Below are 144,179 nucleotides of genomic sequence, written 5' to 3' on the forward strand. Positions count from 1 at the left end.
AAACCATCAACCACAGCAAAGATCACTCTTAGAATTCTACACTGGTGGAGTCATGAAATACACAAAATAAGATAATCTCTACAACAGCCTTCTGATATAATGATTCCCAGTTGACTTTTTCAAGGAAAGCGTGGAGGAGAAGAGAGGAAAGTAGTGGGGAGAGGAGAGGAGAAGCCACCATTAGAAATAAACTAAACACAAATGGATTTTAGGGTCCCAAAGTCCAGCAGGGTAGTCTTTTTTTGTTTTGTTTAATTTACTGGGTCCTATGACAGATGTTGGAAGAGACAGGGGAAGGGACGCTACCCATGGTGGAGGTTTGAAAGGTTCCCATGCAGAAATCTGAGCTCAGCTGATACCAAATGATGCGTTCCTCTAGTGGTGGCCGACTGGACTGACCTCCTATTTATTATATTTATAAATAGACCCCTTAGGTCAGTCCAAGCCCGTGATGAGAAGCCCAGGCTTGGCTTCCCTCCCAGCTCCATGGCTGAGAGAAGGCTTGGTAGCATTTATAGTTTAAAAATTGACAACATCTTGTGGTAGTTGTGTGAAGCCTAAACCAGTGGCTCATGGTGAGCCTTCAGATCAAAATGGTATTCTGTGTCGCCATGAGGAGGAAGCCTGCCTCTCCCTCTTGCCTCCTCTTCCTGTCTTGCCCCATTGCCTTATACTGATGGGCAATGAATGAGCAGACACAGCGTCTGCTACACCAAAGAATAAGAGAAGGAAAAGAACTACCATTTATTTCTTCCGGGCACATTAACAAGTTACTTGATATGTGCAGATGGGCCTGGGTTAGAGTGTGTGATGGGGGGGCGGAGCGGCTAATAGTTCTGTACAAAATAAAGGGGAAAGGAGAAGGGGAGTTTAGGGGACATGGGACCTTAAGCTGCCTGGTGGGTGGCCGAACAGCTTGTGAGGAAGGGATATCTGATATTCACTGTAAATCCGGTTCCACCTGTGTGATATAAAACTCATCTGGTGGTGATGGTTGCACGCTATTGTGCGTCCACTTAGTGGCACTCACTGGTACATTTGCACATGGCTAAATGTGCAAATTTTAGGAGATGTGCATTGTAGCACAATAACAAAAAGGCCAATCTGGATCTCCAAACTTTATTGGGAACCGCGAAGCCTGCAGATTCCTTCCTGGCGTGGTTTGGAGCAGGGAACACAGTCCTGTTCTACATCCTGGTTGATGCAGGACCCAAGAGAACCCAGCAAGGTAAGAAGAGGGGACGGGCAGAGTTGGTGGATGTGTGCAAACGCGGGAGGGAGCAGGTCCCTGTGAAGCTATTCAAATCCCAGGCCAGGACGTCAGAGTCGCTTTGTACGGTAGGCAGGATTTAGGGATCACATCATTTGTGGTCACATTGAAAGGGACAATGCCAACTGCCATCTGGAGGACACAGAAAGGAGCAAAAAAACAGACTGAAAAAGACTCGGTTGGTGTTTCTCGATGGCTATATACATCACTGTCTCCAAGAGCAGTTACAAGACTAAAAGGAGTAAGATACCAACACGGATCAGATGTGCCCTTTCCATGCCCACTCTCCTCTTTCACGTGTTTTAAATGGTTTATTTTCCATCCTGTTATGCCTTCCATAGTTAACCGCTTTGGAAAGCTAAGAGACAGTCTGCACCCAGGCCCTGAGTTTTAGTCTCAGTGCTGGTGCATGCACAGACCACACACACACACATGCACACACACGTGCACACACACACACACACACACACACACACACACACACACACAAGTCACCTAACATTTGCAAGGTCAGAGGTAACTATCTTTTAAAACGTGCAGCTTGAGTGCTTCTACATAGGTGAGCAATAAAAATGAAGTGAAAAGGACAGATCCAGAGCTTGTTATGCCTGGTCCGTGGCCTTGACCTCTGACCTAACCCAGCAAGGGATCCCAGTTGCCTGATGTGTTGAAGAGCGTTGGTCATCACACCACCTTCAGTTCTGCAGCGGGGGAGGGTAGGATGAAGGACCTTATTGGGGGAAAAATATATGCTTGGCTTCAAATAACTCAAGAAATGCCAGTCTCTTCCTCCCTTCTCCATTGTGTGGTGCTCACAGATGGCTGTTCTACAGCTATGCTGTCCCTCGTCAGGGGTCCTTCTGCATTGCAGTAAATCCATCCATTATACTCCTTTAATGGATGACATCACCATCATTAACAATGATGGCTCAGGGAATAATAGTACCTGTGATTACTCTGAATATAATGCTAGTCAAACAACATGCGTATAAGAGTGTGTATAAACCAATCTCAATGCCATCAAAGAGTGCTTCCAGATGGAATTCTTCTTAGCTCATATTTATTGGGCTCTTGAGGGAGTGGATGATGGACTGATCTGTCTTATTTTCTGTTTGGTAATACTAAGGATTGAACTCAGGGCCTTTTGGTGCTTGTTTGGCAAGTGTTCTACCACTTGAGCTATGCCCCCAACCTTTTTCTTTTTTTGCATCGGTCATTTTCAAGGTAACTCACTGGACTGGATTGTGAGCCTCCCGTTTGTGACTCCCTGTGTGGCTGGAGATGGCAGGCACACACCACTGTGCCCAGCCGTGGGTTGAGATGAAGTCTCAGGAACTTAAAAAAAATTTTAACCCAGGCTGGCCTTGAATAGATCTGTTCCTTGCCCCCCAAGTAGCAAGGATTACAGGCTTCAACCACTAGGGCCGGATGAATTATTCTTGGTCTCTCCACATTTTCCAACATATTTGAAGGCTTTTCAAGAAGAGCTTCTATTGTTTTTTGGTGGGGTTTTTTTTTTGGTCATCATCAAAAGTAAATATTTTAAAATTCAGTAATACCTATAAATTCTCTATATAAGGTCTATCAGTTGGTTCTAAATGCATCTGTGGTAATTAATGTGCTTTTACAGGGGGGGTGGGAGAGTTGTTTTGTTTTTGTTGTCTTTGTGTGCTTTTAAACCAAAAATAAACGTGTCCTAATTAAAGCAATGTGCTGAAGATTGTGTGTTTGCAAGAGCTCTTTCATTTACTATATGGTTAAACACACCAAGCAAAGCGATATTTAGGCAATTCTGAAGAAGTGTGTGTGTGTGTGTGTGTGTGTGTGTGTAAGGAGGGGGGTTGGGCATTTCAATTGTAATGATTTTTCTCTCTGTCATTTAGCAGTTTTGTTTTTTGTTTCCAGGGCTTTTTCATTATGGCAGCACCGGGCCATTTGAGGTACCTGCTCTCTAATCAGCCCTGGCGAACGTCCAGTCAGCCTGGGCGGAAACTCTGTAGGCCCAGGGTTTAATTGGGGCCACCCACCATGGAAGCGCTTCCTCGCTTTGTCCAGTGAGATGGAAGCTTTGACTGCAGTGCACATAAAAACATCCCACACCGCTGGGCAGGCACAAGTGGGCTCCGATGGCCTCGGGCCATGTATTGTGAGCTTTTCACACATTTCCAAAGGGCTCCCCGACCATCTGAAATGCAAGACATCCCATCTACTGGCAGAGGAAGATAGAACTCCCGAGAAAGAACAATACCAAGTGTTTGCTGTCTTGACAACCAGATGAGAACCCCTCTACATAGATCCCACAAAGAAATACACTCCTCGCCCATACCTTTTGCTATTATTTCTCAGGTACCTCAGACTTTTTCATTCCTTACACCAAAATAAAAAAGTGGATTGAGTTTCAGTCATTGGTTTTAAATGATCCTCTTCTTAAAATGTGGGTCCTGAAGTGTTGTGGAAATGCCAGGGCCCAATAGCTCCCCAGCTTCTGGAAACGAATGGCCTGTGTGACGGGTCACAGCCCCCACACAACACGTCTAGTGGGACTGGCTGTGTAGTGGGGAAGGCAGGGTGTCTGGAAGGGGCAGATCCTGGTAGGTGTTTGGCTTCTGCCCATAAGTCAAGGGTGCTGTGACCTTGGAGCATGCTTAAAATTAGAAATGTCTAAATTAGATGGGAATGTTGCATCTGTAGACATCCTATTGGCTGAGGTTTCTCCAGATCACAACAGCTGGCACCCTGGGAACAGAGACTCACCCTTCCCATACCCCACCACAGCACACAGGAGGATGGAAGAGAAAGGATGGGGAGAGAAGGTTCACAAAACTGCCACTTACCAGCACCTACACTGACACTGAGCTTGATGTTCACGGTCTGTTAGGGTTCAAATTATAGTGGAGACTGACCCGTCTCACAGGGTGATCACCTCCACCTAGGTAAGACAAATCACCCTGCATCCATGTAAGGTGATCTTAGCATTTTTACCATCTTGTGGGTGAGGAAATGGAGGCTTATAGAGGGCAGGCTCACACCTGTAATCCTAACCACTCAGGAGGTTCAGATCTAAGGATTACAGTTCGAAGCCAGACTGTAAAAAGCTAGAAGTGGAGGTGTGGCTCAAGTAGTAGAGTGCAAGCCTTGACTGAAAAAGCAACAGGATGGTGTCAGTATGCGTCTGTAGTTACCATTTCAAATGATGCAATTCTTTAAAGAAGATAACTGCGAGGGTTGGCTCATTCTCTGACATTTTGAATGATTCTGTTTTTGTGAATGGAGTAGAATCTCTGCCTTTCTGTTTCTATATATCCACTCATTCATTTACAACATTCCTTGCACTTCTACTTTAAGGCCCTTTTGCCTGGCTGGGCTTAGGAGCCAAGCAGTAGGTTGGTGAGAAGTGAGCGGGAAGTGACTATGGGTGTAATGTGTTCACCTTGGCATGTCACTGTCCAGGTAACGGAATTTGTGAGATAGCACGAGTGCCTGGAAAGATGTTGAGGAAATGGAGGGACACAAGGAAATCAGGAAATTAGAAAGGGCAATGCAGTTTATGGCTCTAAGTGGAATACCTTTTTGCTCTTACTCAGTTCTTCAATCCAAAGTAAGAATGGGTCTAAGAGAGGAGAAGATACCAAGCCAGGCTGGGCACTGGGAATGGTTCTGCCCTGCTGGGGGTCGGGGAGAGGGGGTGATGGGAAATGAAATCCAGCACACCCCAGGTTGTAACAGTCACATTTGCATCCAGGTCCCACCTCTTGGGCCAATAATTTCTGTCAGCATAAAAGTGACATGCTTTGAATTCAGAAGAAGGGAAAGGGAAAGTTGAGAAAGCGGACCACCCTCTCCCACCCAAACTCAAGTCAAACGAACTATGAATAAATATAGCCAAAAACGCAACAAAAGATACAACAAATCAACACCAAAGTCTTTATCACTCAGCGCTGGTACTATAGCAAGGATTTCGGTGCCAGGTCTACCCTGTATCCTTTGTGCTATACTTGGCTTCCTCCATGAAGAAGGAAGGAGAGAGAAACACCGCTGGAACTTTAAATCCTATTGGCTTGAAGAAAGCAGTATTGGCACCCAAGTGGAAATAGAAGGAGAGTGGGTCACAATGATTGTTTGATAATATATTTAGTTACACCAGAATCCAGACCGACTTAATTGGAATATTCCTGGGGATGCCAAGAATGAGTATGGCTAACAACCTTCCAGGTGCTTCTGATTAGCAGGGGTTCCCAGTCTTCACCGCTCGCCTCCTCCGAGCCCGATACTTACCGAGTGCTGATGTACAATCCTGTACTCCATAGGATCATAATGGGGAGGGGAGCAGGGGAAAATGATCACTGAAAACGGAAGTCACTTACCCTTCCTGGCATCTTCCAGCCCTTTAGACTCTTCCCGGATTCAGAATGCTTTAGAACTTGTCTTCAGTTTGTGTGTGCAAATAAGTAGCCTAGTTTTCATGGTCTGGCAAACAAGCCTTTAGTAGTAGAGATAGGGGAAAGGAATAGGGAATGGGGTGGGGGAGGGGGCAGGTCATAGCTCAGTGTGATCCACCAAGAAAAATGGAAAGTCCTGAGTCCCTGAGTTCAAGCCCCGGCACTGGAGCGTGCATACACACACACGAATTAGGGAGGGCACAAGGTTACTCTCAGATGAGCTTGGACAAAGCACCCACCCCTCTGATTTGCTTTCACATTTCCTGATGGCTGGACTGTTGTCTCCAGCCCCACCCCTCACCCCCTTCTTTTTTTCCAGTATGCTGCTTGGTGACAGAATTTCAAGCACAGTTAGGGTTTTTGATGTTGTTTCCCTTCATGTCCAGCTCTTCCCTGATGTCACATTAAATACTGACCTGGGTCCCCGGCACGTAGATGCCTCCTACAAATGCAGACGTGGGCCTACACCAACGCTACACATCAGAATTGCGATGGATGTGACCCAGGGAATCTGCATTTCAAACTAGCATTGTGGGTGACTTCTCACCAGGAGGAGGTGTCACGTTCTGACTCTACAGCCCTAGCTTTCTTTACCTGTTCCCTGTTGCACTCAAACAGACTACTTAGGTTGATCCACAGGCCAATCTATCATTCATTCTATGCTTGGCACAGACCTTGTAGAACTGAGCAGGGCAGTATGTCTACCTTCACTGGCATCATGCGGTCCAAGGTCTTTATTATTGTTCTCCTTGATGCTAGCAGGGGACAGTGGCCTACTGTGCTCCAGTCTGGCCCCTGTTGAGTTCAGGACCTGCATTCCATAGGAACCCTAAGACCCACAGTGGCCATCTCCAGCATGATGCTGTACTGCACACACACACACACACACACACACACACACACACACACACACACGACCATACATTGGCTGAAATCTGAGTTCCTCGACAGCCTTGCAAATCCTTCCATCCAACCGCCTGCAGTGGCTGCCTCTTGCTCAGCTGGTCATTCGCCCATCAAGGCAAACGCTGAGTCCTCTTCCTTAACAAAGCTGACCTAGTCTTTTTGTTTTCTTTTTCCATGTCAGCTCCTAAGAGATGCTTTGCGTGCACATTTGTTCTCTTCCCTCGCTCAGCCGCCTCTCCCCCGTTCTCATCTGCCTGAGCATGTATATTACATTCAGTAATGACCTTGCTAGGAGCCTTACGATGCTCTCCCGTGATGGGGTTTGGGATCCTTTTCATTCCATTACTGTTTTTGAGTTATCCACGGAAGTTATTTGCGCCCCCGGCACTGCCTTGGGAGAAAGTGTGGATAAATGAATCAAATACACGAATTGAATGGACGGCCGGCACAGCGCCATTGGTTGTACAGGAGGGCGCTGACAGGCTCTGTGTGTTATGGCTGATGGTGGTGGATCTGGGTGTCCAGGGCTTAAGATTCAATCGTGCAGAACTGGCAGCATGGTTCCCCCCCGCCCCGCACCCAGGAGAAGGACCGGGGTGTGCATGGGGGGCGGGGGGGGGGTGCTGGCTCCTGGCGCCAACTCTGTAGCCCTCTAGCCGCCCTGGACAGGATCCTGGGTGGGTGGGTGGGTGGGTGACGGTGCGTGCTCGCAAGCCCTACTTTGTCATGGGGGTGTGTGTGTGTGGAGGCTCTCCTGGCCGGGCCACCCCTGGCGCTTAGGAGCTGAACTTTAGATTCTCCCCACTCTCGGTCCCGCCGGGACTCTGAAGTCCGCAGGGGCCGGAGGAAACGTGGCGGCGTCCTCTACCTGAGCCCGCCCCGTCCCGCCACCCCCTCCCCGGGGAGGGGGGCGCTCATCCCAGGCCTGACCCAGGCCCCCCCTTCTCTCTCTCCGCGGTGCCTCCCTCCCCCTCCCTCAGCTCGGAACCCCACGCCCTCGCCGCAGCACGGGAGCTCAGACGAGCCCGGTCGCCAATCAGGGCGCGGAGCAGAGGCGGGCGCTGAGCCCGGCGCGCTGGGGAGGGAGGGGACCCCCTACCCCCTACCCACCCGCCACCCACCCCCGGCCTCAGACACCGACCCGGGCGGACGCACGGACGGGCGGGCGTCGGGAGGGTCTCCCCGCCGCTGCCGGACGATCTCGCCGCAGCCCGGGGCGGGGTGGGGTGGCGGGGGGGGGTGGGAAGCGCTCCCCCCACCAACCCCGCGTGCGGTCCCCTGTTTGGAGCCGCCGCAGCCGCCCCCCACACCCCACACCCGCACGGCGCGCGCCCGCCCGCCCGGCCCGGCTGCGGCGGGCGGCTGCGGCGGCGGCGGCTCCCACCTGGCGCCGCACCTGGGGCGCCGCGCTCCCGGGGCCCCCGCCGGGGAGAATGCGCGCCGCCGCCGCCGCCGCCCGCGCGCCGCGCCCGCCGCGCCCGCCGCGCCCCGCCGCCCGCACCTGACCATGGCGTGCGCCCTCCTGCTCGCCGGCGCCCTCGCCGCCGCCGCGGGCTCCGGCCCGCCCTGCGGCCCCGCGGGACTGGGGCGTTTGGCCCAGGCAGGTGCCACCCCGGGGGGGGGGAGGAGGGGAGGAGGAGGCGGGGGTCCCGGGGGAGGGGGAGGCGGACGCCCCCCCATGCGGGGAGTCCCGGGGAGCGGGGTCGGGGGGACGCCCGCCCGGTGCCAACCCCGCCGCGCCGCTGACCCGCGCGCGCGCGCGATGTCACTTTTCCCCCTCGCAGGCGCTGCAGCTGGGCTGCCTGGGCGGTGCCTGGGTCGCCGCGGCCGGGGCCGGTGACAGCAGCGGCGGCGGCCACGGCGGCTTCAACGCGGGTTCGTATCTGCTCTGCGCCCCCTCCCGCCCTCCGCCCCCGCCCCGCCCCCCTTTGTCTGCCCCTCTCTCCAGCTGAAGGTGGAGGCGCGCGGGCAGCAGGTGTGCGCCGTCCGCGCGGGCCCCCGGCGCGCCCGTGGGGCCAGGACTGAGAACGCAGCACGCGGATGGATCGGGGCCTCAGGCTGCGGGTCCCAGAACGCAGCGGGGAAACCATCCACCACCGAAAAAGAAATCCTCTCCCTGTTTCCCAGATGGCTAGCTCTGTTCACAGACAGACAGACAGACAGACAGACAGACAGACCGACCCCTAAGGGCGGTGAGAAGTTAGGAAGAGGACTTGCTAGTCCCATTTCTTCCCTCCCTTTGGAAAGGTCCGCCGACCCTAACCACTGCGGGTGGGGTGGGAACTGGGAGACTCCGCTCCCCCACCCAACCTCCTCTTCCTCCTCACTCTCTCCTCCTGGCAACTCTGGGGGGAATCACCTGATGCCCACAGGTGGCCTTCTCCTAAACGGCAGTGCAGCGGGAGCTTGGGGGCTTGGCAGGCTGCATCTGCTGCCGCACACTTCTGCTTATCAACTCCCCCATGGAGAAGGGGATCCCTCGATTTGCACTGTGTGTGTGTGTATGTATGTATGTATGTATGTATGTATGCATGTGTGTTTATGTGTATGTATGTACGTTTCCACCAGCCGATGCCTGCCTCACTCATCCTGTCTAGCAAAAAAAAAAACCCCAAACCCTTATTATTCCAACCTGGATTCTTTGGTTCTTCCTTTCTGATCTTTGCAAGATTACTCTTGATGGGGACAGAAGCCAACTACTGGGATTTCCCCTCCCTCTCCCTCTCCTCTCCCCCTTCCCCAGGTGGAATTGTAGAAAATGGTTGCTCGACTCTGGGTGACAGAGAGGGCAAGAGAAGCCCGGATATTATCCGCGGGTCAAAATGATCATTTTTGTCCAATCAGAGGCTGAGGTTTCTCAATCACCTTCCCCCCCCCCCCCCCACACCACCACATCAGGCCTGAAGAATGCTTCCATTCCAGCCTCCATCTCTGAAGTCCTCCTCTTGGGGCAGTTCCTGGAGTAGTGAATGGGATGACTTTTGACAGGATACCCCTCACTGCGCTTCCCAACAGCCTGCTGACTTACTCTTCCCTTGGAAGCAAACTTGTACATAGCAGGTGTGCGGGGCGTGTGGCTGAGGCTTCCACAAGGCCTCCCAACTAAGAGCAGGCAGAATTTCAGAGGATTTGGGACAAAGCTGTAAGAAACAGCATACGGTGGAAACTCTTGTCTGGACCGTATGTCAGACATGGCTTTTGTAGTCAGTTAGGTTTTACTTTGGTAGAGGGAGGAGGTAGGCTTTCTATTAAGAAAAAAAAAACCTTGTATTTAATCAAAAGCTACATCTCTGCAAAGTAATATATTGGAGAACATTTGTTTAAGAGATGTAAAATACACCCTGCTCAGGTGTTTTTTCCCCTCAGGTTGAGAGAATGGAAAAGCTTTTTAAATTTTTTTCCTTTCTCAATTATTGAAAAAAATATGGATGCCAGTTATATAAGATAACCACCTGAAGGAGAGAAACAGGAGAACAATTGAGACAGGAATAAAGGATGCAAGGATGAGCATTGTCCAATCAATAGAAATCACAGATGGGGCAGAGACAGAAGACACCCATGGAATATGATTGTCACCATATTCCACACCCCCAACCTTAGTCTAATTAGAATATCATTGACATTGATCTATATCATTGATATCAATAACATTGATCTCTGCTAGCACAGAGTTTCTGTACCCTGTAGCTTTTTATTTTGTTTTTGATTGTTGTTGACTGTTTTGGAAAACATGGAAATTCCTCCTGCTTTTTCTTCTTCTTTTTTTCCCTCCCTCCCTCTTCTCAGTAACCAAGAACTGAAGTGACTCAAACGTGCCTCTTATTTGTTCAGAATCTTTATAAACACTTTCCAAATTACTTTCCAGTTCTGTGCTTGGAGAAGCGAAATGCAGAGCGTTGGTTAAGTGTGACTAGGACATATTCTAAATCATTACCAGGGGAGGCGGGGAGGAAGATGTTCTCCAAATTCAATGTTTAGTAAAAGAAAGAGAATGTGCTGGTGTGGCTCTCTCAGACTTGTTGTTCAGCTCCCCACCTCCCCCTTTAGAACATGCAGCAATTGGGGGTGCTCTGGGGAGCAGCGGGGAAGGTGGCTTTCAACATGTCTTTCCAGGTGTCCCGAGCTCAGCCACGCCCCCTTGGACATGTCTGAGCAAGGTTCAACATCAGACTCTCCAGCCTGGTTCTGAAAATTCTGGAGTGTTTTTATGCATGAGGCCGTGGTTTTAGGCTTGTGATAGAACCAGATTTTCCCTGGAAGAGCTGGTAGGAAAATACAAATGGCAAGATGCACTGAAAGTTTGTTCCTGCTGTGTAAATAGTATCGGCAACCTAGAAATGGCTGTTGCTTGCGAATGAGTTACCCTTGGTGAATTAAATCCTATCCAAATAATCGACATTGGCTCCCAATTCATTTTAAACACCAAGCTGTTGATCCCCTTGAAGTAAAAATCAGTTTACCTTTGTGATTTTATATTAAATTTATCTCCCCCGATGAGCATAGTATAATTGTACATACGGATCTATGGTGGATAAGTAGGAAGTGCCAACCTCTCTTCTAACAGACTGTGTATTTTCTGTAAGTGTTCTAGAAAAATGCATCATACTTGGGCTTGGACTTTAGGTCCTAGAGCTAATTGCAGATGCTGCCAGGTGCTTGTCTGGCTGGGCTATTCGGAAGTCTTGTTCTCTCTAGGTACATAGCAATAGGATGGAAGATCACTGGGCTGTCCCTATTTTCTTGGCCAGCCTGTCACGAAGTGACCATTTGGCACTGTGGGTTCTGACAGCTCAACTTTTCCCATTGCAGATTACGTCTTTGTCACGCCGGTAGAAGTGGACTCGGGCGGGTCTTACATTTCGCATGACATTTTGCACAACGGCAGGAAAAAGAGATCGGCTCAGGGTGCCAGGAGCTCTCTGCACTACCGGTTTTCAGCATTTGGACAGGAACTACACTTAGAACTGAAACCCTCGGCGATTTTGAGCAGTCACTTTATTGTTCAGGTACTTGGAAAAGACGGTGCTACAGAGACTTGGGAACCTACGGGGCAGCGATGTTTCTATCAGGGATTTATCAGAAATGACAGCTTCTCCTCTGTTGCTGTGTCTACCTGCGCTGGCTTGGTAAGTCTGTGTCCCACCCCCCTGTCCGGTTGAGTTCACTGTTCCTGGTTTGCATAGGTGTCATTGAGCAGATGTCTGCAAATATTAAGAGCTAATTTGTAGCTAACTGCCCGCCCCCAGCGGTCAGCTTTTGATACTTATAATATTCTCAATTGAATTAATGTAATCTGCTCTCTGAAGAAAAAAGAAAGAACATATAATAGAATTTTAATGACCATTTAGGACATTCTTTTGATGTTTAATGGTCTGGGCCTTCACGTTCTCCATGTTTGAGAGGATTCCCCAAGGAAATAAATTTGATGGATGCTATTCGCTTTGTGAAGTCTTGGGAGCTCAGCCTTCTATAAATCTAACCAGCTGCATGTATCTATGTGACTCTGAAATATGAAACTATATTTCAATGCAAAATTGCATTCAGCAGTCTTGGTCAGTCCACCTTCAACTTTGTACAAGGAAAGCCTTTTGGTCTCTTTTAAGTAATCTGTTGATGTTGTCTTGAAAACATAAAGAATCCTTTTAGACTGGGTGCTGGTGGCTCATGCCTATAATCCTAGCTATTCAGTAGACTGAGATCTAAGGATCACAGTTCAAAGCCAGCTTGGGCAGGAAAGTCTGTCAGACTCTTATCTCCAGTTAACCTGCGAAAAAGTTGGAAAGGAAGCTGTGGCTCAAGCACCTTGAGCAAAACTAAGAGACAGCGTCCAGGTCCTGGGTTCAAACCCCAGTATGGGCACACATACATGCAAATATCCTTGTAGAACATGGCTTGGTGGTGTTCCCGGCTTGGCAGGATGAAGTTTGATATCCAAGAAGGCAGAAGATTTAAAAGCATCTAGGACAAGTGTTATTTCCTCTCTTGGAATGCCAGCCAAGAATTGTGTTGTGAACGCTATTGTATACAAGGTCGAATCAACTAGACAAGGCAAGAAAGGCATGTAGGCTTTGACGTTGTGTTGCGATCAAGAAATGCGATTGAGAAATGTCTTGGATTGACAGAAGTGTTTGTGCCTGCGAGACAGAGTGACCATGCTGTGGCCTGTCCAGAAGGAAGATGTTAGAAGGCCCTTTGGGGGTGTCATTGGGAATGCATGGGGCACAGTGTGTCGTAAGCAAGAGGAACTGCATATTTGGGGGTGGAGGAGGGCTCCCGTGTTCTCTGCCAGTTGACATTTTCAGTTAAGATGGGATGTGACTTCTTTTTGTTTAATTTTAAATTTCATGGTGTGGCCTGAATTGCGGCTAAAATCTTTCCTCATCTGTACAGTCACAATATTCTTCCATCTATTTAAATTATAAAGTAAAGCAAAGAGCAATTCCCAACGAAGCTGGATCCATTTAAGCAATGACTCCAGCTCACTAATGACCTGTGTATTGTAACCTGGTTACAGCCACGTGTTGCACATGTACAATGCCCAACTAGATCTTGGCTTTCTGTTTGTTTTGTGGTGGCGAGTCTCTTGCTGTGTCTCAGCATTCGGTCATTCGCCTGGATGGCTCTCTGTCTACTCAGAATTCAGAGCCTTTAGATGTCTCCCTGAACCTTGTTTCACGACACTGGTGGTTAAGAGCTTTCAGCTTGAATTTTGACAATCATACCCATACCTACCAAGAGGGCCCAAGGCATGTCATTATTTAAGCTCTATGCACCTTCATTTCTTCATCTCTAAAATGGGAATCATGGGACAGACCGCGCCCCTGACGAGGCTGTGGAGAAGTGAGTTACATGGAAAGCAGGCCAGCAGCCCCTGGCTCTCCAGCTCTTCTCTCTCTACAAAACTTAGCTTCCCTTGGGATTCCATTGTCTACGAGGGATAGGAAATCTGATCAGTCATCTCATTCATAGATTTTGGGGAAGAGATTTTTGTTGTTGTGCCAACACTGTGGGAGGGGTTTGAGGGGGAGGCGCTTGAACTCAGGGCCTGGGCGCTGTCCCTAAGCCTCTTTGTGCTCAAGGCTAGCACTCTACCACTTGAGTCACAGTGCCACTGCCAGTTTTTGAGTGGTTAATTGGAGATAAGAGTCTCACAGGAACTTTTCTGCCTGGCCTGGCTTCAAACTGCCATCCTCAGATCTACCCTCCTGAGGGGCTAGGGTTACAGGCATGAGCCACCTGCACCCAGCTAGTTCTTTTCTTTTTAAGGAACTCACTTTGGTTTGGTGCTGACAGAAAAACACCAAAGCAATGATTTCTCCCTACAGAGGTACTATAATAATCTATATTGCTTTCTAACTCTGCAGAGATACTCCATGAATAAGTTTTGTGGTCATGTAAGTTAAGGAAACTGTAGGTTTAAAGGAAGTTAGATGCCTTTCATACCTCTCATGCTTTTCAATATTATACATTGTGGATCTCCAAGAAATGGCACTGAGACCAATTTGACCATTCCCCTTCTTCTTAAGCTTATAGATCTGTCAGCCTCCTTTACCAGCATTCTGTGTTTCCTTATAAAACAAGCATTTTCTAGTCCTCAGCTTACTTGTTCTTCATTGGTACCCGATATGACTGATGGTCCTGATTTCTGGCTGAGGAAATAGATATGACTTCAGAAACTCTAAACCTAGCTCCAGTCTTTATATGAGGATCCCACGAGAAGACTTTACCTTGTGTTTCTGCCTAGGCCTGTAGTACATGGACTTGTTTACCTTTGAGAACCTCAGCAAACACCAAGCTTGTCAGAATGGTTAGGCTGCTTTGCTGTTTCTGTCAGACCCTGTGTTCAATGTCTGATTATTCCCTGGGCTCAGTACCCCACCAGAGGTTCCCAGTGGAATGCATCCCATAGTAAGAGTTTCCCCAGCAACCCTTGTGGTCTGGGTTCCCAATACACTACTTATTTTTGTCACTTGGTTTCCCTTCCTTTCTCTTTTCTTTTGTCCCCAACAATTATGTGGCATTTTTTTTTCAACCTCCATGGCTGGCTACTCTAATGTCCCCATTGTGTCTTTCTTTAGTGGTAGCTTTTTCAGACTAGGACTTCAGTGTTCCATTCTCAGGAGAGCCTGGGTCCTTGCAAGAAACTTGGGAAGCCATTGGCTTTCAAAAGGCACCAGCGGTGGGGATGCCTTGATCTCTCCTTTTCAAACACTCGTTTTTAACACTCAGGGAGCTCAGTCATTGACTTGTCTCTTGCTGGTCACTGCCTGCCAAGCAGTCTTTAGAAAGCTCATTTCCATTCAACAAAGGGCTGAAGTTGAATGACTTATCCTTGGCTCTGCTGGCTGGAGGCCTCCTGAACTCTAGGGATTGTTGAATTACATATACCCCATTGCAACTTCGTGGACTCTCTGGAGAGGATCACGTGAAATTAAGGATTAGGCTGGATCGTATTAACCAATTTTCTAATACAGGCTGACCCCAAATCAAAGGCGTTTTCTTAGGCCATTACTCAATTTGTCAAGGGTAAGAAAAAGAAAAGAAAAGACTTTTTAAAGTTTTTTTGGCTTCACTTCACTCTACCCTCTTCACACACGATTTGTGGAAACACTTAATTATTTGCTTATAACAACACTTTTAGCAACACATCAGACCAAAAACTCTTTAAAAAAACAGAAACCCAAAGCCAAGTTTCTTGCCAGAGTGTTGCGCTGCGGAGTAGCTAAGCCCAGGCTGAGGATCTCACAGTAGAGTGCACGGCACCCATGCTTCCTCCCTGGGTTTTCTGTTTGTCCACCAGAGACAGCCACTGAAGAATCCATTTCCCAGCTCCCTGAGCTCTGGGCTTGTGAGTCCTGAGCTTGCCGCTGCCTCCATCTTTCTCATCTGCACAGTGGGAATGGTGATTCTCTCATGTAAGGTTGGGAGGCTTTGTGTCGAGTACTCAGCTGGGCACAGCCTTGATTATTCTTGGCTTTCAGCTAGGTTATAAGTCTTAGGCAGGAAATAGCCATTGACCCTCTCTTCTCCCCATCCCCTGTCCTGAAGGGTTTTAAAGCCAGTCAGTCAAGAAAAGAGTGCTTTGGGTTTGGGCCACCATGTTGGTGGAGACACCGAGGTTTAGAGAAAAAAAGAATCATTACAGCTGGGTGCTGGTGGCTCATGCCTGCAACCCTAGCTACTCAGGAGGCTGAGATCTGAGGATTGAGGTTCAAGGCCAGCCTAGGCAGGAAAGTCCATGAGACTCTTATCTCCAGTTAACCACCAGAAAACCGGAAGTGGGGATATGAGTCAAAGTGGTGGAGTTCAAGCCCCATAACAACAACAAAAAAAGAATCATTACTTTATCCACTAAGAAGAAATAAGATAAGCAAAAGGACACACAACTTGTACCCATCCCATGTGAGGGAGCATTGCATGTCATGGCTTTGGTTCTGTCTCAAGTACCAGCTCCAAACCCTTACAGGTTACATGAGTCAGCCATATTGTTCATCCTTTTTGCATTTAATTTCTTCCTTGATATGATAAGGGTAATGATAGTATTCCTTCTCATGGGATCTGTAGATGTTTGATTGAAATATGATACTGGTGAACATTTAAGACAATACCTGGCATGCAGAAAGAATATTGGTGTAGCATGAACTTATCTAATCTGAAAATCTGAAATGTTCCCAAAGCTGAAACTTTTGAAGTGACAACAATTAGGAAATTCCACTGACATCAGAATGGGTTCAACATAAAGACACGCTAAAAATAATGTATAAATGACTTCATGATTATATGTATGTGTGTGTGCGCAACATAAATAAATTTCATGTTTAGACTTGGGTCCCATCAGCAAGATATATCATTATATATGAGAAAAATATTCTCAGATTCTCCCCTACCCCAAATCCATAACATTATATCCTAAACATTTTCAATGAGAAATACTTAACCTGTTGTAGTAAAGATTTGGTAATAATTACAACTATTATAGACCTTCTTCCCTAGAGAAGTTTTCCAAAGTCAGCTAGTACCAATACTTATCACCCACAGGAAGGAGAGAGGTTTATCCTAGATAAAAATAAGCACTTAGAGAGATTAAAACTGGAGCTCGTAGTTGCTGGTGGCTTAAGCCTGTAATCCTAGCTACTCAGATCTGGTCTCTCGTGGTTTGAGGCAAGAAAGTTCACTACCCTCCCTTCTCTGAAATAACCAGCGAAAATCAGGACTGGAGTTATGGCTTGAATGGTAGATTGTTAGTTGCATGAAATCCTATACTTTGTCAGAGAGACAGTCATTTCTTCTTGGCGAAGAGCTGAAATGTGAAATGAATTCAGGACTCTGATTGTGGGAAGAGATATATTTGCTTCTATTAACATGAGCATTCAACATCACTGTCAGTCTTAACTTGGATGCGTGACAGACAAAGCTACTGAGAACTCATTTCATCCTGGTTTTCCATGAGCCAGACAGTGCCTTTGAGTAGTCCCCTCCAGCAGAACATATGTGTCGGTAAAATTGCATGGTTTCCCACCATTAGCAATAAACAATTTGGGGAGAAAATGGTACTGATTAATTCCTGAAGTCCGAATCTAAACAGGCTTAATGATAGCACTGCACAGGAAGGCTCTCGTGACCAAAACTATTTGCTTGGACTTCATACACATCTCTGTCCACAAGCCTAAGAGTTCCTCTTTAGTTACACTAAGTTATTCTCATGAAAGCTTGTTCCCACGGGTTCTTTTTTTTATCCAATTACAGGACAGAATACATTCAAATAGCAAAGTGCAAGTCTGCTGAGCTTTCTGTCTAGACAGCAAGCTCACCTCTCCTGAAGGGATGGATGCCTTTGATGGAGCTAAGGCTTTCATTTTCAGTAGACTTCTTTTGATTGCTTATTCATGCCATGGAGCTTTGGAATAATTTATCTGCCCTTTATTACCACCACAAGTCAAAGGGGAAGCATGCTTTGTAATATAAATGATATAGTGCCCATCATTAATTTGAGAGAAGTCGGCTATGTGCACACCCCTATTTGAGAGACGGCACTTGAAAGAGATTGAGATAAGCTTATAAAGAAGATTATATCAGCTGATTTACCAAGTTCTCTAATAGGGTGTGTTTCAGCCTCTATGTGTTCTCCCTGTGATTTTGCAATTTCCATATTCCCTTTTTTATTTTAATTGACCACTGCCAGGAGACAGATGAAGATTTACTCCAAATCAATTTCTCTGGGGCTAATGAACATGTGTGTGTGTGTGTGTGTGTGTGTGTGTGTGTGTGTGTGTGTGTGTGTGTGTGCGTGTGTGCGTGTGTGTGTGTGTGTGTGTGTGTGTGTGCGTGTGTGCGTGTGTGTGTGTGTGTGTGTATGTGCGCACATATGTGCTAGTACTGTGTCCTGAACACAGGGCCTGTGCACTATTTCTTAGAGTTCAAGGTTAGTGCTCTACTACTTGAGCCACAGCTCTACTTCTAGCTTTTGGTGGTTCATTGGAAGCAAGAGTCTTATAGACTCTCCTGCCCGAGCTGGCTTCAAACCAAGATCGCCAGATCTCAGCCTTATGAGTAGCCAGGATTATAGGCATGAGCCACTCGTGCCTGTCTATGAACACACTTTTTTAAAAAACAGATAGATGAGGCTGAGTCTGTTTTATGTGTATCAGAGATGAGTAAAATATATTATTTAAATGCATTGCTACTACCCATATATGTATTCTTATCTTAATAACAGGATTTTTCAGTAAAATGCGTGATAGTAGGATGAATTCGATTCTTGCCAAAGGTATAAAGAAATATTAATTGCTGTTAAGTTATTACATGTTAAGCACAGTCCTTTACAACTAAAACATAATTCTAGAAGAATGGCTCTTGGATCAAGGAGGCATAAAAACAACGGCAACGCTGCTGCCATGTGTCCTGGCGGGGTTGGAGGGCACGGTTGTCCTCAGCTGAGAGCATGTGTGGAGAGCCCAACCACAAACTGACTTTATTTACAAAACACATTTCCACAAATTTATTCTTTATTTTCAGAGTATACTTGACATTAAGCCTGGTGACGTCAGGTAGAGCTTTGAATATCCCTTATCCAAAAATGCTTGACACCCAACGTGTTTCAGATTTTGGAGTTTTGTTTTGTTTTTACATGTTGGGATATTTGCATAGACTTTACTGATCGAATGTATCTAACCCACAAATCCCAAATCCAGAAAGGCTCTGAGATCTGAGAGTTAGTGTCACATTGATGCTCAGAAGGTTTCAGATGCCAGAGCATTTTCTGACTCTCGGATGTAGCTACACAGTCTGCAGCACACCTGTCTTCAGGGGCTTCAGCCATCTCATGAACCAGGCAGGAGTCTGGGGGTGGTGGGACTGCAGCAGTCAAACCATCTGGGAATGTTTTAGAAGATGTGTATTTGCTTTTGCATTTTACAACATGCCAACCCAGACTACTGAAAATAACTGGACCACTGAAGAAACAGAGAGGATATTTATAATGAAATGTGCCCTTACTTTCTCAGGAGGAAAGAGGTCTAACTATATTGATGTGGGGTACAGATATGGATACTGTTTCTGGGTTTGGAGTTGACCTAAGAGAAGCATAGAATGTTGTCTCTGCTCTCTTGACCTGTATATACGCAGGGGCCATGGGCAGTTCTGGGAATGAAATCAGGAATGTCCTCTGTGTTTTCTAAGTATGCCATTGCCCACGACTCTTGAAAAGATGTTTTCCCTTGTTCCTATCTAGTGCATATAATTGGACACTTTACACATACATATCTTTTTGAAATAGTAATTGTGTTGGGGAGGTATTTCACTGGGATGCAAGGTGTACAGCTTAGTTCTCTATTATGAATAGTGTTAGCGCAAGACCCAAGCATTCATCTGTCTTGTTTCATCCTTTCCTTTGAAGACTAATTTGCCTACATGACCAGTACACTATTTCTGTAATTCACAATATCCTCTAAATTGCTCAATCTTTGATGAATATACCAAGTAGGCACAGTCAAAGTCACACTGGAGTGTAGATTCTTTTTCTTTTCCTCTACTTCTTCCTCTACCCCATCCTTCCATCTCCCCATCCTCCCAACTCCAAACATTTATCCTCGGCTTATTCTGTGCTACAGAATTATGAGAGCCTCTGGGCAGATGAGAGTAATATGGTTCCTGAGTTCTCTGACATTCCAGCGTGAAGGCAGAGAGTAATGACGTCATGAATATAAATGCACATGGATAGTGTGACAAAATGAACATTACAGTTGAGAAATGTTTAAATCACCATAGGTGCTAGACCCTAAAGTTGAACTAGATGAATGAGGGGAGAAGAGAGGAAAGGAGCTGTGAGGAGAAGAGCAGAGGAAAGGGGAAGAGAGAGTGATTCCATTCGTCGGAGAAAACATATAAACACCAGGAAGAGGTCACTGCTCACAGACTTCCTCCCTGTGAGGGCTTTGGACACTCACTTTGTGATTTCTGCTCAAGGTTGGTGCTTTACCACTGAAGCCACACCTCCACTTCCAGCTTTTTGCTGGTTAACTGGGGATAAGAATGTCATGGATTTTTCTTGCTGAGACTGGCTTTGAACTTTGATCCTCAGATCTCAGCCTCCTGGGCAGCCAGGATGACAGGCTGCACTCTGTCTTCCTTGCCCCTACCTAGTGGGATTTAGATGAAGGTGACATGTCTTCCTCAGTCCCTGGTCAGAAGGTCAGATAATATTGATTGCATGGATTGGTTCACTGTAGTGACTGGAGACAAACATTTCCCGGGATCAAGTTCTGGGCCACCTGGGGTAGCAAAGATGCAGTTGCTGGCAGCCATTCTTGTCACCTGAGAACAGGGTCACACGGCCCCGATGTCCATATATTCCTGACATGAAAGTTCTATGGGCTTTTGAAGCACTTGAACCATATACTAGTCTTCTCTTCCCTTCCCTTTCTCTTCTCCTCTTTCCTTTCTTCTCCCCGCTTCCTTTCCCCTTCTTTGTCCCTTTCCTTCTTCTCCCATGTTCTCCCTCCTCCTGCTCCTCCCCCTCCCTTTCTCCTCCCTCCTCATCCCCTTTTCTCCCCCTTCTCTCCCCCTCTCAACTTCCCTCTTCCCCCTCCTCCCCTCTCTTCCCTCTTCCCCCCTCCTCTACCTTATTAATCTAGTTCATTTGAAATGAAAATCCAAACTATGATAAAAATGATTGAACTGTGGATTCTTTCCACGAAGAGCTCATGGGCTCATAGAGGAACTAGGCAAGCATAAGCAACATTGCACAGCATCAAGGGTAGCTGGCAGGTTAAGTGCAGTGGCCATTTGCCCACACACATCATGAATCAATATTATTGAGTACAGTGCCCACAGCAAGAATATCACAGCATCTTGTACTGTCAATATGTGGTCTTACTAGGACATCTTGGATACATTATCTGCCTTGTTGACTCACTACTTCTTATGTCAGTTGTCTCATTGGGACATACCTCTCCCCTTGTCTGCTGACAATAAGGGCAGATGGCATGAAAGCAGGAAAATACCAGTGAGTACATCATACGCCTGTCAGCAGGCGGCTGGAAGGAGGCAGAGACTTCATGGTTGGCTTGGAGGATGACTTCACACTCTGAAACCACTGTTAATTGATTTCTTTGAATAGTTCAGATGATGACAAGCGGGTTAATGTTGGAGACCAAGAATACTTACCGGTGGATTACATTGCCCCAAACTCATATGCAGTTCATTTGTGCCTTTGAAGATGTCTAGTTCAATGAGTCTAATTTTAGTGTGTGGTAGACTTTTATTTTTAACGAATGACAACATAAGTGAGGTGGGCTTTTTTTGGAGGGGGTTGTCTTTACTCCATGAAATCTTGTATTTATTCTTTTGTGTTGCATGGAACATTACCTCCTGTTTGCTCTAGCACACCCTTATTCATTGAGAATATAATGGAAGCCAAGACACACACACACACACACACACACACACATGCACGCACACACGCACGCACGCACGCACGCACGCACACACACACACACACACAATTTTAAGTTCTCTAAGATCCACACTAAAAAAGAAAGACAGGAAGAAAGAAATGGATATAATTTATGTTGGTATTAGATTGTATTGTATTAAACCTAATATGCTAAACATGTAATTATTCCAAAAAAATATAATCAATGGGTGCCAGTGGCTCACGCCTATAATCCTAGCTACTCAGAAAGCTGAGATCTGAAAATCGTGGTTTGAAGCTAGCCTGGTGAGACTCTTATCTCCACTCAAAAACCCAAAGTAGAGCTCTGTCTCAAAGTGGTAAAGTGCTAGCCTTGAGTAAAAGAGTTCAGGGATAGCACCTGGGCCCTGAGTTCCAGCCCCATGACATATATATATATATATATATATAATGCAGAAACTATTAATGAGATGCTTTTATTTTTCATATCAGACATTTAAGTCCAGGGTGTATCTTCTAACTTGAGCAACTACCATGTAAGAATCTCCTAATGTCTACCACACTGCAAAGAACAAGTATAGTCTCTTGTATTCTGAGTTTTACTAATGGGACAATGAAGCAAGCCGATATGATTCTCTTTTCCTTGAGTTGTTTGCTGACATTGTCTTCCCCAGAGTGCTTTCAGAGTCCATGCAGTTTTCAGTTGGATGCTGTGGTGTGGACAGGGTGGTATTCTGGTTTGCAGACACTTAGTTATTATACAATTATATAGACATTTGCACAATTCTGTTGATGAAAGCCAGATTTAAAGATGTTGAATTAAATATTTCCCTTGAAGAGAAATGAAAGAGATTATGCTTTGAAAATTTTCAGAAGTTACATATGCATATTTTCTTCTAATTATATCCGGTTAAAACTTGCTAGCTGAATTAACTTTGCTCATTTGTTTCCCTTCAAAAAAAAACCTCTTTATTAAGTTTCAGATGTATGGTTTGTTTTCATAGTAACTTTCCTAGGTACATTAAATAACACATATGGGAAGTAAAAGAGAATATAGTTTTACCAAGATCCCTGATCAGGAAATTTAAAAGCTAATGCCACATTATTACCAATCCCCCCATATAACAACAATAACAGCAACAAGAACAGCAAGAATAATCCAGGTCAATGGATACATTCAAAGGTCTATTGTTATCTGACGCAATGTCATATTTAATGTATTAGAATCTTAGCTTTTCTTGTGTTTCTGCTCATATGGATATTTGAGTGGATTTCCCTTGCTAGAAGGAACGCTGGCCAAAGCAGGCATTTCCACGGAAAGACAGGAGAAATCAGCGAAGTAAAAGATCTTCTTCTTACTGCATCCCAGAATGTCTTCTTCACTGATGGAGAGTTAGACCCTGACTATAGTTCTAATAACACATCTATGTGTTGATTCCTGGTTTCTCAGGCCCCAAAAAGTGTTTAGGGGGTGTCGTTTCCTGGAAAGAAGAGTAGGTAGTGTTTATTCTATGGAAAAGATTCGCAATACCAGTAAAAATGGCAGTGGATGCTTCCTTTCTCTAATCTGACTGGTAGACTGAGTGTGGCTAGGCCTGCATTAACCCACATTCCCCAGAGAAACCAAACCAGTAGTTCTGTTTTATATATCTGTGCTAGGGAAAGGAAAGGGAAAGGGAGAGGGAGAGGAAGAGAGAGACAGACAGACAGACAGAAAGAGAGAGGAAGGAGAGATTTATTATAAGGAATTAGCTTGTGCATTTTGGATACTGAAAAGGCGAAAGATCTGTTGTTAGCAAGCTGTAGACCTAGAGAGCCAATACTATATATTTATCTATCTCAGAAGGCAATAAATGACAGGTGTTTCAGCTCAAAAGACAGGCAGTGGTCATGGATGCCACATTATTCAGACTTTTTGCTCTATTTATTTAGTCCTTCAATATATGTGGGTGAAATCCACTCACATTGGGGAAAGCTATACGGGTCTGCCAATTCTGATGCTAGTTTCATTCAGAAACACCTTCACAGGCACACGTAGGATAATGTTTAGCTATCTGGGCATCCTGTAGCCCCGTCAAGTTCATTAACCATCACAAGGTCTTTTGACCATTCTTTGCAAAGTTGGCTTTTACACTTCCCCTTTTCCTGACATGGTTCCCTCTGTGCTCTTACAACTAATAATGTGATTATTTGAACGATTTCTCTCTCTCCTGCCCAGAGGTGGCTTGTGTCAGGAGGAAATGAGCATTATTGTAACAATACATTCTTGTACCCAAATGTTTTAAATATAAATGATCCAGAGAAACTCCTCATTCATCAAATGTACATTGAATATGATGAACTCGAATGATCTCCAGGAAGCAGTAGGGCCCAGTCATCCTCAAGAAAGCATTCACTTGAGAGATGCTTCATTGTATCCTTCCTTACTGGCTTGATTTGACTAGTGAACTGAAGGTTGTGCAAAGATCAAGGATGATGTAAGACAGCCAGTGCTGTATACTGGAGAAGCAGGGAGGCTGGGAGTGGCATTCCGCCGGTGAGTGCCAATGGTTGGTGTAGTACAGTGGACATGAATCACCACATTAAAGCATTGCGGTCATACCACTCACTTCTGCTCATCATCTGAAATGAGTAGTCAGTTTATATTAGGCTCCACGGGCATTTTTTGCAGAAAACAAGAGATGCCTTCTAATGTGACAAATGAACCAGTTTAAAATGATGTGGTGGTCTTATAAAATTGCCAGGCTAGCATATCATACCATGTGTTACACTATACGATTCAGTGGTTAAAAGAAATCTTTTGAAAAGATTGAGCATGCTTGAATGTGAGGTTGCCATGTGGAGCAAAGGAAGGGGGATTTCTCAACCACCTGTTCTCAGTCGTGGGTTTGGTTCCAGCCCCTTTCTGCAAAGTCACCTCCAGTGTTTTTCATTGTTTTCCTTCTTTTTCATGTTTGGTGGTATTGCCTCTTCTCATTTGCAGCATTTTCTCACAAGGGTTAAAATTCTAAGATGGCACAGGAGTGGGAAATGTGAGACTTGGCTTTACTTCCCAACTCTTTGCAAATGTGTGTCTGTGAACAAATCCTTTCTCTTGTCTCATCTGAAACAAAGGGATGGGTGGGAGATACATTTACCTAGATGTCATCTTCGGTGCACCTGCAGACTCCCTGTTTGGAATGCTTCATGATTAAAAAAAATTGGTTCCTAAACCTATCCCAGATCTATTGAATCATAATCCCTGGGCCTATGCAGTCTGTACTTTCATTAAATACCTTGGAGGATTCTTAGACCATTTTGAGTGTCAGTGAAATTTTTAAAAAGGATCCTGGATCATGCACTTAAAACCACTTTCCTTCTTTCTTTAAAAAAAATTCTGGATTGCAACCATTTGGCAGATCCTAACAAAATAGAATAAAACAGGTATTGATTAAGTGATAGCAAAAAGGGCAAGTATTTCATGACATTTGGCAGTATGAGTTCGAGTAGGTTCACTGAGCAATGTGATTGGAGGTAGCTTATAGTTCAAATGAGTGTGTGTGCTTTTTTTTAAGCCACAGCTTTTAGTCAAAATAGTTTCAGACATGCTATTGTAAAACATCCATATTTAATGGATGTATTGCATAGTCCACGCAAATGTCCGTCGAGATAGTGACATTGCATGAGTTGCTGAGAGCCAGGCAGCTAAATCCCAAAGACCAAACTGTGCTAATAATGGCAGGAGGTATGGAGTCATTGGGTAAATAAATCTTTTCTCGCATTGATGGGTCTTAAAGACTATATGGATCTCTGTACATCTGTGCCATTTTTCTCTAACCCCAAAGCACAAGAAAGATTTCCATTATTTGAACAGAAAAGGAGCACATTTCCCTCCCTTGTCAGCAGAGGCTTGCCTTTGATAGTCCAGCTTTTAGCTGAAGCCAGACTCAAGACAAGGCTTGTTTGATGAAGCAGACTCGTCAGAGTGCTTCCTCATAAATGCCATCAACTTGTTGATTTAAGCGTTTCAGTGTATACTGCAGGTCATCAAGACCCAAACATAGCACATGGGTTTCTCTTTTTTCTTTTTTATCTGAGGATTCAGTTCTCCATTGTAAATCTGTCAGCCTTGGCTGTTGAGTCAGCTACCGTGAACAGAATGTCTGTGACACTATTTATCCTGTCATATCAGCTTAGGAGAACAGTTTTTTTTTTTTTTTTTTTTTTTGTGGCTCTCTGTGGAATAAGCCTGTCCTGACTGAATGCTACTTTTGATTCTAATGCAGTTTCTTATCTCTATCTGCTTCAGTGTCTGCTTTCCTAGGACAAAGCTACAAGAAAAAAATGTAGTTTTACTCTCAGGTTTTGTACTAAAAGGTACCTACCACTCAATTTACAAGGTGCTTCTGAAATCCTTCATGGCATTTTCCTTCCCGTTTTTAGAAAGTTTCAGGGTCTGTCTTTAAAAAATGGACTGAAATAGCATCTAGATGGAAAGGCATACACAAAAGTCTATAGCTCAATGAATTTTTGTGAGTTGGCCACTTTGCAGTAATCAACTCAAATGGCCAGCAGTAATATTTTACAGGTACCACTCTACAGCTGCCTTGCTGAATTATTTTGACTGATATTTTTGATGCTAATAAACATGAAATAGTCATATTGATTTCATTTTTGGGGAGCATTAGTATGTAGAAAAGAAACTGATTTTTGTATATAGATTCTTATCTAGAAACCTGTCATCAATTTTGAAAGTTTATTTATGGACTCTTGAATTTTCTGTGAGTTTCTTGTATGTACAGTCAATCAGATTATTGTTGGTATGATCTTATGTTGCTAGTTTTCTGATCATTTTTATCTGTTTGTTAACACCTGTTGTGATTATATGATTTCTTCTGCCTTTACTAAATAGATTGAGCCAACTTAAAGTAGGCCTTATTTAGTAAAATATATTATTCATTTTAGTTATTGCTGTGCCATTTTGACACTTTGTGTTCTGGATACGCTGATATCCCCAAACACAAATCCCTATAGTCTATTTTTTTTGAACAAGATTTTGCTTGAGAGTCTTTCTCTTGATTTAACCTTGTCTTTTCAGGCCATATCATTGAATGCTTTCAGGGGAAAAATGACATCTGATGATCAGATCACCTCATTTTATTTCCTTTTTCTCTGAAATCTTAAATCTTAACCTGTGTGTGTGTGTGTGTGTGTGTGTGTGTGTGTGTGTGTGTGTGTGTGTGTGTGTTGTGTGTGTGTGTGTGTGTGTGTGTGTGTGTGTGTGTGTGTGTGTACTGAGGCTTCAACCCAGAGCTTCATGCTCTGGCTTGGCTTTTTTCCTCATGCCTTGTGCCATTGAGCCACACCTCCAATGCGGCATTTTACTAGTTAATTGGAGGTTAAGGGTCTCTCAGACTTTTGTGCCCTGGCTGGCTTTGAACTGAGATCCTCTAGGCTAATGGCTAGGCAATAAAGGTAGTGAAGATAGACAGGGGCATAAAAGAGGGTCCCAATTCTGATAAAGATGGCTTCCCATATAAGAAGAAATACAGAGCCAGAGTCTGGTGGCTCATGCATGTAATCCAAGCTATTCTGGAGACTGCAGCTATTCAGGAGGATCTCAGTTTGAAGGTAGGTGGGAAGGAAAGTCTCCAATCAACCAACAGAAAGCCAGACAAGGAGCACGGCTCTAGTGGTAGAGCACTAACAGTAAGCAAGAAAGCTGTTCAAGCATGTGAGGCCTTGTTCTTAAGCCCTAATGCCAGTGAGAGTGAGTGCATTAGAGAGAGAGAGAGAGAGAGAGAGAGAGAGAGAGAGAGAGAGAGAGAGAGAGAGAGAGAGAGAGAGAGAGAGAGAGAGAGAGAGAGAGAGAGAGAGACAGAGACAGAGACAGAGACAGAGACAGAGACAGAGAGAGAGACAGAGACAGAGACAGAGACAGAGACAGAGACAGAGACAGAGACAGAGACAGAGAGAGAGGCAGGCAGGCAGGCAGGCAGGCAGGCAGGCGGGCGGGCAGGCGGGCGGGCAGGCAGGCAGACAGACAGACAGACAGACAGACAGAGAGGGACCAGAGATTTCTTCTCTACTTTGTGAAGGATCAAGGCGAAGGTAGTCATCTGTGAACTAGAAAGAAACCAACAAGTCTTTGTCTTGGACTTGTAACTTCTATAGCTGTGAGAAGGAACTCTTGTTTCTGTTCATGCCTCCCAGTGTGTGTGGCATCTTGCTGTGACAATCTTGCCACAGTGGTGCCGGAGGTTAATTACCGAGCAACCTGTGGAGGTAGAATACTTTTCTCTTATATGTAAGAGTGCAATGGAAGGATTCACTTCTTAAGCAGAATTTATTCATTATCACGTGGAATCAAAGCTTGGCTACAGTCTCTGTGTTCACTTAGAGCGTTATGACAGATCTGTTGCATTGACGACTGAAATGGGCTCTCTGCTGGCCCCTCGAGTGGACCGTGTGACCTGCTCTGCCAAGAAGAATGGGGGAGGCACGCCAGACCCCAAAAAGAATTCCAGTGTGTCAAAAGAATTCCATCATTTTTGGTGTGAATTTTTTCATTCAGGACGGGAACCATTTTGGATGTATTTGACCAGGGGCTGCTCGTCTGGACATAAACCCCAATCCACTTTAGCTGTCAACATGCCATTGAGGAGTCCAGAATTTTCTCTCTGAGCCCAGCACAGGGGTGGCCAAGTAAATGCTGTTTCAAGACAAACACTTCCCCTTTGTCTGGAGGTGAATGTCACTTTCCCTCGAAGGCTGATTTGCCTGCAATCACTCTGAATTGTTTTTTTCCTCACCAGTGGCAAAGGCAATTAACAGCAGCCTTAAAACATTTCTTCCCCCAAGGGTTCTTTTTTTTTTCCTTTCATTAAGACACTGTTCAAACATCATTTTCAGAAAGAAAAACAACATCTTCGATACTCTCAGACTGAGTTAAGCGCTTCTGCCCTGGTTTCTCAGGGTTTTCCCATGTCATCATGATGCATTGCGATTCCCCCTTCAGGGAGTGGGTCCTCTGCCTGCTAGACCGGGAGTAGCCGAGGAAGATACCCATCCTGACCATGTCAGCATCCTTGGAACCTGGCACTGAATCGGTCACATCCCATGCCAAGAGCGGGCTGTCTATGAGATACATTAGGAAAGGCAATGGACCCAGGGCCCTGGATGGGCCTTTGGGAAGCGAGAGCCGTTCTTTATTCACAACCCCCAGCTACCATGTATGTAAGAGCCAAGGGATGTTTACTCTCATTCCCAGTCTTCTTTTGAACAGTGTAAGCACACAGACTGTACTTTCCATGATTTTATTATATTTTTCCTCATTATTAGATTAACTGTCATTAATCATGTCCTGGAAATGGCTGGAATCTTCCTCTCTGTGGGTAAAAAGCATATGGTGGGTCAGATTTTGTGTTTGTGACAGGGAACTTAAGAAAGTGGAGTATCTTCTCATGTAACTAAAGTTCTAGATCTCTGGGTAGCATAATGACTAGGCATCTGGAGCCAGAGTGGATTCAAATCATGCTTTTGTCCATTCAGTGCCTGTGGGTTAGGGGCAAGTGACACTCTGTGCTTCACTTTCCATGTCACTGAAGTAAAGATGAAGTTAACAGAGGGGTCAGCAGAACCTTCTAGAAGTTTTATTTCCCACCTCCACCAAAGATGACAAAAACAAAGTGATGTCTGTGGTTCATCTAAAAGACAGCACCTAATAAGCAGTTCATATCGAGGCTATTATATGTTAGAGTTTATGATAATAAGGATGATAAAAATGATTACAGCCTGATCATGTATCACTGTGTAACTGTTACCTACTAATTGCTTCATCTGTACTTGATAGATGTTGTATTTCTACATCAGTGGGAGAGCATGTCTCATGAGGAAATGGGATTCGGAGGTAAAGCACTCAATCATGGCTAGAGTTCTTGGTATTGAGCCAAGCCTCTCATAAAACTACAGAGAATTGGGGTAGTTTTGTTAGACTAAGAACTGGAAAGTTAAGACATTAGCTTGATGTTGTTGTTGTTGTTTGGGGGGTGGTGGTTAGCAAAATCTAGCCATGTTTTTCTTTGTTTTGTAAAAAGATATTTTCTACTGGGTACAGGTGCCTCACTCCTGGAATCCTAGCTATTCAGGGAGGTGAGATCTTAGGATCACAGTTCAAAACCAGCCCGGGCAAGAAAGTCCATGAGACACTTATCTCCAATTGATCACCAAAAAAACCCCAAAACTGGATGTGAAGCTGTGGCTACAGTATTACAGCACTCGTCTTGATCAAAACATAATGGAGTGCTAGCCTTGAGTTAAAAAAAATGCCCAGACCCTGAGTTCAAGCCCCATTAATGACAAAGAAACCACAGGGGGGATTGTGTGCAAAGACACAGGATGCTGGCACGTTGGAGGATGCCACTCACTCTGACTGTCAGCTGCAGCTGGAGCTGGAATCAGAGAGGAGCCTAGGTCAAAGCCACCAGGAAATTCTTCCTGGGGTCCCTGAATTGGAAGGAAGATTTTCAACTGTTCAAGATGGAAGATTCCACTTTTCAATTTTATTGTCTTACTGGAAAGGTCTGGACTGGGGACACCAATTAATTCTAAATGCTACCATACCATCTATTTCTTGCTACCAAAACATTTTTTAGGGTAAATGACCAGGTATTCCAACCTGCACCTCTCTTCTTAAAGATCCACGTAGGATTCCAGATGGTAGTCAACAAAGCTGCCTGTAAGGATGCCTGCGACAGTTATTCAGGGGTCTTGCAGCGATCGTGCAGTAATTACCACAGTTGGTATTAATAACAGCAGCTACACTAGTGGTAACCAATCACACACCCACATTGCATGAAATGTGCCCAGTGCAGGACCTAACCCAGCACTTGACTTGATGCTTCACAGTGCCCTGCTTGTAGCCAAGGCATCTCTATGGGGTGTGTGTGTGTGTGTGTGTGTGTGTGTGTGTGTGTGTGTGTGTGTGTGTGTGTGTGTGTTTGGATCTTGATACCAATAAGAGTCTTTCAGAGCAAACAACCAGACATCAGTTAGTTTTATTGTGTCTTAGGGAAAATAAAACCCATGAATCTTTTAGAACACCTCCAGCATCTCTGAAGCTCTTGTTTCCAGGGGTAACAGTGTGGTGGATGGAGGATGTGCATGTGACTTGGGAGGAAGGCAAGTTCTCAGGAGTGTTGTTGGGAGCTGATCTCGCTGAGTCTCTGCTGCTCCTCTTGGTTGACTTGGTTCTCAGCACCTCCTGAGCGGTGGCAAGAGTGGCCATGAGTAGTTCTTGTCCTTTGTCCCTCCAGGGAGCAGTTTCAGACTAACATGACAGAGAGTTGATGCATAGCCAGATGACGGAGACGAGCTCATTTCTTAACCAGAATAAAAGTGAATTGTGAATTGTACATCCAGCCACCACCTGCATACATGGAATGAAGGAAGGGTGATAGCCACAACTCCCCAAGAGTTGCTGTTGCTGCTGGTCCACAGGAATAATTACAACAATGACAATGTTGGCTGGGAGACGTTAATGGAAAGTTCACGAGTATTGATTCTTTAGACACGGTCTTTGAGGAATCTGACATCTTCTCATGATTGGACTTAGGCAAATGGGAAGAATCATTCTTCTCTTTCCAATGTACCTCATTTCTGTCCCAGTAAATAAACATGCCAGGTACTATTTCCTTTTCACACCATGGAGTTTTCTTCTTTCCCATGTCTAAATCAGATTCTCAAGCTATTTTTCTTTCTTGCTCGCCATGTAGAAATAATAGCATTAGATTTGGACCAATATCGTATTTTAACAAAGCAACAGAGATTGGCATGTTTCGTGAACGGAGCGGGGGAGCCTTCAGTAATGGGGTTGGAATTCACCTGGTTGCTGACTTGGGTTTACAAAATAAACCAATCCTCATTTCTGACACGTGTTCTTGGAATCTTGGTTTCCCTTGTGTACTGGAATTTAGAATTTCCTCTTTGCAGGTTTTTTTCCTCCCTGACCAATTCTTTTACCTTCCACATTTGTTTGGGTTTCTCCCTCCTCCCCACATTTGTTTTTTGATTAAGCTTTCTTTTTTTTTCCTTTTAACCTTTGAAATTTTCCTGTGGTTTCGGTCTAAAATGATTTTTCAGCCTTGTGGGTCTGATAATAACTTCCTTCAAAATTTATACTAATCATGTGAAACTGGTTCATAACCCATGTGGTGTCTGGAAATAGTTACTTTTAAATGACTTTATGCTGAAGTGTAGTCATATTTTTGTAGAAAGGCTGTGATCTGTTTTTAATTTACAGCAGTTTGAAGTTGTATTGATTTTTTTTTCTGCTGATATTTCAAATTTCCCTTCATGGCAAACACCGACAGTTGATTAACCTCTTGGCTTCACTGTCAAGTGGAAATAACTTTATTTGCCCAAGTGGATGTCTACAGATTAAAAATTCTTAATTCTAAGTGGGAAACAAAAGCTTGAGAACTATAGAGTGCTGTGGTTGCTGATGGAGTAGGTAGTCAGTGGCTAGTGAAAATCTTGATGCTGTACTAGCTGGGTGGCCATTGGCTCATGACTTAATTTTTCTTTTTGAGGAACGGTTTCCTCATCTACAAAATATCAGTGTGGTATTTTCCCTGCCCTCAAGGGCTCTTAGGAGAACTGAGATGAAGCAACATGGTGCCCAGCTCATTAGGGGAAGTGCTTCACAAATACGAAAAAGTACCACTATCACGGTGAGTACTTGCAGCAATAGTGGTTAAAAATAATAATAACCTTGCACATCACTCTCTTTAGAGTAGACAGGACTGTTGAAAGGCTTCTCTAGATCTGGTTTCTCCAGAACTCTGTGGCTGTCATCCATCCCCTCCTTTGGCTATTACTATATTTTGGCCGTTGTTAACTCCTACTCAGAGTTCCAGCCTTTGGTAGCTGATTGCTGAGTACGAAAAGTATGATCCTTGCCTTTCTGAGACGTGCAGTTCAGCCTTCTCAGGGTGGCAGTTCCCTTATTCAATCAGTAACACATACAGCTTGAGGCTTGGCTTCAAAATGAAGGTGCACGGTGCTGTGAAGGCCCTGTGGAGGCGGAGGCAGCTCTGAATAAATAAAAATGGTGTTTCCTCCGAGGGGTGGTGGAACAATACCCAACCAGGCACAGAAGAAGTATGTGGTTGGCCGGTATCTTAGTCTTTTGAGCTGCTGTAACAAAATACCATGAAGTGTGACTTATAAACAGCAGAACTTTATTTCTCAGAGTTCTGGAGGCTGAAATCAGAGATCCAATAGTAGCATATTCAGGATCTGGCGAGGGCCCTGTTTTGGGTTGCAGCTGCCAGCTTCCTGCTGTCTGGGCCCCATCTCTAAAGGCACTAATCCCTTCACGTGCTTTCAGAACCTAAACCACATACCCCAGGGCCCTGAATCCTAAGACCACCATGTGTGGACTATTTTTTGAGGGAAAATTGTCTCTGCTGACTTAAACACCGACGCAGCGTTCAGAGTACTGTTCATTAGGGTTGATTATCTCAGCCCAAACAAAATGCTTCCTGATAGCTCACACCTGCTGGGCAACCCTTTCCCATGAGTCCATGCACTCCGGCAGCCTTTGGTATGGAGACCTTCAAATGAGGCATGTGATAGGGTAACACGCCAGGGAATTGAAGGACACTCACAGGAGAATGTTACGTGGCCTGGTCAGTGTGGCTACCACGTGACCTTGAAGAAGTCCTATTCTGCCTAGGATATCCAGTTTTACCTCCACAACAAGCAAGGGGAGCCCTTTGAATGCTTTAAATGTTATTTGTAGAGACATGGCCGACTTTGGGTGAATTGTGATTGGCATGTTATCCCGTTGTTGGGGCTGGCTGATTCTGCGTTCTTTCCTTCTGTGAATGCTTACCTTCCCCTCTTCTTGTAGATACTGTGAACTTTGCACTGGCTATAACCCTCTGCCAGTCCATTCATCATGTCAGTATAGAAAAGGACTGGGTTCTTGCATTAATAATCTCCTGCTTTAATGACTTATTCACTTACTAGGAAACAAAATCCATTCTTCTTATTCTAGCCAAAAGGTATGATTTTTGTACATCACACTTTTGCACAGGAACCTGCTCCAATGAGGGGAAAATGGGCCAGAAACATAGGCATTCAAAGTCTGTGTCAAAGCGTTATAAAGGAAAACCATGCCAGGGCCAGGCATGAGGAATTGTATGCTGACCATTTAGGGAAGTTCTGAGAGTATCACATACAAGGAGAAAATGTTCTAGATAGATAGGGTCTTGTACTCTTTGCCTGGGATGGCTTTGAACTACCATCCTCCTGATCTCTGCCTACCAAGAGCGCCAAGAATCGTGAAGTAAGCAGCCTATTTTGATGACTAGTGTGCTAGACAGCAATGACCTCTTGGTTATCCATAGGAATGCAGCAGGCCTGGCAATTCCTGAGGGGTGATAAAAGATGAGATCACCCAGACAGACAAAAGGGGTCCATGTGTCCTCTTCCATGGGGCAGCTAGATTTAACTTATACACTGGTAAGTGAATACGTTGGGTGGTATGCAAGTGTATGCAAATGTATTAGCTAAAATATAGTAGATTCAAGGGCGATCATAATTCCTTAGAAAAGCAGAATCAAAGTTGAGCAAAATAAAATACCCCAGGTACTCCAAAAGATAGGGGGGGGAACCAAGAGGAAAGGGGTAGAAGAATGAAGAAATGAAAAAGGGGAGAGTGCAGGCAAGAGTCCAATGTATATATCCTACAAAATTCAGAGGTGTGAGGGAAGGGGTCTGTAGGGGAGAGACGGGTGAGAACATTGAAAGGGGTGACATTGATCAAGAGGCATTGCATTCATCAACTGCCTTTTTAAATGGAAACTCCTTTGTACAACTACTTAAAGATACCTTTTTTTAAAAGAAAGATGAGACCTAAGGTTCTTTGCTTCTTTCAACTACCCAGTTGCTTACACGAGGCCCAAGTGCCCTCCTTAGTCCTTCTCTCTGATCATTATTCCTAGTTAAATCCCTGTGAATCTGCGTCCTTCTCTTCCATTTGTATATCCCTCAATCCATTAGTTGTTTTTATTACTCTTCTATTCCAAGCAGTAGCTACTAATGGCTTTCCCTCCTCAGCTCTTCTTGACTTCCTCCCCATCGCAACCCAGCCCTTTCTTGAAAATCTTTTCGGAATTGACATTTTTCTCAGGCTAGAGTTTAAAGTCTTCTAATGAACCCAGCAGCATTTGTGGGTTTATTCCCAGTTGTGTAGTTCTGCCTGTTTCACGTCTACCAAAGGGAAGTCTTGCTAATAATCTGACTGCATATGAACTTTTTCTGCTGAAGTATCTGTCCCTTCCATTGTCAGTAGTGGATGCATGCAAATGCACATGGACCTTCTACGCTTCACCAATCAAATAGCCACAGGCCACTGGACCCTGCTTTTTCATTCACCTCTGCCCCTATATCCCTTGTTGTAAGAAATCACCCCAAGAATGCATTCAAATCCTCTTACTTATCTTCCTAGTTCTTGGGTGGAGATGGGGCTAGGTTAACGGGGGTGAGGGATCAGGCTGGTGGGGGGGGGGTGTCCCTGGTCAGAACTTGAGCTTCTTAGGGCCATAACCAGCCTAAGGCTTGAGGCCTAGGGCACTGCTTAGCCCATTCTAAATGTTCAATAGTTGCTGAATGACTTAATTGGATAGCCACCATCCGTCACTAAAAGACTTTCCCAGATTACTGTTCCCTGTGGAAAGAAAGGAAGGAAGGAAGGAAGGAAGGAAGGAAGGAAGAAAGAAAGAAAGAAAGAAAGTAAGAAAGAAAGAAAGAAAGAAAGAAAGAAAGAAAGAAAGAAAGAAAGAAGGAAAGAAAGAAAAGAAGGAAGGAAGAAAGGAAGGAAAGAAAGAAGGAAGAGAAAGAGAGAGAGAGGGAGAGAGAGGAAGAGGGAGGAAGGGAGGGAGAGAAGAAGGGAAGGAGGAAGGGAGTGAGGGAGAGAGGAAGGACAGAAGGAAAGAAGGAAGGAAGGAAGGAAGGAAGAAAGGAAGGAAGGAAGGAAGGAAGGAAGGAAGGAAGAAAGGAAGGAAGGAAAAAGTAATATGTGATCTTATGATCTTATCTCCCTTTTGTGGATCTAGATGACCCCCAAGCTGGGGCTACTCTTGGTTTTTATTTGCTGTTGAATCACATCCCTGATTCTCCCCCCTTAAAGATGTCTTCATTTAGTTAATGAATGTCAGTTTCATTAGAAGCTGCTCTCTTGTTGCAAAAGCATCTTTTGGGTCATAACCCCAGGTTCTTGGGAGGCAGAGATAGAAGGATCATAATCTACGGCTAGCACCCGGCAAAAACACAAGATCCTATCTGAAACCACCTAAATAAAGCAAGCAGGGCTTAGGCTGTGGCTCAAGTGGCAGAGCACTCACCTAGCAAGCAGCAGGTCCTGAGTACAAACCCCATTACTACACTCCCCCCTGAAAAAAAGGTTAAAAAAATCCCAGTGCATTTGGACATTATTCATTGAATCAACACATACTTACTGAGAATCTGTTATGCATCAGTCTCTAGCTATTGGTTCTGAGAAAACTAGAAATAGCAAGGTCTGCTGACCTGACTGCTGGTAGGGAAAGAGGATCAGGGAGCACAGTGCTTCCAGAGAGGAGCTGGGAATGCAGTGGGCTCGCTCAGTGCTGGCTGAGTCCAAGGTACTAGTCGAAGTGGTCAAGTAAACCACTTACTGTATACGTAACACATTTGTGTTTTCAATGCCCAGAGCGAGCTTGCGTCCTAAACGTGTCCTCTCTGTATGATGGGGAAACCGAGGCATACAGGGTCACGGGTCTTCTGAGCAGTAGAGCCAAACTTCCAACCCAAACATGGAGTTCAGTCTGTGGCTATATGAAATTCGGACTCTCGGAGGACCTGTTTAAGTTGAGCAGATGGAGAAGAGCTTTCCCAAAAGAGGAATGGGACTTTTTAGGAAGATGGTGTTTATCATCATCATCATTGTGCTCCTGCTAGAGAAAGCCAGAAACAGGTTTAGCAAGTTTAAAAAGAACAGGCAGGAAAGTAGGAAAGGCTGGGGGAGGGGTGGGTAGGAGATCCTGGTGAGAGATGAGAGGCTAGAGAGAACATAAACGCAGGCAAAGATGTCTTGTTCTGGGCTGCATGGACGTGGATGTATCTGTAGCTGCACATGAGAGCAGTCGTCAGCGCTTAAATAAACCCCTGGAGAGAAAAGGCCCAATTTTCCCCGGCCTTGTTTGTTGTGGATGGACTAATGGTAGATATTGACTGTCATCTCCAGTCACCTAGGATCTTAGCCATGGTTGGAGAGTCAAATAAAACTCTCTTGGCAGAAGTTAAAAAAACTCTGAGCATCCTGACGTTGGTTTTCTTCGTGTCATCTTGGGAAGCCATGGATAATGTGCTCTGTAATTGCCCCTTTCGAGGAAAAGACAAAGGAGCAGACAGACAGAATTCTCTTTTAAAATACTTTGTTTTACCGTGCCAGAAGTGTGCATGGAGTTTGTGGCTGGGCCGCCAGGAGGATGGCCGAGCTGCCGCTACATGCGTGTCTTTGAAAGGTGTGCGTTTTGCAATTGGTACCATTGTTTATGTCCTTGGCTTGTTGCAGTGCAGTTCATCTCACCGTGCGGGGGGCCTGAGCCCCCTCACATTTTGAATAGATGGAAAGGGATCCCACACAGCCTGATCTATAACCAATGAACCAAAGAGCGGCCAAAGGGCCACAGTGTGGTGGCTTCCTGTCACAGTGTGCTCGTGACTAGAACAAGACCCGCATGATGGCTGAGTGAACTAAGGATCTAGGGGAGCATGAGGGAAACTCAGTCATTCGTCCCCTCGGTCGTGTGGTGGTGAGTTAACAACTTACGCTCTGTCTCCCACGTTTTCCAATCCATGGCTTAATAAGGCTGAATCTGGACAGAGGGTGTTAGTTTAGTGGAATGTAATTAGCTCTTGGCAATTTTTTTTTTTTGCTCCCAGGCTCCCTCCTTCACCCCCCTTCCCCCACTTCTGTTGGGAATGGCAATTTGGGTGCACCAGAGGATAGCTCCCTGAACAGAGCTCTTGACTCACGGGCAGTCTTCTGTAGTTTGTTTCTGCATGAAGGCACCAAGAATTTGCAAACTCACGGGCCCTGCGAGGTTAAATAAACTATGCTTCTGTCCCAGCCTTCTAAGAAGGCTGTGTTTATCTGCCAGGCTCCTGTTCACAAGGTGAACCATTCATTGAGCTCTTGAGGCATGCCCTTCCCCTAGCAGTGTACTCTGCGTGCATGCATATTTACTGCTAAGCAATGCTAAAACGAATTTTATGTTAGTCTCATTTTATGGATGAGGGAACTCAGGCCAAAGGAGATTCTGCAAGGGGTCCAGTGTGGCAAAGAATTTAAAGTGTGAAGTCAGAACCTGAATCTAAGTTGACTCAGAATGCATGTTCTTTTCCCTTTACTTCACTAGCGGCCGATTATAAATACTCCAAGGTATTACCTCTTTAATGACTAGATGTACAAGTGACACATTTGTGGAATTGACTTTCTGCTGGATGATCTGGCAGACACAAAAGAAAGAAAAGATAAATGAAATTCCTCAGTTCACGAGACATGTCTTAATACATCAGAAATACAACAGCCAGGGGCTGGTAGCTCACCCCTTACAACTTGTTTACTCAAGAGACTTAGAGCTGAAGGATCACAGTTTAAAGACAGCCTGGGCAGAAATTAATTCCATGGTACTCTAGCTCGAGAGAAAAAAAAACCAGCAAAAATCCAGGCTGGAGGAATACCTCAAGGGGTAGAGTCCTAGCCAAGCAAGCATGAAGCCCTGAGTTCTAATCCCAGTGCAGCCAAAAGAAATGCCTGCAAAGGTCACAAAGTCAGCGGTGTGCAGACACCAGCTGTTAGTTCAGAGGAGGGTAGGGAGCGGGGACTTAGAACTGGGAGCTGCTGCCTTCGGCAGAAATGGCTTCCGCATCACAGAGTTACCCGCTGATCTTCCCAGGTGAAAAACTGAACAGACTAACTTTCAGGACCCATCGAGTCCAATCTTTCTACTTAGAAGACAGAAAAAAAGCCTGAATGCTAGGTGACAAATAACCTGCCAGTAGTTGGTTTGGACCTTTTTATAAAAATATGTATTTATTGATATTATAAAAGTGATGGACAGTTACACAGTGGGTGACAGTTACATAAGTCAGATTTTTAAAAAGTGCATTTCTTTTTGAACAGCGTCACCCTCTTCCTTCGCTCCCTCCCAGTTTTTCCCTCCTGTCCCCACCCACAAGTTGTGTAGTTCCTGTTCCACATGGTGTCTGGTACCCTGCCCCTTACCTTCCCAGAGACAAACAGACTTAAGACACAAGTCAAATGTAAAGACAACAAAACAGCCATAGCAACAACAAACATCTCTCATTTCAATTTCTTGGAGTTCATTTCCTGACGTAGTATTTGATAGGATCACAGGTGCATAGCTGTTGAGCCTTGGTGATCCGCTCCTATGAGTATCCAGCAATTCTTTGATCTTCCCAGATCCCGTTTCCTTCCTCTGTAAACGGAAGGGAAATTGCAAACATCGCCTAATCCTATGATTATTTTCCTGGGATTTACAATAAGGCAGGGAGCAAGGGGAAGCAGAAGATAAATAACTGCAGAAAATTGGGACCAGCCGTCTCCAGCATGGCGGTCACCCTTGGGAGAGCTTATGAATCCCAGCTTGTCATCCAGCCCCTCCCTCTCTGTGGCCACCCAATGGGCTGGTGCCACGTGGCATGTATTTCACTGCATGTTTAACAGCTGGTTCCTGGCATGGCTTCCTGTTCCAGCTGTCTGGTTAACAAATGAAGGTTGTCAGTTCCAAGAGAGGCAGGGCAGGGCAGGGCGGAGAGCTTGACATAACCCATCACCACTGCAGAAACAAGTAGAACCATATGTCTTCCTGGTGGCGCATCAGCCGGCAGCAGCCTTGGGGATGGAGAAGCATCATTTATTCCAAAAGAAAAAGAAAAAAAAAACACCAAAAGATTGTTCCACTAGCTTGCAAACATAATATCCTATTTGTGCATTTCTAGCTGGAATATAGCATGCCTGTCAGTTGTTCCTTCTTGGAAAGACATTGTTTTCAGCCAACATGTATTGAGAGTTGACCACATGAATTCCTCACTCCCCAAACTTAGCAACCAAATAAACGGAACTTAAATAGCAAGAGATAACAACAATCTGATGGTCAGATTGCTAGGAGTTAAGAGTTTTTCCTAGCAAGGGATACTAAACTTATAGCAAAATAGGCACCTGTTCAGATATGATATAGAAGGTCTAGACTTTGATGTGTGGGTAACCTATATTTCTAATGCTTAGATATTTCTTTTAAAAAGGAAATCTAGAGGAAAGATGGTGTATTAATGAGACTTGATACACTATAGATGATAGGTAACGTGTGCGTGTGATGTCAGTTCCTCCTGTCTAACTTCTTACCATATTTCACAATTCTTTCACGGCTATAAGAGTCAGAAAATCCCTACAGGGATGCACTGCTGGAGTTTTCTATCACATTGCTTGGTTCTTAGGGCTTTTCCCTTCCGAACCTTTGGCTCCTTTCCACTGTTGAAGTATTATCCTCAGAGATGGCCCGCCCTAATTTCATCCTTCCCACAGAGTCCAGGATGTCCCTTTAGGTCTTTGGCATAATCTCAATGCCACACCAAAGCCATCTGTGTCCTCAGGGCACAGAATCAGGTACGACATTATCTCTGCTTTGTGGGAGGATTTAGATCACCAGGACTAAGCAGAACCTAGAGAAATAATAGTCCCTTCAAAGGGGTCTTCAGAGTGTGCTGTGACCAAGTGCAGGATGGGCCGGGGCCTGTGGGATAGGTCTGTAAATCAGAATGAGCACCTGGGAGAGAGACAGATCTAATTCATCGGTTGTGTTCCTCTTCCATAGTCGGGGGGGGGGCGCGGTCAGGGGAATCCTTAAATTCTAGGCATCCATGTCTTGCTTCATTTTTAGGTCTTCCTCAGCACTGAGCATGTTATGTGATGGGTGGAATTAGTCCACAAATATTTACAAAGCATCTACCATGCGTGAGACACTGGGCATGCAAAGTCAGCAATACAGACACACGTCACAGCCTTTGTGGCACTCATTGTGAGCAAAGGACAGAAAGCACAGAGGGGAGCAGCTCCCTGTGGGACCAGCAAGTATTGATAAGGCATGTTACAGATAAACCAAACTGACTGATGTTGAAAATGACAGGAGTTAGTTGTGTCTTGATAGACTGTGATGGGGAGAGGGTACTAAAAGAAAGAAGATCTCTAGGGCAAGGCACAGAAAGTAGCCACCACAGAAGATTCTGGGATGGGAGCTTGGCCTTCCTGTTTCTCAAACAGCAGTAGAACCAGTGCAGCTCTAGCTCAGCTAAAAGGAACAAGAGATAGACAATACCAGAAAGGCTACCTGGTGGGATAATATCCTGGGCGTAATATCCCTACTCTTGGTCGGTGACCGTTCAATGCCATGCTTTGGGAAAAGTAACTATGGAGCAAGAAAGACTAGAGTTTGGCAACAGGGGAGTGAGCTAGAAGGTCATTCTGTTGGTTTATTGAGAGGTGACACATGACAAACTGGCCTAGGGTGTAAGCTCCAGAGATCTACTCTTAGGTTGATATTTGCTAGCATTCTCCCTTCTCCTCCTGCTGGTACTGGTGGGGGTTGAACACAGGGCCTTGTGTTCTTGCTTGGCTTTTGTCTTTGTGCTCTACCACTTGAGGCATGTCTACCATTGCGGATTTTTCCTAGTTAGAGATAAGAGTTTCATGGATTTGTCTGCCTGAGCTGGCTCTAAACTTTGATTCTTAAGGTCTCAGCCTCCTGAGCCACTGGTGCCTGATGACTTTTCTTGTTTTGCTACAAAGAATTAGTCTAGATTTTTACTCTTGACACTCTGAACTGCAGTGTGTGGAGCCAAGATAGTTGTCTCAATAGAAGATGGCTATATTTTAAAAAAAAAATCACTTTCTCAATATAGAAATTTCTATTAAACAATTGAGTAGCCCACTGACTTCATAGAATAAGAGGGAAAATAGAAAGCTTCTAAACCGGTTGGTCTAGTCCAGGCACTTAAGTAGCTTAAGCCTTTGATATTAGTTCAACCAAGTAAGGAAGTGAGTAAAGCTGGAGGGCTTTCAGGATAATTCACTGGTTTTTTTTTTTTTTTTCAAATTCCCTCCCTCTTCAATCACTCTGTCTTTAGGGGACTATAAATGGGGCCTTTTGTCTTGTTACAGCCGGGAAGGGAAGAAGGGAGGGCATGGTTTGGATGAGGGGCTCTTGCTCAGGGGGAATGGGGAACCTGAATTCTACCTGTTGCTTCCTGCTAGGATTTCCTAGCTGTAGGGTTAAAGAAGACATTGCACAGCCTGCTCCTGGCCTCACTCTGGGGCTATACAAAGAGTTTGTTTCATGATCTTAACTGCTGCTGATGGTACCCTGACATCGTTCAGTTCTTGGGTACAAAGCCTAATATTAGGGTACCCCCCCAACCGCTGTACAGCAAAGGAACCACACAGGATAGGAAGATAGTAAAGAGTGGTTATTAAGAAAGAGGAATTGCTATACATCTTGTGGGTGAGAATGGCAGGGGAAAACTGGGAGAGAGCGAGGGAAGGGGTGACGTGGTTCAAAAACAGAAATGTATTCATGACCTGACTTTTGTAACGCTTCTGTACATCACCTCTACACCAACAATGAAATATTTAAAAAAGAAAAAGAAAAAGGAAAGAAGGGGGAATTATGCCTTAGAGGTGAGGTAAGCAATCCAGCTAAAGCCTCACTGTGTAGAAGTTCTTGGAGGCTGGGGTTTTATCCAAGATGGCAGGGTTGCTAGGTGGTGCAGAATAAGACCCTCCCCATATGACTTAGCCACTGAGCAGAGACTTCCTGTCCTCTTTGCTCTTCCTGGTTTAATCTTGACACAGGGAGTGGGTTCCATAAGGGTATAGACCATTATCTTATTCGCTGATGCTGAGTGTGGACTACCAGGTGTGAAAAAAGGAATCTTTGTAGCCCAGGGTGTCTCCCCATTCCTGCTCACGTCTACCTATCTTCCTTTTCTAATGGAACTCGTCCCCCACCTCCTAGTTACATACCCCCAACTTGATGTGACCTCTGCATCCCCGCTGCTCTGGCATGTGGTGATAAACATCACTGTTTGTTGCCCAACATAGGGAGCATGTGCCAGTGGTATCTATGATAGAGGCTGTGTAGAAAGTAAGGAGGGGCGTGGAGTGAGGACTGGCCAAAGTCAGGACACAGATGTCCTTCGTTGAGGAAGCCCACCAGCAGACTGTGGCCTGAAGATTATTTGCCAGTGGGAGTGGAGAGATTTTGGAAGCACCGCTGCTCTGAGGAGATGGCGTCAAAGCCAGGACACTGGAGACAATCCAAGAAGTCCAGGACCGATCTGGAGAAGGAACACACGTGTGCACAAAGACCGCTGAGTGTGAAGGACTGAGTAGATGTTTGGAATGGCGTGACACTGAGGGACAGGGGACAAAGGCCTACAGGGAGCAGCATGTACAGGAATCTGTGAGCCCCAAAGAGAGATTCCTAACCGAGTCCAGGGTAGCAGTGGATGTCCGTTGGGTTAGAACTCCAGGTTGGAGAGGACAGGTGAGGTTTGGGGCTAGTAGGTAAATAGTTCAGAATGTGGACTAGAAGCTGCTAGAGGCCATGGCCCAGGTGAGAGGTGGATGGGTGGGCACCTGGGAACGTAATGCAGGCGATTTCTGGAATCGTGGGGCTCATTTTAACCTTTCATTCTGCCTGTCGATCTTCTCCCATCATCTCTGTGAGGATATGACTAGGAACTATTTTGTGAAGCTTTAAAAAATACCCAGCATGTACTGGGTGAGCCAAATCATCCATCTGGACATCCAGGTTCTAGCCGTGTGGGTCCATAAGATAAGTTCTCCGAAGGCAGTAGATACTTGAGGTACTGGGACACTAAGGGCCACACCTACATTCTAATGGGAGCTTATGAAATCACGATAGAATACATTACCAACACATTAGTGTGGGCATTTATATCTTCATCACCCTCTCCCATGTTTACTAGCATCTGCCAGGCAAAGGCAAACAAGATGCCCCAGAGTTAAGTCCTGCAAACCCACATACACATCAGAATCAGCGGCCTAGCTGGCAGCTCAGTGGTAGAGTACATGTACATGCCTAGAGTGTGTAAAGACCTCGATCCCTATCACCTCCCTCCCCCACCTCTCTCTCTCACACACACACACACAAACACACACACACACACACACACATAAACTTGACAGCATAGTAGCAGTGAGCATTAGTTCAGGAGATGGAGGACCATCCGCCTTACTAGTAGCCATGGCAACAAGGTATGTAATGATGCAGATAAAATTGGGATGGTAGATGTGGAGCCATTTCCTGTCTCTCCACAGGAAGTTGTCACTACACAGATGCTGGGAACGGCCCAGGAGAAAGGGGGCGCATGTGGGATGGATGCATGGCATCACAAATGTGTTCTCTTGTGTTTGGCTCTTTAGTCAGGTCTGATAAAGACGCGAAAAAACGAATTCCTCATCTCACCGTTACCTCAGCTGCTGGCCCAGGTACATAACTACAGTTCCCCGGCAGGCCACCAGCCTCATGTACTGTATAAAAGAACAGCTGAGCAGAAGATCCAGCAGTACCACGGCTACCCCAGCTCTCACCAGACTTCTCCCGGTCACTCCCCAGGCCAGAGCCCCCCGGCACCCCAGAGTCAAGAGACAGAGCACTACCCCCATCGAAGGTGGCAAAGGCAACATTTTTGTGGACGACGCAAGAAATGTATGTAAGGAAAGTTTTTTCTTGTTCTGTGCTTAGGAGGGACTCGCTCCACAGGTTGTCTTGGGAGTGGGTGGGGCTGCCCACTGCAGGTTAGGATCTGGGCTAGGCAGCTTCCCCACTGCCCTGGATGATGGTGGGTCAAGGAAGCACGGGTAATCATCCCGACGGCCCATCTGTCTGGGTTAAATTCAGAAATACTGAGATGTGGGTTTAAGGGTTAGCTGCAGGTCTCAACCTTGGTTCTTGGGAAAGACTTTGAGATGATCCCTTGATGAACCAAATTGGAGGTGAATCTGTAGGTGTGGTTGGGTGTTCCTTCTGGGGACAGGAAGAAGAGATCGTCCAGAAAACAAGAACATGGGCTCTAAAGGGAGGGGAGAGTGCCACACGCCTGGTGACTCTTGGGAATACTTTGTGAGCCAGTAAGAGCTCTGGAATGTTCTTGATCAATATTGTACAATAGAAATATCATGCAAGCCCCAGATATTAAAATTAAAAATTTATAACAGTCATTTTAAATATGTGGAAGGTCAAATTAATTTTAGAAACATGCCCTCTAACCCCCAAAACAGATAATATCATCATTGCAACATATAGAAGAATTTCTAATGAAATATTATGCATTGTCTTTTCACATTATATTTGGGACATCTAGTGTTTAGAGTGTTCACTTTTTAATTCTATTAGCCAGGCGCTGGTGGCTTAGGTCTGTAGTCTGAACTACTCAGGAGGCTGAAATCTGAGGATCATGGTTCAAAGCCAGCCCAGGCAGGAAATGTCTGTGAGACTCTTTAATCAACCACCAGAAAACCAGAATTGGAGGTGTGGCTCAAAGTGGTAGCGTGCTGGCCTTGAGCAAAAAAGCTTAGGGCCTTGAGTTCAAGCCCCATGACTGACAAAAAAAAAATTACTGTTATTATGAAGGTGTTGTTAAGTTACGGGTTAAAGTTACATACGGCAAATAAAGAGTACATTTCTTTTGAACAGTGTCACTTCCCTCCCTCACTCTCTCCCAGTTTTTTAGGTTTTTTGTTTTGTTTGTGTTTTTGTTTTTTGTCAATTGTGGAGCTTATACTCAGGGCTCGGGCACTGTCCCTGAGCCTCTTTGTGCTCAAGGCTAGCATTCTACCACTTGAGCTGCAAGCCACTTCTGGGAGTCACAGAGACTTTTCTGCTTCAGCTGGCTTCAAACTGTGATCCTCCAATCTCAGCCTCCTGAATAGCTAGTAATACAGGCGGGAGCCACCAGCACCCCACTTTTTAGTGTATTTTTATGGCTCAATTTCAATTCAGATGATCAGTTTTCATGAGAAGTTATCTGTATTTTGATTTCCACAAGTTTTCAAGTTGAAAAAGTCGATTTCTATAGTCCAGTTGTCTCAAAGGTACAAGCTTTCCAGTTGCTGAGAGAAGTATTACAAATGTAAATTATATTAAATAAAGAATTGGATTTATCTGTTCACCAGCCACATTTCAGCGGCTCTGAAGCCACACGTGGTAAGTGGTACTGCACTGAATGAAGGACCAATGAGGGCTCTTAGGGATGAGAGGAGCGAGCATGACAGGACATTCATTGCGAGTTATCATACAGAAAATGTTCTACCATTTCAACAGGCTTTTGTTGGTGGTTAGCTCCTCTTTAAGGACCATCCCGCTAGCATCTCCCAGTAATACTGGAATCCATGATACTGTGGTGTTATGGTGGTACTGCTGTGTATGTAATATGAGACATCAAAGCTAATGTGTAGGATTACCTTATGCACGGTTATCCTGTCCTTTTCAAGAAAGAAGCAACAGAGACCCAAGACGATAGGGCTAATGAATGGTGAACTTTAGTAGACTTTGTTTTAAATCTAACACTACATGAGGTTCGATCCTGTGTTCTCCTTCTGTGGAAGGCTGATTTTCACTAGTTGTTGTAGTATTACAATCTTCCTTTATGACTTCAGTCCAACATCACTGTCCTCTGTTTTCCAAATGCCATTGTCTTTATCTCTCCAGGGCTCACCAGACTTATCACTATTCGCTCACGCCAGGTGTTGTGCCAGTCCCAGCAAACACCTGTAGGTCTCTAATCAGAGTAAGGCCAGTATAATTACGCTGTTAAGTTTTAAACCCTTTATGACACGTTTTTGAAATCCCACACCTGACTTGTTTCCCCCAATAATGAAGTCAATATCAGCTTAAAAAGTCCTTTATTTAGCCACTTCTTTTAAAAATTATTTTTTATGATCCTTTAGTTGGACAAAGGGGTTTCATTTGAGCTGTGAGTACGATGCATCTTGAGCAATCTCCCCCAACCTCACCCATCCCCTCAGCTGACCTCGGGCCATTTTTCCTTATACACTTCGAATATTTTGCCTGCATTCACCCACCCTTTGACCATTTCTTGTGTGTTGCATTTAAGTTTACATTGATGAAACAAAAATAGAAGGCACAGGTAGTATTTCATAAGAGTTTTGTATTTTATTCATGAAATAACATATAAAATATTATCAAGTCAGCTCTGACTAGTAATGTATATTTTCATAATTTTAGGGTAATAAGCATTACCTCCTTCAAAGACCTCTACTGATTTTTGTTGATTGCCTTCTGTACCAAGTAGAATTGCAGTTTTTTCTTTTTTCTTTTACTGTTTTTGTCTTTTTCTTTTTTCTATTTTTTCTCTTCAGAGTATTTTTCAGTGACTAAATAAATCTACCCACCATCTACCCATCCATAGATCCACTGATCTACACTTCCACCCACCTACAAGTCCATCCATCCATTAGTCAACTCAGCCATAATTCCACCCATACACTGGTCCACCCATCCCCTGGTCCATCCAGCCATGCATGAATACACATCTATGAAATAGGTCTTTGTTAATCGCTTATTAGGTACAAAACATCAAGGCAGGTGTTGGTGATGGCATTATTAGTGAAGTGAGGGTGGCATCGTTTTTCTACCCTTGTGTAGACATTGCCTTGTCTTCCTCCTTCCCTTCTTCCTTCACCTCTTTTGGTCTACTGAGCTCACCTAGTTACCCTCTACTGACATTCCTTCCAAATGTTCTTATGGTCCTCATAGATGCCCCCAAGCCTCCTTCAGAGGACACCTACCTGAGGTTTGATGAATATGGGAGCTCAGGGCGGCCCAGAAGGTCAGCTGGAAAGTCGCAGAGGGGCCTCAATGTGGAAACCCTCGTGGTGGCAGACAAGAAGATGGTGGAGAAGCATGGCAAGGGAAACGTGACCACGTACATTCTCACAGTCATGAACATGGTAAGCGAGGTGGGCTTGAGCCCTTCCGGGCCCCCTAAGGAAGGGGCCTTCTGGTCCCTCTAAATCATACAACAGGGTTGATGGACTCTGAGATGCAGCCACCTGGTTTTATGGAGGCTGACAATGAATCCTAAGAAATGGATTCGTAAGGTTGTACCTGGTTTGTCAAATTAAAGCCGACACACTTGTCAATGTCTGGTTGATTCTCACCATACATTTTTCCATTTCTTTGAGACTTGATTTTCCTCCTTGTACCAGGTTTCCAGTTTGTTTAAAGATGGGACTATTGGCAGTGACATCAACATCGTTGTGGTGAGCCTCATTCTTCTGGAGCAGGAACCTGTGAGTGGGAATCTTTTGTTTATTTCTCCATTCATTCTGCTGTCTTCCAGCCACGCCATGGAATAGTCATGATAGTTGAAAATCTGAAATTATGTGGATCCCTTTCCTCAAGGCAAGAGCTGTCTAGTTGGACTGTGAAACCAAGAAAATTAACCTACAGCACCACAGAAATCATTGTTTTCACATTAACATAGGCAATACTAATATATGCATTCATGCATGCCAAGACAGTGGCCCACACCTATGAAATGCCTACATAATATAAAGAAAAGATGAAAGATATAAATACTAGGTAGGACTCACAAGGTCATAGAGGAAAGGGGTAGTTGGAATTTGCAAGCTTGGTATACCAGGCCATCCTTGGTAGATGCAGAAGAGTAGGTTGACAATAGATGGGGGGAAAAAGCAGTAGAATGTGCTTGTAATTCTTCTGTGCTATGGAGACTATGCAAGGAATGCTTAATCACCCTTGAATCAGTTCCTGAGAGGTATAAGACATTGGCATGGGGCAAATGACAAAACCAGAACATAGAATAACGTGTCAAATTGCATGCCCCTCACTGTTTTGTAGTGCTTTGATGTTTAAGTTGTATTTTTTGACAACAGAGATCACCAGTCTGAGGGACTGTTTTTATACCCGATGGGGCTTTCTCTCTTCACCTATAACCCTGATAAAGAATTCAAAAAGCAGGGAGACAGAGATAACAGAGAAAATGATCCAATTGCCCAGGTGTGGACAGCTCCAAAGGTTAATGACTTATCAAATTATCCCTGGGATTTTTAGAAAGGGAGGACATGCATCAGTTAGGTGACATTTTTGCCTCTCGTCTCTCCATATATGCACTGCACAAGGCCGTTGAAGCCTACAGCTCCCCAATTCAGTGATGATCAAAGATCTTATCTTAAAACCTTCCCCTTCCCCCCGACTCAATCATTTTGACTGAGCAAACATTTTGAAAAATTATTGTTGTAAGGGTAATCCCTCTCTTGCCTTTTAGAGTCTTATGACTTCATTCACTCAGTGGACATTGTATTGATGGTTGGTTGATGGATTGTAGTGTAGGATGTACCAAACCATTGGCTGGAAATCTCTCAGGAGAGGCAAATAAGTTGTGGCTACTGCCTTGGTTACATACTCTGTTGAAGACATCATCACACATTCATTTATTATCTTCTAAGATTTTATAAAGGTGGTACCTGGTGGTGTGAAGAAAGGTACCTTTAATGGATAGAGGGTTATTGCTGGTAGAAATAGAATTGATTTGTAAAACCATATTACTGAAACATTGTATTTGCTTGAACAATTATGAGCGTTTACCATTTCGTGTTTATGGCTCTGACAAAAATTACACTCTGATTTGCGTGGGTTTCCAATAGGGAGGATTGTTGATCAACCACCATGCAGACCAGTCTCTGAATAGCTTTTGTCAATGGCAGTCTGCCCTCGTGGGAAAGAATGGCAAGAGGCACGATCATGCCATCCTGCTCACAGGCTTTGATATCTGCTCCTGGAAGAATGAGCCGTGCGACACTCTAGGTATGGTATGACTAGATCCTTCATGCACACCTACTTGGTAAAAAGCACAGTATGGAAATTTTGTATTAAATGCATAGTGCCCTGTGAAGCTCATTGAAAACATAGAGTCACACCCTACTTAATAACAGGGACACATTTGGAGAAGATTACAGAGATGGATGCAACATTCCTAGATGCTATACTCTCATGAGATCACTGTCATATGGACAAGCAACCCACTGTTGATTGAAACATCATTAATGTACATTATATACACTAGTACATGACAACCATGTCTGACTATGGAGTACCCTCATGGTACCCTGGTGAGCGCAGTGTGGAATGGGGAGCTACGTATTCTGATCTCTTCGGTTTTCATTGAGGTGTAAGATGACGCATCATTGTGTAACTAAACAAGTTGTTTCATAAGCATCATTACTATAGAACTGGGATACTGGAGACAAGTTGCTTGATTTTCGTGGTGCTTTGCTGTCCCACTAGGTACCAGGGCTTCCTCAAGGTATTTGGTTTTGAAGGACTCACTTCATCCAAAGTTGCACAGGATACTGAGAGTAATGACTATATATGTTTTTATATTATACCTGTGTTGCATTTTCTATATTCCATTGCATATAACTGGAATTTAGCCTCTCCTCCACCTTTTTTGATGAATTGGTGATTACTTAGGGCTCTGTAAAGAGCCAGAGAGTAAGTATGTTATATTCTGCAGACCATCACTCTGTGGTAATTACTCATCAATTGCATTCGTGCAAAAGCAGCCACAGGCAATGCATAAACAAACGAGCATGGTTGTATTCTACTGCAATGCACTGACAAAACCAGAAAGCAGAAACTAGCAACCGTGGTGCAGATGGATAGGTAAGACAAGGAGCTGAGAAAGTTTACGTGGTTTCCCTTCACCAATCATTTCTTCTCCAACGTACTTTCTAATCCCCTATGGTTTATTAGTGATAAAAGTAGATTGGGCTTTATGTAACATTTTTTAATGCTTTAAAAATTCTCTCTAATGTCTCATGTTATACCTTGGAAGACAAGCCTCTTTTAATTCACTATTAATCACAGTCTTGAATAAGCACAACTGCTTTGGGAATTGCTTCGTGAGAAGGGCTTTTAAAAGTGAACTTTGAAATTCCTATTCTGAGTTTGAGCTGCATAAGGTAATATCTGGTTACCAATGCATTGTTAATGTTTCGAAATGATCTTCTGAGAAAGAGCCAACCAGAGACCAAAGTATAAGGAAAGACTTTGAAAGACAAAAACATCATCAGGAAACCCACAAACTGCTCAGACTTTTAGCAGCATGTTCTAATGCAGGCAAATGAACGATGCATGATTCCTGAAGTTGGGATTATTGACTGTGCCACCTGAAATGCATTGATTTCCCCTTTCTGGGCCCCAGTTTCCTTATCTGTAACTCTCTACAGGAACACAAACGCATACTAGACATAGAGATAGAGCAGGGCGTGGTGTTTGGCTAGCATCTGAGGCTGCAGTCACCCAGGATAAGGGTCTTCATATTCTGTTTCCCTGAAGATTTTCACATGGGATGGGTGTGGTCAATTCATAAGCATGTACTTAAAGTTCAATGGCTACATTGTACTGCTCTACTGGTTGTAAAGACACAAAACTGAGAAGAAAGACATCCACACCCTATAATATAGATTGACATGGAATCCAGAGTCGGCTGTACTGCTTTTATAACTGCTTCTGGAAGGAGGCGACTTTGGGAACACTTATCACATTGTAGTAGCTGGGAGAAAAATGAGCATTTCACGTTCTCTGCTCTAGAGAAAGACCAAGATGTGTGTTTTCTCTTGGAAAATGTATCCGGTGTTAGGACAGTATCACCATGGTTCAGCTAACATGGTGCATTGGAATAGTTAGAATAGTTGGAATAGCTAGCTAGCTGTCTGTCTGTCGTCTGTCTGTCTGTCTGTCTGTCATCCAGGACAAGCAGAGAACCATATACCATTAGTATTTTCCTGCAAAACAACAACAAATCCATTAAACTAAAACTGTGTGGAAAATTTCGAGGACAACAGAGTGGATTTCATCTGTGCTCCCCCCTCCGGTTGACATTTGAACCCGATCTCTCTACAGGGTTTGCACCCATCAGCGGAATGTGCAGTAAGTATCGAAGTTGTACCATCAATGAAGATACGGGACTTGGCCTGGCTTTCACCATTGCTCACGAGTCAGGGCACAAGTAAGTGGCTCCTTGGTTCACAGCCTTATCTGAAAACTGGCCAAGTGATTCACCAGCATTCCTCTCAAGATTATTATTGATTCAGGTGGGATACATGGGATAAAATTCTTAGAATAATGTCTGGCTGTAAGAAAGGCTCTGTCAAGGCCATCTCGTCAGTGTCTCTGTGTTACAGCATTTCTTGTCTGCACAAGTGGACTGCCTGTTGTTTAAACAACTCTCAGGTCTTCCCCATACTTATTTCCCTTCCTACTACTTCAGTGAAGCTACCTCTCAGCTCATCCCTTACACCAAGGAAACAATCAATAACAGAGACATATAAATCCCCTGAATACAATTACATGTGGTTAAACTTTTGTTGTTGTACATCCTGGGTATTCTTTTAGTCAGTGACATGTACATGAATATTCTTGTAATGGGTATTCATAAATCTCGCTTTCATGAGACTAAAGTTAGAAATGATACTAGAGTTAGCAATGAGAAAAGTTGAGAGTAATAAGATATATTCATTTTGGTAGGCATGTAATTTTGTGTGGAGACAATGACACATAGAACTTTCCAACATTATTTGAGTAATAGCTGTAGCATTTGAGGAAGCACACCACTTTACACAGTGACTCATTGGATATACCAGTTTAGAAGTGTGTGTGTGTGTGCACACATGCATGCACGCGCACCCACTCACTCATGGGCGTGTGCACGTGCGTGCACACAGGTGCATGTAGTGTATATATAATATGCACATGCAGGTATATTTTATTCAACATGACTTCTATTACATATTCAGAGTATCCAATTCTGACTTAAAAGCAAAGATCACACATTGAACAGCAGTTGATAGCAACTCGTTTTTGTCTGTCTCTTTCTTACAGTGTTAATAACTATCTCTCACCTGGGTTTATTGATTCTCAGTGCATCTCCCCCTTCCCTGCCCCCTGGTTACCCCTTGGCGAATGGGTTCACAGAAGGGTGATCTCTCCCCTCTGCCCAGCTTTGGCATGATTCATGATGGTGAGGGCAACCCCTGCAGGAAGGCAGAAGGCAACATCATGTCTCCTACGTTGACTGGAAACAATGGAGTGTTTGCGTGGTCTTCCTGTAGCCGCCAGTACCTCAAGAAATTCCTCAGGTAAGACAGATGAGAGCAGGTGTGTGCCCAGATCTGGTAGCAGTAACAGGGAATAGTGTTTAATGGATGTAAAAAAAGAAAAGAATAAAGTTTCTTTTGACCTCGCAATAAAACAAAAATAATAAAATTTAATAACAACAACAAAAACATCCTGAATGAATGCAATGATGATCAGATGGTATTATTGTTATTGCTGAAAAATCAAAGGCCTTCTATGGAGTCAAAGCCTCTCCATATATTTAGCCCTGTTTCATTCCCCCAGCAATGCTATTATTCTCTTCATTCTAAAACTTAGGAAGTTGGGTCTTAGACTAATTGCATTGCTTAAGGCATGAGAGCTGGTAAGTTGCAGATTCACATTTAAGTTCATGCTGACCCTAAGATTTGCCTTCATAACTCCATCTCTCTTCTTTGTCTTCCAAAGGTTGCTGCACATATTGCCTTTCTACTATGGAGAGAGAGAGAAAGGGGGAGGGATGGAGGGAAGGAGGGATAGAGGGAGAGAGAGAGAGAGAGCACTGAGGTTATTGATTTACTGAACCTATTTTAATCTCATCAATCCATAGGTCCTAAGAATATTAAAGATACTCTAATAGTGCATATAGTTTTTTTTTAGTAATAAAAAACACGTTCTTGATGGGTCATTTTGCTTAGAAATGGTGACAGGCCAGCTCAGTGTCTATAAATCATCCAAAGGAGATGTAGCTATAGATAGTCATTTTGATAAGTCAGAACTCTGAGACTTGTATAAGAAGTTAAGTACTACTTGATTCATACTAAACAATGACCATCAAGTTTAATTATGAATGAAGATGTATCCTTGCAGACACGCGTAGATAGAGCATTTGTAATCTGTGTTGCTACACGTGCCTTTCAGCAGACATTAGTGGCATTTCTTCGGGAATTTATATTCTCGATGCATTTATACCACTACATATTATTTGTAAATATTAACAGGATCAGCTAGATGTGTGGGCAAGGCCAATTCAGTATAAGAATGTCTAACCCAATGATGCCCAAAGGGTGATTAAAAACATTGAAAAAAACACTTTTGCTATATAGTAAGCATTACCAGTCAGATGTTCTTGTTAGTTTTAAGTTCATGCTTTGAGGGCATAAATTTTTCTTTTCTAACTCATGTGCAATGTATTCAATAAATATGATAAATCAAGATCATCTTGATGTAGAAAAAAATCTCCACCATGCATATATTATAGTTAACTGCTTTAGGGCAACAATAATGGTAACAGCAGCTAACTTTGATTACTGTGCTGTGATAAATGTATTACATTCTCGTTTGATCTGTGAAACAACCCTTATCAAAGTCACTGACAAAAATGAAAGTCTTGGATGTATGATCAATAGGCCCTCTATTTATCTGACCTCCGAAAATTATGTGTAACCACCTTGATACTTAACCTCTTAGTAATACCGTAGTTTAATTATTTAAATAAGTGGAGATAAAGTTTTTTTTTCTAAGAAGTGAGTCTGTCAAGACTGATTTTCATCTCAACATGTCATAAACATACCTCACCCATCAGTGTATCCCTCCTCCAGATTCTTTCAATAACCTTAATGAAGTTTTTGTTGTAGTTGGTCATGAGGCTCGAACTCAGGGCCTGGGCACTGTCCCTGAGCTTCTTTGCTCAAGGTTAGCACACTGCTACTTTGAGCCACAGCTGTACTTCCTGTTTTCTGGTGGTTCATTGGAGATAAGAGTCTTACAGACTTCCCTGCCTGGGCTGGCTGTGAACTGTGATCCTCAGATCTCAGCCTTCTGAGTACCTTAAAGTTGGTGACGCTTATTTGAGGCAAAGCACATCCTTGACCTGTGCCTCCTCACCTGTAAAAACAAAACAAAACACATCAGGATTTAAAGTGAACGTGCTCATTGTCTCTGTCTGGGTTGTTGTATAGCTTTAGTGCTTCATCCTTTCCCCAGAGTAGACATGCAATAAAAAGTGGTCAAATGTCATAGGAGATTGTTGAAGGAAATTTCATAGTTTACTGTTCCCATCTCCTGTCCAATCGCAAGACAGGTCCCTTGAATGTCTGGGCCACCCAGTGCCCTGGGACTGTGGCTTATATTATTCTTTCAGATAAGACTCACTTTTGGGAATAAATAAGTATTAGAACTTTAAATTTCTACTTGTTTTCTTTAACTATGTTCTAGTTTTCTTTGTATCACTGTATTCAGAGGGGGGCAGTTTACTTTAAGTGGAGAGATCACAGATGATCTGGTAATTAATAGGGATGTGTTATCCACTCTAGCACACCTCAGGCTGGATGTCTAGTGGATGAACCCAAGCAAACAGGGCAATATAAATATCCGGACAAACTCCCAGGACAGATTTATGATGCCGACACTCAGTGCAAGTGGCAATTCGGAGCCAAAGCCAAGTTATGCAGCCTTGGTTTTGCGAAGGTATGTTTGCTCGTGATGTCCAGCTTGCATTAAGATTCTACAGCCTGTCTGTGTACCTACAGGAAGGATAAACATTTGCTTTGCCGAGGTCAAAGGTGAGAGTCTGGGTTATCTCTAAAATGTCAGTTGTTTGGCATGATGATTCAGTGGCAATTTTACTGTCGATGTGTTATCCAGACCCAGGTTAAATAGCACCCTTAGAAGGAAATTCCTCCCGTCTACACATAGACTTCATCCGCTAGCAGTAAATCTGGGAAGAATAGCTTTTACTTACTTCTCATCACTGATTCTATAGTCTTCACGTTTATAGAAACTTCATCACTAAATGCCTCCATGTGCCTTTTATTTAAAATTGTCATTGGTAACCAATATTTTTGTAGAAATTCAAGGTGTATCTTGAGTGTTCTGGAGTATGATTTTTCTGTTGAGTCCTTTTTCATTCAAGACATGAACAAGAAAAATGGGAAAATGCAAGAATTCACCCTGTAGAAAGGAGAGCTCTCTCACTGCACTTCGTCAAGGATCGTTATCATTGTCAGTATTACCAAAAATTAGGACCATTGTTAAGTTGGCATATTCTCCATATCCAGTGAGAAGTCCTGGGTACCTGAACAGGTCTATAAACATGAAGGTAAATAAACATGAAGGATATAAAACCAGTGATAAGTATAAACTATTCTTCCCAGATTTACTACTAGCAGATGAAGTCTATGGGTACCAGACACGCAATTAGGGAGGTTTGAACTTCCTATCTGCCAGTGTCTTATTACTTGGCGTCCTCCTTTACTACCTCCTCTTTTTCTTCCTCCTCTTTCTCTCCTTCACCACTTCTTCTTTCTCCTCTTCCTCTTCCTCTGTCTCTCCCTATTCCTCTTTTTTACCATTACGCACCACCAGCTCCCACGTTATCAATATCAACTATAGAAACATGCGTAGGTCATATCAGCGCCATCATAATTACCACCACCACCACCACCACCACCACCACCATCCTCTACCACCATTACCATCACCATCTCCACCCGTCATTTCCAGCAGTAAGGGATTTATTTAAGATTTGTTTGACTTGACCTCAAACTTTTAAAAAAATCCCTGAGAAGTTCTTGCCCCTTTTCACTTGGATCTTAGAGAAAGTATTCAGTTTTCCCAAGGCCACAAAACTATTTTAAAGGACAGAATCCAAACAAAAAAGTTTATTCTGCAATGATGAGGAGCTGCTGCTTCTCCATTGAAGACCAGCTTTTCTTGAACTAATACTCAGTCATTAGTAGCAATCTTCATTCATTGTGCAGTATCTCTGCCTTTTTTTCCTACCTAATTGTTTTTGTATTACTCTACTCACTTTCAAAATACAAATCCTGAGAAATAGTATCTGTCAATCATAAGTATGATAAGGGGATATATGTTAAATGCTGAAAGAAAAAGTGTATCCAGTCACATTTCTTGGCATACCTTCCGTGACACATGGGCTTCCCTCTGGCTAATGTTAATGTGTAATATGTGAAAATGAACAGATTCAGGGCTGACTCTAACTTGCCTGTGAAGTTGAGGCTCTTAGGCAGAAGCAAATAGCCATTCACTTTGCTGGAAGAGAGTTGAGTCCTAACATGGCCTCTTCATCACTTTGTTCTAGAAGATTTATTAGTGTCCTCAGTCATCAATCAGGTATTTATTATTCGCTTACTCTGCAGCGAGTGAAGCACTGGTAATGGAGTTACTCTCTTTAGAAATGCAAAGGAAGTTTCTCAAATGACCCTCATTCCTGCAGAATCACACAAAGGTACAGACATTTTGGGGGTGCCTGTTGTGTGTCAGTCCGTGTACAGGGCATAAATAACCATGCTGAAGTTATACGTCATTTTCAAGAACCACACTATACTTTGAAAAGATAGTATCTCTGTCTTGGAGAGGGTCTTTGTAGAGAAAGGGAGCCCAGGGCAATGAAGATTCCACACTAGATGGGGACTAAAATGATGAAAGGCACAGAGAGGAGAATATCTGGAGGATGGGGAGGATAGCTTCAGAAAGAGATGTTTAGCTGGGCTTGACGGTGCATGCCTGCAATCCCACAGCACTGAGCGTGTGGGGCTCTATTGACACTGTCTTCAAGAAACCAAAAAACCAAAAAGGAAAGGTGTGTTTAAGATGGCAAGGAGGTGAGGTGGAGAAGGAAGGAAGCATTGGTGCATGGATCCTGAATGTGGATTATTCCCCCACAGCCTGGCTTTTGGCATGCTCATAATTCTACTGCTTGTACCTTTCACCAGAGGCTCTACTTCAAGATCATGCACAGTGCCCTTGTGAGGCTGGGGGGTGGGGGGTGGACTTCTGAAGCGATGGAACCTCCTGCATGTCCAGCTTAGCACTGAGAGTACTGAGCTCAATTTGGTGACACAGGAAGTACTTCTTCCACGTCTTCACCAGCCTGTCACTACTTCCTCTTCCTGTCTTTCATTCCTCAGTTTGTTTTATTCCTGCCCCTCCCTGAGACCATGATTCCTAGAAAGGAAGGGTTAGAGCACCAAACAAACTCAAAACAAATTCCCCAAGTACCCTACCCAGCTAACGATGCAGCATTGTCAGTATCACAGGGAACTTGCTAGAAACACAAATACGCTGGTTCTATCTGCACCTATGGAATGGGAAACTTTGAACAGTGGTTGAGAACCACTGAGCTAGACAATCTTCATTGTCACACACACACACACACACACACACACACACACACACACACACACACACACACACACACACACACACACACACTTTAGAATTATATAGACCTGGGTTTAAGGATCTTTTTCTACCACTCCTGAGAGGCCTTTGGCAAATGACTCAGCCTCCCTCAGTGCTAATTAGTGTCTACATAGGTAACTGCTAACAAGAAGATAATCATAGTACTGCAGGGCTTAATTTGGTACAGTTGCACCATTCAACAAATGAGAAGGCTTTCTTCTTGTTCAGACAGCATCATGGCTGTCTTTTCGCCCGTCTGGCTATTCACACTGGCTACCTTGTCAGTGTTGGGGCTGGGGAGAGTGTGTCTGAGGCTGCCCCTATTTTATCCCTCATCTTTCCTCTCTCAGCCTCAAATTTTCTATGTGTTTGGTACACCAAGTGCCATCTTGGTTCTCTTCTGAAGTATTTGTATTATTCAGTGTTTCGTGGCTGCCACAAAATACTTGAGTTGGGGTCCTTGTGAAGAAAGAAAGCTTCTGTAGCTGGTAGTCATGGAGGTTCACGGCCCTGGTTCTGGCCTTTGATGATAGTCTCCTTGGTTGTGTCACAAGAGAGCAGGTGGCAATGGTTGGAGCATTGACCATCATCCGGTAGAGAGACTGAGAGGGCCAGATTCAAGTTCTATTACTGTCATCTTTTGAGAACCAACAAAGACCTAAGAGAAGTATTATACCTTCCAGGACATGTCTTATGTTTCCTAATACCTTCCCCTGAGGCTCCATTCCCATCATTGTCAAAGTAAGACCAAGACCATCAGGCCAAGGGTCCTGTAGCATTTGGAGTGAGTACTCCTGGCTCAGTGGTGAAATTGTATTGTCTTTCCGACGGCCCTAGACATGGAGAGAGTGTTAACAGTACTTCCCTGCTGGTGGTTTTCTTGCACTGGGAAAGACCAGCTGGACCAAGGGACATCTTTTTAGTTGGTTCTGTGACTCAGTAGCTAGCGCAGGTACTCTCATAGAGCAGGGGACTCAGCACAGGTACTGTCCTAGAGCAGATGCTCAGTCACCTTGGCTTAGAGGCTCACTGCGAAAGTTTGAAGCCAAAGAGAATGGTACTTCCATGAAGACGTTTCAATTCCAGTGAGTGTCTGGAACCCATCATTTCCCTTGAACAAGAGTAGAACACTTATGGAACCATAGCTCCTCTGTACATCACCTTTATAGTAACCATTTAAAATTTGTTTTAAAAAAGCATAGACTGTGTATGTCTTTCCTCTTTGGGAGTAAATAGAAACCTCCTACCATCTAATCACACACTCTCCACTGCAATCCACCAACGTATTATATCGTTCTTCATCTTCTATTAACTTTCTTCTTACCCTTGCACTCACCGGATATTGATGGCCACATATGGGTTTCAGATATTTCCTTGCTCAGGGGTATAAACAGTGATCTGTGTGTCCTCTCCTGTGAATGAGTAATCATTGTGCATCCCAGGTAGTGAGTCAGCCATGCATGAGGGCTCCCTCCTTTAAAACACCTTTCTCTGGGCTCCCTCTCACCTTAAGGTGTCACAACCAGGAACTGGTGATGCTGCATTGTCACGGTCTGTGTGCCAATCCCTTGCCTGACCAACGCAGGGCTTCGCAGGGATGTGACATAAGAGCTGCTACTCATCCTCAACCAGTCACTAAGTTTACACTGCTGGTTGGAGCTCACAGTGGGAGGGGGAGGGGCGCTTTTCATTCATCCCTGTTCATTCAAGAATCCAGAGAGACTTCCCCAATAAAGGGTACCTCTGAGCATGCGCACAGCTGGATCTGCTGGTTTTGTGCTACTTGGATTCAGCCCCCACACTTCTTGCCCATGACCTCTAGGTAGAACACCTCAGAAGGAGAACTATCTATGCCAGCACCCTTCTGCCTACACACAGGAAGGAGAAAGTTAACCCTGGGAGACCGTGCCAGACCTATTTGGCCACAGATCACAGCCATTCTCCAATGTTTCTTTATCTGTGATAAGGATAAGATCTTGATCTCCATTTGTTTGACTCCAGTGTCTTATTTTATCTACTGTAGAACAGACAGGGGACATTAATTATTGTTCCCCTTGAAGTAAGGAAATGGAAGTTCAACAATCTGCCCAAGATCAGGGGAAAGATAATAGAGAAAGCAAGCAAGCAAGCAAGAAAAAGAAAGAAAGAGAGAGAAAGAAAGAAAGAAAGAAAGAAAGAAAGAAAGAAAGAAAGAAAGAAAAGAAAGAAAGAAAGAAAGAAAGAAAGAAAGAAAGAAAGAAAGAAAGAAAGAAAGAAAGAAGAAAGAACCTGAATAGGCTTTAGAGGCAAAGTTGTAGCAAAATCTTGCTGATACGTTTTGAATGCCGCTCTTAGAAAATGGAGGAAAGATAGTCATTCTTGTGTATAAAAATAGCTATATCTATTTAGTTTGTATTCTTCAAGCATGTTGTGTGTGTGTATGAGTGTGTGTGTTGTTGATACTTTTGGGATATGTGTTTCTTTCCAGATTTTCTGAAATAAATGTTTTGCTCACATTTATACAACTAGTAAGTAGGAGGGTAGCAGAGGTAATCCTGGGGTTTTGGTAGAGTAGATTCTTGACCATTATAGCCCTACCTCTTAGGTTATCATTGAGAATATAAAATCAGCCCAGTGCCAATCCCTTAATGACAAACATACACAAAAATAAAGGAAAGAAGGGGATCTGATATATAAACAGCTCATTGCAAAAGATGAACAGCAGAGAGTCAATAAATACACGGAAGTGTTATTCATTCTCATCTGTCAGAAATATATAGAATATGTTGCCTAGTGGCATTACCAAATCTTATCAATGATAAAAATGAAACCACTGGAACTCCTGCTTACTGCTAAGCACTGGAAAATAGGGAATTGCATTTCTGAGCAAGTGCTCTACCAATTGACCTATACCCTTAGTCCTTTGTTGTTTTTCCAGACAAGGTACTTGAACGTTTGTCTAGACTGATCACAGACCACGATCTTCCTACTCTCTGGACTAGCTGAGATTACAGATGTGTGCTACCACACTCAGCCTATGTTTTGTTTAAGCATATGAAATTAAATGTACCTTTATCCTCTGTCTTAATCTGACAGAATAAAATTATGTCCACAAAAAAGACTTGTTCAGGAATGTTCTTAGTTACTGCTTGATTCAGAAGAACCAAAAGCAGGAAGCAAACTAAAATGTCCTTCAGAAAGAGAAAGTGAAGAAAATTTCATTGTATTTATTCTGTGAAACTCTATATATCAATAAGAGAAGAACAGCTATTGACATACACAAAAACATAGATAATAAAACCCACATTGAGCAGAATACCAAAGGAAGTCCACTTGGTATAATTCCATTTCTATGAAATTTAAGAAAAAGCATCCCTGATTTCTAGTTACAGGCATCAGAACAGTGATTGCCTCTGTGAAGGTTATTTTTTGTGGGGTGAGATGAGTGTTCTGTCTAAGATTATGGTGGTGTCTTCAGTGGTGTATATATTTTGTCCCAACTTCTATAACCATGTGCTTCAAATGGGTGCCCATTATTGTAGTAAATTATACCCCCTGTAAACTTGATTTAAAAATGATAGCAGTCACGATTCTTGTTGATGGTTACATCTTAATTATTGCTTAGCTTATAATCTTGGGTAGTGAGGTTAAGCATAAGGGGATTGAAACCCAGGCTGAGCAAAAGCTCACCTGCATAAGGCAGGGAAGGGTTTCTTTATCTTGATTGTCAGTTTTCCCATGAGTACACAGGAGATAATACTCTGTCTTCCCCATGGGGTCATTGTGAGGAGCCAGGAAAATAACCAAGGGGAGCCTGGGGAAATAGGATCTATGCTTATTTTTTGTGGGGGGGGGGTCACATGTTTCATTTCTAATTCTTAAATTGCAGGCTCTTCTGAAGGATTCCAGAGACTTCAAAAAATTATTGATGTAGATGAGTTTTCTCCTTATAGAATTAATCATGCACTTGGCTTACAGGAAATATTGATTGTACTAGGCATTTCTATTCTAAGCTCTTGGGATGCATCAGAGATAAAGTGAACCCATGGACATCCCCCCTCCCTCACCCCCATCCTGCATCATGCCATGATGAAGGGAATGAAGGCCAGGAGCAGAAAACATTGTAACTGAAGCTGTAAATGAAGTCACTAGTAATGGCATAGGATAAAATAATGAGAAGGCTGATTAGGTATTGAAGTTGAGGTGTTAAAGTTTGTGTGTGTGTGTGTGTGTGTGTGTGCGCGTGTGTGCACACGCATGCGCGAGCTGGTACTGAGACTTGAACTCAGGATCTCATGGTCCTGATTCAGTTTTTATAGTCAGGGCTGGTACTCCATTTCCAGCTTTTTGCTGTTTCATTGGATTTGTCTGCCAGGGCTGGCTTCAAACCTGGATCCTCAGGTCACAGCTTTCTGAGTGGCTTAGGATTTCAGATGTGAGTTCCTAGTGCCTGGCAGCTGCTACTAGTGCAGCCATGGAGGTAGGGGTGGAATTTAGGCAAAGAGCTGGTGAAGGCAAAGAAGTGTTAGGAGTTCAGATAGGTGGAGAATTAGAACAAGCAGAGACAGGCCCTGGTTTGGAGCAAACTGGAAGTGTTGGCAGATTAGCATATAACCAGGGAGAGCAGAGCAGAGTGAGCTCATATAAGACCAAATTAGAGATAAAAGGGACTTGATGACATATGGCTTGGAGGTGCATTTTCTGTGAGTGAAGTTGTTGGGGGGGGGGGTTGTGCAGAGGAGTTGCATGGGTCCAGGCAGAGGAAGAGCTGGTTGACCTGATGTGGGAGGATTTGTCTGTAGAACTTTTCTTCCCTGCCATCCAATATGGTAGACATGACTGTCTCTTTCTCTTTCTTTTATTATCTTCAAGTACTTGTACAGGGGAGTTGCTGTTTAACAAAGCAGTTGATCAATATCACCTCTTTCAACATTCTCACCCATCCCTTCCCACTCACCCCTTCCCTGTTCTTAATTTTGAATGATTGATCTACATGGAATTCTTGACTACATTTTCTCCACCTCATTTATTCATCCCCCTTTCCCACTGACCTCACCCCACCCCTTTCCAGTACCCGCTTCTTGGTGTTTATTTTCTTGAACTCTGACTTTGCCTTTCCAAGGCATTTTACTACTTAAGTTCTCCCATAGATCTACCTTATTTCACTTAATATATTTCTCTATACTTGCATACCACCCAGCATATTTACTTACTTTAAGAACATGAACAATGACTATGGTGACAGGGAAAGTGAATTTTTATTTAGTTTTAGGTCATCTAAATTCCCATTTAACAAGTCACATCTAATGACAGGCTGCCATATTGGAGATCACTGTGTTGAGAATAAACAGGGTAAGGGTGATCAGGTGACAGATTTACTGATGGAATGTGAGAGGAAGACAGGAATCAAAGATGGCTGCAAGATTTGGAGCCTGAATGGCTGGAAGGAAGGATGGAGGTGTCACAAAGTAAGATTGGGGAAATAAGAATGTGGGACAGTCTCTGGGGAGAGCAAGGAGGATTGTGTTTGGATGGTATCTAGTTTGATTTTTGCAAGTCATTAACTCCTCCAACATGTCAAGTTTTACTTCTTAGGATATAGTGAATATAACCAGAGAACATGCAGCGATGACACAACCAAATACTGACAGCTTCAAGCATCTTTCCTTAAAAATATGGTCTTGTTGGGGGAAAAAAATCATAGCCAGGCAACATGAGACTTTAGGGGCCTCTGTGGTTATTTCTCTTTTTCTCTTAAATGACGACTTCAGGCCAAGTAATTATAGATAAGGAAAAGTTGGTTGAATACGCTTGGAGGAAAGGAAAAAAAAAAAAGGACAAGCTCCCCTCTCTGTTTACTTTGAAAGGAAGCCTTCTCAGAGGGCTTTCATGGTCGCCAAAACATGTAGCTGGCTATAATTACGTTTGACTTCTGTACCTCACCACAGAAGAAATAATACGTTCATCCAGTCTGTCTTATTTCACTCTGGAATTTGTGTGCTTTTTTGTTGTTGTTGTTGTTGTTCGGTTTGGTTTTGCTTGATTTTTCCTGGTCCTCTCTGAGCACTGTGTGCTGACATTCTGTTTTGAATAAAATTTAGAAAAGAAGACTAAGCTCTCCTGTTCTTTGGTCTGTTTTACAGTCATGGTGGCCGCATGGTATGGGTTATGACTCTCCCCTGGCTGTAGGAAGGAATATTATTTAATTCTGAACGCTTCTCCGTGCAAAGGTTGAACTGCTTCAATGGCTGCTTCTCATTCCTTCCGTTGGACCTGGATGGTTCCTTTTTCCACACCAGTTGGTTCTCTTCCAGACAAAAGTGACTCCTTATGGAAGGACAAGCAATGCTACTGCTGACTCCATTTGTGGAGATGCTGTCTCATGATAGTTAAACTTCTTTCACAGGACTACTGTCAGAACCACATTTCCTAAAGGATTAAAAGTGGCAGTGAAGGTGAAGACAGTAATGATGACCATGATAGGTGATTTGGTGGGGAGAGAATTGTGTGAACCATGCAAGTGAATTTACAGATATTACGTATAATTTACATGCATCACTACATCCTTGAGCACCACTCCTGAAATGCTAATTTTATCACTTTTTTTTTACCATGAAAACTAAGAAATCAGCCATGAATAGCAATTCAAGGAATTCTATAATATGTCCATGACATGGATTTCAATCAGGATTGCCTTAATTTAGTTTTGGTCTATTCTGCTACACACTGGTTACAATAATCATTAGAAACAATATCCCTTAGATCACAACCAAGTATCTGCTGATAATTGCCACAGCCCAGCTACTGCTGAATTCATGTTCAGTAATTAAGCATGTAGTTTCTAGAGAAACTTTAGCCTTCCACAGTCATTAGAGTGCATTGCCTTGCTACTGCTGACTTCATTTGCCTCCCCAAATAATTTGTCTTATTCCATCCACCCCAGAATATAGAACTGCATACAAAAGCTTTAAATGTTTTCATTTTTGCTTATGTTATCACCCTTACGAGTGTCTGCTTTTCTTTCAGGACATTTGCAAATCACTGTGGTGTCACCGGGTGGGCCACAGGTGTGAGACCAAATTTATGCCTGCAGCCGAAGGGACCGTGTGTGGCTTGAGTATGGTAAACTGCATACTTGCTTGTTTTTGTTTTTCAGTCTCTGGGGAGGTGACAGGGCATAGGACCCAAATGACTTGTGTTGTGACTTAGCATAGAATGCCTTGGCTGCATGTGTTTTCTGTCTTCTCTGGAAAGTTAACCAACATTGCCAGGCACCGGTGTCTCACACCTGTACTCCTAACTACTCAGGAGGCTGAGATCTGAGAATTGCAATTTGAAGCCAGTCTGGGGAAAGACAAATTCAAGGGACTCTTATCAGCAGTTAAGCAGCAACATTCCAGAAATGGAGGTGTGGCTCAAGTGGTGGAGTTTCAGCCCTGGGAGAGAAAAACTAAGGAAGACTATGAGGTCTTGAGTTCAAGCTCCAATACTGGCATGCATGTGCATGCGTGTGCTCACACACACACACACATACACACACACACACACACACACACACACACCACAGCGTCCATCAATGAGGAGTTGAGTTGAAAGTTTGCCGATCTTTACTGTTGGCTATTGGAAAGCAGCATGAATCTGTATAGAAGTAAGTCTTTGGAGTCCTTGCAGGGAGGGACAGGAGACAGTAGAGATACAGAGACGAAGAAAACTCAAACTCCAGGAAACCACAATTCAGTGATGAAACTATGCAGAAGCTAACACTCTCTCTTTTTAAGATTCATCTTCCTTAAGCACTAATTGCTATCCAGGCTCCAATGAATAAAAAAATGAATCCTGCTAGGGACTGAGTATGAACTTAGAGTTTACAATGTGGGGATATGCCAAGGTGGACATTGGAAGTTTGAGTTGAAGTTCCTCAGCTGGATAAGAGAAAGAAGAAATTTTTAGGGAGAGGCCAAAAATAAAGGCAAATCACAGACACACAAGAAGAAATGGGTGAAAACCATGTACTTTGATCCCAAAATACATGTGCAAGGAAAGAGGTGTTTGTACATACTCTCATTGAACGCTGTTGGCATAGCCAGGTGCTGGTAGCTCACGCCTGTAATCCTAACTACTTAGAAGGCTGAAATATGAGGATCGTGGTTCAAAGCTAGCCCTGCAAGAAAGTCTTTGGGACTCTTATCTCCAATTTACCACCAGAAAACTGGAAGTGGAGCTGGGGTCCAAAGTGGTAGAGTGCTAGCCTTGAGTGAAATTGCTTAGGGACAGCACCCAGGCCCTGAGTTCAAGTTCCAGGATCAAAAAATAAAAAAGATATTGGTATAAGTCATAGCCATTCAATGGTACTGAATATTAGAAGTAGCCTAAGAGTTATGGATAGATGGTGGTTGGTTCTATCCCTTTGTGCCAACAAAGCAGGCACATATATTGGTTTTACCATTAGAACCAAAACATACAAAATATACATGTTAAGTATGTATATATTGTATATTTAATCCGACATGTAGAATATTATATAATAATAAACACATTTTCAAGCAAGGAAATGATATTAAAAATTAAGATCTGTTGGCCAACAATTTGCCTCAGGCTTGCAGATAGAATGAATCCTAGTGAGGAGCTTTGGCTACTGAGTGAAATTCAGTCTCAGCTACTTATGTGGTTATTTGGGTAGCTATGTGACTCTAAGCAAGTTAGTATTTACTACTTGCTCTCATCTATAAAATGCTTTATCTCCAAAATGCTTTTGGGCTAGATGAGATTCTGCCCCCCATTTTAAGGACACAGAAGCCACTTCTTGGGCTGTAGCTGGTGATAACACTGGCTATTTGCTGGCTCTTGTTTTTGTTTTGTCTCAGCCCAGTAGAGAGAGCCAGTGAATCCTGATGGGGAAGATGTATGCTCATGATAGACAAAAAAAAATCCTCAAATAACTGACTGCTTTCCCCCTCAAAGTTATCAACAATGTTTTATGATTTCATGCAAATGCTGAATCTGGTGATTAATCCAAGAAGGGGAAAAATTAAAAAACGGAAGAATGGATCAGTACCTGGCAAGAATTTGAAGAAAGGCAGCAATATCTTAACCTTGAGGAAGTGCACTAGCAACAAGACTATGCAAAAAATAGCCATAAAGCCAAATGTGTCACAGGATAGAGTGAAGATATAAAAGTCAAACAATCTCTCCTTAATTTTGTAATTGAACTCCTAACTTCTCAGCAAACCAAAAACAAAAACAACCCTGGCATGGTCCAAACCCACCCCTTTGCGTTGAATTGCAGAGGTTCTAGGAAACTCTGCAGTTCTGAAGCCATACAGAACTTCCGTACAATAAAAACACCACTGGGGGCAGCTGGGATCTATGGGAGACAATGTAGCCTCCAAGAAGAGAAGACCAGTAAAGCTTGGTGTCTGTTACACGGGAGAACTAACCCAGGAAAGTTAGAATAAATCTCACCCTCCTCATGCAAATGGTGGGCAAATAAATATCATGTACAGAGATAATCCATTAAAGACACCACAGGAGTTGATTATCATCAAAGGGTCAGACATAGAGACCTTTAATCTCAACAAAAGGGAAATCTGTGTTACTGAATGAGAATGTTTTTTTCAGACTTAAAAATTACTCCATTTCATAAGACAAAAGCATAATGCATAATGTGTGTGTGTGTGTGTATGTGTGTGTGTGTGTGTGTGTGTGTGTGTGTGTGTGTGTGTGTGTGTGTACTGATAACGTGCATGTGTACTGATTCTAGGACCTGATCTCCTTTAGCTTTTGCACTCAAGTCTCTACCACTTGACCTACAGCTCCACTTCCAGTTTTAGGTGGTTAATTAGAGATAATAATCTCACAGACTTTCCTGCCCAGGCTGGTTTAGAACCACAGTCCTTAGATCTCAGCCTCCTGAGTAGTTTAGCACTACAGACCCTAAGCCACCAGTTGACAAAAGCACAATTAGTATCTCTTTATTTGATGTCAAGACCATCATTCATGATGATTGATACTTCAGTTTCTTCCGAACCATTTTCTTTTCCTGGAGTGAAGAATCTGAGTGATTTCTTAAATAACGTCATTTCTAAGGCACCGCAGTCTTCTCTGTTGGTGGGTGTGATCCCTTGGCTGGTGGCTGGCATCTTCACTGAAAATTTTACACACCTAGCCAGCTCACAGAGTGTGCAGTCTTCAGACTGCTGGTGGGAAAAATCCACCCCTCCGTAGACAGCAGCCTGTACTTGCAGGAGAATAATGAGGAGGACCTTATGTTCCTAAGACCCTGCAAAGACAGACTCCTGTCTATCCAGGCGTCAGTGGGGATCTTTGAGGGCTTCCTGTCACCCACCCCAACCCATTTCTCCTTTTACTGTGCAGATGTTTGCCTCTGCCTGTGTTTTCCCAGCTGGTCTGATGGAAGCATGTCCCATGTTCTTTCCGCAGTGGTGCCGGCAAGGTGAATGCGTGAAGCTTGGGGAGCTGGGGCCCCGACCGGTGCACGGCCAGTGGTCCACCTGGTCGAAGTGGTCAGAATGTTCTCGAACTTGTGGTGGCGGAGTCAAGTATCAGGAGAGGCACTGCAATAATCCCAAGTAAGACCTTCATGGCCTCTGTGACTTTGTGTTTCACACGTGGTTTTCTTCCCTTTGATTAGAGGCGGTCACGGAGGTTTGTTTCTTTTTTTTTTTATACTGTGGATATAAGCATGTCTGGGTGCCGGAGGGGGCATGGTGGGCAGAGCTGAAACACCTCAGAAGAGTTTCTCTGTGAGCGAATAGGATGACCAAGGTATCCACTCACGACCTCCTCTGCGGGCAGATGTGCCAATAAATGCCCAAGCTGTTGCAGGTCTAAGAAATGTGATTGGCCCCAAATGTGCATCTCTCAAACACGTGATCTCGATGAAGGGTGCCGAATGGAGAGCGAAATTTTCTCCTTCTTTGCAGTATTGACAAACCAATTTGAGTTTCTTCCCAGACAAAACAAAACAAAAAAGAACCACAGTGTGGTTCCAATCCACACCATGGATTGGAACTGGCCTGGGTCAGCTGCGGGTGGTGCGCTCCGGTCAAGGCATTCTACACTCTGTGCAAAGGAAGGGGCATTTCAGGGGCTTGGTTGTGCTCTTCCTCACCTTCCCCATTTGTTGTTGCTGTTCTCAGTATTAGGGCTTGAACTCAGGGCCTTATGCTCTCAGTTTGGCTTGTACCACTCAAGGCTGGTGCTCTACCACTTGGACCACAGTCTAATTTCCAGCCTTTTGCTGGTCAATTGAAGATCAGAGGCTCATGGATTTTTCTACCCAGACTGGCTTTAAACTGAGATCCTTAGATTTCAGCCCACTCAGCTGCTAGCATTGATTACAGATGTGATTCACCAGGACCAGGCTGACTTATTGAATTTTTGAGTTCAAAACGGTTTAGAGATAATTGGTTTCTTGAGTGCCAGGGACAGACATTCATGTATTTCCTTTACTTTATTCCCCCAAGGGCATTTGTGTGTGTGTGTGTGTGTGTGTGTGTGTGTGTGTGTGTGTGTGTGTGTGTGTGTGCGTGCGTGCGTGTGTGTGTGCTGGTCCTGGAGCTTGAACTCAAGACCTGGGCACTGTCCCTGAGCATTTTCCCTAAAAATTGGTGCTCTATCACTTGAGTCATGGCTCTACTTCCAGCTTTTTGGTAGGTAGTTGGAAATAAGAGTCTCATGGTCTTTCTTGCCCAGGCTGGCTTTGAAACATGATCCTCAGATCTCAGCCTCCTGAGTAGCTGGCATGAGCCACCAGTGCCTGGCAGGACAGGATTTTTAAAAAATAAACTCTGTTCAAGAAAATCAATAGTGATGCACTAAAGCATTCTAGAACTTTCCTAAACCACATGCCTGTTTGAGAGTTATTCACTAAGTAGTCTAATGCCACTTATCAAATGGAGTTCAAAGGAAATCCTGTGTCTCCAAAACAGTAATTGAGCTGAATCTGTGGCCCATTTTCCAGCCAGTGCGCAAGTGTGTGCATATATACATGCATTTTTCCATAGCTCTCTGCGTGGTCCTAATGACCAGGACCCAACCAATCCTGTGTCGTCAGGATGAATCATACAGATGCAAATATGTGGACACCTCATAGAGCTCAAGTAAAGACGAAGGCATGTGCTTAGGCTTTTCCGTCTCTACTTTTTGTGTTTCATCATATTTTACTATACTAAGTGATATGTTGGGAATGTTTTAAATGTTAATTCATATTAATAGTCATGCTTCAAGCTATGGAAAAATGGATCTGAGTTGTAAAACTGGATGGAAAAGTCCAAATATGGGCTGAGCATGGCTCAAATTGTAGAGTATTTCCCTAGTAAGCATGAGTCCCAGTACTGTCAAAAGGAAGGATGGAAGGAAAGAAGAAAGGAAGGAAGGAAAGAGGAAAGGAAGGAAAGAAAAAATAGGAAAAGAAAGGAAGGGAAGGAAGGGAAGAAGGAAAGAAAACAAGCAAAACAACAACAAAGCTCAAATAACTGTCAGTCATTATTTTGGATGAGTTGACTTCATCCCATAGCAGAGAACAAATTCTGCAAGTTCATAAAAGCACACATAGCAGGGCTGGGAAGGTGGCTCAGTGGTAGAGCGCTTGCCTTGCATGCCTGAGGCCCTGGGTTCGATTCCTCAGCACCACATAAGCAAAAAGAAAAAAAGCCAGAAGTGGCGCTGTGGCTCAAGTGGTAGAGCACTAGCCTTGAGCTGAAGAGCTGAGGGACAGCGCTCTGGCCCAGAGTTCAGGCCCCACGACTGGACCTCCCCCCCCAAAAAAAAGCACACATAGCATGCTAATCAGCACAATGTGGATATGTAACACAGAAATATTAAGAACTTCCTGTCTATCAACAATGGCTATGACCTAGCTATGGCTCTATCTTCTTCCCCAGCCATGCATAAGCTAGTTGTCCAGACTGCCCTGATTTTATACATGAGAGATTCCAGCTGGGGAAAGACAGACAATCTTCAAATCCAGAGCTGTCAACCCCTAGAATCATAGCCATGATGCTTACTGACTCTTTTTGTTGTTGGTGGTGTTGGTCATGGGATTTGAACTCTGGGCCTGGGCCCTGTCCCTCAGCTCTTAAGCTCAAGGCTAGCGCTCTACCACTTGAGCCACAGAGCCACTTCTTGACTCTTCCTCTTCCCAAGCAAGTCCCTGCAGCCTTCCTCACTTAAATCTAGGGTGGTTGAGCAAGTAAGGAACTCCAGAGTCCCAGGGTCTGAGTTTGGGCTCTGTTCTGTCTGTCAGTCCTATGACTTTCATTCACAGTTTCCTGAGCTCCTTCTTGCTGCTTTGTCCTTAATCCACAAAATAAGGGGAAGGCTGTGTCCATGAAGAATTCATTCCAAAAAAGAACCCATTTCACTTCCTTAAAGAAGTTGAGTTCAGATGAGGGGTTATTTCTTGACTCATAAGCAGAAAGTCTTAAACTGGGAGTTGGTTTTAAACATGCCTTGTAAAGATGACTAGCCCTGGTCTAGGTTTGCTCTGTGCTTCTCAGATGGTCATTTAAGATGTCTTCAGGGGTTTGATCTCACACCATAGCTGATGCGTGTTGGAGGAGTTGCTCCAGCCTATTTTGAAATAGCATAAAAATCTTCTGGCAGCATGATTCCTTTTCTGTGGAAGTCATCAGAGAAGAGGATTCGAAGTACGCTGAAGATGACTCAGGGCTGTTTTACAGAAGACTTGTGTTTCCTACATAGACAAGGAATTTTAATCACACACATGCATTAACCCCCTCAGTCTCCTTTCATGATGCATGTTGGCACGGGTTGTGTCGGTGCTAAGATTGATCCTGTTGCCTCATTTCAACAGTTGGAAAAAGCTACACAAAGGCAGGAATGAAAAGAAGCAATTGCTTTCTGACTAGAGCAGGCTGTCTTGAGTAGTGAGAGGTTGTTTTCAGTATGGCTGGGATCTTTTGGTGATTGTTGTTCTGTACTTGGCTTTCTGGTGTTGGCAGCTTGGAGTCAGCCAGCTCGGATCTGAAGAAGCTTGCCACGAGTTCATAGTTCTTGGCGTTCTGATGAGATTTCTTCTTCTGGGCAGGGAAGCAGGAGGCCACTTGTAGAGGTAACACGTGGTCATGTAGGGCGTGTTTTCCCTTGGAGTCTTGAACCAATGACAGTAAAACTCACCAGGGGCAGCCGATCATCAGTATTAGCTCCAGGACTGACACAGCTAGGGTTGAGAATGTGGCTTCTCCTCTCTGAGCTGACCTTTAACAATGGCAAGTGTGAGGAAAGGTAGAAAGAGATAGCTGGGATGTCAGGAAATGGAAGAAAAACCAGAGAGATGTAGGATGGGTGTTGATGCCAAATCGTAGGGTAGAACAGATGGTACAGAAGTGTACCTGTGGTTCACTGTGGACATGTAAGAGTGTTTAATATTTTAAAAACACCAGAGATTGATTTAACGTGCCAATCCAATGATTGAGCAACAGTAGTGATGGCAGAAGGGATGTTGAGAAAGATTTAGAAGCAATGTGAAGCTTTTGCCAAGAGGAAAAGATTTCTTGGTTGATCAATTATGTATTCCATGGAAGCCATGTGAAGCTTTGGCCAAAAGATAAAGGGATTTCCTGATTGATTCATTATGTCTGCCTCGGAAGCAAGAAGAGATAAGCAAATCTTAGGCTACCCATTTCTATTCATGCAGTGTTGACCCTCTCTCTCTTTGTTATTAATGTAAGTGATTGATAAGGAGAGGCTTCTGTTGGCTAGCATTAAAGTTCACGAATTTTATTTTTAGGCCTCAGTATGGTGGCAAGTTCTGCCCTGGATCTAACCGTATTTATAAACTGTGCAACATTAACCCTTGTCACGAAAACAGCTTGGATTTTCGAGCCCAGCAGTGTGCAGAATACAACAACAAACCTTTCCGTGGATGGTTCTACCAGTGGAAACCCTACACGAAAGTGGAAGGTAACTGCCTCTGTCAGTGTGTAGAACCGGGGAGATCAATGCCATCCATTCCCCACAGTCATCCTGAGTTAGATACTTGCCAAACCCTGCAGATTTTGTTTCCTTTTCTACAAGACATACCTTGTCTCCATACAAACACAGTTAAGGACTAACTTACACATAGTTGAGCAGAGTTATGGACTTTGGGTCTCTCCCTCTTTCTGACACATCAGAACCGTCACATCATGGCTTGAAGGCCTGTGACATTCCTGCATTTTAAGAATAGGGGAAGGTGTGTGTGCGTAGTGGCATATACCTGTAGTTCCATCACTGGAAGGCTGAGGCAGGCAGATGGTGAGTTTGAAGTCATCCTGGGCTACCTAGCAAGACCCTTTCTGAAAAAGTAAACAAGCAAAGGAAGACTTTATTCATAGATACAGATCATCTGTCCTAGGGTGGTAAACTTTTTTTTTTCCTTCCCGTTTCTTATGGGCAAGTTTATTAATTTGTCTAGGAATCTGTGGGGAGGGGGCGTGGGGGAAACCAAAGCTTCGCAAAGACTTGTTAGTTCCTGGAAATGATGGAAAAGAGGATGCATGTGTCTTCCAGCTCCCTAATTTCATTTGCAAAAATTAGGAGGTATTCAATAAAGCTATTTAAAAAAAATTGTAGTTGACAGAGAGACTTTCAATCCACCCACACGCACATCTACATATTTCAACCATAACAATTTAATTTCCTTCATACTTATTCTATCTTCTATGGAGGGATTTTTATGAAGCATAACTGTTTGCAAACTGTTTACACATTTGCTATAAAACTGTTGTCAGGGATATAGCTCAATGTCGCCTACATAAGGTCTCATGTGAGAATTGTCATCTGGAATTCCTGGCTGAGGAGAATGCTTTCTATTGGAGAAATTGGCCCTGTAACTTCTTTCTGATAACAAGAGCTCTATAAATACATTTTTTCCTCTTCTTTTTCTGTGATACCAGAAACTTCTCAGGGTGTTAATGGTAAAAAAAAATGTGTTTTTAGATTTTAGGAGTCATTTTATTTGCTCTTTCTTTTTGAGCCTGATAGAGATTTTTCCCCATCTGTTTTTTTTTTTTTTTGTCTGTCATGGGGGCTGAACTCTGGGCCTGGGCACTGTCCCTCAGCCCTTCAGCTCAAGGCTAGTGCTCTACCACTTGAGCCACAGCACCACTTCCAGCTTTTTTCTGCTTACATGGTGCTGAGGAATCGAACCCAGGGCCTTATGCATGCAAGGTAAGCGCTCTACCACTGAGCCAACTTCCCAGCCTTCCCCATATGTTTTAGAAGTATTATTGATCTCATACGTTTTTCTTTTCCTGAAGTATCTCAAACTTCACCACTCCACATACCTGACTACAGCATCTAAAGTTTCAGTCTGGGAGTGGAAGTGCATATAGGTAATCCCAATGCAAACCTCAGTACCATGGAAAGTAAAATGTCAGTAGAACACAATGGCATCCCTATATTTACGTAATGTTAATGACACATGAAACCTTGAAGGCACAAGGTCCCACAACCCAGCCATCATGTAAATAGTGAATATTGCTAAGGATTGGGAAAAATAACATTCTTTTGTATTAACATTCAGTCAGCTTTATATGCATTGTCAAATGGTATTCTTTGTTATTATTAGTTTTTTTTAGATTTTATTTTCTTGGTGGCACTGGGAATTGAACCTCGCCTGCTGCTTGCTAGGTAGCTACTCTACCCCTTGAACTATGCCTTTAAAAGCTTCTTTGCTTTGATAATTTTCAAAGTAGGGTTTTATTTTATGCTACAACCAGCCAGAACTGTGATCCTCCTCTCTGTGCTTCACCGTGTTGCTGGGCATGACAGACATGTGCCTCTGTACTCAGCTATTGGTTGAGATGGAGTCTTGAAAACTTTAATGCCCTGTCTGGCCTCAATCCCCAAATAGCTAGGATTATAGGCTTAAGCCACTACACCTGAAGGAATTCATATTTTAATGTTCTATATGTGCACACCCATGTGTGCACATGTATGTACAAAATTGTGTGTAACCTTGGTTGCTTTGATCATGATAGTTGTTGGGTTTTTTTGGGTCCGGTCGTGGGGCCTGAACTCTGGGCCTGGGCTCTATCCCTCAGCTCTTCAGCTCAAGGCTAGCGCTCTACCACTTGAGCCACAGCACCACTTCCGGCTTTTTTTTCTGCTTATGTGGTGCTGAGGAATCGAACCCAGGGCCTCATGCATGCAAGGCAAGTGCTCTACCACTGAGCCACCTTCCCAGCCCCAAATGATCACGATAGCTTTTGTCCTTACAGTTTCCTCTTGCCCATGGCCTCTCTTGATCTCTTTGCTTCTAGAGGAAGACCGGTGTAAACTCTACTGCAAGGCTGAGAATTTTGAATTCTTTTTTGCAATGTCTGGCAAGGTGAAAGATGGGACTCCCTGCTCCTCACACAAAAACGATGTCTGTATCGATGGGATTTGTGAAGTAAGAGAACATTTTTTTTTGCCTTGGGGTATAGGGTCATGTGTGCACATTCTTAGGTTAAGTGTGTACCACAGGAGTGTGCAAAGAGTCTGCCAGGGTGGTGTGGAGAAAAGGAGCAAATTATTCAACTTGAACAGACATCTCTAAATGTGTCACCTTTTACACAGTTCCTGTCCAAGCAGTGCAATTTCTGCTTCCCAATGCATAGAGCAGAAATGATGGCATTTCCTACTCCATATAGAAGATTTAAGAATGCATGTCATATGCCAGGGGCTCCTAGCTACTGAGTTGGCTGGTATCTGAGAATCACAATTTAGGACCAACCTGTGCAGCAAAGTCTGGGAGATGAAGTCTAATCTCCAGTTAACCAGCAAAATCCAGAAGTGCAAGTGTGGTTCAAGTAGTAGAGTTTAAAAAAAAAAAAGCCAAAGGAGAATGCAAGGCCCTGAGTACACACATACACACACACACACACACACACCACACACACACACACACACACACACGCACGCACACAAACACATACACACACACACTATAAATAATGACTAATTTCTTGCATTTTTTTTACTAAGGCCATACTCACTGTATTATAGGACTCTCAAAAACATATTTTGAAATACAACACTTTTTCCCAGTTGTTTTTTTCTTTCTCTTTGGAAACTCGTTTCTCGTTCACTTGAATTTCCTTGTGAGGTCCTTTTCGAGGCAGGGTGTTAGGGGTTGAGTGTGTATCGTCCAACGTTTTTATGTCCCAGGCTGAAGCTGGCCTGAGAATCTCACCTGGCATTGGCAGGCGATTGTATATTCCAGTTTTACAGATGTGGAGTCCAGGCCTTAGATGTATGAATGTAACATGTGCAGCCAGGCATCAAGAAGCCTGGAGCCAGTCAATCTTGAGGCTGTGCTTTTACCCATAAGCTGGCTGCCTTCTTTAAATTCCATGAATACAGAAAGCTGTGTGTCAGCAGGTAGAGAGAGCCACTGGCTTCTCTTACCTTTGATTTTCTCACTTTATTTTTTTCTGTTACAGCCTGTGGGATGTGATCATGAACTTGGCTCTAAAGCAGTTGCCGATGCCTGTGGCGTTTGCAAAGGTGATAATTCGACTTGCAAGTTTTACAAGGGCCTGTACCGCAATCAGTATAAAGCGAATGGTAAGCGATACCGCTGTCACGTGGCTGGATGAGTGTGAGTCACACCAAGATGGCACACAAGCATGCCTGCTGCGCGGAGGACAGCTTGCATTTCTTGTTTGTGAACAAGGGAGCCGGGTGTCTTTGAGGAAGTTCTTCAAAGCACTGCGTACCTCCCAAGGATGTTGCATGAATTCCTCCCTACTTTGCAGTTTAAATGCACCCGTCAGGGCTGGGAAGGTGGCTCAGTGGTACAGAGTGCTAGCTTTGAACTGAAATGCTGAGGGACATCGCCAGGGCCCAGAGTTCAGGCCCCATGACGGACAAAAAAAAATGCACCCTTCAGACTCTTATACTCTCCCCCTCCCCCTCCACCCAGTCAACAAAAATCTTACTCTGAAATACAGAGAGTCCAGGCACACAGTGGAACATGAATATCTGAACGTGGTCCCCTAAACATTTCAAGTAAAATTAAACCCTCAGATCCTCTTTTAAGAATGCTAAACCTGGAGAAATGGCTGTATTTAGGTAAAATGAGCAGATTTTTTTTCCTTCCTTCCTTCCTTCTTTCTTCCCTCCCTCCTTCCCTTTCTCTTTCTCTCTCTCTTTTTTCTTTCTCTTTTTCTTTCTCTCTTTCTTTCTCTCTTTGTTTCTCCTTCCTTCCTTCCTTCCTTCCTTCCTTCCTTCCTTCCTTCCTTCCTTCCTTCCTTCCTTCCTTTGTTTTTAATGCTCCTGATTTATTATCTTTAAGAGTTTGAACAAAGTGGGGTTCTGTTCAGCCCATCAGTGTATGAGTATAGTGCATTTTACCCTTTCATTCTCCCCCATCTTTCCCAACTGCATCCGGCCCCTCAAGTTGCCAAGTTCCATTTTCATATATGTACATTTGTGTGTGTGTGTGTGTGTGTGTGTGTGTGTGTGTGTGTGTGTGTGTGTGTGTGTGTGTGTGTGTATTTGAGGTGTTTGTTGATCTAGAAAAGATGTGAGCCCATGACCATAGGTGCGTGTGTGGTTAGGATACTGGAAATGCCGCCTTTTCTTTCTCTGGTGTTTCTACCAATTAGAAAATGAAACAATGGCTCACTTTTGCCTCGTAGGATAGGAGTGGATGGCAGTTAATGATTCCAAAAGTGTACAAATGGACACCGTCCATCTCCATCCCTTCCTAGCCACTGTCCCCCAATGTTCAGTGTAAAATTACTGTTTCCATACAGAGTATTACCCAGTGGTCATCATTCCAGCGGGGGCCCAAAGCATTGAAATCCAGGAGCTCCAGGTTTCCTCCAGTTATCTGGCCGTTCGCAGCCTCAGTCAAAAGTATTACCTGACTGGGAGCTGGCGCATTGACTGGCCCGGGGAGTTCCCGTTTGCAGGGACCACGTTTGAATATCAGCGCTCCGCCACCCGCCCAGAGAGACTCTACGCAGCAGGACCCACCAACGAGACGCTGGTGTTTGAAGTAAGCTTGACTCACTTTTCAATCCTTCTTACTGGTGTGTGCTATTTGAGCTGGTTCAGAGGACTCCAGTCCTTTTAGTTCAATTTGTTCCTGATTAAGCTAACTTTTTTCTTTCTTCTGGCATTACAGTGGTTTCTTTGTGCCAATACTGAGGCTTAAACTTAAGGCCAAAGTGCTTATCCTTTAGCTTTCTTTGTGTGCATGGCTGGTGTTGTAGGGCTTGAACCACAGCTCCACTTTGCTGGTTACTGGATAGAAGAGTCTCACAGGCCTTATTGATTGAGCTGGCTTTGAACTATGATTCTCAGATCTCAGTCTCCTTACTACTAGGATTATAGGTGTGAGCCACTAGTGCCCGGATAATTACGGAGGTTTAACTCAGTACTTTGCACTTGTGAGGCAATTGCTCACTCAGTTGAGCTACACTTCCATCCCTCAGGGAGAAGGCAGCTCCGTTTTTAGGAAGAGGACAGAAGGCCTCCAAGAGTGTGCATTGATCTCACATTGATTTTCACATTGATTCTTCTTCATTATGCTCGGCTTGTGTGAAGAAAGGATGCTTATTCGATTATTCCAGTTTGTCTCTGTCTCATTTGAAGAGCCAACTACTCCTGTCATAGCTGGCCCAGGAGGCAGAATTATATCCTAGAGGAAATGCTTGCTTGAATATCAGCAGAGTGATAGTCTTGCAAAACCACGATAATTTTATAGGCTATAGGTTCCCCAGAGGTAAGAAGAGACACAAAAGGAAAATACACATGAATGGATAATAATGTCAGAAATAAACACAGCTGCACACATCTCCAAATGGCTGTGTAAGATTGCTATCAGATGTGCATCTCCTTCATGTTGTGCCTCAGAACTCTCTCTTCCTTGAGTTTAATGGCTTTGCAGTCATGGGCCAGTGATGTGCTCCAGTGTTTTCTGAGGGGACAATGACCGTGTTCCCCAAAAGCGTACAAAGCAAGGCTTGCACTTACTCACTTTGAACTTTGGTTTCTTACCTGTGAAGTGAGCAGTGGAAAAGTCATCCTGTCCATCACTCCTCCATGACTGTAACAGAGCGCCAGGACTTGGGGAATGCAGTTCATGTGGAAGAGCACTTGTCTGGAAGTGCAGGGTCCTGAGTTCAATTCCCGGTGCTGCCAGAACAAAAATAAACAGAGCCTGAGACAAGCCACTTATATAGAGAAGCAAGTTTTTATTTTTTGTTGAACTTGGTTTTGGAGGTTCGGATGCGGGTTTGTTGACTCTGGGGCTCTGGGGCCGGTGGTGAGGCAGCAGGCCCTGGCAGGGCTGAGGCAGCAGGCCCTGGCAGGGCTGAGGCAGCAGGTCCTGGCAGGGTTGAGCAGGTCCTGACAGGGCCGAGGCAGCAGGCCCTGGCAGGGCTGAGGCAGCAGGTCCTGGCAGGGTTGAGCAGGTTCTGGCAGGGCTGAGGCAGCAGGTCCTGGCAGGGTCGCACAGTAGAGGGAGCTGCTCACCTCATGGAAGCTAGGAAGTGAAAGTCGGGGAAAGAGGAAGGACAAGGAGGGGCCAGGATCCCAACATAGCTGCAGTGACTCCTTTCCTCCCACTGGGCTCCACATCTACCATCTCCTAATAGCCACCTAGGCCAAGGACCAAGCCTTTAATCTGATGGCCTTCCCAGCACTTACCTCACTGTCTGGCCAGAAAAGTAGGGAATTACAAGGAAAGTTAAAAGACTTCCCTAATGTATACAGTCAAGAACAAGCCAAGGAGACCTAGAGTCCAAATCTTCTCCCTCCAGAACCAGGAAGTCTGCATTCAGCCCAGTCACACTGCTCTTCTCTGCCCTGGTCAAGCAAATGTATGAGTGACACAGCCGCTGTTAGCATCGTGATTGAGACTGCGCTGTGCTGAGACCAGGAGGTCCCTCTGTGCAGGGATTATGTTCCTAAGTTCGATGCTCCAGATGACAAAAAACGTTGAGCCTTAAAGGGGTGTCAGCTATAAGTGGCAGGATTGAGGTTTACACTCGAATCCTTCCCTTGTTGCCCATGATATTACCTAACACTGAAGACGCTGGAAACTCAGCCCCTGAGGAGGGACAGCACAGTGTTTCTGGGCATGGAGCGGCTGTGCTATTCTGTAGGAAGGACAGAAATAAGCACAGGAGAGGGGAACAAAGAGCCGTGAGGACAGTCAACGCTGGCGACGTCACTTCCGGGTAGGAATTCATGTAGACAGAACCTGTCCACCTGTTTTGATCAACACCAGCATAAGTCTGTGGAAGCAGGAGGCCGATCTCAAAATCACACCTGAAGCTCGTTGGGTGGTCTTTGTCTCCTTTCTGTCTTAGGTATATCGACTAACCGATCTCAGATTCTTGGTCCTTCTTGGTGCCCTTCTTGGTGCTGAGGGAGGGACATACTGTTTTCCCCTGGGATGCTTACAGTGTGCCATGTCCTCTGTCTTTTTTTGCAAGGTGTTTTGGTTCAGATGTGTAATTTTTTTTTAAGCAATTTTCAGCCAGGCACGGGTGGCCCATGCCTACAGTCCTAGCTACTCAGGAGGCAGATGCAAAGCAGAAGTGAAAACCAGAAAGTTCCCCTTGTTGTCTGCACTGACCAGACTTGTGGTCAACAAACATTGTTCTGGCAGACAAGGGTGTCATTCCAGCCTTGCACCAACATAGCCTTGTGCTTTGGTTCAGCGAAGTGCAACAATGTGTCTTGTTCAGCTGCATAATTTAGCCCTGACATGAATGAATGGATTTAATCATCCGTTTAACCCAAGCATAAACTAGTTTAATTAATTAATTAATGATTTCTTAATTTTTTAGCAGCAAGTTTTGAGAAATGAAAGCTTGACCTTGGTTCAGGGTGGAGTCTCTAAAATAGACCTGGGACCTCGATCTGTCCCTTTGTAAATGCAGACGGTTCCTTGAGGAAAAACAGTGAATCGGTTAGGAGAAATGTGCTATTTGGACATTCATAGCTTGCTTTAAAAATAGGTTTTTAACTATATATAAGGAGAGCAGAACTATAGCAGTATCTACAGCAATACAAAATGATGGTTTCATCCTGGTAGAGTGAAGTCAGTCTTATTTTCTGTAAGGATGGACGTCCATCCTTCTACTTAAGCTTCCCTTTGCAGTTGGGAATGGGGTGGGAGACATGGACCACCATGCTCAGCGTTGGACATGCTTTCTGGATGAAGTTAAGAGTTCACTCAAAAGTTGCAAATCGGGGCTGGGAAGGTGGCTTAGTGGTAGAGCGCTTGCCTTGCATGCATGAGGCCCTGGGTTCGATTCCTCAGCACCACATAAGCAAAAAGAAAAAAGCTGGAAGTGGTGCTGTGGCTCAAGTGGTAGAGTGCTAGCCTTGAGCTGAAGAGCTGAGAGACAGCGCCCAGGCCCAGAGTTCAGGCCCCACGACCGGAGCCCCCCCCCCCAAAAAAGTTGTAAATCATTGTGTGTGGTGGTAGAACATGCCTAAAATCCCAGCTACCAGAGAGGCAGAAACGGAAGAATCATGGTTCAAGGCTAGCTAGGGCAAAGTTACTATGAGGTCCTAGATGAAAAACTAAAAGCAAAAGTACTGGCTGGAGTCCTGGCTCTGAATCCAAGCCCCAGTACCACAAAGAAAATCACAGCTGTGTTCCAAGGTTAAAAAATAGTCAAATCCAGCAACCTACTATTATGCCTATTTTATTTTTTTTTAAAGAATGTGAGTTTAGTATTTAAATTACTGTTTTCAAGAGAACAACATCAGATTTCTGGTCGGTTTTAATCACATGCTTATATCTTTCCAAAATTGATAGTACACCGTTACTTAAAAAAAAAACCTTGAAATTACAATAAATAATAAATTACATTTTTTCCAAAACTAGAGTATATCTTAATCTCCAAGTGATCCATAGTTTAAGTCTTTATAGGAAGTTAAATAAAGTTCATATGCCTCTCTACACAACAAGTATGAACTGAATGAAAATGAATACTTTGGGAGCCAGAAATATGTTCACTCCAATATAAAAATGTTGAATGTATTTTATAATCCTGTGGGATGCTGGAGTAGAGTGTGTGAGCCTACCAAAATGAAGCATGCAGCTCTTTCCCCTGGAAGTATCATCTCTCAACAAAAGCATTTTCCCTTTTGGCTGTTGAAAATTGCTGCATGTTCCTAAATTCTTATGATTGTGTAAAATTCCAGAGCAAGGCTATGGTGTCAACACACCTCAGGGTCATTCCGTGATGTATTCCATTTTTCTCCTCTTAATATCTCAGCTAATTCCCATCTTCATATATGAACTTGTGGTACATAGTAGGCTGTGATCAAAGTAATTTTTTTCTTCTCTTCATTGGCTATCAGTGTCTGATGACAACAAATTAAACATTGGCTAGGTATCTGTTTGATATAAGTCTTGTGCTAGAGGAATTGCCAGTGATCTCTTTATAGATAGAAATCAGGACACCAGAAATTTGTGCTCTCGGGTGTTTTAAGAATGTAAAGAATGAGTTTGGGTGCATGGATCCCATTCTCCTTAGTGTCATAATGGGTTAGACAGAGAGCTAGCTGGTGATGCCAGTTAATCCTTACTATGTGACTTTGAACAAATTGCTTAAATTGCCCTCACCTTGACTTCTCCATTTGGAAAAAATTTCTTCAGGGTGAATTAGTGACTTCCACTGTGTCCTAGAGCCCTGTCCCCAAACACTGTCAGAGCACCAGAAACTGTGTGTCATCAAATGACAGTTTCTACACAGTTCCTCACGGTTTGTACAGCTGGCATGATATCTAGAACATTGTACATTGAGCACTAAATAAACTAATTAATTAGTAGAATTATAGTGTGAATGAAAGCCAATGATAAAATTCCTTTGTTCATTTAACGAGTCTGGTCTTCTTTCTAGGAGAAAACCTTGTGGGATTTCATTTCCCCAGAGGTATTTGAGGGATCTGTGTGCTTCCTGAGGAGGTTCCTGGGCCCAGGGTGTGAATCACTTACACTTGGGAAGTTGCCAAAGACTCATCGAAATCCAAAAAAGGGAACTGTTTCCCATGGATAGCAGGCTTACTAGATCTTTCCATTGATTTCTGGAATTTTGTAGTACAAGGCAGAGTAATACAACCTTGGGAGTAATTGACTTTTGTCCATTAACCCCAAGAAATAAGTGCCTGGACTGACACCAAACAAAAGTATCTTCTGCTTCTGGTTATTTTTATATGTCAGAGATTTTACACGACATCTTCGTGGGGAGCTCAGAGTTGAAAGTAAATGGGAAACAGACGTTCCCTTTTATCACTAAGTCATGAGCCAATCCAGTTCTACAGTGCAGACTCTTACTACAGGCAGTATTCTCTTTGGAACTTTTTTCTCTGGCTGTTTCCACATTTTGCAGCAGGTGGATGTCCACTTAAACAGTGCTGGCTGGTTGATTTCCTCAATGGTCCAGAAAGATTCCTAAGGGTAATGAAGCATTTGTATGATCATCTTCGGCCGTAAGTGTGTAGGCCGTATTTAAGTCCATCAATCACATTTCTGTTTTGAAAACGATACACATTCAAATGACTAATGTTTCTGCATTACCCCCAAAGGAGATAAGTAGTCATATGCACAGCCCCCAAGGAAAGAAAGGCTATTTTGGCAGTCATAGGTTTTCTGAGATCATAACAGATATGGGTTTTATATAAGTAGATAATTTCCATTTATTTCAATGCATTCTCTACAACACGGGTCTGGCATAAAGACTAAAACATTGCTCATTGAACTCATGAACTTATTAGTCATCTGACGGATTGTTAAAGTGAGCTTATATTTCGATAGTGTCTAGGGGATGAGGCATTATCTGGTTAGGTTTGGGGAATTAAAAGAATAGCTTAAATCTGTGTTCATCTGTACCCCTGAAATAGCTACATTTAGTCTGTTTATGTATGAGGAGGGGGTGGTGGTAGAAGAATTAAATTGTGAAGTGGTAGAAATGTGAAAATGGAGAATCAGAATTGGAATTTGCACATGGCCTTCTTCATCTGATGCAGACATTTGTGCTGGCCTTTGGGAATATGTTTTTCTTTTTCTTTTTTTTTTTAACATTTAGATGTAGGTAATTTAGGTGATACTGGAGTTTTAATTTGGGCCTTGCACTTGCCAGGCGGGCACTACTCAACGTCTTAAGCTACGTCCTCTGCCCTTTTTGATTCTGTTTTTCTTCTTATAGGGTCCCATAAATATACTTGGATAGGTTTGGACCACTGTCATCTATCCACACTTCCTGTGCATTGGGATGACAGAGGTATACCACTGTGGCCAGCTAATAGTTGAGACAAGTTCTCCATTTTCACCTGTGCTAGCACTGAACCATGATCCTCTTGGTCTCCATCTCCCAAGTGACTGTGCCTGTAGGTGTGAAGCACCGGCATTTGGCTAGATGTAGGCAGGTTTTTTTCATGACTGAGGTTTGCACTGGCTAGGTAGGCACTCTACTACTTGGGCTACACCTCCAGCTCTGGATACAGGTGATTCGGTGTCACTGGCTTCATTGTTTAAGCAACATGGAAAAGTCTTATTCCACATACAATTTTAGGAAGCCTTGGCAATAAAACATCACAACACAAATTCCTTTACTTTGTGATTAGTTCAGTTCTTCCTCTTTCTTCCCTCCTTCCCTTCTTTCTTTCCTCTCCTCTCTCTCCCATCAGTTGAACCCAAGGCCTTGCATAGTGTTGGCATCCATCCCTAGCCCTTTACTTTCTTCTGTACTCAGTTTTCTTTGTCTGTCTTTCTGTCACACATACACACACACACACACACACACACACACACTACAACAAAGAGTGAGTCATAGTCTATCAAACCGTGTAGTACTTGGAAGAGAAGCAAAGCAATTTGTGGTGAGAGTTCCAGGTGACTTCAGCGCCGTCTGATACACAGAGCATGATAACACAGACGACTCTTCTGTCATTGAAATATGATCTTCTGTATTATTACAGCACTGCTTTTTTTTAACTTAACAAAGTCTTTCAAACACATGAACAACTCTTTTTTATGTTAAGGATATACGTATCTCTGTTTTTTTTCTTGTCTTTGAGGGGCAAGGGAGGGTATTTGAGTGTCCATCCCTCAGGCACAGCACACGTAGGCTAATCTTGCGGTTGGAAACTCACTGTTGCTTTAGTCATGACAGTAAGTGAGAAATAGATTAACCCCAGGCTAGTTCCAAGACAGGAAAAGACATCTAAAGAAAATTACTATAATAAACAACTTCCTGCACTCTTTTGGCAAGAGGAGATGATGGGGTTGGTGGGGGGGACAGGCCAGGTGGACCAGGCATGGTGATCAATGAGATGACAGCGAGTGAGTGACATGAGCGACTATTAATTACCTCCCGCTCAGCTGCTTCCCTGGGCCCCGCCGGCAGAGTCCTCCCCTGGGTAACAGGTCTGGAATGGGAGAAGATATTCCTCGAGATAAAATCGGAGTGTCGGGGAGGGGACTAAGCAAAGACATGAAATACAAAAGGCCAGGAAGAGGTGGAGAATTAATTTGGAACAGATGACCTCAAACTCAGCCTGAAGAGGCTGGTTCCCCGGCACTTTGCCCAATGGCACATCATTTTTCTGGAAGTCACCATGTGCTGTTTGAAGCAGAGGCCTCTGGTGAATTCAGAGCAAATACTTCTGGGATCGCTTTGGGGAGCACTATTTATTTCTCTTCCCCTCAACTCGGAAGAATGTAGAGGAGTTGAGTGAGTGCCACGGGGGAGATTCGGTGCCTCAGCCCACACCTTGGAAGCTTGCCTTTGAACTTTTGCCTCTCCTGGTCTCCTTGTGAGCATCATCTCCTTGTGATCATTGTCTCCATGTAAGCATTGTCTTCATGTGAGCATTGTCTCCTTGTGAGCATTGTCTCCTTGTGAGCATTGTCTCCTTGTGATCATCGTCTCCTTGTGAGCATTGTCTCCTTGTGAGCATTGTCTCCTTGTGAGCATTGTCTCCATGTGAGCATCGTCTCCATGTGAGCATCGTCTCCTTGTGATCATTGTCTCCTTGTGATCATCATCTCCTTGTGAGATTTGTCTCCATGTGAGCATTGTCTCCTTGTGAGCATCGTCTCCTTGTGAGCATTGCCTCCTTGTGATCATCGTCTCCTTGTGAGCATTGTCTCCTTGTGATCATCATCTCCTTGTGAGATTTGTCTCCATGTGAGCATCATCTCCATGTGAGCATTGTCTCCATGTGAGCATTGTCTCCTTGTGAGCATCATCTCCATGTGAGCATCGTCTCCATGTGAGCATTGTCTCCTTGTGAGCATCATCTCCATGTGAGCATCGTCTCCTTGTGAGCATTGTCTCCTTGTGAGCATTGTCTCCTTGTGAGCATTGTCTCCATGTGAGCATTTTCTCCATGTGAGCATCGTCTCCATGTGAGCATCATCTCCATGTGAGCATCGTCTTCATGTGATCATCGTCTCCATGTGATCATCGTCTCCTTGTGATCATCATTTCCTTGTGATCATCGTCTCCTTGTGAGCATCGTCTCCTTGTGAGATTTGTCTCCATGTGAGCATTGTTTCCTTGTGATCATCGTCTCCTTGTGAGCATTGTCTCCATGTGATCATCGTCTCCTTGTAAGCATTGTCTCCATGTGAGCATTGTCTCCTTGTGAGCATCATCTCCTTGTGAGCATCACTTGCACATCGGACTCTTGCACTCACGTCAGCCATGAGGGGAGCTAGCACTGTTCATCAAGCTTGGAAGCAAAGGAGAAGGGAGAGGAAACTGCCCCAGTGTTTGCATCGCCAACTTGCCAAACCACCGATCTATGCCAAGGCCCTGCTCCTCTGAAGCTTACGGCACGTGTGTTGCCATTGGAGATTCAGCAAGCAGGGATCCACCAAAGAAGGCTATTGCATCCCTGTTGCTCAAAGAGCAATGAAAGAAAGCATTAGGAATATGTATAGGAAAATGGACCAACATGATTTAAGAATCATAGAGGCTTAAGTTAGATATTAGCCCATAAGGTCAAGACAGGAGAGTTCTCAGTTCCGACCCCATGTCACAAAATAAATATTTGAATGTGCTGCTGATCCCAGTGTAGAATATTTTCAGCAGTTAATACTGTTGTTTTTCCTCTTTGGTAGTCTGGGATTTGAACTCAGGGTCTTGTACTTGCTAATAAGCAGGTTCTCTACTGCTGAGCTATCTCTTCTGCCCTGTTTTTTTCACATGTTAGATCGTAATCCTAGACCTCATTTTAGAGCATTCGAGACTGTGAACTGAGAGACATAGTGTTCAGATTTACAGTCAGTCAATATCACAGAGCTGAGTTCACCTCTCACCATCCGTGTCACCTGGGTACTGGGTGACTCTTCTGCATTTTTGAATATTAGTAGCACCTTCGCATAATGTTACTACCAATTTTAAATGCGATCATGCATTTAAACGCAGTGACATCACCACCACCCCAGTGCCCAACCCCCACCCCTTTGTGCTCCCCCATAACCCAGGATAGCAAGCATAATGCTATTGTGCCTCCCACCTGTAGGAGGGAGTCTGGGATACTTTTATGTCGAGGCTGGCCTCTAACTATAATCCCCCAATCTCTGCCTCCCAAGTAACTAGGATATGGGCCTCTGTGCCTGGCCCAGAATGCTCTTCTTTTTTTAAGCAAGCAAATACATTATAGATAAGAACCAAGTTCAGTAAATAGAAAGCCAGTCTTTTGAAACTATAGCAGATTTCCATGAGAAAATGAGGACAACTTCTTTAATTTTTGTTTGTCAAAAAGGACCTTCAATAATAACCAATAAAATAGGGATACAGGTTGACCCATTGCAACAATGAAATGTACAAGATGCTATGTCGAAAAACAAACTACAATTTAGGCGAGGCGGAGAGGAGGGATTGTAGTTGTGGAAATGGGAGGGAAGGGAGGGGAGGGGAAAAACAAAGGAGGAGGCAACAGTGCTTGATAAGAAATGTACTCATTACCATGCTCCTGTGATTGTAACCCCTCTGTATGCTATTTTCACAATAAAAAATGTATTTTAAAAAATAACCAATAATAACAATGACAGCAACAGTACTAATAATAAACCAAAGCCAGTGGGAAGCATTTAAAAGGTTGACCATAACAAAAGTAGAAGTAAAAGAAAAAAAAAGATTTTCCCTCAGTCACTCCACGTGTTCTTTGCTTTTACTTTGGAGTCCCCGGGCAGAAACAGCCTCTCCCCTGCTTCAGAGTGCACGTGGTAGATTCCCACTGTGGCTTCCCCATTTAAGAAGCTGTAAATTTTATTCTGTGAGCCCTCCCCCCACCCAACGCTCTGGGCTTCCGAGTGTGGTGTCTGCACTCAGGTGGCTCGTGTGTTAAAGGTGGACATGAAGGAGTTCTGAGGGTCTGGAAGTACTTTAGGGCTTTGCTTGCCAGCTGTAAAGGAAAGACCTGGTGCCAGTTGGCTGGAAAGCTCCCTGGACTCAATCCAGTTAAGTAGACAGAAACACTGGCGAGCTTTCCAACTTTGTGCGTTGAGCAGCTTGGTTCCACAGCCTAGTGGGCTGCATGGGGTGGCTCAGAAGTGGCATCAAGGTGTGGCCCGCCATGACTGGGCATGTGGGGGTGTTAGTGTTCCCCACCAGGGCTGAGAAAAGCAACAGAGGGCTCTTGACAAGGTCACTGAAAAGGCTTCAAGGTGGATGTGATGTTGGGCGCTGGATGGCTCATGCCTATAATCCTAGCTACTCAGGAGGCTGAGATTTGAGGATCTCAGTTTGAAGCGAGCCCAGGCAGAAAAGTTGGTGAGACTCTTCTCTCCAGCTAACCAGACAGAAGTTGGAAATGGAACTGGGGTGCAAGTGGTAGACCACTAGCCTTGAGAGAAAAAGCTAATGTCCCATGCCCAAGTCCCAAGTTTAAGCCCAGTACTGACACGCACACATACACACACACACACACACACACACACACACACACACACTCTCACACTCATACTCACAAATAGATGCCAATGATAGGTATTATTGTTTTGAAATTATGGATTGTCCGAGATATATTCTCCTTTGTTGAAAGAAGTCTTAGCTATGTGGTTGTTTGTACATCTCTCCAAGGCCCAGGTGTTGTCTGCAAGGAAGAGGATGGTGATGGCCATATCTTCCTTCTTCTATTTGGATATACATGAGCCTGTCAAATTGGGAGTGATCATTTCCACCCATATCGAAGGACAGGGCAAAGTCTCTGTTACACCAAAGTGTCATTTAGACTTGGACAATGTTCAAGTTGGGTCTTCAAACTGACCTAAGTGGGAAAATCCTAGGTGGTGGTTTGGGCAGATCTGGTTTCAGGACCGTGGGACCTCCAGAGTTCACGTGGACCCTGGGCTCAGAAGAGTCGATGTTTGTTTCAGTGCTGTGCTAAATTCTTAATAATTTTTCCCCCTTTAAACAAGTAACCTTGAGTTTTCATTTTGTATGGGGACCACAAATCATGTGGCCATTTCCTGGAGATAGAAATTGATTTCCTTGCCAGAATTCAGTCTTCCTTGTTTTCTCTTTTCTTTCTTTTTTTTCCCCCTTCAAAACAAGAGAGAGCCATAGTGATTTCCTTTGCTGCATCCACTATCCACTATTAAGAATGACTGTTTGTTAAGCACACTATAGCAAAAAACAAGGTAATGCTAGTTAGTGTTCTATGCTCCTTTATCATCTTCCTCAATGCAGAGTAAAAGCAAGGGCAGAGAGAGCACTCATTTGTTTTGGAGAAGTAGAAAACAGGTATTATAACCTATAGTAATTAGAATGAGCATACACTCACCTTTCATCTTTTTAGCCCATAATTTTCTTGTCAGCCTACTGCTGTGTGATACGGACAAGAACTCTCAGCCTCCAGGATTCTACTTACAATGTTGCACGTGGATTTATAGCTGTGCAGACATTCGAGTCAAGCCTTGAGTCATTTGGTTTTGTAAAGTCGGGGTGCCTTTATTCACTTGTGCCTTGCCTGGAACTACTGGCATGTTCAAGACATAAATAACACTAGGCTCTCTAGATCCCTGGCTTATAAAACCATAATAGAACACACACGTGCAGTTGCTCTGGGTTTTATGACTTACTAATGTAAGATTTTATATTTCTGCGAACACTTACAGTAAAGAGTGTCATTTTGCTTCTTGCTGGATACATAAATTACTAATTGCCTTACAAATAGGGAAGAGATTGGTTTCACTTTTGCTTTTTTGTGTGTGTGGTCATGAGGGTATGAATTCAGGACCTTGCACTTGATGGGCAGGTAGTCTACCTCTGTGTCATACCCTTAGTCATTTTTGCTCCTGTCATTTTTTCAGATAGGGTCTCAGGATTATTCCTCAGGTTGGCTTGGACTGTGATCCCCCTGTGTAATAAGAGATGATTGCATGAACCCCCATACCTCGCTTTTTGTTTGTTTGTTCATTGGATGGGGCCTTAGGACTTTTTTCCCCATCTTCAGGGGTGGTGATATGTGTGCCTGGGCTGACCTCAAACATTAATCCTCCCAATCTCTGCCTTCCAAGTTGCTGGGGTTATAGGTGTGAGGCACCACCACCAGTCAACCCCCTCATTGCTTGTACAGATTCCATGCCATGCTGGTCAGATCTTTGCGTTTCTGAGGATGTTTCACTTTTGTTTCGGTGATGGGGAAGGTGTTCCCAGGGAGGACATCTGACTGGCAGAGGACCACAAGTGAGTGAGGAGAAAGGGGAACAGAGAAACTTTCCACGGATTTGTTGCTGCTGCGGTGGTTGCTGTGAAGGGCAATGGAGAAATGGCACATGAGTTGGAGGGCCGTGTGGAACTGAGATAAATCTTGAGAGATCTAATACCATCTGATCCCCTACATAGAGAAATCTCAGTCAGGTCAGGAGAGAGGAGACAACTAGAGCAGTGATGTAGTCAAGCATCTGAGGGAAGGTGGAATTTGGCACAGGATGAGGGAGGTGGTCTTAGAGGCCAGGTCAGGATATCCAGGAAAGGAAGGGAGGGGATAGGAAGGGACAGAAGAGGAATGGGGCAAAAAGGAATCTATGGATATAGGCTCACAGGTAGGTTTGGCCCTGGAATATTATTTAAGACTCTTCTTGTTGATAGCATCAATCATTTTTCTAATGGTTGGTTTGAATAGAAGACTGGGGAGAATGACATCTTGATTCTTTTTAATTAGTAGTAATGGACATTTCTCTTAAACCCATCTTGGTCTTCATAGTAATATTTTTCCATGCTGTGCAGTTAAACACCAGCCATGTGCACTGTCAGGTCTGAAATAGATGTGAGAAATGAAAGCAGAATATAGTGAGCGCCCACCCAAAGGTCTGCTACACCAGCCTGAAGCCACCAGAACATGAGCCTGTGGAGCTCGAAGGCCAACAACTAACATCCTTTGGTATTTCCTCTACATTTGCCTTAAAAGTCTATTCTTCTGTGGCAGAGGAAGTCAGGCTGGGGTTTGCATGGTGAGAATGGAATGGTGCTGGGAAGCAGAGAGACACGAGGAAGTGTCTCCTTTGATCGTCTCTGTCTAAATCTGGCAGATGTGGGATGCGGGTCCTGACAGCATAGCCTCATGTCCCCTCCAGGGCTGTTGCCGCCACTCACTCCATCTCTAGTCCATTTCTCCCACATCAGCGTTGTACCCTGCTTGATTATTTCCCCTGGAAGCCGTCTGCATTTCTATTCAACTGAGAAGACAGCAACCCAAAGTACTGCATTGCAGATGCTGCTCGGAGTGCAGGAGAAATCGAGTCAGAGTCCCCTCTCTTCTGTGCAAAACTGCCCTCACCATTCTGTTTGGATTGTGGATGCAACTCTAAAGTATCTGTATTTATTTCAGACCGTGTGAAGACATTAAAAGAAAGGCTTCAGCAATGCCAAATGAGGAAAGCATAAAACTTCTTTTAAAAAACCCATGCAAGCTTTGTTACAGGATTCCCAGAATGGCTGTATGGCTTAGCCACAGAAGTAGGAGAAACAAAGACTAGAGAGACCCTCAGACTTCAAAGACACCTGGGACTTCAGTTTTAGGAAAGGTTTACCTTTGGCAACTGATGAGAACATGACATTTATTCATTTGTAATGGTTTTTTTCCTGTAAGATTGGATTTGGATTGCTGTAAAGGATATGGGGAGAATAGAGGTCTACCTATCCACATTTTTGTTCAGGGAGTTAGCAAAGTATGTATTGTTGCAAAGTGACGTCTGTACCATGGAATGTTAAGAGGTAGATGAAGCTTGGTGTGATGGCTCATGCCTATAATCCCAGCTACTTAGGAGGCAGTGAATGAGGAGGATCACAGGCTGAGGCTTGACTCCACCTCAGTCAAGCTGCGTGCAGTGTCTGGTTCCTCTAATCCCAGACAAGAAGCCTGGGCAGGAGGGTGGATGTGGCTCAGACCCAGCCTAAGTATACCAAAAACAAACAAACATTTTTAAGCGAAGCACCAGTGGCTCATGACTGTAATTCTAGGTACTCAGGAGGCCGAGATCTGAGGATCGGGTTAGAAGCCAGCCTGGGAAGGAAAGTCTGTGAGACTCTTATCTCCATCTAACTGCCAGGAAACTGGAAGTGGCACTGTAGCTCAAAGTGGTAGAGCACTAGCCTGGAGCCAAAGGGCTCAGGGACAGTGCCTGGGTCCTGAGTTCAAGCCCCATGATTGACAAAATAAATAAATAAATATTTTTGTGGCAGTACTGGGGCTAGTACTCAGGGCCTGGGCACTGTCCCTGGGCTTTTATACTCAAGGCTAATTCTCTACCATTCAATCCACAGCTCTACTTCTGGCTTTTTTTCTTTTTTTGGTGGTTAATGGGCATGAGACCCTCACAGACTTTCCTGTCCAGGCTGGCTTTGAACCACAATCCTCAGATCCTAGCCTCCTAAGTAGCTAGGATTTTAGGCATGAGTCACCAGCATCCTTTAAGATAGATTTTACAAGATTTTTAAAAGTGAGCCTGGGTTGTGTCTTAGTGGTAGACTGCCTGTCTAGGATGAGCCATGAGTGCAGACCCCAGACCTACCAAAAATTGTTTTAAAGACTTAGAATATTTCTGGATATGTTTAAACTAATAGCAAAGTGGAAACCATTTGGTGACACCCTAAAGCGCAGTCTGACCTGGAGAAGGTCTGTGGACAGCTGCCACTCTCCAACACTAATTGAGGTGGGATCTCCCAGACAGAGATATGGCCAGGCCTTCTCTATTTTTAACCAGCAGTAGCCTTTCATTGGAGCACAGATGCCAAGTTCTGGTGGTAAAGAGTTTCCACAGGAATCATGGGGTAGGAGAAGACAAGTTATTTATATTCATGTTATTTATATTGAGCTTAAAAGTACATAAAATGAGGAATTAAGAAAAGAGGAAATTTAGAAGAGAATGTCTGCACACATATAAAAAAAGGTAACAGAAGTGTAGAGGTGTTAGAAGTTTCATGTAAGCATGATTGTGTGTGTGTGTGTGTGTGTGTGTGTGTGTATGCTGGGGCTTGAACTATGGGTTTCAATATCTCACTTTTAGCTTTTTTGCTCAAGGCTGATGCTCTATGACTTAAGCCACAGTTCTACTTTAGCCTCAAGAACTTTCCTGCCCAGATTAGCTTCCAACCACGATCTTCAGATCTCAGCCTCATGAATAGCTAGGATTACAGGCATGACCTTCTTTGTATGATCTTCTCTCTCATTTTATTTCAATGAGTAGTCAGCTGCTTCAAAAGTTGTTGGAGGAATATTTTGAGAAAAGGACAGAAAAAGCCAGCAGAGTGTATGACACTGGAAAGTGTCCAATAAAATGATTATCTTACCTCAATCATTAGACCTTTTGATATTGGAGTTTTCTAGAACCCTTGTATTTTGAAGAATCAGCTACATGTTTTTTTCTTATGCGATCAGATAAGGCCATTGATAATGCACGCATTCCTTTTAGACTAATTTTCTCTGGAAATTCTATTGGAAACCCATTTTGATTCTGGAGTTGATGAGAGGTAACTCTCAATAAGTGTCCCGTGGTTTTGTTTTGTTTTGTTTTTTGGAGGGGCAGTAGTGGTAATGAGTGCTACCTGTGTGCTACATTTAAAAAGTTGTGGTTCAGTACACACCACGAAATAGATCCATGTGGATTCACCAGTTGCAGTGCCTGTATGTGTGTGTATGCACGCTCGGGAGTATGCGTGTGGGTTTGTGCACGCGCGCACGTGTATGTGTGTGTGTGTGTGTGTGTGTGTGATGCAAGGCTCTCAAATCTAAGTTGAGAACTGAAAATAATAACTTTCTCCATGTTAATTTAAACATTTTCTTTATTAATACCCAGCATTGAGATCCTATGCAAATATCAAATTGGATTTTGGTTTTTAGCATTTTTCTACATCACAATTTTTACGCTATGGAGGTACACTTTTTTGATTTATTTCTGATGATTATTTTTTTAATTTTATTTTATTGTAAAGATGCTGTACAGATGGATTACAGTTACATGAGTAAGGCAATGAGTACGTTTCTTGACATGATTTAAAAGATGTGGCAACACTTTAAGTCACCATAAAACAAACTTGGGAGCAATAAGTGAACTGACTTGAAGGTCAAAATGACATGCAAATATCTTCAAAATGTTTAGCGAGATTTCTGTGATTCCAGGGTCTGTCTGACCTGAGGGATGATCTCTCATGGTTATCTCTCACTTTCCAGATACTGATGCAAGGCAAAAATCCAGGGATAGCCTGGAAGTATGCCCTTCCCAAGGCCCTGAATGGAACTCCGCCAGCGACAAAGAAACCCCATCATGCCTGGAGCACTGTGCTCTCTGAGTGCTCTGTCTCCTGCGGTGGAGGTGGGTGATGCCCGGGTTCCTCTTCGGAGGCTATCTCTTCTTCTACCCCAGGTCTCTTTAATACTGTAGGTTAAACAAAGCAAAACAAGGTTAAAAAGCCACGTAAGGATGGCCCTTCATAAGACCTATTTCCATAAAAAGCAAATATTATACTACTTGAGAATTTTCCTATGTAGAAAGAAAGGGATCCTAAAAGGATCAAGTCAACCACAACCAAGGCTCCAAGGTTCACACCTGGAACTTAGGGAAGCAATATAAAATACATTTATTTATGACAATATAAGTTCTGTGAGTTTATTCTCTTTTTATGTCTCTATACCGAGCTCATATACATAGACTGGATGAATGGATGGATTGATATATGAGTGGGTGGGTGGATGAATGGATGGGTGGGTGAGTGGATGGATATGTGGATGAATGGGTGGATACATGGATGGGTGGATGAGTGAGTAGATGGATGGGTAGGTAGATGGATGGATCAACAGATGGATAGGTGAATGGATGGGTGGGTGGATAGGTGGATGGATGGGTGGATGCATGCATGGATGAATGGATAGACTGGAGACTGGCCCTTTGTTTCCTGTTACTTAGACCACCTATTGGTAGTGGGTCTTCCTACTTAGCCTATCCCACAAAGCAAAATGAGATCTAAGATTCTAAGAGAATCAGGATCAGAGACAAATCAAAGACGATGAAGAAATTCTTATGTCTCTAAGGTCCATCTATAGGTGCCCAAACTAATGGACAAAACTATGGTTGCCTTGGTTTTCTTTAAGAAAGTTATAGTTATCCCTATGTTGTTAGAATCCACTTGAACTCTAAGAATCTATACATTAGTATTATTAAAATATAAACTCTATTATCTCAGGGATAACTAGTACTCAAATTAGTTGCAGCTGGATCAGAAGGAAGTATCTTTACAAAATATATAGATTCCATCTGTCAAGTGGAGTATCAGAACACTGGTAAATCCAAAGCAAAAATTGAAAAGAAGATTGAATTACCTAATAATGTTCACTTTGTCACTCCTGCCATCTTTCTAGGTTACGTAAGTGTGAAGGCCATTTGCCTACGTGATCAAAGTACTCACGTCAATTCCTCATTCTGCAATGGAAGAACCAAACCAGCAACTGAGCCCAAAATATGTAATGCTTTCTCCTGCCCGGCCTAGTAAGTCATCTGGAAACGTCTTTCTTTTTGTGTTTTTACCCAAATGTCCTGGTAATGGTGGTGGAGAGTAATGTGCAGTCACTGTCAAGACTTCTTTTATCCAACTCTCAACAGAGACTCCTCTTCCTGGAATTGAACCAAAGAGCTATTTAAATAACACAATCTCATATTAGTTTAATTTGCATGTGGTTATATGCTTAACTTTCATGTCAGTTGTCCAAGAATTTAAAAATCATAATACTGTGCAGACCATGAAACCCCAAATGCAAATTACACAGTAGCAAGACACAAAATAAAAAGAGGTGAAAGCTGAGTGGAGACGCCCCACTGCTGATGGTCCCTGTGGGGAGCTCAGTGGGTTTGTTCTTGGATCGATTTTAGCCACTCCATTGTTTGAATACTAACTTGAAGTATCTTCCCAGCCAACTTGATTCACTTGAGTGATTTATCTTCTGCCAAATATATTTCTATAACTAGACATCCATGCATCCATGAGTGTTTCAGATCATCTTAATAAGTAGTATTTTGTTTATGACAATGTGATCTTATTACACAGTCTTCATTTAAAGAAGAGATGAGATGATCCTACAAAAGTCAAAAACTCCCTGTCTCTTTGTGTGTGTGTGCTGGTCCTGGTGATGGAATTCAGGGCCTGGATGCTGTCCCTGAGCTTTTTTGCTCAAGGCTGGCATTTCTATCACTTGAGCCCCAACTCCACTTCTGGCTTTTTAGTAGTTAATTGGAGTAAGACTCATGGACTTTCCTTCTGGGGCTGGCTTTGAACTGCAGTCCTCAGATCAAAGCCTCCTGAGTAGCTAGGATTACAGGTGTGAGCCACTGGTACCCAGCAAAAGGTACCATTTTTATAGAAAAGTATTGATGCTAGTAATTTTGTAGTATATCTTCTTTACATCTTGTTATGAGATAAAAATAATTATAAAACCATAAGGAATTAGTCTGTGATATTGAGGGTTTTGTTCAATAGTATGGATAATGTATTTTTTAAGAGAACACACATAATTCTAGAACTCATGTGCTCAATTCTCTACACTAAAGGTTTTTAACTTTTACATATCAGGCATGTGGGGGAAATAGAAGAAAAAAAGTATAAGACTAGGGAGGTGACAGACTTAAAACGGTGTGACTAAACACATTTACTGATTTGGCTTTATTTTCCCAAATGATAATATTATCTCTAATTCACACACACACACACACACACACACACACACACACACACACACACACACACACACACACACACACACACACACACACACACACACACACACACACACACACACACACACACACACACACACACACACACACACACACACACCCTGGAAGTAGAGCTATCAAGTGGTAGAGTATCAGCTTGAGTAGAAAAACTAAGGGACATCCCAGAGTTCAAGCCCCAGTACCAGAAGAAAATAATCAAAAATCATTCTTAGACATTGTTACTAGGATTCATACGTGTCTCTTCTAATGTATCTCTTTATGCTGTGTTTTACCTACTATACAACTTCAGTTAATCAAAAGTGGTTACTGAAGCTGTGGCTGACATCTAAGATCCTAGCTACTCAGGTGGCTGAGATCTGAGGATCATAGTTCAAGGACAACCAGGACAAAAAAGTCCATGAGACTCTTTATCTCACAGAAAACACCCAGAAAAAGCCAGAACTGGTGCTGTGACTCAAGTGGTAGAGCACTAGGCTTGAGCACAAAGAGGCTCAGGGACAGCGCCCAGGCCCAGAATTCAAGCCCCAGGACCCAGAGAGAAAAAAAAGTAGTTGAATAACTTTAATGGTTTCCATTGATGAGCATTCAAGTATCTTCCATGACTCAGATGGTAATGAAAAAAAATTGGTAGGGCAATCTTTAAATAAATAACCTGGGATTAGATCTCTAATTCCATCAGCAAATTGTCAGACTCTCCAGAAAACCAGTTGAGAACTGCCCAACTACTTCTAGAAATGCTGTCTGTGAGACTTTCTGCAGACGGACTCCACTCTCCTATAACCACCCACCCCTTCTCCACACCCAGCCTCTTCCATTCACCTCATGATTGTCCTGTTTACTATGTGTTCATCCCAGTTGCAGCACTGGTCAAAAAACACTGTCTTTCATAGTCCATGCATCCAACTCTCCACTGTTTGGTTGGCAAGTCTGGGGAAAGAACGTGGCCCCATTCATTATTCTAACCCTGGGGTGCAGGGACATGCTGGTCCCACAGTGAGGTTCTCAGTACATTTGGCTGAATGAAATGAGTCTCCTCCCCCCAGAGGAGGCAGGAACGTGTTTGTTCGTCCTAGAACTGCACTGTGGTGAACTACACTTCCATGTATCTGGGCCACATTGGCCTATAGAACAACAGTGAGCACACATGGTCCTCTCTGGTTATAAAATAGACCCAACGTTTCCATCAGAGGGCTCACGTCCCATAGCAACTGCTTTAGAAGTGACCACCCGGAAGTCTTGCCTTCATTTGAAAAGCCCTGCTGTTTTCCCCTGAAAGTTGGATGCCAGGAGAATGGAGCGTGTGCAGCAAGTCATGTGCGGGGGGCCAGCAGAGCAGGAAGATCCGATGTGTGCAGAAGCGGCCTTTCCAGGAGGAGGAGGCGGCGGTGCTACACTCCCTCTGCCCAGTGAGCACACCCATGCAGGTCCAAGTCTGCAATAGCCACGCCTGCCCTCCAGAATGGAGCCCGGGGCCCTGGTCGCAGGTAACGTGCAGAGCGTTGGCATCAGCTTCCTGAGAATGAGTTGTTGGCCTGGCTGCAGTTCTTGTGGTTCTTGTGCACCTCAAGGGCTAGGGATCCTTTAGAATCGTTCTTGGTGGTTCAGACGTGAATAGGGCGTGTCTAGGGAAGTATAGCTGGGCAAGGAACTGGTACATAGCTCTGGCTCCCGAATTCTCCAAAAAATAAAAATGCAAAGAATGAAGCAGAAAAGGGATATTTGACTGTTGTTTCCGTGGCCGGGCCTGGTCAAAAAAGAAACAAAGTGGAGAGCCAAATGGCAAATTAGCATCTCTGACAAGTTCCTGGTAAGGCGTATTGCCCTGTAATTGGAAGAGGCATAGAACCACCTGCCACTCAGCACTCAGCCTCCCAGTCTTTATGATGGATGCTATGCTGAGAAATCCTCTGCCCCGCCCCCATGAGCACAGCTGGAGAGTTAGGGTGCACCAGCCTTAGGGTGACACAGCTTGTTACAACCATCAGAAGGCTGCCGTGAGGGCTGACCGTGGATCCGGTCCTCTAGGCGGGTCTCCTGGTGCAATTATTGGCAATTTTGCTCAAGTGGTGAACAATAATTCTGCAAACAATTCCTTAATAATGGCCTCCAGCATTGGCCCAGATGCTATTCATCTGAATTTGCATGTTTTGCTTTGTCTTTCCTTTCCTCTCCCTCTTCTCAAGTGTTCCAAGACCTGCGGGCGAGGCGTGAGGAGGCGTGAGCTCTTGTGCAAAGGCTCTTCTGCGGAGTCACTCCCTGAGGGCCTGTGCTCCGGCAGCCCCAGGCCCGAGGCGCAGGAGGGCTGCGTGCTGGGACGGTGCCCCAAAAACAACCGGCTCCAGTGGGTGGCCTCTTCGTGGAGCGAGGTACACGCTGTGGGGACACTGCTGGGCTTTGCTTAACCCGTCTCCCTTCAGACTCACGGGGCTCCGTTCTTCTGCACACACGAGGCCCTACCCACTGCGCTTCCTTCCCTCCCCAAACGAGACACGCAGAGTGATGAGAACTCTCTTATAAGAGAGTTCCTGGCTGGCCAGAAACAGATTACAGGGAGAATCATGGGCAGGAGGGGTTCTCCAGCAAGCCTGAGCCTTGAGCTGCAGCAGCCTCACACACAGCGGGGCTGGGAGAAGGTGGTCCTGGCACAGGGCTGTGTGCTCTGAGAAAACTGGGACGTGACCCTCGAGTTACATCACAAGCTATTAGGAGATGGGGCTAGAAAAGGGTTCTGGCAGCACTGAGGAAGCATGCACACTGTCAATGAGAAGTAGCACTGGCCGGGCCGGCCAGTCTTTCACTTTAAGAGCCAGGGAACTGGATGACGCAGGCCAGGGCAGGTCCTAAGGTGCGTGGTGCAGGAATGCAGACGGGAGTGTTTCAGGAGTGCGGAGAAGCCCTTTGAGTTCTTAAAGCGGTATCTGTGTAGCTTCCGGTGTCCAGGAGGCTAGGAGAGAGGGAAGAGGCCTTCACATCCACGGCTGGCTGGAATTCACGACGGCCAGGTGTACACAGTGACCAGCCAGGTCTCTGCAATTGAGGAACTGAGATGCTGAGAAAAAAAAATTTACCAAGAAACAATAGGGGAACAGGTGAGGGACAAAGGAGGAGGAACTTCTCTCTGGCCAGCACAGATCTATTCCATCATGGCCCTCAATGAGACACACAGGGCCAGGGGGTGGTTGGCACCTGGCCATGTCTCTCTCTCATTCATTTTCTTTAAAAGGCAACGGACTACCTAGGCAGACTTACTGTGTTTGAAATCTGTATTTGCTGTAGGTATTGACTTTAGGGGAGCCTGGCTCCCATCTTTACAAGGGAGCGGCCAATGGTCATCTGTGTGTGTGGTTGACATCTTGAAGCACACCTGTTTGGCAGATGTACCGTGGAGCCGTGTGCTCCTGACACCTGTTTTCTCCGCTCCCAGTGTTCCACCACCTGTGGTTTGGGTGTGAGGAAGAGAGATCTGAAATGCAGCGAGAAGACCTTGCAGGGGAAACTGGTCGTGTTCCCAGAGAGGAGATGCCGGCATATGAAGAAACCAAACCTGGACATGGAAGAAGCCTGCAACCGACGGGCCTGCCCAGTGTACAGCGTGGCCGCGGCCTGGTATTCATCACCATGGCAACAAGTAGGCACCTGCAGATTGAGGTTAACGTTGAGGAGAGGTGGGGGAAAAGATGGAGGCAGTCTGCCAGACCTTGCTCTTGGCTCCCCGGTGATTCTCCAAACGTAAGGAACAGGAATAACTTCTTCAGCCAGTCGTACTGCCCGTGTGACTGTAGGCAGGCTGTGGGATCTGTTAGCCTTAAGTTTTCACGTCTACAGCATTGAGATAATAACCCCTGGTGGATGACTATTTTTGTTTTTGCTTTTCATGTGAATAATTCTTTTTTGGGGGGGGGTAAAAGAGGTACTGTATAAAGCAAGCATCTCGTAGCAAGCACGTTCTGCTCAAAAAGTCACCAATTCGGAAAGGCTGCTGATTGATGGGCATGCTCACGTCTGTAGAACATTTCTAGGCCCTCTGTCCTCTGAGGGCTTCTCTGTTCTCTGTGGTGTTTGTTCAACAAAATGAAGACTTCATCTGTCTGGAATAAACTATTGTAACTAATGTAACCAATAATTGATTGACTGGATTTCAAAAGCAAAACAACTATCCATTTATAGGCTATCCTTTACCTTGATATATCATGACATAAAATTGTCAATCTGACCAATTTGGTTGTTTAAATAATTCCAAAACAGCAGAGATAGCCTTATTCCCTAGTGTTTATTCTCCTCCTCCTCCTTCTCTTTTCTCTTCTTCCTCCTTTCTCCTCTTTCTCCTCTTTCTCCTCCTTTTTCCCTTCTCCTTCTCCTCATTCCTCCTCCTCCTCCTTCTTTTTTATTCTGCTCCTGGGGCTTGAACTTAGGGCCTGGGTGCTGTCCCTGAGCTTCTTTTGCTCAAGGCTAGTGCTTTACCAAGAGCCACAGCTCCACTTCCAGCTTTTTATCTTAATTTTTTATTTTTTGGTAATTTAGTGGTGATGAGAGTCTCATGGACTTTCCTGCCCAGGCTGCCTTTGAATCATGATCCTCAGATCTCAGCCTCCTGAGTAGCTCGGATTACATACTGGTAGCCTGAGCCACGAGTATCCGGCTTGAATCTTTCTTCTTTTTGAGTCACCTAACTGGGAGACACATTTCCCCATAGACTTCCTCATCACCTGCTCCAGGGCAGACCCTCAGCGCCACAGTCCACTCCAGACAATCCATTTAACCAGCAGGCTTCCTGAGAATGTCAGGGACGTGGGCAGTCCTTCCATTTGATGCTGCCGGCCTCAGGAAGAACACCATCCCGCCGTGTTTCTGACGCTGTCTTCCTCCCACAGTGCACGGTAACCTGTGGGGGTGGAATGCAGACCCGATCCGTCCACTGTGTGCTGCAGGGCCGGCCCTCCTCCAGTTGTCTGCTCCACCAGAAGCCTCCGGGACTCCGTGCCTGTAACACAAACTTCTGTCCAGCTCCTGAGAAGAGAGGTAGAGAACCCCAGCTGCCACCAGTCATCTTAGTTATTTGGTGGGGGGGAAGGGTGAGGGGAGATTGCACATGCAGATGGACTCCGTGGCGTTAGAGTCTCTCTGATCCATGCTCCCTGTACCTGTATAAGGTATAAACTCTGGGATAGTCATGGTTAAAGTCAGTTCATTTGCATGGTCCAAGGGCAACATGACTCTTAAAGCCAGGAATTCTGACTTTGGAAATGGGAAATTGCCATTTAAAAACCTTTCCCCTTTAAACTTAAATTATCTGTGTTCGACATAGTGACTCATGGCTGTCACCCTAAGGTAGAGCAAGAAATCCTCAAGGTGTGACCCACTTGCCTCGCAAGTTTGAGGCTGAGTTCAAAACCCAGTATTTACCACCACCACCCCCCCAAAAAAAAAATTCTAAACCCTCATGCACAAAGGCTAGGGTTAAGAGGAAATTGCAGCCCCGCCCCTCTGGGCACTACTAGGAAGGGCCAAGCAGAGGGGCCAGTCCTGAAAGTGCCTCCTAGACAGGCGTGAGAGGACACCTGAGAAGCTCGTGAGACCCAGGAAGACCGCCAACTCAGTTTCTTGTTCTCCCAGCGTCTGACACCTCCACGTTCTACCTAAAGAATACAACAAAATTACTAGGCTCTCCTTCAATCATCCACTTATGTTTACATTAAACATCCAATTTTCACATATATGGGACTTCTAGAATCATCTGACGGTCTTCTAAGAAGACTTAAACCATCTTAACTTGCAGCTAACAAAACTAGAAAGGACAGGTGATAACTCACCTATCTGCAGAATACAGTGTGTATTTAAACATGCACACAGTGTTGAAATTGAGCCTCCAAACCGGACGTGCAGATTCCCAATAGGTCCAAGAGAACCAGAGCTCCTGGGCCTGCAGACTCAACCTCCAGCCACCCGAAAGCCTTTGTTTAACAGGGGCCTCTTCATGCGCTGCTGAGAGTCTCGTCTTCAATCTCTTGGGCACTCAAGTCAGTTCCCAGGTTATGGATGGTTGATCAGACATTGATCTCCTACTATATGGGATTCCTTTCCTATCACCTGTTTTATTCTCTTGCTATTTAAATTTGTGAACGGTCACATGCCCTTTCTGTACTGTTCATCCTGTCCCCACCTCAATCTTCATCCAGACTCTGTAAAAACCACCACAGAGAGCTGAGCGCCAGTGGCTCACGCCTGAATTCCTAGCTACTCAAGATTCTGAGATCTAAGGATCATGGTTCAAAGCCAGCCTGGCCAGGTATTTCCAATAAACCACCAGAAAATCAGAAGTGGCTCTGTGGTTCAAGTGGTAGAGTGCTAGCCTTGAGCTGAAGAGCTGAGGAACAGTGCACAAGCCCAGGGTTCAAACCCCACAACCAACCCCCCCCAAACACACACACACACACACACACACACACACACACACACACACACACACACACACACACACACACACACACACACACACACACACACACACACACACACCACAGAGGCATAAGGTTAAGTCGGTGTTTGGTCTATAGGCCACCATCTTAAATGTCCCGAGAACATCGGAGCTCACGTGGTCAATGTGTCTTGTCTTTTCAGATGATCCATCCTGCGTGGATTTCTTCAGCTGGTGTCACCTGGTTCCTCAGCATGGTGTCTGCAACCACAAGTTTTATGGTAAACAGTGCTGCAAGTCCTGCACAAGAAAGAGCTGACCTTGATGTTGACGGCCTCCTCTCCTGCCTAGGAACAGAGACACTTACTGCCTGTCAGTCTCCAGGGAGATCAGCCACCTTCCCAATGGAAGCAAAGCACTGTAAACCAGATGCTGCAGAGTTGGAGAGAGGGAGGAAGGGAGGGGGGGGAGAGAGAGAGGTTCCTTATTTGATCTCAATAAGCACATGGTACTCTGTGAAGCACTTGACAGTAGGAGGCGATGACAAATCTGACTTTATAAAATAGAAATCAAAGAAATAATGGATGGATTTGCACTGCTCTATGAAAGAAGCGATGAGTCGCACTGAGCTAAGAAGTCAAGTTTGCATTTTGACCAAGTGAGGGACAGGTCTCCCACCCTTGAACTTCAAGTGATTTCATGGCAAAGACACGACCCACAGGTCCTGTAAGACTTCAGGGCAAAGACTTAAGACTTGGATCCATCACAAGTGGGATGGGATTCCTTGTTGAACCATTACTTGGAGTTCACAGTTTGACCAAAACAACAACAAAAACTATGAACACCAAAACCAGGAGTTCTATCAGAAGCCAAATGGTGCTCACAATGATGCTTGCTGCTGGACTGGCAAGTTTCACATTGTTTATTTAGTGTGTGTGTGTGTGTGTGTGTGTGTGAGTGCTGCACACGTGCTCATGTGTGTATGTGCGTGTGTTGTTTTATTATTTTGTGTAAAGTATAATCTGCTTACAGAAAGTCTCCAAGACTAAAATTTAACAACTTGAAAAGTGTTCCAAGGAAATAGTCTGAAACAGGACGTCACGAACCATTTAGGATCTCTGTGTAGCTGAAATTCACACTTGGAAAGCAAATATTCATACAAGACAAACACGGATGCCCTCCACATGATAGCAACCCCCCCAAAAAACTTTTACTCCTACTGGAGAAGAACACGTGTGGGGGGGTGTCTCTGGGAATTGGCCTGCTGCTCATCTCTGTTAAAAAATAAATCTAGGAGGTACTAAATGGCAAAATAGCTGTGTTTGAAGGAAAGGAAAGCCATCATTTCTAATGGTCCCTGGGTATTATCAGAGTGCTTGGAAAATTAAAGGCTGCTTGTGGCTTTTTCTTACCAGCTGACAAGTTTAAATTTGCTCTAGGATTTAGTGAACAAGGAAAAAAAAGAAAAAAATGTCGAGAGAAAAACCCACTGTCTGTGTGCAACATTAATATGAATAAATCAAAATATGCCAAGACCTTCCAATGAATTAAGAGTGTTTTCCAGTGTTTTGGGTCACCACCCGCAGCCAGCTGTTGATAGACATTAACAAGCTTAAAATTGTTCTCAATTGGAAAAACTCACCACACACTATTTTGCCAGAACCAAAGTAATGTACAAGACTATGTCCTCCTGTCATTTTTTGAGAAGTGGTTTATAAAGGGTGTATTTATATAGTGCTACTCCAGAACCATCCCCCCCCCCAGCTCCTTTGATGAATGTAACTCAATTTCACTACTTTAAAAAAAGTCTCAATTCAAATAAGGATTAGCCAACTCAGCACGACCAACTAGACAGTGGCTTGTTAAATTTAGCAAACTCCTTTGTTCCTCTACTTATTGAAATCATGAGTTTTTCAAACCCAGAGGCTGATGTAGAACTTCTCTTAACCTACTTGGCTGGGCCTTTTGTGGCCATTATAGCATGAGAAAAATAAAATCTAATGTCCCACATCACCACCTCTTTGCCCTCTGGAATGACAAGTAACTTGTGTCTTTATATATAATTATCATTTTATTATTTTATGGAAAAATTAATTTATTAATAGCCTATTATGTGTTCTTACTTGCTTCTCTAAGTAAGTGCTATTAATTCTGAGGAAAAATGTTGACTAAAACCATGGATTATAGAGAAAAGTCAAAATATATGTGTAATATTTAATTATTTTATAAGTTTTATAATAAAGTATTCTGTTTCTTTATCTTTCAAACTGGTTAAGTTCTTGAACAAGTTAATGAGAAGCTAGTTATTTCCAAGATAATTGAATTGTATTTGATCAAGAACCACAAGGATTTCATTGGAAAGAGAAAAATATTCAATCATTGATTTTTTTCCTCCTCTTGGCTTCTGATGAAATCTGAACCTTTCAAGTGCTGAGAGGAAATGAATGACATGTTGAAATTCATCTTGCAATATTGTTTTCTACCATCCAACATGAAACATTTATGGAAATCATCTAAGATAAAGCTTCCATCCTTTCTCTTTTCCTACTTGAATTCTGGTCAGATTTTTTGCAATAGCAGAGTGAAGAGAGAGAGAGACAGAGACAGAGAGGGGGGGTCAGAAGAGGTAGATTGAAGGGAAGAAAAAAGTCCCAGCAATTTCTGTCAAGTTTTCTAGAGTAAATCTGAATGTATTGTCTATGCATCTATGACTACATACACGCACACGCACACACAGAGTTCATATGTGTATGTACATACTGATTTTATATAAATGACTGCTCTACAGAAAATAAATTATGGTTAAGAATGGAACAGATGGCAGGTAAGGGTATCTTTTGGGGGAAGTAATAAAATATTAGAAGCACCTCCATTAAGATTAAAGGGGTACCAGGGACTTACATGAATGCTTTATATATGTTGAGTCCACACAGTGTCAGGGAGGTATCATTTCCCTTAGTTTGCAGGGGACGACTCTGTGAAAGAGAAATTACATATTTGGGCAAATGGTCAACTTGTGGTAATATAAAGGCTCAAATCTGGACCCCATTGTTGGGAGTCAGGGGGGCATTCAACCTGTCACTGTGCTAGGTTACCTTGGGAGTCAGAAAGAGAAATAATATGTGCGGAGCTTAGAATTCTACAGTCCTTGAGATGTGAATGGACGTGGGCAATAAGGGATTTAGCAATGATGAATTATGGGCAGAGCTGGGAATTGTAAGATGGGAAATGGGGACTTGGAGATAATAAATTCCCACTAAGTCCCACTTTTCAACAGAGGATACTTGTTGCATGCTTCAGTCTCCAATAACTGCTTCTCCCTGGGATGATAGTCCTTTCCCCCGGAGCTGCTAACTGCAAGTCCATTAGGAGGCAAGGACTTTGAAGTTTAGAACCCATGATTGCCAAAGATCATAGGCAAGAAGTTACGTGCTGGTTTTAGCTGATAAAATATAGAAATAGGGATAAGGACCTCAAGTTTTGTCTGCCTTGCCATATCTTTCTCCTAAGAGCTTACTCCCTTGAATACCTAAAGCTGGGGTCTGTCATTGCTGGGATCCTGGTGCTGGTGCCTGTCCAAGTGATGGAGTGGTATTGTCTTCCTGCTCTGCAAACTTCTCACTGATTTACCATCCCCCTAAGTTGACCTTAAGCACACATCGCCTTCTTCTATTCACTTCTTACTGTATCCATTTGAGTAAAACACCATTTGCTATCCAGAAAACCTTGTTGAAAGCACACACTTTTTATGACTCCGTCATGTCTAGCATAAATAGACGAAGCTGGCGTGAAAGTAAGCCTGGTAAATATTAACATGAAGATTTTTCATTTAAATGTTAAAAAGGGAGTCATGATTGGTTTATAAAATTCCTATCGGAAGAACAGAATTCCTCAATGAGAATTACTGAGGGGTTTCTAGCCCCCTCCCCTACAATTAAAACCATTCAATTCAGCATCACAAAATTTGTAATACAGTTGGAACTTTCTGTCTATAATATAATCTTGAAGAAAGATCCACATGTACAACAAGAGAATCTTGAATCCCAGTTCCTATTTCCTCCGTGGAAGGGCAAATTATATCCATGTATCTGTCCTAGGCTGATAGAATTGCCATGTGACTTTGGTTTAACTCATCATTTTTGTGTAGGAAAGGGCATTTATAGACATACCCAGAATGCATTTCCCCAAATGTGTCCAGTTGTTAGTTTCTGCCTGGTGACAAATTACCTTTCCCATTTCTGCCTTATCATCACCAAGACATTTGCAAGATGCCCCTAGCGTTTTCATAACGTAAGCTAATGAGGGACACCACTGGGGTTCGTATTCAGCCATTCAATAAGGTTGAAAACCATTTTATACAATCATTGAAGTTCAAGGGTTGTTCCTTAGCATTTGAAAGCAACAGACCCTCAGAAACTACATTTGCTGAATAAAGCACCAATGCCAAAACCAAACCTGCACAATTCTGAAGGGTAACTAAAAGCGGAAGAAAAGCCGTCACATCTACCTCCATTCTGTATCTGTCTTTTCCTTCTGCTGTCACCTTGGAAACTGAGGAGAAAAGAGTTGGAGCTGCCCCCACCCCCACTCCCACCTCCTGCCCCAGACAGCAATGTCTTTCTTATGGCTACCGGGTTCCCTGACCACCCTGGGGTGCTGGTCAACCACCCCACACTGAAGACCAGGACAGTTTAATAATCATACACAGCTCAAGGGGACTCCCCTTTGTCTTTTCCCAGCTAACTCCATCCTCCCCCGCTCCCTTTATTTTGGCTTGCTGACATTTGGAGATTCCCCAGAGCTGGGCCTCTGGGGAAAAGAAAAGAATGGAATGGAATGGAAAAGAATTATGGGATGCCTATGAACTGGAGGCACTGGACGCCATGTTCCCCCACTTCCTCCTCACCTCCATCCTTGTAGGTGATGCATAGGAAAGCTGGTGTAGGGTGTGAAGAGTGGGCCGTTGGTGGGAGGGCCTCTGCAGAGATCACCTTTGAAGGTGGCCATTCCCACGGGTTGTTCCTACCCACAGGAACAGATGCAGGCTCACTTGCCCTTTGACAACCTTGGCTCCTGCAGCTTGTGCGCAGGAGAGACCAGTGTCCGCACTGGTGCTCACGGAGCACCTGCGCTTCTGCACTTTCTCAGTCCATGCATTAGGGACTGAGTGTCTCTTTTATCTTGGGAAAAAAATGGGGGCGGGATCCTCTTTCGGCTACTTCCTCCACTCCTTCTCTGTCCTTTGGTAGCCCTCCCTTCTCCCCCAAGTTGGATCTAGCTAGGATTACAGGCGTAAGCCACCCAGTGCTCTACCCAGGTTATTTTATTTATGAACACACACACACACACACACACACACACACACACACACACACACACACGACAGGAGACCCTGTGTGTGCTTTGATTTCTCAATTGTGTTCTCTTTCAGCAAATGTCTTGTTATGACCCCTGTATTTACCCATTTTTGATCACTTGCTGCCTGGCAGGCTGGAGAGCAGGCCGTGTCCCATTTCCTGAGGGATTGTATTTGTTTCTCTGAGTTCTCATTCATTCTGGGAGAGTTTGGCCTGCCTTTCCCTTTTTCCTTTCTAATTTTTGGAGATAGGGTTTCACTGAGTAACCCAGGTTGACCTAGAACTCATGATCCTCCTATCTCAGCCTCCCAAGTGAATTTGCTAAGAGTAGCCACAAATGTGTTTATAGCCATCTTCATTGGTGGGGGGCGGGCGGTGAGGGAAGTGGTTAAATATATCTCTGATCAGACTGTGGTTGGAGAGGGTAGAGTGTAGGAAAATCTCCTTTGGTATTACCCTTTTTTATACCCTACACTTTGAAAGAGAAAAAGGGGAGGTATCTTGGGTGTGGAATTTTGGATAGTGTTCTTGTGGATTTTATGAAACATTTTTTTAAACTCTGCTTTGAGTCATCTGATGAAATTTTAATACTTTGCTTATAAAATGTTTCTAGGGCCTACTTAGAAAACCAAGAATAACAAGGTAATGACATGGTAATGTCCCCTCCCCTGGGACTGGCAGTAGGAGAGGGCAGGGTAGGGAGGGTTAAGGATGATACACCATGCTAATGTCTGATGTTAATCATCCAGACTCTGTAACTATGTCAACCTTCAAACAGTCTGGGAGAAAATCGCTAACTTGTCAGATTTTTCACATGAACCAGACTCACACTCAATTCACATAGACAGAGATCAAGGCATTTGCATCCACACAAACTTGAAGTCTGTATCCCAAGTTCCCTTCAAAAACCTAGCTGACATGATTTCTTTGGGACCCTAATTTCTCCACCCACGAATAGGCATTTAATCATTTATTCAACAGCAATTGCATTGGACTATGCAAGGTTGAAGAGAACTCGTTTTCAACCTTCTCACTCTGTCTCCCACCCACCCTTTCCCTTACTTTTCTTAATATTGTAGTATATACCATGAATTCTTGACTGCATTCTTGAAAGGGAGGAAATTTCAAACCATATATTGGATGAGAACTTAATAAACCAGGAAAGGAACAAATAGGTATTTCCCAATAGATGGCCAACAGATAAATTAAAAGATATCCAACATTACTAGATCACCACAGAAATAGCCACTACAACCAAAAGGGTCAGCATACTTCCCATTGTAAGAATAGTTAATACCAAAAAGGCCAAACATAGAAAAGGAATCCTTTGTATACTGTTAGTGGGCATGTAAATGAATGAAGACACTATAGAAAAACAGTACTGAATAGCTATTGAAAATATTTAAAAAATAAAATAGAACCATCATAGGATCCAGCTACTCTACTTCTGGGTATACGTCCAAATGGAATGAAACTACTTTGTTAAAAGTTATTCGCCCTCACGTGTCATGGTAGCAGTATTTACAACAGTAAGGAAACAGAATTAGACTTAGCGGCTGCTGCAAAGTAAACAGACATGGAAATATGATCTACTCACACACTAGGGAATCTTATTTAGCCCTAAATCCTGACATAAGCAACAACTTGAAAGAATCCACAGGACATTATGGGTTAAAGTGGAATAAGCCAAACCAAGGAAAAGAAACACTTGATGATTTACAATGCTCAGACACAAAGGAGAAGAGAATAGCCATTTTCTAGCGATAGCTGGGAGGAGGGAGCGAGAAGATATTGGTCCATGTTTCAGATAGAAGAAGAAAGAGTTCTCAAGACTTAAAGTCCAGCCTGGTGACCAGAGTTAACAATACGATAAAACTGGAATTCACTAAAAGGTTAGATTGCAAATATTTTCATCACAAGGGAGGGAGAGGAAGAGGGAAGATGAGTCAGGAAGGAAGGTTTACAAAGGGGACAGAAGAGGGGAAAATGGTAACTGAGATAAGTATATTCATTATCTTGAGTGTGGCCACCACATACCAAAATACGTAGTCCCATACCTTAACTACATACAATTCCTCTGTCCGTTATAGTTCGGTATAGCTGGGGGAAAAAAAAGAGGGGGCAGGGAGGAGGTTGTATGGTTCTCTAGCTTTCCAGGAAATAAGCTGATAAACAGCGTCATTCATGGCCTCGAGTTCCTGAGGCCCTGGCTTGTTGGAAGCTCAGCTGCCAGCTTCTTGGCACAGGTGTGCGTCTGAGGGCCTCAAAGGACCCAGCCGGCAGCCCGACTGGACACCAGCTGCCAGCTGCCTCCCTTCCCCAGAGTGGGAAGGAGTTGTTTCCCGTGTGACAGTTAATTAACTCCTGGCTAGGTACACGCTTTCACCTCTTTTCCAGTGTCACCATCTTGCTGGCAGAGCTCGCTGCTGAACTGCGGCCCAGCCTCTCTTAGGAAATGGGAAACCACCTTTGGCTGGGGCTAAGGACTTGTTCTCTCTCCAGACCTATTCACCCAGGTAGTGGTCTCGGCCGGAGGTCAGCCTGGGGCTTTCAATAGATCTTTTGTTTGCACCCCCACCCCCTCCCCGCTTCTGCCAGGTCCGGAAGATATGAAATAGGATTTGAGGCAAGATTTCCTTGCTGCTTCTCTCTGGAAGGCACACTCTGGGTATTGTCTCCTGGCACAAAGAGGCTTTCAGAGTTACCCTGTGTGAAGGATTGCTTTTGAGAGAGAGAGAAAAAAAAAAAGATTATGTTTTAGGGTGGAGGTGTATTCTGAAGCCCCCAGTACAAAGTGGCAGGGAGATTGAGCAGCAATCTAGATAATCTTATCAACCCAGATAATTCAGACTTCGGTTTTATTGCCTTTAAAGCAGCCAGAGTCAAATAATCACGAGCTAGTCCCAGACAAAAGCAGGCTGGCATTTACTCAGCTCCAGACACGCAAACGGTGTCTGAGGCACTTGGGATACACTTTTTCTTTTTAAGTCACATGTGAGATCCCTTATTATCACACAGAAAAAAAAAAGATTTAACTGGGGTTAGAACACAGGTCTATTTCAGGCAAGAAGTAAATAAACAAATCTACTTAGGGAGGGGAACTCATTTTTTTAATATAAATGAATAATAAGGTATGTTTAGATCATGCCCTGGGTCATCCATTTAGAGTGGTATAAATAGATACCAACTGCTTAAAGAGTCTGGGAAGTAAACACAAGCAGGGATATTGTGGAGGGAAGTCCCACACAGAGAAACAAAGAAGCAAACTTGTTTCCTTTCCTCCTTCCTTTTCCTTCTCTTCTTCCCCCTTCTTCCTTTATTGATGGCTTTGTCCTGGATGTGCCATGGAAACGGAACAGTCGCGGCATGGGAGCTAGAATCCCGAGTTCCCGGATGGGAATGATGTCCCCAGACATCATTAACGGCTAACACAGAGAGAGCAGACTCCGTTAGGGAGATAGCTAGACAGGAGCATCTCCTAATCCTAGGGATGGTTCACTATAAATCTCTGGCCCCAACTACACCACATGTTAGATGAAAAAGACTCAGTCCAATACATCACAGGAAATGCCTGAAGTACTGACCTGAGACTTCAACTAACAACCATGGGAGGTGAGACAGAATGCACATTTTTGAATCTGATGTCATGAATGCCCTGTTAAACTAAAAACTATTTTTCAGAGGATGTAATAGAATGCAGAGCCCTGACAATATAATCCTGATTGCAGCTAGAACATAACCTAAACTTACTTAACAAACCATTAAAAAATAAGGACATATTTCTATGGGAAAAGATGGTCAAGTTATGCTTAGACACACACACACACACACACACACACACACACACACACACACACACACACACACACACACACACACACACACACACACACACACACACACACACACACACACACAAGTGATCCAAAATGTTGGAAGAAGATGGTCAAGTTATGCTTAGACACACACACACACACACACACACACACACACACACACACACACACACACACACACACACACACACACACACACACACACACACACACACAAGTGATCCAAAATGTTGGAAGAACCTAAATGTTTAAAGCTAGAGGAGAAACTAATGATGATCCTTTCATACTCAAAAGATGAGATAGGAAATTATCAGGGAAATGTAGATTATAAAAAAAAAAAAGAACCAAGCTGGGCGCCGGTGGCTCACGCCTGTAATCCTAGCTACTCAGGAGGTTAAGATCTGAGGATCTCGGTTCAAAGCCAGCCTGGGCAGGAAAGTCCGTGAGACTCTTATCTCCCATAAACCACTAGAAAACCAGAAGTGGCGCTGTGGCTCAAATGGTAGAGCGTTCGCCTTGAGCTGAAGAGTGCAGGGACAGTGTCCAAGCCCAGAGTTCAAGCCCCACGACCGACCACAATAAAAAAGAAAAAGAAAAAAAAGAACCAAATTGAAAAACTATGATATTGGCAATAAATAATGTTTTCCCAAGCTAAACAGAAGGATGGATAGGATAAAGAGAAGAAGTGATGAACTTCAAGACAGATAACGGAAAATACCCAACTTGGAGACAGATTGTTTGAAGATCATTGAATAAAAGTAGGAAGCTGTGATGAAGGTAGAAATAAAGACTTCCAAAACTCACTGCCATAAAAATCATGACTAGAAATTAGCCAGAGATGACCATCTATCTGGACAGGATGGGGCAGGGAATGCATTCACTTAACAAAAATAAGTGTTCATAGGAACAGTGGATTTTTGGTGTTTTCACTTAGTGTAGTTTGGTCCTCCTCTCTCCAGCAAGATGGCAACTGGAAAACCAGGCAATGGTGATATGAACCATCAGCTAGGTGAGCTCAGAGAGGCCACAGAGAAACATTAAAGGGGACTAGGTCACTTCTTACAATTAAGTGACATGATTATAATTAGGAATTTGTAAGTGTATAGACAGAAGCATGTGATCAAAAGCAAGGTATTGGCAGAAATGGTTTCAGTGTGGATTGTAGCGATTTATTTCCTGCTGGATTTGTCTGCACCCACCTTTATTAGAGTCTGATGAAGGGTGACCCTCTCCCCTTTCTAGACAGCTCTCATTCCCCACTGGTGGATGACTTCTGCTTCTGCTTTAGCAGCTTCAGTGATGGGAAGCCAGCCACCAGCTTGCTAATTTAGAGTCATAGGACTTCCTGATGCTAACAGGCTACTGACATAATTCTGACTCCCACTTAAGACCTGGTAGCTTCATGTGCAGAATTTTTAGGACCCGTATAGACTAGGAAAGTCTGCTCCCTGTCACCAATCTGCTCATTCTCTTGAGATGAGCACCATGTTAATCAATATATCCGTAATAAAATTTTCTAATCTCTAACTCCAGAGACACTAACTGTAGTTGAGCCTCTGTTTTTTTTTTAATTTCTGTGCCCTTCATCTTGTATATGTGTTTATCTGATTTGGGGAGGGGAAGGGAAAGCACAGAAACAATGGAACAAAGGCTGACTAGATACCATGTTGGAAATGAACTATATCACTTGGGGAGGGGAGGGAAGTCTGGAGGGAAAACCTGGGAATGAGGGAGAGGATGACACCATTCAGAAGGAAAAGTACTCATTAGCTGACTTGCGTAACTGTAACCCCTATGTATATCACCTTTACAATAAATTCTTTTTTTAGAAAAAGAAATAGAATGAGAGAGACTTCATGCCTAGTGCTATGTCTCAAGCTGGCTTTATAAAAAATTATTCTAAGAAGAGAAGCTAAACTCACCTCAATCTGCCAGTTATTTGTACCAGATTACAAAAAAAAAAAAAAAGAGAGAGATCTGAAACAGCATCGGATTGAGAAGATGTTTTTGTAGTCAAGTCCCATGAATATTCCAGAAATGTGCAGACTGTGGTAACTCCTCTGCCAGCCTGCTTTTCTGGCCTGCCTTTCAGTGCTGGAGATGGGGGTTCACTGTTGAAGATCCAGGATGTCTAAAATAAAGATGAGCTCATATTTAATCAAGATTTGGCTTGGTACAAGCCCTAATAGAGAAAGCATAAGAAGCGATTGGGTTTGTGTAAATCCTTCGCCTTTCCAGCCGGGGTTACAACACTTGGCAAGCATTAGTGCCCGTTAAGTGATTTGGATGTCTTCACAGTTGCTTAATCGGTAGGTTCAATCATCTGGGGTTTTAACAACTTTTAATCATTTAGTGTACGATATGATCCCCGCAGATCCTGCCAAGCCAATTTCAAGAGAGAGCAGAAACTGGGTAATGAAGCAAGATTGTGAAACAGAAGGTCACCTTGTGACTTGTTTTTCGTAGGACACTAAAATTGAAGATCCTGTGTATGCTGGTGTTATGTTGATCTTGTTCATGCAGTTGATCTTTCTTTGTACTGTGTTACACAGTACAAGGTATTCAGAAATACACTTTCATTTTATTTTTAATGGACTTAAAAGTTACCCTGCCCCACTTTCAAATCATGGCTTTGTTGGGACATCTTCATTCGATGTGATGAAGATAGTCACCTGAGGCCATGTAGCTCCAAGGCCTTCAGTCCTCAACTCTGCTCCTGAACATTAGGGTACCTAGAGGCCTACCATGCAGCCCAATTTTTTATGGGGGGGGGAATACATCTCGAATGAGTAACCTTTGTTCCTGAGCTCCTTAGTGAGTTGGCTGACACATTATCCTTTCTACATCATGGACTTTCCCTGCCAAATCCCAATGCATGTTGCAGGATTTCCCTGCTGAAGTTTGGTTCCTCCTCTTTTTATCTCTCCAGGGCATTTCCGCTCCACTTCCCACACACAATGGACCCTTAGCACCAACTTCCTCTGGGTAGTGCCTCTCCAAGGATCCAACTGACACTGAAAGTTACTTAAAGCCTCTAAGATTCAACTTCTTCTTTCAAATGGCTGCCATATATATATATATATATATATATATATATATATATATATATATATATATATACACACACATATATAAATATATATGTGTATATATATATATATATATATTTATATGTATAGGATCAGAATTTGGAGGGGTTAAATGAGGTAAAATACCCAAAGTGTATTGGCTGATAGTAGATCATAAAAGTTTTTGTATTTCTTCATTCATTCATCATTATGAGACACCTAGAGCCAAGCAAGCCATCGTATGGGGAGTGAAGTCATCCTGGATTTCCTCAAGGGCAGGCATTCTGGGTCTTGTGAGTGTAAATATATGAAATGTAAATGTCAGAGGACGGAGCGGGGGCATTTAGCCTGAAATGGCAAGGAGAGAAGTCACATGGTTTGAGTCTGGGAGAGAGCACATGTGCACCAGGCAAAAACTAGTACTCAGCCTTGTAAAGCACCCTCACACTCAGGAGAACAAGGTAGCAGGATCATGAGTTCAAACCCAGCCTGGGCTACAGAGCCAGACTCTGTCTCAAGAAACACATTTTTAACAGGAGGTTTGCGTCAGAAGCAAGTCTCAAGAACAACAGAGAACTAGGTGGAGTCAAAAACCAAGATTGTTTTCTAAACATCACCTTTATAACCACGATTTCAAAAACTATAGTTCTTAATTTTTTTAAAAAAGAAAAAAGCAAGAGTGTTCAGATGTTAAACAGCGAACAGTATAACACCAACGGCAGTGTAGACAGATCAAGAAGCCTTGCTAGAGATGTTTCTTGCTCTGTTTTAAAGAAAAGGAAACCAAGTAAGACCCACAGTAGCATAGAACACCTAGCCCCAAGTCACCATGTGGAAAGTCCTTGTTACACACAGAGAGACACAGCCTATTCTGCAAGTCTGCTCAGGCCATGTTCACAAGGACAGCACCAAGGTCATTCAGAGAAGCCTGAGCAGACTGTAATTAACCGATCCCCTATGGGAGAGAGGAGGAAACAATCTAAACACCAGCACAGGAGGGGTTTTCTAGGACATATTCTTTGTGCTCAGTAGCTTAGAGATGTTGAGCACACTTTGGAAGAAACAGAAGCCAATGTACACATTCCCAGCGGTTAGTCTATTCCTCCTTACCTCCCCCCACACACCATATTATCAATTATGCTGAAGTGATGCTAAGAACCTGACAGGGCCTCCAAAGGAAAGAAAAAAACTTTAGCCTCCAAAACTGAAGCTGGTCCTTGTGCCTTCCTCTTCAGCCATGGTATCTGGCCCTGTTTTCGGGCTCGCGTCTGGTCTGCATTCCTTTTGTGGATTGAAGTCAAACCTTTGCATACCTTCCATTAGGATTTGTGTCGATGATGTTTCTTTTAATAAAATACTTCAAAAAGGAAGGAAGTATCCAAATGCCTATAATCTAGGTCATTGATCTACTGCATACAGGCTGTCTGACTAGCTGAAACAGCTTTTTATTTTTTTAAGGATGAGGGTGATATCAGTGTGTGCATTCACACATGAGTGGTGATCTTCAGCCCCTTTTTCTAGAGCCACATGGACTCCAATTATCCCCTCACCCTCTGCTCCCATTTCTTAGTTCAAGGAGACCACACAGGAGCAGGCAGCGTCTACAGGAGGCTACGGCGACGAACCGTGGGACTGCCAGACCATAGCAGGCCTCGGGTAAGCATCCATCTAGAAAGAAACCACATCTCACGCTGAGCAAGAACACAGACCTACCCAGCTCAAGTCCCTTCATTTCTGGATGGGGAAATTCCAGGTTTGATGGTAGGGATGGACTTGCTCCAAATCAAGGTCAACTTCACAGCCCAGGCGGAATTAGAATCCAAGCTCTCTGCTTTCCAGCCCATTGCTGTTGTTTGTCTGGCTCAGTGACTCAGAAGGCAATGAAAAGTTCCAAGTGTTTTTCTTTCCACACTGGTGAGAAAAGTAGGATGCAATTTCTTTCAAAGAAAAGGCTGGCCAAGGAGCCGGGAGGTGGGGAGGGGGGAGGAGGTAGTGGCACTGTAAGAATGTTGCAAGGCTGACGCTTTGATTTTGCACATTCTCATTGTCTTTGCACAGTGTTGATGGAGTGCATTTTGCTCACCTGGCTCTGAGTAATGGTAGACCCATCAGCCACTTATGCCACGTGGTTTAGTATCCACCCTCTCTTGCACCTCATGCTGAAATTACATAAAGTAACAGAGTAGAGAGAAAAAAAGAATGTCAGTGGAGCGCTGGTGACTCACATCTGCCTGTCATCCTAGCTATTCAGGAGGCTGAGGATCATGGTTCAAACGCCAGCCTGGACAGCCAAGTCTGTGAAACTCTTACCTCCAATGAACCACCAGAAAACCGGAAATGGTGCTGTGACTCAAATGCTTGCCTTGAGTGAAAGAGCTCAGGGACAGTGCCCAGGCCCAGAGTTCAAGCCCCACGACCAACAAAAAGAAAAACAACAACAAAAAAAGAATATCTATGTTGCAAAAACTCTTGGGACTCGCCTTACCTCACATGTCCTAAAGGATAGTCCACAGGGTAGGGACAGGAGGGTGGAAGGGGTGGCCATGACCAGTGTGCACTGTACTTATAAACTGATTCGTTGGACTGAAATATCTTAGTACAACTACCTGGAGATCATTTTTTACTTTTTTTTTAAAGAGAATAATCCATGGGAAAGAGATTTTGCTGTTGGAAAAGGATACTGTGGTCAAATAGAAAACCTGAGAGTCATCCAAATCAAAGCGATTCTTGACCATGATACTTAAGGTCTCATGGTCTTTACTAGACAAACGCATATTGATGTTTCCAGGAGCGCAAGACACGAACTTTCCCAGACTGAACTCCTTTGCATTCCAAAGACTAGTGTTGCCTGCAATACAGTTGTGAAATGGTGTTCTTTTCCCAAACTGACAAAGGAAAAGAAGGTCTGAGAGGAGAAATGACAGCCAGATCTTCAGGCAATTCCTTTCTTACCGCCTTATCCCTAGACTTAGCAAGAAATGCTAACCAGTGACTAGTAAAGAATAGCTAAGTTCAGCTGGGCGCTGGTGGCTCACGCCTGTAATCCTAGCTACTCAGGAGGCTGAGATCTGAGGATCAAGGTTCAAAGCCAGCCTGGGCAGGAAAGTCCGTGAGATTCTTATCTCCAATAAAGCACTAGAAAACTGGAAGTGGCGCAGTGGCTCAAGTGGTAGAGCACCCGCCTTGAGCTGAAGAGCACAGGGACAGCGCTCAGGCCCAGAGTTCAAGCCCCACGACCAACAACAACAACAAAAAAATAGCTAAGTTTTTCATATATATATATTATCTTCTGTGGTCTTCATTAAAATCCTAAGGGGATACTTATCATCTACTAGACAGATAAGAACATATCCCAACTGTGTGATACTGGTCAATGGTAGTGCTGAGAACATAAAGTAGTTGAATGAATGCAATAGTAGTAGAGGACACTTTGTACTATAGATACAACTACCTCCATAAAGGACAGAGATAGCCATCAGGGAAAGGGATGTGTGTGGGGATATTGTAAGCTCTGCCATCAATGCCTCAGATCCTACAGTTACATACCCTTGTTCCCCATGATGTGGCCAGCACAACTTGTGCACAGACGAGAAATGAGAAACACATCCTCTCTTCCTGAGACTCCCTGATCAAAGCTGGAGAGATGCCATCCTGGCTGTGTGGAAATACCAGCTCAGGCCTCCCCCATGTGTCTTGTAAATGGCTCGAGTCTCTCCTGCCAGCCCAGACACTCACAATGGATTTCATGTTGTGTTGCCTTCCTTGGCCTGAGTTGCACGGTAACGGATTACAAGTGAGAAGAGGCAGGACTGAACTTCGTCTCTGGACTGAATGTGTTGTGTGCCCATGGACATGGCCTGCCCTCACTCCCGCTACGAGAAGCAAGACTGTCCTCCTCATTCCCATGACGCCTGGATCCCTCGACCCTGATCAGCTCCACCGCCACACAGGAGGGGACTTGCAATGACCACCTACATTTTGTAACGAAGAAAACATAGCTCCACAAAGATAAACCAGCTCCTTCCATGTGTGGCTTTCCACAGTGTTAGACCACGGGTAGCCCTGATTCAGAATCCACTTCCTATCATCTCCATCCTCACAGGAAGAGTCAGAAACGCAGAGATCTTTTAAAAATCCTGCTGAGTGACCCATTGGCAAACGTGTGGATAGAGATGGAACCGGAGCGAAGGGCTGTCTGCCCTGCTGTGCTGTCTTCTCCTGCTATGATTTCAGCTCCCAGGTCGCCATTTACTTGTTCACAGAAGCAGGGAATAGGTATGCCCCCTCTCAAAAGCTGCAAGGACCAAAGGAGATCAGGGTCTGGGAAAGATCCCATAAACCCTCTGCCCTGATCAGAGTTGCCTATTTCTATCTTTTAACAAACCTACAGTGAAGAAGTCTGGCAGGGGGCCAGCTGCTGACTGGCTGGACCTTGGATTCACTCACCTAATTTTTTAGGGCCTTGTTAAAGGTATGAGGTCATTTGTCTTTGTTAGTGGGAGATCTAGTGATGAATTCAATCTGTAGCCTAATTAGCCCCAGGCCTGTCTAGTCTTTCCGGGAGAGGACCCGTCCTATCTTAGCAAAACACAGGCAACCTGAGACATGGGGAGGAGAGGTTGTCATTCTAAAGTGTCATGCTACTCTACCCACAGAGGGCTCCAATCAGTAAGGGGGGCGAGGGTCCTGCTGCTTCCCAGAGTCTCTACTTCTGCTCAGAACAAACTGAGGGTAGTGGGCACCAGCATCGAGAGGCTGACTGAAATTGCAAATCCCAACAAATCGCTTTTCAGAATGGCGGGATTCCTGAGCTGTGCTTCGGACCCTTGCTGCATTGGTGTGAAGACACAAAGGGATGGATTTCCTTAGGGGATGGCAGACACTTGTTACGCTAGTTGTTGCTCCATGAACATGCCTCCACTTGACTCCCAAAAGATTTTGTGAACAGAAAGGCTAGGTGGCTGCCAGCTCAGCTCCAAAATGACAGAAAGATTTGCTCAAAGGAGTTTACACTTCACATCTGAAATCACGCTTTGTTCCTGCCCACGGAGGAACTGTTATGATCCATCCACTGGCTTAGATAACCTGGCCATTAAGTAACCTTGGGCAATCTAAAGGACCTCCATTTAGGCTGTGCCAAAAATCACTGGCTGGGCGCCAGTGATTCCCATCTGTCGATCTTAGCTACTCAGGAGGCTGAGGTCTGAGGATCGTGGTTCAAAGCCAGCCTGGGCAAGGAAGTCCATGAAACCCTTATCTCTAATTAATTACCAAAAAGCTGGAAGTATAGCTGTGGCTCAAAGAGGTAGAGCACTAGCCTTGGGCACGAAGCTCAGGGACAGTGCTCAGGTCTTGAGTTCAAACACCAGGACCAGTAACCCCCCCCCCCTAAAAAAAAACAACAGTCAACTGCTATTTAAATTCTTCTTCCATTTTGCCATTCGGCAGTAAAACCTCTTTGTCTACTGATAGGAGATAAATAGCTTTTATTAAAATCCTGTGGCAGGGTATACATGTGTGCGCGTGCATGCTGAATTCTGTGACCTTTTTTTTCATATTATGAATTCCCAGTGCTTTCATAATGGTCCTCAGAGTCACTAATTTCCAGGTCCATGATGAAGGGGTCCTGATAGGGTCTTTACAGGCTTCTAAACGAACAACTGAAACAATATGACCTACATAGGAAGCAGGACTCATAGTACAACCAGGGACCCAGTGCATACCAATCATGAAGGTTCTGACGAAATGCATAGGAATGAAGCAATTTCAAGGCAACCTATGGGAAGGCCTCTGACATGAAATTTCAGACACAAACAACAACAAAGGAGCCTTCCTTGTCTGGATCCCTTGGTGTATAAAGGCCTTCATGATCCGGAGCCCATCAGGATAAGATCAGTTCATTATTGCTCACCTCCTTGGTAGCTGAATGGGACCTTGCTAGGTATGGCAATGCGCCTTCCCTGCTGTGTCTCTATTCTACAGTCTTTTCTCTGACTTCTCTGAACCATCTAGAATATTCTGCTAGTCTGACACAATGGCTCACCTTAATATTATTCTTCAAGAGTGCACATCTCTGAAGTGGCCTTGAGTGGACTCTATGGTCTTCTAGCATAGTTGTGGTAGATTGAAAGAGATGGCCACAATTCTTCATCCAAAAGGTAGGGTTTTGTTTCCTTATCATCCACATGTGGGCCGGTCTTCATCTTGCCTTGATTAACAGAACTTGTGCAATGCAAGTGACCATGCGTTCCGCAACTAGTAGAAGCTTCCAAACAGCCTGTTCCCCTCTTGAAATGTACTCTTGAAACCATGATGTAAAGAGCCCTCTCTATCCTGCCAGAGGAGGAGTCCAGGTAGAGAAGGATCATTGTCTTCCAGAAATCAGAGTCCATCTGGATCACACCCCTCGGTTGAGCCCATGAGTGGCCCCCAATAGTGACAGACAGAGCAGCAGCAGAATCATGTGGCTGAGCTCAGTTGAACATTCATGGTTTGAAGGGATGTAGTAGGGTCGCTTGTATGGCAGCCACACTGAACAGTGAAGGTATTTTCCTTAGGGGTATTGGAAGCCACAGCAACTTTTGTGTTGGGGACGGTGAATTGTTCCCATGGGGAAATCCTCTTTGTTCCCTCCTCCTCATGCAACCAAGTCCTACTTGGTATTGTTAAACAAAACGTGTAAGAGGCTACTGGAGTGGACAAGACTCCTGCACTGGCTTCAACAGACCAGTGCAGCAGAGTTGAGTGATGGCAGCTAAGCTGTAGCAAGTCACAGGCAGCTCTGAAACCAACTTGGCTGATTTAAGCGGTTCCCAGTTAGGGTGCCTCTAGGTAGTTCACGTCTGTGTTCTAGTATAATATCGTCGGATCACATTGGTGGTAAGAATTATCTCCCAGTTCTGGGACCAACATTTCATGGACTACTTTTTGTTTTTCTGTGCTCGAGTAAACTCTACGAAGGGAATTTTCATGTACTAATACTTACTCGGGTCTCTAGCTGGACAACCTTCTTATGTAAGGAAGTTTACTCTCCTGGAAAGGAATTAATTCCTTTTAGGGGGGCTCCTTGGCACCCTGCTCTTTCCCTTTTCACTGATTGAGTTACATGCCCTAGCTCAGTAAGGTAGAATAGAACCTGTCTAGTAGTGTGGACTATGTGGAAAGAATTTCTGCTTGTCAGGGAGTTTATCAGTCCTCCCACTGGACACATATTCAATGAAGGGATCATGCTATGGACGTTTGTTCTGAAATGAGGTATACTCTGCTGTGTAACGAATGGGTCTGGTTCAGAGGCTCTGACTCTGTTAATAAGCTTCCATTGGATCAAAACCTGCTCCCTGCATAGGCAAAGACAGGTGCAATGTTCCCTTTAACCTCTACTTCTTTAACCTATGGTATAGAACCAGTGTAAGCCATCAGCCAATGGTCTCACTAAGATGGTCAGCATAGTAACAGTTTATCCAGTTTCTTTTCTAAGAATTCTCCAGGTTCCAAGATATACCTGCAAAATGTTGATAAACAACAACAAACCAGCACCACCAGGTGCAATCTGACCAAGGCAAAGCAGAGAAACATGATTGCATCCAAAACTTGACTTGGAATTGTATTCTTTCATTAACGCCACTTGGAGCTCATATTGATTCACAGTGCTTCTGCAGCCTGGAGTACCCCATTGGGCCAGCATTGGGTCCCAGTTCACCTCAACCTGAGAACACACATTTGATCTTACTACCATCGTAGGCAACAAGCGGGATGATTTTTATTTATCCTTGTCTTAAAATTTATATAATTGTATTTATTCAACTCTGTGACTACCAAAAAAAGGGGGGCTGTTATGCAATGCTCCTGGGAATTGACATTCAAGTCAGAAGTCTACACTGCATTCCACTTCACTCGAAGTTGCCTTTAGTAGAAAGGTTTCTATTCAGCACCTGGCAGTATTAAGTAATCCAATGGTATTCCATTTGGGGGGAAAAAAAAGAAAGACAATTATCAGTGATGCAAAATTCCTCTCAGGTGAATGAATATTCTCTTGCTGTTCCTAGGTGGGAGGAGAAGCTGGGGCTATAGAAAAGAGTTTGGAATCTCAGATAAATTTGGGATGTCTCCTCCCCCCCCCACAGCGTCTCTGTTGCTGGGAATCCAACCAGAGCCTTGGTGCATACTAGCTACTAGCTGGGTACGTTAACTCTTAAGTGCCCTCCCAGACCTTGCTTGAACTTCCCTCCTAAACACCCTCATTAGAAAGTGACATCAAAGAGTCAGTGAAGTGTAAGGCATGGGCAGATGAAATGAGTGGATTAAACCACATATTGAGAGAGAGTGATGGGCTCACATGCAGAGCTGCGCTCACCATCACACGCACAGAGGAGCATGCGCAGTGTCTTAGCTCTTTATCTTTTTCTATTGAGTGCAGCTAACTCTTGTCCTTTTTATTTATTTTTACCCTGGATGATCTTGAGGTCTAATGAATCCTGCCATCGAAATCTGTATTTAATGTGGGATACTTCCTGTGATGGCTGAAATGTAAAAGGGAAGGCAAAAAAAAAAAGAAACTGACAACTGTCTCTGATGGCTGAACTTCGGTGGCTCAGAAGCTTTGTCTCAGCTTGGAAGTCTTATGAGGGACAGTATGCACCTGCATGGAAGTGTAAAGCATGTCCAGGCATGAAGATGTTCCCCGACAGGGAGTCTTAGAACCAGATCCTTTCTCCATGCAGGGGTGGAGCCTCAGCACCCCCTGCTGTTCACTCTGCATATGACAGGAGGCAGTCAAGGCTGGTGGGAGCATCTCTGGGCACATGCTGCCATCTGCTGTTCTCGGTCACATTTCACAAACCTGTGGAATGTTCAAGAATACACCTAGGAGCCTGAAGGGCTGGGCCCAGGTGGCCTGAATCCTGTTTGGTGTTGGTATGAAAACTCAAAAGGAAAAAGAAAGCTGTCAGCACCAATAATGTCCTGATTACTTCCATATATCCTCTGGACCCATCCTCCATTATACAATACAAATCCCTGTGAGTGCTGAGGAGAGGAAAAGAAATGAGAGGATAGAAGAGGAGGGAAAGGCTAATTTGCTGGGTACTAAGTCACAGGAGAAACAGTGTCCTGTTTCACTGTAGTGACTTCCATGAGGAAGTTATAACTCAAAACTGGAAGGGTACAACGCTCAGAAGAAAGCCCAGCAGTCATTTTGAGGTCTACAGAGCTGAGCTTACATGGGTTCTTTCTTTGCCATGAGAAGCTCAGAAGTCTCAAAACCTCAATGTCTCAGTTTCCTGTGGCTAAAGAGAGTGACCGAGCTGGTGAAAAAAACAGCCTGGAACACAGCAAATACTTTCCATTTGAACTCAGTTTTTACACCTCCTTCCCAACAGACATACATCGACCACGCCTCTCCCTTCACATCCCAACCGCTGCTCACATCTGGTCTGCACACACTTGTCAGCCGCTGTCTGAACTGCACAGCACACACTGAGCTTCCTGGGGTTTTAATAAAATGCCCGCGGGGAAGGTCAACAAGAGCAAGCCACAACCTCTTCATTCTGAATGCTAGGGGTCTATCAGGGTGTCTGAAGATGGTTTTAAAGGAAAATAAACATTCTGGAAGAATGTCATGTGCATTCTGTTTTAATTTTACAGGAACTTCTGAGATTTCTGCACACTGACCCAGGTGTTTGCCCATCACATCAATTACTCATGTTCACCCCTTGTCCATTCTGTGTTCAAAAGTTCCCTTTGCCCCTTGACTGATGGCTTAAGGTTGCAGTGTTTTTTGTTTTTTGAGGATCCTTGAAACACGCAGAATACTACCCTGGGTGAACATTCTGTCATACCCATGTCAGACCCCTTCATATTACTTTAATATCTTTCCAGAAACTCATCTTTAAACATCCTCAAAAGTGACCATATATGAAACCCTAGTGCCAATGAAAAGGAGAATACAAAAGACAAAAAAAAAATACGCTACATGGGGGGGGGGTGTGGAAAGGAGTTGCTCATCCAAGAGTTCATTTAAAAGTTTAGTCTGTGTTTCAGGCATTTTAAACCAAAATAAGGTTGTTGATTTTCTTAAGAAACTTTAGTTTTTAATCTCAAAAGGAATAACCTCTTCTGCAAGTGATTGAATGCTATCCAATTAGAGCCCAGACAGTCCACGTAACATCTGTCACACTTTGGAAAAAGTGATCTCAGCAAATGATAGAGCATTCCCTCTTTATAGGTATTCTCGTATTCCAAGCTGGAGTCCAGGTTGAATAGACGCATTTGTCATTCCCATGAGAGCATATACTTCCCAATTCCTTCAGTGAGGAGAAGGAAACTGATGTCTTATTTGACCCAGCAACTCTTATATTAAAACTAGCATTTTAAGCCTGTAACCCTAGCTACTCAGGAGGCTGAGATCTGAGGATCATGGTTCAAAGCCCGGGCAGGGAAGTCCACGAGACTCTTATCTCCAATAAACCACTCAGAAAACTGGAAGTAGTGCAGTGGCTCAAGTGGTAGAGTGCTAGCCTTGAGCTGAAGAGCTGAGGGACAGCACCCACACCCAGAGTTCAAGCCCCATGACTGACAAAAAAAAAAAAAAACAACTAGCATTTTAATTTCAGATTTGCAATGAGTTCATTGGGAAGTCAGAAAGGTTACGTGTCCCAATTCACACTTCTAGACAGGAGGATCTCAGGCCTGAACCTGACAGTTCTTTTCTTAAGCCACAGAATGGATTTTTAAAAAGGAACATTCAGCAGCTGTTCTTGTGACAGTTTACAGATTCTCAAGCTTCAGTATTCGAACCAGCTGGTGGCCTGGTGAAACCCTACCTGGCTCCATCTGGTTCAAGGGGGTGGGTTAGGATCCCTCAAGTGTATTTCTAGTAAGTTCCTAAATGATGTGTGGATGCCACAAGCTGGGCATCCCATGCCCCTTTCCCTGAGCCAAGACGTTCTTATCTCGGGGGGGGGAGGGACGGGGGCAGGTGGTTTAGAATGCCAAGAGTACATTATCAACCAGAAGAAAATTTCAATGCAGATTCAAGGGTGGACACCATCCCAAATTGACTGAACTCTCCTCTCTGCAGGCACCCGTGTGGAGACCCGGGATGGAGCAAACACCCAGGTCCCATTTGGCATCTTTATCCCTTCCCCATCCTATAGATGAATAACCGATGTTCTCTAATTAAGTCTTGAGGTCTACACCTTGTAGAATAGCAACCATGTGGCTACAAATTCTATCTTTTCTGTGATGGGGACAGGTGGAGGTCTTAAAACAGGTATTTAAAAAAAAAAACACTTCCTAGTTCATCCTCATCTCAAGACAGTATATCTTTCAGGATACTTCTTTATCCTGGTGGATGACCTTGTGCCTAAATACCTGACCCAGAAGCAATTCTCTCACACACGAGACTTCTCTAGACCAGAAGGCTCCAGTTTATTCCTACCAAGGTGTCCGCTCTCTAGGAGAGCCACGTTCAGAAACGTCACACTAACAGGATCCCAGCGTGGTTATGCATGCTCTCTGTGGTGGTACACACAGGAGACAGGGGCACTTCAAAAAGACCACGTGCAAAGCAGAGAAATGATTCTCAGGACTGTGCTGTTGATCATTTGGTTTTGCTGGGGTCCGGAGCTGTGCGGGTACTGGGTTTGGGATCAGTGGAATGAGAAACTGGGAGCCAAATTGCAAACAATAGTCCGGGGAAGAGAAGCTTTGATAGACTGAAGGTGGAAGATCAGGACTGAAAATGAGTGCCCAATTGTGAACAAATGATATGCACTGCAGTCTCCCTACACAGCAGAAAAGGTGAGGCCTTAAAAGACATGATTGACCTATGATTGTAAGAGCAAATATGAACTAGAAAAGGCTGGATTCTCCTTGTTTAAAATGAGAGCCTTCCTACGCCATCCTTCCCTAACTTCTTTCCTGATCTCTCTCTCTGAAATGCATACAGATCTTTTCAAAAGCTAAAAGGTTGCCTCTTGCAACCTTTCTGACCCTGTAAAGTCCCTTATAGGCTGAGAAACCATCTCTCTGAAATAATCCCTTCAGGGTTGTTTACACCCTCATCTCAAAGAGGGGTAGCAACCTATCTACAGCAGTTGTCCTGATCCAAAGCTGCCACTTATCATGTGGCTTTCCTTGGGAGAAAGCAAATTAAAACAATTGCCCTAATTTGGGGTGAATTGTATGTGACCGCGCCAAGTCTGCTTATTTTAGGACAAGTTGTTGTTCAGCACAGTGGGCTCGGGTTCTGTTTTTGTTGTTTCATTTATTTTATTGAACTCTGAGCCTAGGCGCTGTCCCTGACCTCTTCAGCTCAAGACAAGTGCTCTACCACTTGAGCCACAGTGCCACTTCCGTTTTTCTGGTAGTTAGTTGGAGGTAAGAGTCTCACAGACTTTCCTGCTGGGCTGGCTTTGAACTGCGATCTTCAGAGCTCAGCCTCCTGAGTAGCTAGGATTACAGGTGTGAGTCACCGACACCCAAATTATTTTATTGGTTTTTATTGTAAAGGTGATGTACAGAGGGGTCACAGTTACATAGGTAAGGTACTAAGCACATTTCTTTTTGAAAAGTGTCACCTTTTCCCTTATTTTCTCCGTTTTTCTTTCTCTCCCAACCCTCCTCCCCACAAGTTGTATACTTCATTTTCAACATAGTGTCTAGTGTGTATCCCTAATGAAGTAGTTCACCTTTGTCCCACCATTTCTGTGCTTTCCCTTACCTTCACCAAAACAGATAAAACTTATCTACAAGACAAAAAGTACAGAGATCAAAAACAGCGGCAAAAGAGAATAAACAAATGACAAAAAAAAAAAGAAAACAACACAAGAAGTAAAATAAAAACTCATTTCCATTTCTTGGAGTTCATTTCGATAAACATAATTTTGTATGATTATATGCACATAGCTATTGAGCCTCTGTGATCCTCTCCTAAGAATATCCTCCTTTGGTATGAATGTTTAAAGTCCTGTTTAATTAATCATGTCCAAGTGTAATTATTTGTCTTTTACTATCCATTGTGTTTACATGTAGATTTATAGGCACATTCTAATTACTACGTATGAGAGAAACCATGCAGCCTGTTTCTTTGGGCCTGGCTTACTTCGCTTAATACAATGTTTTCAAAGTCTTTCCATTTCCTTACAAATGGGACAATATTATTCTTTCTGATGGAAACATAGAATTCCATTGTGTATACATACCACATTTTCTTGATCGTTTATCCAGCGAGGGACATCTAGGTTGATTCCATATCTTGGCTATTGTAAACAACTCTGCAATGAACTTGGTTGTGTTGGTGGCTTTTGTGTGGCCTGGTTTGTGGTCAATTGTATAAATAGTCCAGGAGTGGAATTGCTGGGTCCTAGGGAAGCTATGTGCTTAGTTTGTTGAGGAACCTCCATATTGCTTTCCAGAGTGGTTGAACAAGTTTACATTCCCACCAACAGTGTAAAAGTGTCCCTTTAGGTCACATCCCTGCCAGCATCTGTTATTATTTATTTCCTTGATAATGGCCATTCTAACTGGGGTGAGATGGAATCTCAGTGTTGTTTTGGTCAGCATTTCTTTTATTGCCAGAGATGCTGAACATCTCTTCAGGTGTCTATTGGCCATTCTAATTTCGTCTTCTGTGTTTGAATCTCTTCTTTGTCTTCTACTTTTCATAGGGAAGTTTCTTGGGTTGGTAGGAGATTTTTTATTTTCCCAAGAGGGTCACACAGAGAACGGGAACTGAATCCAAGAAAAACACTAACGGCCTCAGTTCAGGCCTGGTAGTTCCCACTGGTGCATTGTGTGTCTGCTATTATTTACTGAGCTGGTCTTTTCACAGGGCAGTGTGACTTGCCTAAGCTCTGATGGCAGAAGTTGACATGACAGTTTCTACTACTTTCTCAATGACTTTCCAGAGGCCAAGGCTAGGGTAAACACTCAACAAATGCTATCTGACTTGGAAGAATGAAATGGATTTTTGATCTTAACTCACTGCTATGGTGCTACACATCTCCCAAGTTTCCATGCTTTGAAACTGAATACCCACCTCCAGGCAGCAACTTAATCTGACCACATTGTGAGGAGGTGGGCCTCTGAGTGGAGACCCCATGATTAAGTTGCCATGTGAATCCTGTGGTGACACAGCCAAGCAGCTACCACCATCTGTGGCCTCTGACACCTGTACATTTAGAGCCAGGACCCGAAATAAACCTTTCTTCTTTATAAAGCTCTCCAGCCTTGAATATTTTGCTTTTCATTAAAAAAAACAATCCTATATTTAGTAAAGGAAATGAAGGGGGGCTGGGGAGGGCAGCTTGGCATGCTTTCTCAGGGTGATGTGGGCTGGAGAAGGGGAAGGAGTTGGAGGTCTTGAATATACTTTATTCCCTGGTTCGTTTAGGATGGCCAAGGCCAACACAAGCTGTGCCAAGCGCTGTGTAAGCCTTGATTCAAAGGAGGCCCCGCGCGGCTCCACTCCGCCCCCCCAGACCCTCCCCCCCGCCCCGGCCCACGACTCTCCTGTTGGTCACGCTGCTTTCTTTCTAGCCCATTCATTCCAACAGCACAGCACAGGGGTGGAGCGGAACGCCCTGGCGGCCCGGAAGGTGGGCCCGGGCTCGGGTGCCCGCAGTGTGGGAGGAGGGCACTGCGCGGGCCGACCCCACCGTGGGGCCGAGCTCCGGGGAGCAAATCGCGGGGGGGTGCCGCGGGACCCCGGGAAGCCCCGGCCCCGCGGCCAGGCGGCGCGGGGGCCCTGGCACCCCGCCCGGATTCGGGAGCATCGTTCGGGGCCCGGCTCCCCGCCCTGGCTCCCACCCCCAGCGGCGCCGGGAGCACGGACTCGGGGGCCTGGGAATCGCGGTCTTTATTTCCGGGGCGGGCGGGTCCGGGCCGCGCTCAGGGCCAGCTCCACCTGCGGCTCCAGCCGCTCCTCGAGGCGGGCGCGGGGGCGCCGACGGCCGGCCTGCGGGCAGCGGGGTCAGGCTGCGGGCCGGGGCCCGGTGTCCGACCCCTGCTGCCCAGGCCTCCCTCCGGGGCCCCCCGGGGCCCCCGCGCGCCTCGGCGTCCCCTGGGCGCCTACCTCTCCTCTGCGGACTCGGGCTCCGCTTGCAGCCTGTGGAGAGGCGCAGAGGGAAGACAGCGGGGGTCGGCGGGGGGCACAGAGGAAGCCACAGAGGCCTGGGGAACGCCGCACAGGACGCGGCCCTAACCTCACCTGTTCTCCGCGCAAGCGCCCAGCGACTCCCCCGGCGAGCGCTCCACCTCCAACAGCCGCGCGCTGAGCTGCTGCCCTGCGGGGGCGGGGTGTCAGCGAGGCCACGCCCAACCCGAGCTCCGGGCACGCCCCCCGCCCCTAGAGCTCAGACCACGGCCCCAGAGCCCTGACAACGCCCAACCCCGCTGCCCGCCCGCGAGCTGGCCACGCCCCCGCCCCCTAGAGCTCAGACCACGCCCCCGAGCTCTGACAACATCCAACCCCGTTCTCCCGAGATGAACACGCCCATCCGCCCCCTGGAGCGCGGGCCACGCCCATACCACGCCCCGCGCCCGCCTCACTCTCAGACAGCAGGTGCTGCAGGCTTCTCTCCAGGGCCCGTATCTCCTGGGTCAGCCGCTGTTCCAGCACCTGTGAGGTCAGAGGCCCCTGGCCCGTCCATCTGTCCGTCTGGCTGGCTACACCGACCGCCCTCCCCCTTTGCGCTTCGGGCAATTTGCACTACATCAGCTCATTCATTCAACTATGAACGCATGCACTGCTTCTGCTGCAGAAGGAGGCCCTGTGAACAGCTCAGAATTCACCTCTTCCCACTTACGTTCGGGCAGCTTCTGGGGAAATGCCGAGGCCACACACCACACCCACAAGGCACAGCTTCGCCCCTCTAGTCACGTGTCACCCGCTCCTGGCCTGCCCCACGGTTTCTCAGTTAGCGTCTGGGTTTGCCTCCCCGTGTGTGTGTGTGTGTGTGTGTGTGTGTGTGTGTGTGTGTGTGTGTGTGTGTAACAGCTGTGCCCTGCCCTGAGGGTCACTGTTGCCTCTCCCTGCTACAGCGCTGCCCGCTGCAAATGCCACAGTTGGAGCAAGGCTTTCCCACAGCTCCATCTTCAGCAAGCTGGGGGGAGGCGGGTTGCCCTGATTCAAAACCAAAGGTGGCAGGAAGAAAGGAGCCCCGGCTCTCCACAGTGCTGGGCCTGAGCAGCGGGCACATAGAAGCCGGGCTCACCTGTAACTCCCAGAGGTCCTTGTGCTGGTACATCAGATCCTCCAGCTGCTCTCCCATATCCAACCTGGGGCCCACATCCAAGAACAAGACATCACAGTTTAGAGCTGATACCCAGCCCCCCAGAGCCTCTGGATCTGGGGTTCCTCATTCGTGCCCCCTCCTTCCCACAAGCTGTGCAGCCCACTCCCACGCTCCTCCCCCCAGAGGCCCACCACACCCAGGCTTGGGGGGTGTCCCAGCATCCTCTCTATGGGTCTCTGCCATCTGAGTGTTCTTGTCAGGGAGGTGCTCTGCATTGTTCTGCACCAAGTGCTTCCTGGGGAGGGAAAGACCACCCTAAGGCACACCCTGATGAGCCCCGAGTCTCCAGTGGGAGTGGGGGTTGGCGCTCTGCTCACAATCTTCATCCATCACCTTTCTTCAGGTGAGTGTGAACCTGTCAAGTTGTCTACTCTATCCATTTCATGGCTTCCCAAGAAAAATTCCTAAGAGGTGTGATTTTTTTTCATCATAGATTCTACAGCCATGATCTGAAGGCTAGATATAATCCACCCATGGTTCTCAGTTTCCTCGTACATAAAATGGTATAGCAACGGGAGGGTGACATTAACTCCTATGAGGGTCATTGTGAGAGCAAGTAAATACATGAACACAAACATCCATCAGAGCATGCATGTGTCGTGGTTAATCATGTACACACAGTCACTACCTCTCATCAAAGTTCTCCACACAAAGTCAGGCAGCATGAGAACATCAGCCTCTGACCCTAGAAATGTGCTAAGCAAAGGCTCAAAGGATGAAGACAAGGGTGGACAGACAGTGAAAAGAACAGTTGATTGGATGAGTGATTGGCTAGAGGAATGATGGCTGAGTAGAGATGATGGTTGGATGGAAAAACAATGGAAGGACTTTTAGAAGGATGGCCACATGTCTGGATGGATGGTTAGGGAAAAAATAAGAAAGAATGGCTTACTAAGAGAAAAAAGAAGAAAGGGAGAAAAGATGGAATGCACGGTTGGATAGATGGAAAGTTGAAGACATGGCTAACTTGGCTGGTGACTTAGTCGCATAGTTGAGCAGATATATGGGTAGGTGAATGGATGAATGGGTGTAGATGAATGGGAAAGTTAGTGGATGACTGACCTTAAACTAGAGGGATAGGTGGAGGGCACATAGAAGCGATGATCAGTGGGGAAAGATGACATAATAATGATCAGCAATGAGTGACTATGCTCTTGAGTGAATCTTACCACCACTAAAATAAGAGGCAACTGGACAAGTGCCTGGCCAGAAGGAATTTCCCTCTCTACTTTCTGGAGAAGGAGATGAGGAGTGTGTGTCCTACCAAGATGCTTTCTCCTCTGCTGGAGGGGGAGGTGAGGAAGAGCCTGGGAAGGGCCTCTTACCACTGAGCCTTGCTTTTCTTTTTGTGCCAGTGATCTTGCAGGATCTTCAGTGCCTCTGTGGAGAGAAGGAAACCAAGGAGGTGCCGTGAGGAGCTCTTGATGAGACAGGGGGTGGGCAAAGAAAGGAGCCCCACATTGCAATGGGTAGTGGAGTGCCCTGGGAGAGTCTGGGTGTCTCCTGGAAATGAACAAGCAGCTGAAGGAGACATCTAAGGAGAGGTAAGACACCCCCCCCCCACACACACACAGACAAGAGCTCAGGTTTCAGGGCTTCTCATGTGGCTGCTCAGGAAGAGTGGGTTCCCATGTGAGGTGCAGGGCAGGATACAGGAAGTGGCAAATACCTTGTTTCTTTCTCAAGACCTCCTCCAGGTGTGCTTCCTCTCCATTCACTGGAAAACACAGTGGCACATTCAGCCCCCAGGGAATTGATGGAAGGGGTCCAAGTGCACCCAGAATGCTCTGTTCAGCCCAGGTGAAGAGACTTCATGCTAGCCTTGCCTCACCTCCCATGGGGGCCATCCTGACCCCTCCTCCCCTTCCCTCCACCCTTCCCTGCCAGGAGTCAATGTGCTGAAGAATATACAAATATTATGTGGAGGAGACGACTAACACAAAGACATCCCAACAAAGATAAATGCACAGCTTCTGTCAGAAGCAGCTCCTGTGTTCATCCTAGCATCGAGGGCTGTCCCTTCTCCTCTCACTGGCCACAGCCACAGAACTGGGTTTTTTTCCCCCTGATTTCCTGGAAAGCTGAGGAATGTATTGAATTCAGGATACAAATGATAAAGTAGAGCATTAATGCCCCCAAATTCTGAGCGCTCTACTCATTAACACAAGGATAGACATCCCAACAAAGATGAATTTGTCTTAAAGCCCCCAAATTCTGAGTGTTCTATTTTGACATTTGAATCCTGAGTTCCATATACTCCTCAGCTTTCCAAAAAGTCAGGGAGAAAAAAAATCAGTTCTGTGGCTGTGGCCAGTGAGAGAAGGGACAGCCCTCGATGCTAGATGCACACATCACAGGATGTCTAAAAAGAAATAAGTGTCCCATTAGAGGAAATAAAGAAAAAAATAGAGGTTCTGGAAGAAAATCCAAAAGCAAGCAGGAGAGTGAGAGGGACAGAAAGAGAGTGGGACCATCAAAGCAGCCTTGTCAGGATTGCGCTGAAGGCTGAGATGATTTCCCACAGCAAGAGGCAGTCTGGATTGTGTGGGTTCGGAGCATTGCAGGGAGAGGGCGTGGCCCCACAGCCCCGTCAGCAGTGGTCAGAAGAGTCCCTGCCTCTTCTGATCTCACTTACAGGAGTCTAGCTGTTGAAGCAGGATCTCCTGGAGAGTTTGGCCCTCTCCTAGTTCCTTGTTGGATGTCTGCTTTGCTGAGCCAAAGGGAAGAAGACAGAGTGAGCACAGGTCCGGCCTCACTGCTCTCTGGGGAAGGCTGACACTGTGTGTTCATCTTCTAGCAGCCTGGGTAGGGGTGGGGCTCTTGGATTTTAGAGATGAGGAGTTGGAGGCATTCAAAATCCAGGGCCTTCCTGTTGGCCAGTCTGCAAGGGCAGGGGGAGGCCCCAAGTTTACCTTGCTGTAGCTCATTAATACGGTTAATCAGGTCCTTGATCTGAGGCTCCAGGCTTCCCTCTGGAGAGAAGAAAAACAGATTGAGCCAGAAAAGGCAGAGGCCCTGTGGCCCAGGCAGAGGGAGGAGGGCTGTATGCTGGTACTGGGGTTCTGTCGCTGTCAACCACTTGTTATTTATTGAGCTGTGGCTTGGGGCCTGGGAGAGGCCGGGCCGGAGTTGTATTCTGGGTAGGGAGATGGATGTCCAACGAAGAGATGGAAGTCAATCTGGGTGGCAGTGCCTGCTGCGAAGGGGAGATGGGTGTAAAGAGCAGGAAGGTAATGGGCACCTTCTAAGACGCGAGGCGAGGGGCTGGCCTGGCTGGAGGCCAGTCTGGGCAGCTTCTTGGGCCAGAGTGAGAAGCTCACAGATCAGTGCAGGATGTGATCACAGCAGTGACCTCCCATCCGCCCCCAGGCAGTCTGAGTTGGGCAGAACAACTGTCATCCGGGCAATGTGGAATCCGCTTGAACCAAAGGAAACTCTGCTTTATGTGGCTGGAGGCACCCTGTATATTCCCCAGCGACAGAGTTGTCACTGTAGGGAGAAGCCTTTCTCCTCGTCCCTCTCCAGGTTAGTGACAGAGGTGGGGCTTATAGCCACCCCACCCCTGCTGGGTCTCACTGTCAACCCCTAAAACATTCTGGAGTTAATCAGCTCCCATCCTGCTTTTTCCCAGGTCATCAACTCTGCATACTTCTAAAGACAGAGCTCTGTCCATGGTGCCGATCATGACTGATTTAAAAAAAAAAAAAAAAAAAAAAAAAACAACCCAGGTCTTTTGTTTTACTGCTGATGGTCAGAGTTGGTTTCTGATTTGCTTCCAGCAATCTCTTTGTGAACTCTAGTGCAGGCAACCATCCCACGTGCAGCCACAGTGCGATTCGGCGGGGGGGTGGGAGGGGGAGCGTGGAGGGGGAGGTTCCCTTTTGTTTGGAGCCATGGATGACAGCAGGTGAAGCTGAGGAAGCTAAGCTTTAACCAACCTCCAGCACCAGCTGTACTCTGCTCCAGCCTGGAGGCCAGCCATCTCCCCAGCAAAGCCAAGGGCACGCCAAGGTCAAAGCCATCTGCATTGCCCTTTGCCATAGGAAGAAAGAATCTACATCCATGAATGTATTCCTTTTTTTTTTTTTTTTTTTTTTGGTCTGTCGTGGGCCTGAACTCTGGGCCTGAGCGCTGTCCCTCAGCATTTCAGCTCAAGGCTAGAGCTCTACCACTTGAACCACAGCGCCACTTCCAGCTTTTTCTGCTTATGTGGGGCTGAGGAATCGAACCAGGGTCTCATGCATGCAAGGCAAGCGCTCTACCACTGAGCCACCTTCCCAGCCCATGAATGTATTCTTAAACAACACAAACCAAAAAAAAAAAAAAAAAAAATCTAAAAAGTTAAGAATTTAAAAACAGCAAGTCAGGAAAATGGATGATATGGTGTGTGGTGGTGGTTGTGCAGTGTGTGTGTGTGTGTGTGTGTGTGTGTGTGTGTGTGTGTGTGTGTGTGTGTGTGTGTGTGTGTGTGTGTGTGTGTGTGTGTGTGTGTGTGTGTGTGTGTGTGTGTGTGTGTGTGTGTGTGTGTGTGTGTGTGTGTGTGTACACATAAGAAGTCAGGACATGCTTTTCCATCCTCTTAAACATCAGGAACCATGGGCTGTCTGTGTTTGGGCTTACAGGATGGAATTATGAGGGAGTAAAGGAAATGGGATCATTTTCCCCCCCCCCCCCCCCCCCCGCCTCCCCACCCCGCCCCCCGTATATGGGTTGAGGAGGCTGGGTTTTGAGCCATTGGACCCAATACACCAGAGCAAGACACAGACACAAGACACAGGACCTTTCTGCAGCTTTTTCACCGTGGCCAGCAAGTCTTCATTCATCTTCGAAGACTTGGCCTGCCCTGTGGAGAGGAAAACCCAGATTATAGGACTCATTGGGAATAAGAAGTGACAGAGGAAAAGACCCAGGGCCACTGGAATGGCAGGAAGTCCCTATGATCTCAGTGCACACCTCTACGCTAGACTTCAAGCCAAGTAAAGATTTTGGTTTCCAGCCAGAGCAAGAGCCTTTAAGAACCTTTTTTTGTTCTCTGAAGTTCATGGTGTGACTGATGAATCAGGCTCTTAATCATTCAGGAGGGGTCAAAAGACAACACTCCCAGAATCTCCTTCATAAAACTCAGGGGTGCAGGGAGAGGATGCATTATTGCTGCTGTCATTACTGAAGGTCAATATGAAGTTCTTACCAATGCAATAGGGCAGAAAGACTTCACATCGAATGGCTATTCACAGCTACTAACATTAAAACATGAAAAAGGGCCGGATACCAGTGGCTCATGCCTATAATTCTAGCTATTCAGGAAACTGATATATGAAGCCCAGAAAGTCCATGAGACTCTTATCTCCAATTAGTCACAGAAAAAGCCAGACATGGTATTGTGGCTCAAGTAGTAGAGTGCTAGCCTTGAGCAAAAGGAGCTCAGGGACAGCGCCCAGGCCCAGAGTTCAAGTCCCAGGACCAGAAAAAGAAAAAAGAAAAAGGACAACTGGATGTTACAAACCTTTAGATGGAAGAATCTCGACACTTCTTATGAGAGGTGTCTTTTCCACACAAACACAAACACAAAAATGGAACTATGCCAGGCAGGTTCCAAAGGGCTGATGAACATGTCAAATTATGCCCCTGGAAATGCTCAGCACAGCCTGGTTTCTTCAACAAAGAAACTGTAAAGGAGAAAATGGGGGAGAGGGAGACCCTTATATTAAAAAGGGCTTCATGTCTACCTCAAATAATTACTGTGTATAGGTCTTCTTTAAATCCTGATTGAGAACAAGGTGCATTTTGTTAACTAAATATACAACATAAGCCCGTGTTACTTCTAAAATTCAAGCTACAAAACACAGGAAAATCTTAGACCGTTAAAGTAAAGGTCCAATGCCAACGAGCCACTCCACTCCAGTGAAAATTGGGCAGAGTCTACAAATGCAATAGTTGCCAAAGTGACTGCAGAAGTGCTTCTGCACTTGTGGACTGGGAAAACCTCCCTCTACCCCAAGTTCCTCAGCTGTTTTCCTTCTAAGTAAATAGTACTGTGTTATACAATCTTGTATTTTGTACTTGACCACGTATACCGGTGACATTTTTAGTTGTTCATTTTACCAGTGACAAAAGGTTCCATTGCACATATATACAATGGTTTCAAAGCAGTCTCCTGCTGGTGAACATTTGTTTCCTGTCATTTACTGTTAGAGAAAGGTTAATGATCATCAGACAGAATTTCCCTAATTGCCCCTACCTGTCTTTTGCAGCTAGCTTTTCAAACTATTTCTGAAAGAGCTCCTTCTGTGTTTTTCCTCTCTACTGCTTTTTTCCCCTTCTGGACTAATCATGAGAAGGCCATGGGTGAATGAGTACACCTTTAAAAAACCTACTATTGTGATACAAATTTTAAAAAATTCCATGTTACACAACCACCTGGGGAGTACAAGCCCCTTTTTAAACATTTTATTTTGAAATAACTTCAGATGTACACAAAAGTTGTAGAAATAGGCTACATTGCTCCCATTTGGGACAGATACTCCATCTGTCCCTAACCCCCGAGTTTCAGACATTGTGATTCACTAATAATTATTTAATTTACTAGTGTGCATTTCCTATTACAGAGGGAAATCTACCAAGCAAGAGCCGGACAAACAACAAAAATCAGATTTTTAATATCACTTGCTATTAACCTGTAATCCTCAGATGACAAAAATTGCCCTCTTTTCCCCTTAGAGTTTAAAGTAACATAGATAGCACTACCCATATTTTCCTTAAGGAAAAATAAAATGATATATCACACACAAAAAAAATGCCTTCAGTCCTGCTCCCTTCCTCCCCCATCCCTGTCCACTGTCCATAGCTGTTACGCCTTGATCATTCAGACACTTTATACTGTGTAATGCTCTAAGGCTGTACTGAGTAATCTCTTTTCTTCCTTTTTTTCAATCTCAGCTAGCCTTTCACTAATAAAAATATGAGTTCTCATTCTGTGCCTGGGAAAATGATCTTATCCACTTACAATTAACTTTTATGACTAGCACAAGTCTAGCTCACAGGCCTTCTGCTGCAGGCACGGGGGTCCTGAAACTTGGCCATTTCTCTTGGTTCCTCCTTGTGTTTAGTCTTCCTTGACACGCCACCGACCACACCCGGTGCTCACATTTGTGAACTCTCTTGATGACCTAGCATGGTGGCTGCAGGTGTGGAGTGGCACTTCAGATACCAAAATACCCTGTCAGCCTGCCCCTAGTGAATCCTTCGCTGGTCCAGTCTCAGTGAGGCAAGGGATGACCTGCTTTACCAGTCATCAGAGCTGGTATTATCCCTCCCTTTATACAACACCAATCTGATGGATTAGTATTGGTAATTTGATATATATATATATATATATATATTTTTTTTTTTCTCTATTGCTGAGGAAAGTAATCCTAACTTTGGCTGTGAGGAATCCTCAAGGTCTTCATCAAAATTTGTTTTAACATTCTTGGAGACCCATTTAATGGGATCTCTTTTGTATTTCATCTGTATCATTTTTTTTGACAGTCTGTCACCTGTGGCTCTAATCTAAGACAAACTCTGGATTAAAGTGACTGCATTAGTTACACATTATGAAATTCCTGAGCATCGTCTATATACTCATCAGGTCTTGGTTGAGGAAATAGTGATCAAGTCTCTGTTCTAATAGAGCTCACATCCAAGGACTGGAAATTACACAAACAGCCCATCATTATTTTGATTTTTGCATCGATAGGTCTTACCAGGTGCAACCTTCCGTGTTTGTGAATATAGTGGTTTAAAGAACATGTGGGAAGGGGGAGACAAAAGAGGCAGACAAGGTCCTCTGTTGAAGCAGAGAGAAGCGTGCTGGGTGTTCACGCTACTTTTCCTCTACTTCTGTACACTGAGAAGCTTTCTAGAATGGAAAGAGAGAAGAAGAAAACCGTAGGCTAGCGCGGCACCCAGTGGGCCCTGCGCTGGGAGATCTTTCGGCTGGATTCTAGGCCGGACGCCCCTTCCTGGCCCTGCTCAGGGCAAACAAGTCACAGACACCTGGAGGATGGAGATGTTGAGTGAAGCGGAGTCCAGGCTGGGGGCTGGACCACGGTGTGTGTGTGTGTGTGTGTGTGTGTGTGTGCACGCACCCCGTGTGTGTGTGTGCACGCACCCCGTGTGTGTGTGTGCACGCGCATCCCGTGTGTGTGTGTGTGTGTGCGCGCACCCCGTGTGTGTGTGCACACGCATCCCGTGTGTGTGTGTGTGCACGCACCCCGTGTGTGTGTGCACGCGCATCCCGTGTGTGTGTGTGTGCGCGCGCGCGCGCACCCCGTGTGTGTGTGTGTGTGTGTGTGTGTGTGTGTGTGTGTGTGCGCACGCGCACCCCGCCCTCCCCGGCTGAAAGCGAGGCACGTGGAGGGACCGGCGTAGACAGTGGATCCCGGCAGCCCTCCCTTGAGTCCATCCGGGCCACATCACAAGGTGCTTCTCATTTATTTCCACCTCGTGGAACGGTTAAAAGTGTTGATATTAAAACGCTTAAAAACTTATTTAAAACAACAACAACAAGGCCCTCCCTCCCCTCTGCCGGGAGAGGGGCTCAGCCCACTGTCCCCCGGTACCTGCGGCCGCCGCCTCCTCCGTGGACGCCTCCTCCGGGGATTCCCGCCACTTCTCCTCCTCTGAAGGCTCCGGCTTCCCCGCCGTTTTCCAGCAGGGGGCTTGCGCAGGCGCCTTACGGAGGAGTGCTGGTGGGGCACGTGACGGTGGGAGGCAGCGCGCATGCGTGCTAGGCTCACGTAGTCCAGAAATACCAGCGTCCAGGAAACCGGATGCTCTGCTCTGAGCAGGCGCAGAACATCCCACGCCCCGGCTGACCTTACACGTGCGTATGCGCACGCGCCATTGACTGTATGAACTAGGGCAGTGGTAGGGTATGGAGCGGTGGGGGAGTGAGAGTTAGGCACACACACACACCAGTCTAGGAAGGCCTCACCCTCTTTAGACCGCTTATTTTGTTGTAGGCTAGGTTGGGGACAATGTGAATGAACCATGTGGTACTTGAGAGTTTCAACCCTTTCTGTTTATAAATCTTCTTTAAGGAGCCTAGAAGAAAAAGTCACTTCGGTTTCACGGGGAAGAAGGGCTTTACAAGCTACGTACACCTCTCTACTTTGTAGAGTCCAGATCTCAGCCACTGTAGGGAGAAGCCATGTGCTCTGTGTCCTAGTTGACAGCCAGCCTCCTCCTCAAGATGATGGGGCCCAGTTTTTGTGGAAGGGTAAAAAATGAACTGAAGTACAGGGAGGGCAAGGAAAAACTTAGTGGGGCTTGGATTTTAGGCCTTTTGTGTCATTTTCTCTTTAAAATACTCTCAGGCCTCTGTTCTCCCCCTTCTAGAACCTCTGTGGATCACCCTCGGAGTCCCAGACTTCTGAAGCATGTTGGAGGGGAAGCCCTTGGCAGGCTAGAGTAACATCCAAGTCCAGCAGGTCCAGGAGAGGGAGGGGAAAAGGACTGAAGGCTTTCCCAGAGGTGCAGATACATGAAGGGTGGAAGAAGGCAGGCAGCCTGTGCCCCTGGCTGCTGCTGCCCATCTCCCAGGTGTGGGAACATCCTCAGATTTGTCCCCAGCTGTCCATGGAGATAGGGACTAGCCACAGATGGATCCCCATCCACGTTTCCAGGGTGGAGACAGAAGGTAACAGACAAAAATAGTAGCTCCCAACAGTCTGGGAGCTCCATCATTTAGAGTCCCGTGAAGAAGCCATTGTGGGGAGCGTGGTCTGCAGACGGGGCTGGAGGTGTGGAGTATTTGGGTGGGTAACGAATGAAGAGCCTGTCCTCCTCTTTCCTCACCCAGCGCAGCAGTTTAGTCACAACCAAGATGGCACCTGCCTTGGTCACCAAGGGGCTGAGGCATGTATAAAGCTCGAATTTGGAAGTCACCTGGAGGGATTGGGAGGAGACAGAATCAGATGGGCTAGAGTGAGCTATGGACAGTCCTGTCCCCTGGAACCCAGTCCTAGGTTTGCATCCTGAAGCTTGGGAGATGAAGATGGCATCAACTCCGACCTGGGGCTGAATGGACTCTCAACTAAGGCAGGTTAGTGGGTAATATTGTGGCAAGAGTAAGCCAGGGGGCTGGGAATGTGGCTTAGTGGTAGAGTGCTTGCCTAGCATGCATGAAGCCCTGGGTTTGATTCTTTAGTACCACATAAACAGAAAAGGCTAGAAGTGGTGCTGTGTTTCAAGTGGTAGAACACTAGCCTTGAGCACAGAGAGGCTCAGGGACAGAGCCCAGGCCCTGAGTTCCAGGCCCCAGGACTGGAAAAAAGAAAACAAATTTAAAAAACAGAGTAAGCCAGGTGCTATATGTTACTGTTGAGAGCCCTTGGTTTGCTTATCTGTGAGAAAGGGATAAAAGTCATAGAGCTGCACAGTGAGTGAACAATTGCTGCTCTACACATCTCAGTTTTCATTATTTATAGCCAAGGAGTAATCTAAGAGGAACACAAGTTCTATCTTCACAACAACTTGAAAGACCCGATTCCATGGGTCAGCAGTACTTTTCCCCTGCCCCTATTCACCTGCCGCCCTTCTCTCCTGCTGCAGCTCATCCTGTCCCTCAAGCACAGGGGGCCTTGGCAATCCTGGCAGCATTGGCAGAGTCCTTTCCCTTTGCTAGGTGTCCTCTTCCTGCAGATAACCATGTGGCCCGCTACCTCTTTTCTCCACTTGGAGGCCCGCCCATTACGGAGGTCTCTCCTGACCACCTGACTTAATATTTTGCTCTCTGAATGTTATTCTCTACTAAAAAGCATGAAGATTCTTGGAAAAATGGCAGAGTCTAGGACTGCATGTAAGCTAACAGGAATGCGTTAAGAGAGACACAGGTCCCATTTTGGCTAATGCAGGACTCCCACTAGCTAAATCAGAGACAAATTCAGCACCAAAATACATGTTAGAAAAGATATTCTAGCCCGCTAAATTAAGCACAAATCCATGAAACCACATTTATATAGCATGAAAATCTTAACAAATAAACAGAAGAAGGAAAATTCTTCCTTCTTAGAATCTCAAAGTATAAAATTAGAAAAGAGGGTAGAGTTAGAAAGCAACATTGGGGAAACATGAGACTGTTAACCATTTCAAGTCCAAGTAAGTAATGACTTACAATGAGTGAGTGAAAAGAATGATGAAAGACATGACATTGGTATAGTAATCATAACTGACAAGCATGTACTAATTACAAGGAGGAAAATACTAACTTTGCAGTGGAGAAATGTGAAGCACACCACCTTGACAAAGTGGCCAGGCCTGACATCATCCACAGGACACACTGACATAATCTATCATCCACAGGACATACTGACATCATATGTTCTCAACAAGATGTACAGAAAGGTACACATCACTTTGGGGTGATTTCTGCCCAAAGGCAGATCTCAATAAGATCATGACATACTATGAGAAAAACACCACTGAGGGGCACTCTACAAACTGACTTTCATCAGTTCCAATGCCATGAGACAAAAAGACTGGGAACTGTTCCAGAATAAATGAGACAAGGGAGGCACCATAAGTAAATCCCCGTATGTGCTCCCAGGATCACATTCTGGACCATTAAAATGACACAAATGGTCAGTTGTGGAATGTAAATGAAGTGTGTAGATTGACTGTGAACTGCAGCCATGGGAACTTCCTGGTTGGGTAAGTTACTGTGATTTTGTAAGATGTTGACTTTTGGAGAAATGAAGTGAAAGGGCCTCTTCGTGTTAATTTTTGAAAACTAGACCGGCAACTTCTTAAGTGGAAAATTACTTGAAGTGAAAGTTTTAAAAATCAAAATAAAATCCCCAGCCTAAAACAAGGCCCCCCCCCCCGCTCCCCCCCCCCCCCGCCCCCGACAAATGTACAATGAGTTACTTAATAAACTACCAGAGACTTCGTTTCCCAATGGGGTCACCTTGACTGGGCTTCCTTGGGAACTACTCTTGAACAGAGCCACAAGAGAAGG

The 144,179-nt window shown here is 44.6% G+C and overlaps 3 protein-coding genes across 14 annotated transcripts in view; 1 reads left to right on the forward strand and 2 right to left on the reverse strand.

Moving 5' to 3' along the window:
• The first annotated feature begins 8,122 nt into the window (after nt 1-8,122).
• LOC138825086 (A disintegrin and metalloproteinase with thrombospondin motifs 18-like) lies at nt 8,123-105,798 on the forward strand. The gene is made up of 22 exons (XM_070019458.1): nt 8,123-8,219; nt 11,425-11,741; nt 44,082-44,367; nt 47,437-47,630; nt 47,889-47,972; nt 49,350-49,509; nt 51,610-51,715; nt 52,707-52,844; nt 55,116-55,269; nt 65,011-65,106; nt 68,425-68,573; nt 72,758-72,930; nt 75,273-75,403; nt 76,437-76,560; nt 77,754-77,998; nt 94,657-94,798; nt 95,842-95,968; nt 98,487-98,694; nt 99,394-99,576; nt 100,635-100,838; nt 102,082-102,229; nt 103,829-105,798. Exons 1-22 carry the CDS (start codon nt 8,123-8,125, stop codon nt 103,942-103,944), a joined length of 3,582 nt encoding a protein of 1,193 aa, XP_069875559.1. The 3' UTR covers nt 103,945-105,798.
• A 24,935-nt stretch (nt 105,799-130,733) lies between these two features.
• Nucleotides 130,734-140,859, reverse strand: LOC138825095 (synaptonemal complex central element protein 1-like). Of its 3 annotated transcripts, XM_070019480.1 has the most exons (11): nt 140,782-140,859; nt 136,962-137,024; nt 135,094-135,153; nt 134,817-134,891; nt 133,851-133,898; nt 133,507-133,561; nt 132,101-132,164; nt 131,436-131,505; nt 131,095-131,170; nt 130,960-130,992; nt 130,734-130,842 (listed from the first exon to the last, which is right to left on the reverse strand). In XM_070019480.1, the coding sequence occupies exons 2-11, from the start codon at nt 137,002-137,004 to the stop codon at nt 130,776-130,778; spliced, it is 591 nt and encodes a 196-aa protein (XP_069875581.1). In that variant the 5' UTR covers nt 137,005-137,024; nt 140,782-140,859; the 3' UTR covers nt 130,734-130,775. The 3 variants fall into 3 exon arrangements, with proteins under 3 accessions (XP_069875581.1, XP_069875582.1, XP_069875583.1); XM_070019481.1 differs by lacking the exon at nt 134,817-134,891; XM_070019482.1 differs by lacking the exon at nt 140,782-140,859 and having other exon boundaries at nt 134,817-134,886.
• Nucleotides 138,818-144,179, reverse strand: part of LOC138825094 (vacuolar fusion protein MON1 homolog B-like) — a 10,383-nt gene continuing 5,021 nt past the window's right edge. For all 10 annotated transcript variants that reach the window (XM_070019479.1, XM_070019476.1, XM_070019472.1 and 7 more), the window contains exon 6: nt 138,818-142,108. In XM_070019479.1, coding sequence (XP_069875580.1) covers nt 141,908-142,108 — 201 coding nt within the window. In that variant the 3' untranslated portion in view covers nt 138,818-141,907. The remainder of the gene's footprint in view (nt 142,109-144,179) is intronic.

This window comes from Dipodomys merriami, unplaced genomic scaffold, assembly GCF_024711535.1.
Source record: "Dipodomys merriami isolate MVZ:Mamm:240054 unplaced genomic scaffold, mDipMer1.0.p SCAF_134, whole genome shotgun sequence".
Taxonomy (NCBI): domain Eukaryota; kingdom Metazoa; phylum Chordata; class Mammalia; order Rodentia; family Heteromyidae; genus Dipodomys; species Dipodomys merriami.

What these genes read in the sequence shown, in the direction of transcription:
- LOC138825095 (XM_070019480.1), bottom strand. Translation starts at nt 137,004, where the DNA reads ATGAATGAAGACTTGCTGGCCACGGTGAAAAAGCTGCAGAAAG. An exon ending in AGGACCTCTGGGAGTTACAG is followed by an intron (nt 131,506 to 132,100) that starts GTGAGCCCGGCT and finishes CTGACCTCACAG; the next exon opens with GTGCTGGAACAGCGGCTGAC. An exon ending in GCAGCACCTGCTGTCTGAGA is followed by an intron (nt 131,171 to 131,435) that starts GTGAGGCGGGCG and finishes CCGCCCCCGCAG; the next exon opens with GGCAGCAGCTCAGCGCGCGG.
- LOC138825086 (XM_070019458.1), top strand. Translation starts at nt 8,123, where the DNA reads ATGGCGTGCGCCCTCCTGCTCGCCGGCGCCCTCGCCGCCGCCGCGGGC. An exon ending in TTCTTCTGGAGCAGGAACCT is followed by an intron (nt 47,973 to 49,349) that starts GTGAGTGGGAAT and finishes GGTTTCCAATAG; the next exon opens with GGAGGATTGTTGATCAACCA. An exon ending in TACCTCAAGAAATTCCTCAG is followed by an intron (nt 52,845 to 55,115) that starts GTAAGACAGATG and finishes TATCCACTCTAG; the next exon opens with CACACCTCAGGCTGGATGTC.